At 41.5% G+C, this 144,179-nt stretch overlaps 2 protein-coding genes and 1 long non-coding RNA gene across 6 annotated transcripts; 1 reads left to right on the forward strand and 2 right to left on the reverse strand.

Moving 5' to 3' along the window:
• The first annotated feature begins 5,016 nt into the window (after positions 1-5,016).
• On the forward strand, positions 5,017-37,809 carry LOC121663160 (centromere protein J-like). Its single transcript, XM_042025115.1, has 18 exons — positions 5,017-5,241; positions 7,389-7,484; positions 8,543-8,687; positions 10,431-10,539; positions 11,434-12,844; positions 13,996-14,119; positions 17,653-17,818; positions 20,001-20,216; positions 23,765-23,911; positions 29,612-29,770; positions 30,595-30,709; positions 31,142-31,248; positions 31,517-31,666; positions 32,505-32,603; positions 33,438-33,578; positions 34,267-34,351; positions 34,714-34,834; positions 35,708-37,809. The coding sequence occupies exons 1-18, from the start codon at positions 5,040-5,042 to the stop codon at positions 35,895-35,897; spliced, it is 3,783 nt and encodes a 1,260-aa protein (XP_041881049.1). The 5' UTR covers positions 5,017-5,039; the 3' UTR covers positions 35,898-37,809.
• An 8,130-nt stretch (positions 37,810-45,939) lies between these two features.
• Positions 45,940-70,249, reverse strand: UNC93A (unc-93 homolog A). 4 transcript variants are annotated; one of them, XM_042025119.1, is made up of 9 exons: positions 69,989-70,245; positions 64,603-64,805; positions 61,216-61,397; positions 60,210-60,439; positions 57,073-57,195; positions 54,474-54,691; positions 53,191-53,326; positions 51,472-51,603; positions 45,940-46,479 (listed from the first exon to the last, which is right to left on the reverse strand). In XM_042025119.1, exons 2-9 carry the CDS (start codon positions 64,687-64,689, stop codon positions 46,214-46,216), a joined length of 1,374 nt encoding a protein of 457 aa, XP_041881053.1. In that variant the 5' UTR covers positions 64,690-64,805; positions 69,989-70,245; the 3' UTR covers positions 45,940-46,213. The 4 variants fall into 4 exon arrangements, with proteins under 4 accessions (XP_041881053.1, XP_041881050.1, XP_041881054.1 ...); XM_042025116.1 differs by having other exon boundaries at positions 57,073-57,198; positions 69,989-70,244; XM_042025120.1 differs by lacking the exon at positions 51,472-51,603 and having other exon boundaries at positions 57,073-57,198; positions 69,989-70,249.
• A 24,753-nt stretch (positions 70,250-95,002) lies between these two features.
• LOC121663099 lies at positions 95,003-100,744 on the reverse strand. The gene is made up of 3 exons (XR_006015523.1): positions 100,291-100,744; positions 97,923-97,966; positions 95,003-96,869 (listed from the first exon to the last, which is right to left on the reverse strand). It is a non-coding gene; the product is annotated as an uncharacterized LOC121663099 (long non-coding RNA).
• Between the last annotated feature and the right edge of the window lie 43,435 nt (positions 100,745-144,179).

Raw genomic sequence — 144,179 nt, forward strand, 5'->3', positions numbered from 1 at the left:
TTTTATACATTTTTTTCATTTCTGACTTTTTTCTCTTCTTAGTTTTGACAAAGTGGTGCACAGAAGTAACTCCACAGTATCTCTTCCACTGGATGATCAATCTGCTTCTTGTAAGACAGTAAACAATACAATGTCTTAGCTGTATATTTTAAAGAGACTCTTATATTTCCAACACAGTTGAATTTATTACTTAGCATGTATCTATGCTGGCAGTTCTCAATCCTCTCTCCACCTGAGGTTTATCATTATTTTCACATTTTTTTATTCTAAGGAAGAGTGTAGTACTTTACATATAGGGGCAGGAAGTTTGTTATTCCTTGGTTGCCGGGAAAGTAATAATGTAAGTAAGGCTGCACTTGAAGATAATTTCTTGTGAGTCCCAGGAGTCTGCTACTTCTGTTCTCAGATGACATAAACAAGGTCATTAAGTTTAATGACCAGAATGTATCCTGTGATATTGTAAACTATTAACAGCTGGTCATAAAATCTGATACTGAGTCTTAGGCATTCTTTGTTCTTTGGTGCCTTCTGCCATTTGACTATGTGAATTACTTGAACTCTTCTTAAAGAGCCTGGTGAAGAAAAAGTGACCTTGGACTTTGCTTTATTACATGGTGCTCTCGAATAATACCAGAGAGAGAGACAGTAGAGTGAAAATTGTGCTTACAGGTAGACTGCCAGGAAGCTTCTGGCACAGCAGCAATATGACACTGTCTTTATGTTGTAAATTTTAGCTCTGGGACAGATCTGGTAATTCACAATAAATAAATAAGAGGAAAAAAAAGACCTATCACTTGTACGACTGATCTCTGGTAGTTCTTCTCAGTGGACAGGACAGAAGAAACAGATGAGTTAAAGAAGTAGTCAAATAGATATAAACTGGGAAACTCAGAAAATCAAGGCAAGTTGGATAGGTGTGGGGAGTACCTGGCCTGCAGAAGGGCTGTGGAAATGGTCACAGCAATTTAGTCAGAAACAGAATCATTCTTCTACCCTTTCATCCCTAGTTTCAGACCATGCTTATATTTCCTACAACTTGCATCTCTGGCCTGTGGATATTGACTTTTGAAAGCTCCTTTTCATCAATGCCAGTGTACACTTTGAGTTCTAACATGCCAAAAGAGTTTTAAATATAAATGTTAAAATTCTTTATTCAAAGTAATACACACTTTAAGAAACGCCTATCCCCGAAGCTCAGATAAGGTGATTCTTTCTGATTAAAAACCATGCAGAAGTGTAGTTTGATACTGTATCTTCCTGATATTTTCAGGCTCCGGGGCAGCAGGACCAGCTGATGAAGCAGCAGATGGAGCAGCTGCAAAGGCTGGTGGCTGAACAGCAGAAAATCATTGCACTTTACAACCCAGGTACTCATGGAATCTCTCCTCACACGGTGGCACCTACACCTGCTGCTGCTTGCACACCAGCAGCAAAATACAGCAGTTCTTTAAAGAGAAGGTTTGATAGTTGTTTTCAGTGGCTGGGGGCTCTTTCTCTGGCAGTTATGCTAAAATATTCCCTTCTTTACAAATATTGCATCCAAGCTGTAAACTTCTGAAAACACTTCTTTCCTCACCTGTATACTAAAATTTCAGGAGAACCTTTATGTTTAATAAAAGACCTCTGTATAGACTTCTATTGAAGTAGTCTTGAATGGTAGTACAGAAAATTATCGTAGAGTGGTAAAAATTACAGAGAAGCTGAAATATCCTTTCTCTTCTGTACCTATATATGAAAGTTCCAGCTTTACATGGATAAAAGAAGAAGAAGAAAGTCAACACACCATTCTTCTGTTAATAGATACTTATCTTTAATAGTGCAGCCTGTTCCTAACAGCATGATACCACTCCTTGAACAGTTTCATTTGACAGTGGGATTGCTGGAAAACACCATATGCTGAGCAAGTAGAAAAAGAGGACCCCACACACCTTCCCATGCTGTCCACAGCAGTAGAACATTCTCCTCAGTGTGTGCCCAAGGTGAAAGAAGAATTTAGGAAAATCATGTAGACTTGTGAGAGCATTGGCCTTGCTTTAGCAGGGCTGCTTGTGCATAACATCAGACAGGGGGTATCCATAATTTCATGGAAGGCCAGGGTTGATGCTGCTTCTCAGGTAACCTGCTGGGGAGGCAGCTTCACCTAACCCATGAGCTAAGGCTCTAAGCAGCCTAAAGCATCCCCTGGCTGCATGTATACATTGATCTGGCATTATTTTTTTTCAGTCTAATGTCAAGCTACTTGACCCAGTTGAGGATCTGTGCAAGAATCTCATTATGTTAAGATCTCAGAGGAGAGTTAGGAGAACTAGGTGATGACACCTTTCATGCTAGAGTTCAGTGTATCCTGATGAGGTCTTACAAACAACTTTTTGGAATTGAAAATCCACTTTTTTTTTTTTAAGTTTTTTTCCCATGTTCTAATCATACAGGGTGAGACTAAGTCCTCTGAGACACCCGCGTCTTTTGTTGTTCCCCCATTCACGTATAAAAATACTTCATAGCACATCTAGTTTGACCAGTTTGGACATAGTCCTTTATAATCAAAATTCTGTTTATTTCGATTGCCATACGAGGAACATCTACTTGCAAAAGTTCATTCAAGACAATAGGCATTACTTTAGGCACATTTAGAGATAATAATAAAAACTAAGAGTTTATGGCCATCCCCTTACCCCCTATCCTGGAAACCCTTGGAGTTAGCACTATTTTAGGGAAATACTACCTTACGTTATTGCTTCCATAAAAGAAAATGAAATTTTAGCAAGTTTCATCTACCTCACCAATGAGCATAATACCTGTTGTTAGCTAACAAAATAAAAGGGGCTTTGCTTCATTCCCTCTCAGCCTCATGGGTTGAGAGAACCTTCTGGTAGGAATGACAAAATGTTGGGCTGGACAAACAATGGACAATCAGATCCACTGCACCATTGGGGTGCAGAGGTGCTGTCATTGAACATGTTCACAGCAGCTTGAAAAGCTGTGGGGCTGTCAGAGCACGTAGGCAGGCAGGAGGTGTATGCTGGGGTAGAGGCACCAGGCGGCAAGCAAGGGCCAACCACCACCCCAGAGAGACCACTAAGAGCCAGGCTTTCTTCAGCTTAGGTTGTCTGCTTGCCTTGTGGGGCCCTCTCTGAGCTTCCTGATGATGCCAGCAGTGCAAAGAAATATGAGACTGAAGGGAACAAGAAACTTGGGAAAGAACACAGTGTCAGATCTGTTTGAAGGTCTTGATGGAGTGTAGCAATCAGGGATTTTTTGTGGGGGGATAAGGAGGATTTCAACCATTGGCCCTGCAGCCAGAAGCTAAGCCACAGCAGCAGTGGTATGAGCAGGCCTGGCTGCCATTGTACCAGATTTCCTGATGGAGCTATGCCACTGTGAATTAGCTGTCAAGAGCCACTGCTGTATACTAGGGAGACAGCCTGAGAAAGAGAGAGGATGGAGACTATGAGTAAATGAAATCTTCATCATCCTGTTCTTTTTGCCTCAGAGAAAAGGCTGGTTGAAATGGCAGGAAAAGTCTTCAAGGTGTCTGCGGTGACCAGGTGGAACAAGTATACAGTCTGTGGCTTCCAAATTTTCTAATCAAAGCAGAACCTCCACGGAGCAATTATGTTGCTCATTAATCTCTGCCCAAATGCCAGAATTAGCAAGGTGTTTGTTGTTACTTCCAGCCGTTCAGTGAGAGCAGAACTGTTCTGTGGTTGCACCACTTTTTTTGGGTTCTTAGGAAGGGCTGAGAAGGAAAGTGTCTTAAGTCTGCTATGCTTCACCATACAAATTTCTCTTCCCCCTGCCCCAGTGCTGTGAATCCTTAAATGCTTTTCTGAAGAAAGCTAGTACAGTTAGTACCATGAACTCAAGACCAAACTCATACAGTTAGAAATATATTTATAGGATTCTCTTTGGGTGTATTTACATATCCAGCTACATTTAGCTAACATATAAGGCCACAGACAAAATGCTGACTTGAATTAAAAGGAAGCAAAACTGCACTCAAAGTCCTCTTTTGTTACTGGAAGCAGTGTAAGTTTAGGATAGCAATGGTACCTGCATTAGTTTGGTACCATTGACCTTTAAAGATGTAAAATATGAAGAACTAGTAGGGCTATGATTTCTCTTATTATGGTAAAGGTAGTTGCTTTAATATTGCCATGCATTTAAAGAAGTAACATAGCATTCAAGAATAAGATCAAAACCTCATTGAACAACAGGTTGTCATTTTAATGCCTCGTGGAACAGACACAGAAGCGGCTCTGACCACCTGCTGGCTGCATGGTTAAAACATCTGCCCAGAAGTAGTGAGTTGGGATATTCCTGAAACTGTGCCAGTCAGGTTTCAAATCCACAGGTCAGCCTTCTTCCAAAAAATGCCTTAACTATTTTCAGTCTCAGCCATTCTCTTTCTGCTTGTTGAAGTTAGGTCACAGGACAGAGAGGGTTCGTGGTATAAAGAAAGAAAGTAAAAAGCAAGTCTAATTTAGAAAGGTTTTTTTTCCTGGAAGTAGTGAACCTGAACTTTGGTCCCTATGCAGAACTGCTTAAGTTTTTTCCATTGGTAAGTGTTCTAATATAATGTGTAACCAGCCATCCAGAGCTAAAAGGAAAACCTTTTCCACTTTTGCATTGAGGTATGCCTCAGAGATATTTTGAGATACATAACTTTTACCTGCCAATTGACTTAAGGGGTCCTAGGGTAAATGGGGTTTTTTTTTGCTTGCTCAGGAGTACTTTGTAAGTTCTCTTTAATTCAACATCCCTGTAGCATGTAATAATTTTGAATATTTGGTGATTGTAGCAAGCAGGTTTTACAATTTAAATAAAATAACAAACACGAAATTTGATTATTTTATTCTGAACATGCAACCACCATGAAAAAAGCATGAAAGCAACATTGGTTTTGTGTCACACCAGTTTAGCAAGAGATTTCTAGTTCAATACAAAAATACTTGTCTTAAGCTTCTCTAATTTTTCTTCTCTGGTGATTATTTTTAGGCTTTTCTGTTTCTCCTGGGATACCTTCTCACCTAGCAGCCACGATGCCACCCCTTCCATGCTTTCCGGCTACTTTCATTCCTGTCCAGTTCCCATCACAAAATTCTTCCCAGGCTGAGAGCCTGGAATTCTCACAGACATCTCCCTTGGCAATGCGCTCTGCTTGGCAAAGCAGATCCCCGGAGCTCATGCCAAACGAGAGCAGCTCAGAAATCTCAGGAGAACACATGCAGCTTTCAGATTCAGGTGGGCAAAAAGTGCTGGAAATCTGAACCTAAGTCTATTGTGCAATTCCCGTGAATCTTTGCCTTTGCTAGTGATTCTAACTGACTTTATTGAAGGTCAGGGGAAGGTGCTTTGTTTTTATGGTGGCTTGTAATAAAAGCTTTTAAAGTATTGTAAACTTGATTTTTTTTTTACTTCTCGAGTCACAGTTGACTTGCCTCATAGGGAGAGAAGTTGCAGCTTGTAGATATAAATGGAGAAGGAAGTCATTAAATTGAGAAAGCTAAATTATATGAAGTAGGGAATAGGTTATATTTTAGGGGAAGAAGCATAAGAAGTTGGATGTGGCTATAGCTTTCCAAGGTGTGAGAGCACATTGCTGTAGCTAAGAAGGCCTGCTCTCTGTCAGCAATCTTGGTTTTTCTCACACTGATCTAGAGCTGCATCACTGAGAGCTAAAACAATGTAAGCTGCTACTTGGCATCTTCTCTTGGCTACACTTTGCAAGCCCTGTCTTCTGTGGGAATATACCAAAGGGTAAGAAAGAATAAAAGAGCAATTTGCAGGAAACCAAAAGTTGATTTCAAAATGGGAGGAAGAGGGGTGCAAAAAAAGTAGGAATAAACACTTAAAAGGAAAGAGAATGTAATTGTAGTCCAGACGTGCATCCTGGATTCCTTTGAACTTCTGTAGTGAGACCTGACTGTGAGCTACTCCCATGGTACAACTGAAATTTTATTTTCATATTCTTCTATCTAGCTCAGGACAGGTACTCTCACTGAAAGAATCTGATCACTTCTTGTCTCTGGAACTACTATTTTCTTGCTGGTTTACACGGAACTTGGATCCATGCCCAGTTAAGTTTACAGTAGAGCTTCAGAAATACTTCTGACAGTACAAATGAGGGGAATTGAGAGATAGTCTGTGAGTGGATGAATCACTGAATCACAGAACCACCGAACAGTTAGGGTTGGAAGGGACCTTTGGAGATCATCTAGGTCAACCCCTCTGCCAAGGCAGGGTCACCTTGAGCAGACCACACAGGAACACATCCAGGTGGCTTTTGAATGTCTCCAGAGAGGGAGACCCCATGATCTCCCTGGGCAGCCTGTTCCAGTGCTCTGCCACCCTCAGTCTAAAGAAGTGTTAAGGTGGAACTTCTTGTGTTTATAGCCATTATTCCCTGTCCTGACTCTGGGCACCATCCTCTTGGCACTTGCCTTTGATATACTCGTATGTATTGATGAGGTTCCCTCTCAGCCTTCTTTTCTCCAGACTGAACAGGCCCAGCTCCTGCAGTGTCTCCTGATAAGAGACATGCTCCAGATCCTTCATCATCTTTGTGGCCCTCCACTGGGGCCTCTCCAGTAGGTTTTTGTCTTTCTTGAACTGTGGAGACCAGAATTGAACACAATACCGCACATGTGGCCTTACTTGGGCTGAGTAGAGAGGGAGGATCTCCTCCCTCAACCTGCTGGCCACACTCTTCCCAGTGCACCCCAAGGTCCCATTGGCTCTTTTGGCCACAAGAGCACTGCTGGCTCATGGTCAGCTTGTCATCCACCAATACTCCCAGTCCTCCTCAGCAGAGCTGCTCTCTAGGTGGTCAGCCCCCAGCCTGTGCTGCTGCTTGGGGTTATTCCTCCCCACGTGCAGCACCCTGCACTTGTCCTTGTTGAACCTCATAAGGTTTCTCTCTGTCCAGCTCTCCAGCCTATCAACGTCCCAGGGAATGGCAGCAGAGCCTTCAGGTGCATCAGCCAGTCTGCCCAGTTCTGTATCATCAGCAAACTTGCTTAGGGTGCTCCCTACCCCTTCATCCAGGTTGTTGACAAGCAAGTTGAATAAGACTGGGCAGCAGGAATCTGACAGCAGGAGCACACTAGGACAGGGAGAGGTATGACTGCTTTTTATTGAAAGCTGTGCTGACTTCAGCCTGCCTCTTGTGTAAAACTAAGGCTTGAAAGTGCAGAGGCCTCGTAACATCAGGGTAACTTCCAACTGGATCTGGTCAGTGCAGTTGTCTTTGAAATATGCTTCAGCTGAATTTGCACTTGAGGACTGGGCTAGCTGACACTTTTCTGGCTGTTGTGATGAGTCTGGTTTTTTATTGTTGGACACATAAATGTATCAACAGTTTGCTTAACATTTCACATTCTTATTTAAAGGGATAAGCACCGAGCCACTGCTTCAGTCTACAGAGAGCGCCACAAAAAACCTTTCCAGACAAGATGCTCAAGAAGAGAACAGAAAAGAAAAGAAAGGTGAATTACACAGCTGTTTGGGCACATTGTTCTTGCCTTGCACAGGGAATCACTAGTTGAAAATTAAAGACCTTGGGCACCTCTCCTATTAAAGCATTCTGAGGCAGCATAGCCCCACATGTGAGATCTGTGAGAAGGGACACGTGGCTTCTGCATCTCTTGCGTCTGTCAACCTACTGTGCCACCTCTGCCTCCTCAGACATATTCTGGTGCAAGGCAGGTGGGAAGGTTGCAGAAACAGCAACACTTGTCTGCTATGGGGCTGGAGATGTTGGAGATATTTGGTGTGTAGCTGAGAAAGACTGAGGGATAAATGCAAACTTTTGTATTCCTGTTGTTGGACCAGAAAGTCCGTCCAGCATGTTGCAGAGGACTTTGATAGCACTGGCTGTATTTACATGATGAAGTGAGTTATATAAATCCTGCTACAGCAACAGTGTGTAGTATGAATGAGCAAGGTTTTTTGCTCCAGTTATCAGCCCTAACTTGACCTAAAAGAGGAACTCACCACTAGCTGACACTCAGAAGAAAAATTAATTGAAGTAGAAGCTGCTTTCTTTTGGTGAAAAAGACAGTAAGCTTCAATAGGAAGATGCACACATTTGCAGTTCTGTGAAATAAAACAGAAAATGTCTGGTTAAAAACTCTCATGTTCACAAATACTGCTTATTGAACTGTTAAATGAACTGGCTTGCAAGTCACATAATTATAGACACACAAGTAGTTCAGTACTGTCTAGCAGTGCCTTCACTGCCATGTTCTGGGGTAAACACATTAAGCAAGAGCTACAAATCTCTAGAGGCAGGGGACATGCATCTTACTACTTGTCATTTCCATGATTCCAGCACTAGATTTGAGGATCAGAAGCCTCTTTTTTACCACGGATTGCATCCTTCCATCTACTTAATTCAACTGTATTCTGTAAAGTGTTTTCAAAAATCAAAACCTTGTGTATGTTGTTGAAAATACAAACATTTCTAATTATTTTAGGTTATGTATTTTTCATTTATTCATTCTGTAAAGGCTTTGTTTACACTGACCTTTTTCCTGCTGCTTAGAGAGCAGTCGATTAAAAAAAGAAAGGAATTTCTCTGAAACTTTTTCTGCTGCTAAAGAAGAACAAAGAGAACAACTAAAGGAGGAGATTTCTTCATCTCAGTTTGGCATAGAAGGGAAGATGAAGACTGGAAATACAGAAGCCAGGTGAGAAATTATCTTAGTCAGTCAGTCAAGCTACAAACACAGGTTTTCCTTGATGGTATACACAACGTTTGTGTTATGCATGCAACACCATCGCTCTTTCCTTTGCTTGGAAGTGGCAGGTGTGCATGGGCAGAAATTGGGCAGGTCTATGGCCTAGCAGTTGATCTACTTCTGTGTAAAGGGATGCTGGTCTAGCCAATATAAATGAACTGAGTTTGTAACTGTGATCTCCAAAGGATAGAAGTAAGGCAAAAGTCGGCAAGGAGAGAAAAAATCTGTTGATATGCCATCACTTCTGCAGTGGCCATCAGTTTGTGATGGTAGCTCCTTCATTCCTGTCCTTGCTCTGCCTCTTCAGCTGTGCCAAGACCAATTTTTATATGCCTATATATTGAACAGGGCAGTGAAGTAATCCTTGTTAAAATTATCTGGAGAGAGGAGAATAGTAAGATTTAACTTGGATCACTTTTCTGATCTGGTTCATCACTGCACTGCAAAATGAACTGTACCAGGACTGTGGGGATGCTCACAACAGGCAGGAATGGGTGGGCTGGCACTGGTGATGGAAGAAATGCTCTTAGAATTGTTACCTTTCCTCAACTGATGCAGATAGAAGCAGCAGGTGTTTGGCACACTGAGCCTTCCATCAAGTAAAAAAAGAAGCAGCAAACTTCTAGGAAAGCACAGACTGAGAGCAAATGTCATGAAAATTTTAGTGTGTTAACCATGTGGGAAGTTGGACAGAGAAGGAAGACAGGGACCTCCAGAGCAGAAGACTGGGAAGATGTGGCAGCACCATATGAATGTCTGGGCAAGTGGCCCTGTCCATGTATGCATTTTTGGATCATCAGTGAGTTTCTGAAGTCTGTCTCCCAGTCACCGCTACTTGTGATTTGGCTGGTATTTCACATTGTGGTCTTATCATGAGCTGGATGAAAGTAAAGCACAGAATGTTCTCCAGCTCTTCATGACACTTTCACTATGGCACCAGGCTGTACTTGGTTTGAAGCAAGCTTTGCTGAAATGAGAATTGTCTAATGTTGAGTCCTCTTCAGCAAGAGTTTTCCCTCCAAATCTCATATGATTAGGTCATGGTGTGATAGCAGAGACAGAGGGAAAAATTAAAAGATTATCCATGGTACAGTGGTACTGGGTAGAGATGGGTGTAGGAAGGACAGTGATGCGCTGTACTTCTATTAATCCTAGAATTTTTTATATTTTGTAGAAATTATTAATAAGTGACTAAATTAAGGATCAAGCACATTTCCTTTGAAATAAGATATGCTTGTGAATGCTGTATTATGCTTCATTTTGAGTCAGCTTTCAGTTTGGCCCTCTACAGCATTATAGACATTATTTTTTTCTACTCTATCACTCTTCACCATCTAATTCAAGCCACTCTACCAGAGAGATAGTGAGTTCTTTGTGACTGTCATCAACTCTAGTCTGCAGAAAATGACTGAAATATTTTTCCTTTTGACTATTTTCTATTTCTAAGGACACACTGATACCAGCCAAAAAATGTTGCTTGCTGAAAGTATAATTAATGCTTGGTCTAGACGGGATGTTTTAGAGTGAGAGTTGGATTCACACAATAGGGAGATTTTACTAACATGCTTCACATTTTAAAAGTATTGCAGAGACCATTTACAATTCTAAACTCCATATCAGCTTCATACAAATTATCAAAAGAAAACTAACTAAAGAATGTTACAAATAAGTACCTTCTTTTTCCTTGCCTAGGCAAATCACACCAGCAATTGGTATTAGACAGAAGACTTCTGAAAAATTTGTTGAAGAGCAACTTAAAGCAGACAATCATCTCATAGAAAAGCAGCAGAAGGAGCAACAGGTACTGTTGCCATCGGTGCATTCACTTCGTTTTTGACAAATTCTCACGGACATAGATATTGCATGGGCTCTATTTGGTCTCATTGCATGGTAGCACATTTTTCCACTGATCTTGCATGTGATATTGAAAGATTTTTCCCCAAAGTGGAAAAAAAGGGCTGTATTACTCAGTCACAATCCTATTCCCCCACTACTTCCCACCGGATTCCTCTGTTTCCACCTATTTTCTGGGTCATAGTTTGTGCCCAGGTCTCAAGACACTTAGTTAAAATAGACATCAAGGTAGTCTCTGTTTGTTCCATAATAAATGGTCTCTCATGTGCCACCACTGTGAGAATGGGGGCATTTCCAAATGCAGGTTTCATACAAGGGCCAATTACAGTGAGAGTCTTCTGCTTTTTGCCGTGGGTACAGTTTGAGATGAGCTTATGCCTGACACCTCTAGGTGTCAGACTCAGCATTTGGTTCGGCTTGGTGACTTGGAAGATGCATGTTTCATCACTCAGAAATTTTCTCTATGTCTCCTTGGTAAAATAGCATCTCATACTGATGCAGTTACATATTTTTGTGTCACATTGTAAAAACTACTTGGATTTGCCCTGAAAACAAAGAAGGATAGAACTTTTCCCATCTTCTGTCATACAGACATTTAGCACCATCTTAACCCTTTGACTCTACTAATGAATGAATGAATGGAGGCATCACATAGCGACTGTTTCTAAAAATTCTTGCACCTTCCCTGTAATCTCCGGGCTGTTTCTTATGTACTCAGTTATCCATACCCAGTGTCTTTAAGACTTCTGGTGTCTCAGTTTTTTCAGTTATTGTAAATATCTTCCTTTCTGCAGAACAATTCTCAGGCTGTGACTGTCAGGATTTATTTATTTTTTTCCAGGGCAAGCCAAAAATAACACCTCGAAAGGTTTTTCTGAAACGAAGAGAGGGCATAGCAAGGCTCAAAAAAATTAAGCAGAGGCCTGTAAAAGAGGACAGCAAGAATGCCAGAAGAGCTGGTTTGAATTTCTGGGGTCATTTCTCCCAGTCTGGCCAAGTGAACAGAGGCATACTACAGCCAGGAGAATGCTCTCAGCTAAATCTGCAGGTCAGTAGCTCCATGCAGATGGATACACATGAAAAAAAGCCAGACTGTGCTTTAGCTGAGAGGGAGATGAAGGTTAAGACTGACTGTGAAGCAAAAGCAGTTGAGCAAAGTGCAGAAGAAAAAGAAATGATTGGGGGAGATAAAGACTTAAAGGAAAATCTTGGTGACACACCGCAGAGAAGATGGCCTGAAATCCTGCAACCACGTCCCAAAACAGCAACAGACACAAACCTACAAGTAGGAGAGGAACTGGAGACTCATCACATGGGTCCTTTAGAACAAGTAGGCAAAACTGCTGGAAGAGCTGTGGAGGGTACTCTGCAAAAGGACCTAGGTAGGGTGGATCAGCCTCTGAAAGGACATCTCACAGAGGGAGCAAAAACCCCCTTGGAAGTCCTACAGAGGCATTATCCACTCCAGGGTTTAGATACAGATCACATCAAGGAGGCAGAGTGGAGTGCAGGTCCTGCATTCACACAGGGTCAGAACTGGGTTCAGGTATGCCCACAGGAAGTTGTGGACAGCCAGAACTTGGAAAGCAAGAGGCAAATCCATACTGGGTTTAAGGTGGTCAATGATAAAATAATAAAAATTACATGTAGCTCACCTGAGGCTGTGGAGAAGGGAAGCTCAGCCTTGCAGCAAGAGTGGCAAAGGAGGGGAACAGTTGCCTCCAAATGGCAAGTTGCGTCTTTCTCCTGTGAGTCAAACTGCTTACCCCCAAAAAGTAATAATGACCCCAAATCTCACCATGCTCAATATCCCTCCCAGCATGTGCCTCAGGGAGTGGATCACGCTGACAGGCATTTGGATCTTTCTGATGGTGATTATGCTAGTGATGAACCCAGTGGAACAGAAAAAATCTCTCTGAGGAAATACAGCAGATCACCACCAAGAAAACAAGATATTCAAGCAATTTCAGGTCAACAAGATCTCTCCTGCAGCACAAGCAGTGATTCTAGTACTGGAGCTGTCAGTCTGAAAGGGAGGAAGGCTCGCTCTTCTTTTCGTCAGTCCCTATTTCAGCTCACAAGACTGAAAAGGAGAGAGCATGAGCCTGAGTCAAAGAATGGGAACAAGACTAGCAATGTTAAAAGCCTACATCTGCCATCTTCAAGAGAGGCTCATGAGATTCCTGCTTTCAAGATTAAAGAAAGCCCTGAAGTGGAAGAACTACAAAAAAACATGATTGCAGACACATCCGGTAAGAGCTACGCAAGTGTTGATTTATATTTATTTTTCACTGGGGAAAAATTTTTGTCTTGGATTTATGACTCCTTCTGCCTGTGCTCCCTAGCTATATGCCCACCTCTGTCAGTATTTCTCAGGCCTAAACTGGAAAAAACAGAGAAGAGGGAAGAGATACATCTGCAAGCCCCTTGTTTTTCTTGGTTCTCTATCATCACGAGTCATTCTTCCTAAGTCTGTTGTTTGAGGTACACTTTCAGGTGCAGACTTTAGATCCCATGAGATGGCTGCGATATTCAATTAATCTCTGTAGTCAGGGATAGAATTCCCTGTAGCTTAGGTATGACTCATCCCTTGACAGTGACATATTGCCATTTTCTATTTAAATTCCACAGAGATAACATATGTGACTTTTTAAAAAGTGGGCAAATTAATCTCTCAAACTTGCATGTTTTTCTCCTAAGGCACAGACAACCTCCGCTCAGTGGCAAATTAAAATTTCCTAAGAATGTCTTCACTCAGTTTTGCCTTAATGTGGTCCCAGCTCTTTGGTCAATCAATGTTTCTTGTCTTTTGGCTCAGTGATCTTACTTCTGGTCATGAAGTGGCATCCTGCTTCAGCAGGCTTTAGTCCTTTTTATTGAACAAGTTCTTGACTTTTCTTGATTTCCACTGAAGGACTTCCCACACATTGACTCCTCATCCCAAACCATTGGCTTTCTCTTTACGTAATATCAGTCAAAATAAGTTTTCCTGTCTGCAATAATCACCAGGGCAGAAATACTCACTTCTGATAGCTCTCAATTGCTCTGTCACAATCTAGAAGCACACTCTAGTCTGTGTTAGACTGCTGCTACAAAAGGGTTCCTGAGTCCTCTTTGAAAATTATGCTCATGCTAAGGTTGAACCATCAGATGGCATTCACATTCCTAAAGAGGAATTCAGCTACTGACACTAATATACCCCGAAATCTCTTTCATTTACTTGATTTGTAGGGCTTGGATTGCACTACTAAGACCTTTGCTGGGAATGGAATACTTGCATAATTAGGCAAAATACATTAATTCCTTCTGATAGATTAAGCAATAAATGCACTTATGCAGTCTGTGGTTTTAAATACACAATGAGGGTTCATAAATATTCACCAAGTTCTGTGTACTATCACAGATACCTGTCCAGAAGAATCCCAGACTATCCTTAGCAGAGGATTAGAGATTGACGTATACCGCAGAGGAACCCCTTCACTGACCGTGGTGAAAGAGGAACATGAGGAACCAATGCATTTTTGCAGGTAAATCTGCATACACAAGAAACTGATCTGTGTGTGCAGTGAGGAAAATAATTCTTTTAGCATCCTTAAAATCAGGCTGCTAAATTCTTACTTACCAACTAAGTTCTTTCCACTGGCATTTCTGTTGTTTCTGAACTGAAACACTTATTTAGCCATCTAGATTAGAAGTAAAGCACCTCACTGAAATAGGCCAGCTCTCAAAACACTGACGCAGTTTGGGTCTAAAGCTGAGTAGCACCAAATGCTTCTCATAATTTGCTGAATATCTTTGGATTACAGTGAAAGCAGTAGGAACTCAGGCTAATTTTTTTAAAATTTGATCAGGCCACTGATTAAGTAAAGGATAAACTTCTCACATTCACAACAGGGTAGCACATATTTCTGAGGTTAATAAAAAGTGTAGATTATACATCAATGCCGACAGCATTCTTATGTCAGGAATACTAATCTTTAGACTAGACTGAGAATGTATTTGTTACCATATAAATTAAGAAGTTGAAAATTCAAGACAGTTGCTTTTGTAATTTGTAATTTATAATTATTAAATGCTGTCAAAGTTTTAGTTTTTTTTTTTTTTTTTTTTGTTTACATCTTCATAGAAGAAAAATACTTTCTTAACACAAAATCGCTGCAATGAATAATTTTGGAACTATGGGATTTGTGATGGAAGTGCCTTCACAACTATAATTAATTTTAGGCTATGAAAATGCCTCTAATAAAAATTGAGGTTGCTTACAATCAGATCAAATACGAATTTTTAATGTGATGAAATCTGTTAGAAATTAGTAGGTGCTATCTACTGTAAACACAGGAGAGATTCTTTCCCTCTTTACATTTCAAACCTAGTTCTTAACTGGTGCAAAATTGACATAGTTTATTGATTTTGATTTTTTGATATATAATGCAAAGTAAGAAATTATTTTTCAGATTTACTTGTCCATTCCTCTTAATTTCAAAGACCACAGGAACAGTACAAAAGGCTATTTTGCATTTATCAGTTTGTATCATTTTCTCCCATAGCTGTCTTTTAGCAAAATGTTTTCACCATCTTAAAAATAAATGGTTTCGTTAAAAATCCTTCTTGGATCTCTGATCTCTGGCTGACTCTAATAGGTGTTCCAGATGTGAGTATTTGTGGGATTTGGCAGTTCATGAAGCTACTAATGAAATTAGGTGCTGCTTTTACTTTTACTGGTGTAAATTTTGACTGTGGAGTAATGTACTGGTGCAGAATTACTGCAGTGCCAAATTCTGCCAGCACTGTATTCTCTGCCTGCTGGCAGTGCTGCCTTACAGATGCAATTACTTTGACTTTTTCAAAATAATGCATATTTTTAAAAGAGCTTGCCATCGATTTATTCATGTCATTAGCCATAGTAGCCCCTAGCATTTCCACACAGGTGTTTACCCAAAAATGCCTGCCCAGTATAATGTGTACATCTTTTCACTCACTTTTTCTAACGTATAAGCTAAAGCTAATTGCAAAAGGCAGCTTATCCTCCCCGGCTGTGTCAGCTCTGTGCTGATTTATGCAATCTGAGAATCTGCTTTGCATTTTTAAATCAGTAACATCTTGTTAGGATCACAAGATGACTGCCCATTGATAGCAGTTCACTTGTGCCATGTGACAACTTGTGCTCGCTGGAAACAATCAAAGCCCTTTTCTGAGCAGCGTGACATGCTCAAACCTGCCCAAATCTGTTCATTCTTTTGTTTCCAAGCACTTGGTTTTCAGACCTTTCCAGGCACAAATAATATAAGCAAGAAGAAAACCAGTTGGAATGTAGTGTGTTGTGTGTATCTGGTGCCTAACAGCACCTGGAGAGTGTTCAAAGCATCAGCCCATGGCTCCACCCCTGTAGCTGGCACTTGGCATGAGCCAGAGGATTCTCTGATGGTTATTTGCTTGCTCCTTCCACAAGGGTGGCTTGTTTGCAATTTTTAATGCACAATTTCCTTTTAGTGTGGAATCTGCACACTTTTTGAACCAACAGCAACGTGTTGATGGTTGGTTTATTTTTTCCCACCTGCATCTTGCTGAAAACCCTTTTCTTGGAAAAAACATTTTGCTTCATGTATGTTTTTGCCTTACAGACAGCCCTGCCTCAATTTGCCTCATGCAGATGTGTGCCTGGCATGCAAGCAAGAATTTCCATTTGTGCAAAGTGCTTAGCCTCTTTTAATGTATTTTCTATCTGCATTCTGCACTTAGCTCCTATTTGTAATTTATAGCTGGGTTATGAACTGTTTGACAGAGGCTCCAAAGAAGTATCCTTAAGTGCTCCTGGTATCCTTGGTTACTGTGTTTCCTCAGGGCAGGGTTTGTTTTCTAGCCTTGACTTAACACGGTTCTGTTCAGTCTTCAGTAGAAAATGTTATACATAGATCTTGCATCTTGCTTTTGTTGTAGGGCATTGTATTTCAGAGTAACTGGTCTGGGTATGGAGGAGTGGTAGGCTGGACATAATCACACAGGGGCTCTATTTGCTCATTCAATTTGATTATTTTGAGGAGAATTAATACTTATATTGGCTGTCACTAAGGCTTTCTCTAGCATGCTTTTAACCAGAATATTAGCCAATCTTATTTAGAATAGAAAACAACAATAAAAGTAGGTAACGAATGATAAAGAACAGAAGGATATAGGGAGTTTGTTTTTCTCTTAGTCTCTGTGAGAACTTCCACATTTTGCTCCTGAGGTGCTAAACTCCATTACTGAGAGGGAAACATGAGGTCACGGCTGCCTCCCGTAGTTCATGTTGCTTTTCGAGTAATACTGAAGGACAGATGGTGGCTGTAGGTCATAAAGGGAGCTGGAAGCTCACTTTTTACTTGTTAGCAGGAAGCTAGCAAATAATTTCATGTCAGATTAAAAATAAACTAAGAAGTTAGATCCTAGTATATTAATAAACTCGGAGGATATGTAAAGATTTGTACTCTTCTGAGAGAGAAGTGCACTTCCAGATCAGTCATGTCTTGAGACACTGAGTTCAAAGGAAAAATCTCTTCTGAACACCCACATTTAACTCTTGGAGCGTATTTACCTGTGGAAGGTAAATTCTTTATCCCGTTTCATTCAGGTCCATGGGTAATCTGATTTGTAGTAATGACTGGGCTGATGAAAACACAGCTCAGTCCCCAGCCTTGCATGATTGCAGGGCTTCACAGATACACTGACAGGTAACAAGCTGTGCCTTCTGCAGGTCTGCCCTAATTTAGCTATCTGAATACAAAATGTGTTTAAAAGCCTCTAAGTTCATGGTCATTGTATTGTCAAAAATTTCAATTAGAATTGTTTCCAGCAGCTAAATAGAAAAAATGTTGCAGCTGAATGCATACATGAGTGTTCCCACTGAGGAAGTACCTTAATTTTGACAAGTGCTGATAACTTGTTGCCACTCCCAGCAGTATCAGCATATGAGGGACATGCCCAAGCCCTCCAAAGATCATGCCCAAAGAAAGTATATCTGAAGACAGTCCTTCATTACAGTCTCGTATGCCAATTTCATACTCTTCGCTTACCTTATGAACAGAACACGAATAGACCAGCTCGAGACTGTCAGGAGACAGGAGTTGACTCATCCTTTGGAATACAGTAGAGATCAAGCCCACCCACTGCAGAAAGAAAAAATTGCCCAGAACAAGTTCAAAGGAGCAGCTAGAGTCACTGGAGAACATGTGAAATCAGAAGAGATGCAAGTAAGTTGTCTTCTCTAGAATAAATATGCAGTTCTCATCAATTAAAATCCTTTCATACAGACATCCTATGTTTTTACCTGAATCTTCCCATTTGCCACACATGGCAAATTATTCATGCCACTTCTTTAGGACAGTTAGATATACAGTGAAGATTTTAATTTTAATAAGATACTGCCTTGGTTTGTGTTTTAAATGTACATTCCTTTTTTTTTTTTTTTTTTTTGGTAAAAGAAAAGAAATTAGGTAGTGCCTACCATTTTTTGAAGTTAAAATATTCCCATGTTCCTCATACTTCCTTGTACTGATTTGCTCAACTGAGCTGACTCTTGAAAAATTTCCAAGTCCTGCATAGTGAACTTTCCAACTTGTTAGTATTAGGACTCATTGTGCCAAGGGAAACACAGTTAATGGCCACCATTCTCTATTCTTGTCCCTGTGCTGGGTATTTGTTATTATTTTTTTCTTTAAACTACCCTGATCTTTGGCTTTGAGGTATTTTGATGGTATCTAGCTCTGTGTCTAACACTCTAACTTGCCTAATAGCATTCCCAAGTTGTTTATCATGGTTTCTTCTAAGTTCCTTTAGGGGATTCTATCTCTTTGAATCCTCTATTTCAGACTTGTTAGTGATAAAGTCATCTCTGATTATCTGTGGCCATTATCGCTATTGAAAACAGCTAGACGTAATACGACCTAAGGGGCAATTTTCTAAAAGAATCACTGACAAACAGACAAAAAAATGCCATGTGAAACCAATAACAGAGATGGGGCAGCTAAAAGATATATTTTTATAGAGTAGAAGAATAGGCAATGGTAAAGCTCAGAAATGTCTGAAACAATGTTCTGCTGCAAAAGAATGTGTAAACCAAACCGATATATTTGACAGCACACTGACAATTTAAATTAATTTCATGATCAGAAAAGTTTCAGGACAATTAAAACTGGCAACACAGTACTTTGTTCAAAATTTCTATACTTTATTTTTCATCTGTATACTTTTGAGATACATATTTCTGGACCATACACATAGTGAGTATTTTCTCTCTTTATGTTTCATATTTCTCTAGAGGCAATATTTACAGCAGGAAATGTTTCAGTAAGGCTATTTTAGTATTTTAATTAAAAATATTTTGAAGGTATTCTCTGAACAATATTTTAAAATATCAGCTTTCTTTCCACCTGGGATTAAACAAAATAATAATTGGAATTTATGCCAGGGAATAATTGCCTTTCTTGACTATGCCTAGCTCTAGAGATGAAATTTAATAGAATTGTTTTAATCTTTTGTTCCCACCTGAAAAACTTAATGAGAGCAGGTTCAAAAATTTAATTTTCCACAAAACAAAACCAAAATACTTTTGAAGTTATTTATCTCTGTAACTCCCAAATTCTGAAGTCTGCTGCTTCTTGAAAATGGCTGGGAAATCTGCCAAATTCAGAGCAGGCACAGCTCTGGAATGTGATCAGGAAACAAGTGGGCAGACACACAGGTGAAGTGAGAAAGGGTTGCATGTGGCAATTGGTTGACTACCGAGCAAACTGCACATTTCTAGCTCAACTCCACCAGTATTCTGTTTGCAGTATCCAGCATGAGTGGCCTGAAAGAAAAGGACTCAGTGTTTGCATCAGCATGGGTGAGGGAAGAAGGGAGAAGGCAAAAGTAATAGAGATGGATGTATATGGAAATGTCCTCTCCAAATTTCATTACTTTCATTTTCAATTCAGTTGAAAATTATGTCTTTGCAATCCCCTCCTCTTTGTAAGAAGGATCTAACTATTCTTGTGCCCTTTTCACCACATGAAGATCTGATTAACTGACATTCTTGTCATTAAAATATACCTTGTATTCTAGCCTTTTCTTAAAAGCATTTACATTTAATGCTGATTATTTGCGTGATTAGTTTGAATTTCCTGATTTTCTTCAGCACGGACTTCTCTCTGCTCATTGTGTAACAATTGGTTTGTTTTAAATATAGGATTTTCCAAGGCAGTGTTTTTTTATTGTTTGGGGGGGTTTTCTTTCATTGTTGAAATAATTTCAAATGTTTTCAAATTGCATAACTTAAAACTGTAAACCTTTAAGCAGAACAGAAGGCTCCATGCTTGCTTCTGGATATGTAAGGTGGGCATGCCTAGCTCAGAGCACGCAGTGACATGGCACACTTTCTTTTTTTACTGATAGATATTAAAACAGCAGATTGCTGGACTGCAGGAGGAGTTCAAGAGAACTGAGTCCTACTGGCGTGCTGCCTACAGCAAACTGAGAGACCAGGTTGAGTTGCTGACCAGGCAGAACATGGAGCTTCGAGATGAGCTCAGAGTTTCAGAACATCAGAGATGGAAAGCAGAAAAAAACCCTAAAGCTATGAACTTCATGGACAGAAAATCAGAGACCCCGGTACTGGAAGATATTTTCTGCTTAATACGGTTTGAAAAATTCAGTAGTTTTTCTTTGGAGCTGTCATGTGTGAATACTGTTCCTCCATCCTGCCATGCTTAGCCTGAAGCAGGGAAAGTCGGCTCAATAGTAAGCCATTTTAACATACACTCTTTGTGTGGTCCTACTCCACCCAGCCTTATTTATCCATGAGGTGGGCAGCTTTACCAGATGATATAACCAGCCCATCTTAGACACTTGTGTCAGGTCAGATATCTCCCTCCACTAACTAGAAAGAGAGTTTAGATAAGTGTAGTGGTTTGGTCAAAAATACTCATTACTGTTTACCTTCTGTGAGATAAGAATTAGGAGAAATGCAAAGCAGGCACAAAACTTGACAGAATATGTAGAAGTTTATTAATAGACCTAAAAGAAAGAAAAAAAAAAATAAAGTCATACCACACCTTCAGAACTCTTCTCCTCCCCCCACCTTTCTCCCTTCTCCCACCGTAAAAAGACAACCCTTGAGATGTTCAGTCTGTTTATCACTTCCATAATAACGCTGTTCAGTTCATTTAGGGAGAGGAGTCTCTCTTGCCCGTGCTATGGAGACATCTCCACAAGAAATTCTCTCATGGCTTCAGTATCACGAGACAGCCGCTCAGGTTGGTTCTCTGCTCGCATGAGAGTCCCTTCCCACGACTTGCAGCTTTTCCCACAACTGCTTTCAAGGGTCCAATCTTGAGCTATTGGGGTACAATTTTAAGGTTGAGCCATTCAGAAACAAAAGTTCTCTTCACCCATCTCTGGGAGCATTTCCATCTCTGAGAATAGAGGCCCTCCTCCTTTCCTGGGAGAAAAAAGCATCTTCATCTCTAAGACTATCTTTGGGAATATCTCTAGGAACAGAGGTCTTCTCCTTCCAGTTGGAGCAAGAGTCCTCATCGCTTCCACCTCTCCCTGTTCAAATTTCTCTTCAAATCACAGCTGCTTCAGCATTTGCTTGTTTCAGCATAGGTGCTTTTGCTCACAAGTACAAGTTGAACGCTCCACCCCCCATGCTTTAATGAAATTACAACGGGTACTCTGATATATCACAGCTTTACAACAGAATTTCAGCTTTAAGCATCTCCTCTTTCTTCTCCTTCAGGTTTTCAGCTCTTCTTTCTTTACTTAATGTGTGCAGGCTCCATCTGTTCTGGAGGGAATTTACCACACTAAAAAGGTTAATCTCACCCGGGCCTTGCAGCTGGAATTTTGCTTATCGCTGTTGGTCACATGATCTTTGCCAGACAGTGGGCAGCTTCAGCTGAATCTTCATCTTCATCTGCACTGGAGAAGGGGAGTGGCCCGTCTGCATGTAGCAGGGCTGGGGGGGCCGTGGGTGGAACAGGGCCCATCGGTTCCTGGCCCGGCCCTGTGGGCCCCGTACGGGCCCTGCAGCTACATGTCCCAGCACCGGAAACGAGACAGAGCTCCGCCGGGCTTTGTCCATTCTTAAATGTGGACCACAGAGGCCATCAAAATTTTAAGTGGCTCAAAGAATTGTCCATATTCAAACTGGCCAGCTGATAGGTTCTGTTGATGCCTTTTCCTGGTCTTAAAATCAAGAGTCATACATGGTTAGAAGGGGAAAAGGGATTTTACCTTGGTGTTTATTTTTAAGGATCCTTAGGTGTACACGTCCAGGTCATATGCATCGAGATGCCCCCCGCCGAGTCTATGTATCCACCAACATCGGGTATAACATTATAGATTTTACTAATTAGCATATCTATCAAAGATTCCCCAATGAGAGTCTTGAGTGAGCCCCCCTTCCCAAGGAACCTTCCCCTGGATGGTTCTATCTTGGTTTACAGAATGTGTTCTGGAGAGGACCTTGGGGTCTGGGGCACACTGATCCCTAGCTATGAAGCTTCTAAAATGTTTAGTCTCTTAGCTTGACAAACAAGTCCAAGAATGTAGGCAAAAAGCACTAGGAATACAGAAGTTGTACAAGGTATAACAGGGGTATAAAAGAAAAGGCAAAAAATCTTCATGGCATCACTGTTAGGTCACAGAGGAAGCTGTAAGCACCCCTTTGCAAGAACATCACTTCCAGGACTATGCTGGCTAACCCATGACAATAAGTAATTTACTTTCAGTAAATTTACTTTACTTTCAGTGGCCTAAATTAGCCACCTAAAGCCTCTTGAAAATAATTCTGCTCTTTATATATATAGTGCCATTTACCTCTTTAATAAAACATCTCTTCAGCCTGGAAAAAAATATAGTTGGACCTTCTATTAAATCTTAGTTCTTATTCTATGCTGTAAACTTTCTAGAAGGAAATGCTGTCAGTGGTCTGCCTTACAGAGGCACAAGTTGGATTCTTGAATAAGAGTTATGCTGGGATGGAGCAGGAGGGATAATCAGGGTAGAAAATATAGCTGGCTAATGTAAATGTCTTTGCTGGTCTCTGGAAACCAAAATGGTTTAATGGTAGGTTAGAGTCTCTTGTAATTTTTTCATTCAGTATTCCACTTGTTTAATGTACTTGCAGGGTTTTACTTGTTCTCTTAGTATATAACTGAGTAACTTCTTGTAGGGGAGTTAAAGGAAATTAACGTTACGCACTTATTACACAGGAGACAGCAAGTCTGGGTGAAATTAAATGGTTCAGACTAGAACTCAAAAAAAGAAATTTGTGTTGAGTGGATCATTTCATTTCCCTGTGTGTATTCAAAGGAGAAAAATACATGCTTTGAGGGATCAGTTTCATACTATGTATGTCAAGGAAACTAGAAAAAATAATTGTCTCCTAGATGGTATAGTCTGATGAGATGAATCCTACACTTCCACAGAATGGCTGAATCTAGAAAAAAATAAAATTGGGCCATTTACTCTTAGATATTTCCCTAATTTTCAAACCTAATTTCTAGTAAAGTATCTTTAAAAGGTGTTAGAACCACAAACTAACCTGTCATTTGCTTTATTGGAGTGAAGAAGTTTTGTGTCTCTTTTTTTGATTTGATTGTAATGTACTTGTTCATGAGATTTTTCACCTAACACTTAAGTTTCATTGGAAATGTAATTTGAAGTTAAATTTCACTTTATTTTCACTTTTCCCAAACCTGCCTGCTCATATGGCTCATCCTTTTATAAATTGTGAAGGTCAGAAAGAAAAAAGATTAGTCACAGGTACAGAATTAAAATACATAAAAATTCCAATAAAAACCAGGGTAAGGAAAAGCTAACTTACTTCTTCTGTTGGCCAGATTTCTGTTTTATTACTACTGCTTTGCTGATGTAGAACCACTACCCAAAGCACTGAATGTTTTTGTTATGTGAGAGTCATAATGGGATGGTGTATATGAAGATGCTAGGATGGTACCTACAAACTTTTTGTCTGATAGTGGGAACCTTCAGTCCCTAGCAGAAAAACATGTGGAATTTCATTCATTGAGTTTAAATATCATCATTTTTATGAAAAGAAAATGGCTTTAAGTTTGAGCCAGATGGCTTTGAAGGCTCTTTGATGATACTAGCTGTGACTCAAAATTACATATTTATAACTAACTTTCCACTAGGTTGCAGAAGCTATTCTGCGAGGGACAGCATCTTCATCCAAACCAGAAGAAAGTTCATGGAGAGATAATCACAAGAGGCACAGCATCTCTCATGTGAGGCTGAAGACATCTTTGCAAAAACACTTTCTTAGAGATGTGAATAGTAAAGTATGCATCCCTATTGCGTGTAGTCACTTGCCCACTGTTTCAAATATGTATTTAAGAGAATGTTTCTGGAATCAAAATTTCTGCAAATGAAAATGTGTATAAGCATGGTCATGTTTTCTTGCTTGTTCTCTCATTATACACAAATTTCCTTTTAGATTTTTTTCTGGTTTTGCAGTAGCGGGAGAAAAAACTTTTTTCCCCCGTTTTCTAGACCTAACTGAATTGTCTGTTAATTTCAGGTTTGCTCTGAGCTCATTGCACCTGCTACTCCACAGGCTGATTTTACAGGGAATCCCCTTGCTTTGTCAAACCACAAATCTAGTATTTTGCCATTCAAGGCTTTACTTACCAATATGTAACAGTGTCCTTCTTCTGGCTCAACTCAGTGGGAAAACCACTCAGATTTTTACAAGTTGTGACGAGTTAACTCGGTATGTCAAGTGAGATTCTTGTTTCTGGCTGGTGTGTCCATGACTTCTCCTCCAAAGCCAGCTTACCACATTTCTAGCACATCTCACTGTTTAGAATATAGATATCTAAGTATCAATTTATGCTTTTCTTTCTCTTGGCTTTGTATTTCTTTCTTCATATTATGGGCACCTTGGACATTTTAAGTCCCTTTTCTTACTTTTGCTCAGATTTGGTTGAAATCTGTGCTTTGTTCAAGTGTGCAATCTCTCTGAATTCATCCTCTCTACTGAAATTCATCTGCTCTCTGCCTCTATAGGGACTGAAATAAAATGTAAAAGATATCAGGTGAGAAGGGATGAAACTGTTCCACTATAGTGAGCATGACAGCATGTGTTTTGAAAGTCACTAGACTATATGGTGCCAGATATGAAAAGAGGTATTGAAAATTTCCTCCTATGGCACACAGCCAAGTGAAATAAAAATTGTGACTTCAGCAACAGTTTTAAGAAGGGAGAAGTTGAGGACAGCAGACTTTTGGGCTTGCTGCTATCTGGGCTTTCACCATCTAGATGGCATTGGATCCAGTCCAACTGGAATGCAGCACAAGCATGAGCTAGACTGGTGGGCATGGTTCCCAGATGTCCTGAGTGAACTCTAAAAGGTTTGACAGAGACACATGCTCTTTATCTGATCTGAATGCACAAATAGACTTTATAGTGAATAGAGTGGCTGTCAATTATTTGACTCTAGAACTGAAGTCGCAGGTAAAAGGCATATTAAACAGAAGCCCCAAATCTGTGTTTTAGTGATAGATCTGAACATGGAGACTCACTTGTGTTTTCTTTGCATTTGAGCTCTTTTGTTAGCAGGTGGATGCTTTCCCTCATAGATCCTGTGAATCTGGATAATTATGAATTTTTGGATATAGGTAAAACCAACTATGATACTATTTCTATCCAAAATTGAGAAATTGAGCGTAGGAAAACATCAAGGTTGTCAGGCATTGGAATGGGCTGAACAGGGAGGTAGTAGAATCACCATCCTTGGCACTGTTGAAAAAAGTGGGGATATGGCACTTTGGGACATGATTTAGTGGTGGACTTGACAGTTCTGAGTCAATGGCTGGAACTGATTGTCTAAGAGTCTTTTGCAACCTAAAATATTCTATGGTTCTAGGATTCGAAGAAGATGTGCATGTATAACATATATAAGTTAAAGCTACCTTGGACTGGTGAGTTTCATCAGCTGTAACCAAGAAGGCAAAACAATAATTACCATCTGACTTATTTCTGTCAAAGCTAATAGAATTTGAGGATATGTACAAAAACAATTGGCGAGCAAGTCTGAGTAATGATCAGTACAGGTTAAAAATACAGATTTTTTTGAAGACATGATTTTATGAAGTAAAAAACAAACCCCATATCCAAGAGATGTTCTGCATCTCTGAAAAAGATATAATAATACTCCTAAGTATTAGAATAATGCTATAATACTTTTAAGGATGATCTCTGTACTGTAACATGATATAGCTGGTGAGGAACTGTCCAGTTCAAGTTGTGCTTTAGTGAGACAAGAAAAATGTCCATTTTAACTGCACATCATTAGTAATTCTTTTAGAACATGCAAGAATGAACAGATGGGCCAAAATTTTTAATATTTATTAATTATTAATATTTACTAATACGGATCTTCTGAAAACAACCTGTTTCTGAATGCAGCTCATTGGCAAGAACAAGTTGCCCATTTCCTGCCCAACATGCAGCTCTGGATAGATTTTAATGATTTCTGTGAAAAAAGATTAATTCATTTGCATGGCAGGAGCAGAAGTGGGAGGAGGGGAAGGGAATTCTGCTGAAAAGTGTACTGATAGCATTTCTTAATGTTTCAGTCAAGGTCAAATGTGCTTACTTCCAATCTTCTTAGATGGATTTTGCTGTCTAATCTTGCAAGGGATTTTGATGATCTTTGAGCAAGTTATTTCCTTGCCTATGAATGTTCTTACTCACAAATTACTAACTGAAGCAGGGAAGGTCTGTGAATATGTGGACAGACTTTCATAGCATTTGAATTTCACTGCTTTATCCATGAGTATTTGTTGCTTTTTCTCAGGTTTTTCATCTGTTAGGGGGAATGCAAACTCTGCATGACACAAACTGTGATATTTGAAGATAATAAGAGATCCTTATTTAGGGGAATTGGCAAGTGAGAGATTTCTGGGACAACTTGTTGAAGAACTGTAGGTATTAACAGCTGGGAGGCAAAAGCTCATTAGAAAATGTAATTGATTATTGTTGAGCATGAAGATCCAGGAGAACATCATGTTTCTGTTCTCCTGTTCTTCACTGCCTTCCTGATAGCACAGATCTGTAGGACTAGAGGAATGTCAAGAGATCCCTGCTTTTGTCAAGAGCAGCATCAGTGTCACTGATGGCAATTCAAACTGTTCTTCACTAGCTCCCATGACAAAGATCCAAAACGAGCTGCGTACCTGTTCTTTTATGAAGTCAACCTTCATAACTAAGATACACCTCTTTTGTTGTCACCAGCTGACCAGGTGATTAGTTTTTTTTTGTTTTCTGTGAAGATCAGAAAAAATTGTCTACCTTGTGCATTTTGGGCGGCTGCTTCTTCCTCCAATCCTGCAACCTCTTTGTATCAAAGGTCTGCATTTACTGGTCATCCACATATTTCCAATGAAGAAAATTGAGATAATTTGATGGCTTTGTTTATGAAAGTGATGGAATTGAGAGAATCTTTATCAAGAACCTAGTCATGTGTGATTAGTCCAAATGCTTAGTATTTGAGTTTCTTAAAAAGTGCAGAGCAAAGTTGCAGTGGTTGCCTGGGACACAATGTTGGCTCTGATTTTTCAAATGATCTCTTAGAATGACATTCCTCTGAATGAAAATAGAGACTACACGTGATTCATGTGAGCCCATCTCGACTCCTTTGACATTATTTCTTTAAAAATAGGTATACTAATGTATGCAATGCATAAAAAATGAAATCAGGGGCTTTTACAATGGCATGTGTAACAAGCTGGAGTACTAACACTGTTCTGCATGGATGCTCCCTCAACTGAATTGGCTGATGCATCTCATTGTGTTCATGGAAACACTTCTACTTTCTCTCTGGCTCCATCTTGCCATGAAGTATCTTCTATTTACAAGTCTTACGTAAGTTTTTTAAAAGCTTGAATTGCAACATTCTTTCTGTAATAAACCACAAGGAAAACAAATGCTGCCACATGTTAGTGTGTCACTGAAGCTGATGAATATTTGAGCTGCTGTGGCCCTATTGGCACCTTCTGAAGATGGTGAGCCAGCTGGCTCAAAACTAACCAGGCTGCAAAAAAATGGTTCATTTCTGCCTGATTCTACTCAATGAACCAGGTAAATTCCCCTCTATGGCTGCTGACGCCTCATAAAGGAGGGACCAGAAACACATAGCTGGGGACAGAAGAAAAGGAGTGGGACTCCAGCAATCTGGGCTGAAACTGGTTTGAGCTGCTGTGAAACGGCTCCAATGGCTTTTCAAGTTCTTTTAAATCATTTGGCAGTTTCACTCTTGAGATATTTAGAAATGAAATGATGGATTAGGAGCTCTTTCCTTTTATCACTCTGCAGTTTCTGAGCTAATATCTCTTCATCAGAAATAGTCTTAAAGGTCCTTAGTTCTACATCATTTGTCTCAAGCTGAAGTCCCAGGCATATTTTGACAGTTTGCCCACTCACTTGTATTTGAATCCTGAATATGTTTGGAGAACTCAGGCATATCCAGAGAATTTGCCTGCATAAAATATCACCAAATGTAAAATATAAATAATATTCTTTTTAACAATAAATTCTATTAATTTATGTACATTCTAGCAACCTTGTCTGAAAGAGCTAATCAGTTGCCTCTCTCCTGCTGAGAACCATTTTATGCTTGGAGGATTGTAAAATCCTACAATTTTCTGGTGTTGCAATAGGATTTCTTTCTTGGCTCCTTCCTTATGAGCATACATTAAATTGTAATGTCATTCATTAATATAAATAAGACATCACAGCAACAGCAGATCCCCTAAATTTCATTGATCACATGCAAAAATGTTTACAGCTGTCAAACACTGTCCGTTGTTATCAGAGAAGGAGCAGTGCAGTCATCCCGTTTGTGCTTTGCTAGTCCCACGTCCCTTGAGCAATAGCTCATGAACTTGAGTAAATTAAGCTGATAGCAAATATATTCTTTGCATGAATAACTTACATGCATCTTCTCAAACAGCCACTCTTCAGTGTGTGAGACATTTCAAAATCAGGGTTATTGATGCCATTTCCAACTTTTTCTGATTGTTTCTTTGTTTCTTACCATCATGTACTCACTTCTAGTCATTCATCAGCTCAATGCTTTAGAGATTCTTCTGCTATCAATTCTGATAGACAGTGACATAATCCCTTACCATTTCTGGGACAATTTAGCAACGTGGGCAGTGAGACTATGCCTTTGTCTCATATTGACAGGCAATCCTACACTAGGTACAGTAACTTCAAAGTTTTGGTTAGGCAGGAGTACAGCCTCAGTTTTCCTGCCATACCGATGTAATATTTTCTTGGCAACTGCAAATGCCTGAGAGTCATTGTGTAAATCCTGTAAACCCCATGTATCTCCTGGTGATCATGCAGGAATATTTTATGTTTCCTCGTGCTCTTCTCTAAAGTCTCCATGAAAAATTGGAGAAGTGCTTTTGATCTTTCCAGTCTAAATAACTCCTATAATTTGTTTGAAACTTTTTGCCTCTCATTTCCCTTCTGTGGCTCACACCTGTCTTAGAGTGCTATAAGTCTTGTGTCAGCCTAGATTGATGGAGATGTATAAGATCAAAACATAGAAAGAGTGGACATCCAGCAAGTAAAAATGAACTGTTGTGCAATATATTTTACTAAGCTCATCTCAGTTGTGATAACCTAGAGAGAGTTATCTTTCCTGCTGTTGGCACGCTGGGGAGACTGAGGGATGAGAGCGTGACAGCAGCTGTTGGCCTCGCACTTTTCCCCTTGGATTACCCTTGACTTGCATCATTGTCCAGGCACAGAGAAATGTGGGAAGCAAAACAAGGCCCCAAATACAGAGTTATGTATAAAATGTGTGTGTGTCCTTGTGCATGTCTCTGTGCATACACCCACAGACACAGTTAAACCTTCTCTGAAAGTTTTAACCACTTAATGATGGTTAAATCCTTTGTAGGAGGATTTTTAATACTATTTGAAGATGTATATATTAACTTAATACAAATGTATTTACATCTTTTAGGGCATAAATAGTTCTGTGCAAAAAGCTGATCCTTTGAGATTGGTGACAAAGGAACACCAAGAAAAGAAATCATCTAACTGCTCCATTGGTAGAAGCACGACACCAACTGGCAGGAGGACTCCTCATCAGGGAAGACTGACACCTTTTGAACCAGACAAAGTAAGTCAGTAGCAAGGTCTATTTAAATTGCCTTTATTTTCATTTTATGATATAATTCATAATCTGCATTGGGATCCTGATCGCCACATGGCTGCTGCTTGGTCTTCTTTCCCTGGAACTGCAGAATTTTTGTCAGAAATTATCTTAGAGACTGTTCATACATTGAATATTCATACATATTTAGACACCTGCAGGCCTGAGTATGGGTGTATGCTCTGAAACCTGTCCCCATTGCCTCAGAAAATGTTCAGGGATGATCACATGCACCAAGCATTGGGGGACTGCAGGGGCCAGTGGTTCCCAGGGAGGCCAGGGGCTTGGAGCACTAGAGGCAGCTCATGGAGTCCAGCAGGGCAGTGCCTATCCCACGGCCCCAGCCAGGGAGGAGGGCAGGCTGGGGATGCAAGGGAGGGCCAGACCAAAATTCCCATTGTCAAAGCCCATAGTGATGAGACAGACCTGGGGTCATGACAGGAAGTCATCCCATGGGTCAGGGCTGGGATTTGGATCAGTGAGGTGTATGGCCAGGCACAGACATTACTGCAATGCAATCCACTATGGAGCAAATGAAGTGCAGTTCCCAAGAGAAGGGATGGGGGAAGTGGGGGGACTTGGCCCTGTCTGAGACTTATTCCAGATCTTCCACCCTCCTTTCTTACTCCACAACATTCTGAACCAAGCTTAGACACCTGCACAATATACACACACAGACAGCTAAACTCCTAGGAAGGAGAAGTGTACAGCATGCTCTTGCCATATCACTGATAGCTCCCGTGTTAAAGTGAAGCACAACTGTAGGCCAGGGCCTCTCCATTTTTCTTCAGGTTGTACATCAGCTCTGTCCTACTGGAGGAAGGTATAATGGTAGGAAATCACCCGGAGCTGTCTCACATCTGAGTGGTTGTTTTAAGGAGCCCAGCTCATCTTCCTGTGTAAAAGGTAAGATATACGGAAACTTCCTGCCTGCTTAAAGTGGTCTGCAAATGACTAGGAGACACTGGTCCCCAACTCTTGACTCACAGAGAATGTCAGTCACTAAAACACTCTTATGATTCTTAGAAGTATTGCCAAATTTATATTTTACAAGAGAGGGAGAGAAGACTGTGCTGTCACCCACTTACTCACTGAGTTTGTTGTCCCAGAGGTTCAGGAGGTGGGAGAAGGGGTGTGGACTGCATTTCATTTTGGTCCAGGACAAAGCACATTTGGGAAGATGGACAAGCTGTTAGCAAACATTATCAGTGTAAGAAGCAATGTGTTGCAAGACTCTGAGAGACAGCATCTTTTAAAAGCCTGAGATATGTATGGAAATGTGATTCAGCAATTTTCATATGCTTTCAATGACCCCTTTTTCTTTGATTTTTCTTACAGGGACACCTTTGCCCATTTCATATAGCTCAGAAGACACATCCCTCTCACATAACCACAGCAATGACACTTGCAGCTTTGCACCCTGCAAGAACAATGAAGAAACAGAGGTATTTTGCCATGCAACTCTATAAAACAGGGTTACAGTGAGTCTGCGGTATTAGTTTTCATATACAGCATGCTAACTCCCATTCATTTGGGAACAATACTCTCCTGGCTTTATTTTTTTGCATTTACTCATTATATAAGTGCAGTCTTTAAAACAGTATTGCAATGGCTTTCAAATAATAGGACAGATATCTTTATCAATATATTTCTGCACAACTCTTAAACAATAATAGATTTATGTTGTTAGTTAATATTTTAATTTTGCCTCAGGAAGAAGAAGCTCTTAAAAAGACAGAAAAATTGCTAAGAGCTCAGAATAAAGTGGCTTTTGTGACTACACACAGGAGAAGTGGCATAACTGCATGTGGCAACAAAGTATCTACAGACAGATCTCCTGCTTCTCTGGATGCTCAAACAAAGGTTTGAGCTACTTATGATTCTAGTTCTTACATGAGCAGCAGCTATGTTCTTTCCATTTGTGAGCAGAAATAAAACACACCGAGAAAAAGAAAATATTCTGTTCCCACTTCCTATGCTATGTAGCAGACACAGCTTTAGGGATGGATGTGGGAACTTTGAGCATGGTGTTTATAGCTATTTACTGAAGCACATCATTGTCCTGTGGGGAGCAGTTCTCCCTGTTCCTTTGGATCCCATAATTCAAAATTCACCACATCTTCAAACTGTAATTAACGTTAGCTTGTAACTGCCCCGGATGCTGTGTGCCAGATGTCACTTAACTTAAGGCTCCTTTACCATGCCAGACTGCAAAGAGCACTCCTGGTAATGGTAAACTGGAATTATAACATCCAGAATAGCCCTTAGTTACACAGAGAGCACTACCTAGCAGCTAAGAGCCATGTAATTTGTTTTGGAAGAGTGACTCTAGCTAGTACAAATACCTTTCCTCGTAAATCAGTAAACCAATACTCAGAGATAGTTCTGCTCTCTGTTCCTGGGTTTATTCTCTCCATTTTTACAGCATAACTTTGCCAGAATGCACTTTTATAATCTCAGTTTTGGACTTCTGTTTTGCTACTTTTGCTTTGCAAACTGAAGAAAACTACAATTAATATGCAACATTTCTAGTTGCAGATAAAATATGAAAATTCATTGCAAATACAAGGCAATACCAGAAAGAAGGGAATCTTTCCTCTGTGTGGAAAAGTAAATAAGTTTTTTGCACAGTTGTTTTAAGTTAACAAACATATTTTTAAAACATTTCTGTTTATATAACTGTGATGTTTTCATAATGTAGCCTCCAAAATCAATATTATCTAGAAGGTCAACGTTACATCAAGAAAGAAGAAAGCATGAGGAAGAGGTGCAGGAAAAAATAGAGTATCATGATGGAAAGGTGAGAGAAAATAGCTTTTGTTTTTGGGGCGGGGGGCAGATATTCCCTTTTGTGGGAATTCTGATAAAACTGGAACCATATGACAAAGCTGTAATGCATCTTCTGATTGTTTACTTCTTTGGACTTCACCAAATGAATTAAACTATGCTGAACAGAACCAACTGTTATAGTAACACCAGGAAAACTGATTAACCAGAGGCTATGCTGGGTGTGAAGTCTTCTCTGACTAGTGTATTTTTTGTAGAAGAGCACACTAATGGAATTATTGCCTGCTGTGAATAAGAAGACTCAAGCAAATTTTCAGGTCTGTGCATGCAGCCAAAATGAATTCTGTAGTACTTAATGTCCATCCAGGTTTACTTGGAAAGAAATGGTTCTTAAACTACTGTGTCATCAATCTCTGTTAATACATGAAGTTCAATCATTTTGGTTCAGACAATCCAGAACCAGGTATCTCAAGTGACCTCTGTGGAAGATGCACAACCATATATGAAATGAGTCTGGATCATAATTTACTAAGGTTGGTCAGGAAAAAACCCGACTGTCTTCCCTATTGCCACAGGGCTGTGCGCCTAATTTTGCTTAACATTAAAACAAAGTGGTGGGGTGAGAACCTGAAACATGTGCTACAGGTAAGTTCATCTTGTGAAAAGAAAATGTCTTTCAGCCTCTTACAGACAAATGAGTCAAAATTAATGCCTGTTCTGCAGAGATAACTTTTGAAATACAAAGATATAGCATGACATCCTTCAAGCTCCAATTTAATTGGAAGCCAGTGCAATGCTGCTCATTTCCTTTGACTTAATTTACATTGGATGCTCTGTGTGTTTGAAGGTAGAAGAGGTGCTTTCTGATGGACGCCGAATCCTCACTTTCCGCGATGGTACTAAAAAGGAAATTAGTGCTGATAAAAGGATGACAACGATTAGCTTTTCCAATGGAGATGTAAAGAAGATCATGCCGGATCAGAGGGTGGTGTGTAACTCTTCATTTTCTTCAAGGAAAATAAAATTATTTTGCAGTAAGGTTCTATAATTTATCTTGATCTATCAATTCTGGGAGAAACTGATGAGGAAGGGTGTTGGTTTAACAACAGTGAGCAGTGAAACTGCTTCATCCACAAAGAAAAAAGTGGAAAAGTGTGAAGGTAACAGTGAAAGAAGGAACAAATGTGTAGGTGGCCAAGCAGGAGACTGAATGAAGGCAAGGGGCATGGGCAGCCATCTGAAGAAAGGACTGGTTTTTATATATTTGTGGAATAGGTAGTACAGGGGGTTCTTCCCTGTCGTCATTATGTAAATATAAATAGTTAATGTGAGCTAAAGTGGAAATAAGTGAGGCCTTGGCAGCACTGGGTTTATTTTAAATTAATAGTTACTTAATAGGAGGAGAGCCAGAGCAAAGAGGTGGGAGGATGACTCTCCTGTTTGCACTGTTCTCCTGCACACTACAGAGATGAAAGTAGCATCATCTAGACACAACCTTGAGTGTGAATTAGAGGAAGGAACAGCAATGTGAACATAGCGACTTTATGTGTGGCAGATGCAGCAAATGACCTTCAAATGACTTTTTAAAGATGGTTTACTTTTGAGCACATTGTTCTGGTTGAATCTGCTTATGCAAATATTGTGAACATGCTGCTATCATCTCACTCTCCTTCCAGATTTATTATTATGCAGATGCACAGACAACTCACACTGCTTATCCAGATGGCCTGGAGGTGCTGCAATTCTCTAATAATCAGATAGGTATGCAAGAGCTCATAAACATGAGCGTTTGTGCAGATTTATTTCTGTTATGAAACTGTGGTCTGAATTCTGACTCCAGCAGATTGGGTATCTTCTTGCCATTTCACATTTAGTATATTGCATTTCACTTTTAGTATATTCCATCACTTCACCACTTCAAAGCAAATATAATAATGGAATGTAAACGTAGGTCTTCCAATTCTGCTTATATGATTATGTGATTCTTTCATTTCTTTTACCAGTATTGTGGATATAATTTCCATCCTACACTACAATGTCCAAAAAAAAAAAATCCTGACTTAGCTTCGTGTAAAGCAACCTGAAAGAACACTAGACAGACTTTTTGCATCTTCTTTCCACAGAAAAGCATTATCCTGATGGCACACAAGAAATTGTGTTCCCAGATCACACGGTGAAGTGCCTCTATAGTGATGGACTGAAGGAAACTTTTTTCCCAGATGGCACAGTAGTAAAAGTAGAAAAGTAAGTCCTGTGTAAACAATGGGAACTAGGCTTTGGACACAGGTACAACAATACTGACATTTAGAAATGTGGCTGGATTTTGCATAGTTGGGAAATTTCCAGATGAAGTGAAAAAGAATTTGTAAAATAATTTAGTTTTTTTTTTTAAGAATATGGCACTGAAAATTCACTTCCACCTTGAATAATACGTGACCACTCACCACAGCCGAAATGATTGTGAAATATTCCTCATTTAGTTCCATGTAAATTTACACTGGCCAGAGCTGTTGGGAGATCACCAGTTGTCAGTGTTAGCAATGTGGGTACTAAAGCACTCAGGATGAGGGCTCCTGAGCTCTATTCCCAGGTGCTTGGCTCCCCCTCTAATATTGGGCAAGGACTGAGATTAGGTCAGTCGGTTAGAGCATGGTGCTAATAAACACCAAGGTTGTGGGTTTGACCCCTGAATGGGCTATTCACTTAAGAGCTGGACTTGATAATCCTTGTTGGTCTCTTCCAAGTCATATTCTGTGAATCTGTGTTGTCTCTCTATTCCTCCATGCAAGATCAGAAAAACAGCAACAGGACTCACATGTCTCTTCTGACGAAGAGGAAGGATGCAGTGGTAAAATGGATTTTCTGGATTTCTTCAAAATGCCTTGAGATTCCTGCATGAAGTCATGTACAATTCAGATCTCACCATCCATTAGCTATTATACTATGTGTTGGAGTCTTTTTATGAGACCAGATTTCTAATGCCATCCCATGTAAATCTTGAGGTTTTCCACTTGACATTATTTTCTAATTTGATTGAGTTACATTAGACAACTCTGTGAGACAGGTTAATAACAGACAGTGCTTTCTCATCACTTCATTCATTGCTGTTTCTTTCAGGAATGGAGATAAAATCGTGGTATTCAGTGATGGCCAAAGAGAGATTCACACTGCGCAGTTCAGGAGGAGGGAGTACCCAGACGGCACCGTGAAAACTGTGTTCTGCAATGGCAGACAGGAAACCAAGTACTCCACTGGACGAGTTCAAATCAAAGATGAGGAGGGTAATCTCATCCTAGATAAGAAGTGATTCCTCCCTGCAGGGGACTGCACTGTACATATGCAGCTCAAGCCGTTTTCTTGGCAGGCCAGAACTGTAAGGAAGATTTAACTTGGGAAAATGAATGGATGGATCTGTAGGGTTGAAATTACTTTGGCTCAGCAACTGGTGCTTAGACTGGAATAACCCTACCTGAATGAAATGTCTCTTGAGTGAGACTGAAGGAGATGCAGTCACACCCTCCTTGTGTATTCAACATTAAAATAAATACCTACAGTATTTCTCATCAAATTGTTTTTTTCATGGTACTGATCGCACTTTCCCTATTTTTTCTGCAATTTGCTATGGAAGTGACTACAATTAAGAACTATGGCATAAGAACCTCAAATAAGAACCAATAGTTCCGTGCTGTCATATGCTGACTAAAGTAAATCTACATAAGGTTTTTATTTCCTCAGTTAATTATCACAAAAGGTCTGGAAGTGATTAAGGTTTTCAGTTTGTTTGGATTTTTTGGAGCAGAATTTCCCAGCATGTATGAGGGCTTATCATGAGCTGGACATTAGATCAAAAACCTGAGCAGGAGTGGGGTGAACAGTCACAGCTCTGGATGTCCCTTCCAACCAAAGTTATTCAATAATTATACGATCAAAATCTAAAAACTCTGCCTCATGCATTTGAAAATAAAATGTAATGTTTGTTCCATCCTAGTAATTATTCTGGATCAAAGATCTGGATCTTCTGGATCTTTCTTCTTCCTACAGCAATCTTTCCTCTGTGTTGCTTTGTCTTTGAAATAACCTTTCCCACTACTGCTTTTATTCTTCCTGTAGTGCAAAAATATTTCTGGTCAGTGCATCTCTCCACATGTAAGGTTCTTTGGATGGCACTTGATACTTAGAGGGATTAATAATTTATCAGATGCTGCTTTCAACTGCCTTCCCCACAGACTGCTTGTCAGAAAACCATAGAAGAGTTTGGATTGGAAAGGACTTTAAAAATCATCTAGTTCCAACTCCCCCTGCCATGGGTAGAGACACCTTCCACTAGACCAGATTGCTCAAAGCCCCATCCAACCTTCAACACTTCCAGTGAAGTGAATTTTTCCATATCACTGAAACTCTTCTCTTGTAGAGCTCAGCTCATTACCTGCCCACTGACTGAGATACCAAATTATCTCTTTATGCCCTTCAAACAAGTACTCTCCCATGGCATACTGCTTTGGCCTTTTCTCACACCTAAGTGCAAAAATTGCAACATTATGGAATTACTCACTCTTCTGTTTCCAGGGGCTCATACAATCAAAAAATCACCACTCAAATTGCAGAGCATCTTTCAAAGAAAGAGCAAGAAGCATTGCTGATATTTACCATACACATGCTTCAGTTTATCAATTTAATTATGAGGCTGTGAGCATCCATGCAGTTTGATATCAGCTTGTGTAATGATAAAATTGCATTTTTTTCCCTTAACTGCTTCATAACACTCCTGCTTTCCACTACTGAAATATTTAATATATTTTATTTGTTTTTTAAAAGAAAACTTTAATCAAAATGAATTCAAGGCATCATTCTTTTCCATGTGTTTCACTAAGAATTTCAGTTTGTGCTACCTTATGCTGACCAAAACAAATCTATGTTGATTTTTTTTCTCAATTAAGCATCATAAAAAATTGAATGTGGCTAGTGTTTTCAGTTTGGCTGGGAAACTAGATATGATACCAATGTTTTATAAAGAACCATTGTTTTTATTCCCAAGAATTCCTTTAACAAAAGGTCCCTGTTCTCCGCTTAAAATGCTGACATTCTTTTTGTTTCTGTAGTAAATCAGAAAACAGGCTTTGCTCAGAGCTTTTAGCCTTAAATCACTGTTTGCTATTCAATAACCTGTCACTGAATCATAGAATTCTGTGGATAAGTAATCCCTCCTAATTGTAAACTAAATAAAGAACAATTTTGTTATCGCACTGCTTGCTCCTTGCTTAATTAAGCACTCTTGACTCTACTTGCAGGAAGCATTTTGGCTGTGGAATAATTTGGCCCACGGTCCTGCAGCTGTGTGACAGACACATGGGGAATGTGGAAGGCAGTCCCCAGAGCTGTGCACGCAGCGATGCCCGAGTGCAAACACCTTGCTGATGTAGGCACTCACTGTGCTGTGTGTATACCCACCTCGTTAGCACCAGCTTACAGTGAGGCTGTAGTGGTGCATAGACACGGGCCTGGTGCTGCCCTCTGGCAAAATCAGTGGCAAACCTTCCTCTGGGGAAACCAAAGGGGAGGTTACTAAAGATTTTGCCCGCCCATCATTTTATCAAGACATGTTTTTGAGGTGATATTTTATAATATAATAGTAAATGGAATTTTGGCATAAAGGGCACACACTGGGTTTGAAAATGAAAAGGCAGAAAAACACCTGCATGAATGACAAGCTCTGTCAGGTATGTTATAACTGAGAGTCCTTTGCAGATGAGTTCTGACACATCCCACTTTGTTTTTCACAGGCTGATTCTCACACCCGCTCTCCTCCACCTTCCATTTGCCTTAGTTAACCAGAAGCAATGGCTCTACCATTTATAGTTCATAGCTGTAGGAACAAAAATAACCCCAAAATAATCCAAATTAAGTGTGACTGCATATTGTGCTTAAGTGTAGCAACACACATAGCTACTTCTCAATGTTTTTGTCCTGGAAGATATACAATGAAATTTTCATGAATCCTTCTGGGAGATGGAACACATTTGGGAAATCCCACTTCTGTATTTTCACAGGTTTTTCTGGCATTAGCAAAAACATGCTACAGCCAGTATTTGGCCTCAATTTTTGTTCAAATTTAGAATATGCTGTGACTTCTGAACAGAGTTCTATTCAGACAGCCAGGGGTGTTGGCCTCTGGTCTTTATCAGAGGAAACATGTACGTGGTTAGCTCATAGTTACAAAAGTCAGGTAAGGGTAACCAGCAACCGAGTAGGGCAGACCTATGTGGACAATGCCCAGCCTCCTGGGATTTGGTTATTTTTAGTGTCACCTTTTGCTCGGAAGAGTAATTTTGGCATGGTATTTTTCCCTGCAGCTGGGAAGTCAGTGTTTTTCTTGGAAGTGCTCTGGCAGTTTTCTTCTTTAGGACAGCCACCTTAGGAATTGATCTTCTTACAGCCTGCAGGGCAGGTTGTCGAGAAGAAGCAGAAGTACATTTAGCCACTTTTTCCTAAGTGAGTAAGCCAGGCACTCTCACCATCTCTGCTCTAGGGCACACGCCTTCTGCCAGCCTTCATCCCAGTCACTTGGTTTGGCCTGAAAGTGTCAATCTGCTTGCAGTTCAGCAATACTATGAAAAAGTTTTCCTCTCACAGTGTCATCCGTGGAACAGCCTAAACACAAGGCTGGATTTTAGTTGAGTTCTAAAAGCCACAGCTTGAATTTGTCATAAACATTCTCATGGAGATGAAACTCCAACAGCCTCAAGATACCTCTTGTATCATAGTCATCTGCTTTCACTTCCATCTTGCTTTAAGGTGACTTTCTTTGCACTACTGCATTACTGGCACGTCATATTAACTTAATATGTTGCCCTGCTCTGAGCAAACTCTCTTGGTTAAGATCATAAAGCCCAATGCAAAACTGATAGTAGAGAGTAGGTAAATGCCTGTTGATTCCAATGCTCTTTTCCTCCTCTGACATATGCTGATTTAACTCACTGAAAATCTTCTGCTATTCCACTGATGAGCTCCTCTCCAATTCCTGAGGAGCAGGGCACCTTCTTGTCTCATCACTTCCACTTGAAGAAAATAATGTTCCATAGAAATATACGTGGATTCTGAATGAAATACCATTACCCCTTATCTATAATGGAAGTGGGTGATGGACCCCATCTACTTTTGTGAGTAGGAAATGCATTCTGAGTCACATTGCACATAGCAATTCTCACATAGACAGTTCGTTAAGTGTGCTCTTCCCTACCCAGCTAGTTCAACATACACAAGACTCAAAGACCTGCCCAGCTGGCTGGTGGCACAGAGGAAAAAGACCCATGGATCTGTAGATTTGAAAGAGTTGCTCTTTCTCTCAGTTTTATTTTTCTGGAAAACTGCTGTGCTGAACCCCTACAGTCTAGTTGTCCCTGAGGATTAGATTCCATATTTGGGGCAGAGTGTCTTGCATAAGAGAACAGTGTTTGAGCTGAGGATCATTCTGACAAAACATTAACATACTAACCTCGGCCTTCTCTCAGAAAGTAGCAAGGAAAAAAAATACAAAGTGAATGGTCTGTATGCTAGACAAGACTCCTTCACATCCTGTTACTGTAGTGGTCTCCTTGCTTTTTCTTTTCAGGTTGAATTTTAGACTCCAGAATGAGTAACATCTGCCTCCCAAACAACTACAGAAAAAAAGGGAAAAAGTCACACCTGGAAGTACTGCATTGAGCAATGTGCAGTTGTGTTGGCGAGGGACACATTTCTGTGGAAAAAATACCATTTATTGAAATGGAAATTTTTTTTCCCAGAGCACAAATGTAATCTTGTGATAGCTCTTACTTAATTTTAATTATCTTGTTTTGAAATTGTCATAATATCCTCTTTTCATTTTTTAAGAGACGATGGTGCAGGAAGACTTTTTTCAATGCCAATTTAGTTTTAAAACTAAAAGCCCAAATGTGAAATGAAATGCCTTACTATTATCAAAATGTAAATTAACATAATTCAAAAGTTTCACAAGTCACAGAACAGCTCAGGATTCTCATCACTTTATTTGAATGTGAGAAAAAAATTTAAAAATCTTCCAGGAAGAAAAAACATGTTTCTCTCTACACTCTCACATTTGTGGCTCTCTCATATGATATACCTATGTCATGGCTGTCCAATGCATAGAGAAGTGTCCAGGAGGTTTTTTGGAATGCTGGGAAGCAGGGCAGTGGGGCTGGAAGCATATGATTACTTTACCATAGGACTTTCTTTCCTGGGAATACTCTGCCCTGTAGTGTGTGAGTTGAAAATAGTCCTGGCCCATCTTACGTTGTGTAGCTGATGCCTTTCCTGGTCTTAAAATCAAGAGTCAAACACGGCTAGAAGGGGAAAAGGGATTTTACCTTGGAATTTATTTTAAGGATCCTTAGGTGCACTACATCCAGGTCAAATGCACTGAAATGCACACCTCAATCATGCACCCCACAAAAGATCTGGTATAACATTATAGGTTTTCCTAATTAGCATATCTATCAAAGATTCCCCAATGAGAGTCTTGAGTGAGCCCCCCTCCCCAAGGAGCCTTCCCCTGGATGGTTCTATCTTGGTTTACAGAATGTGTTCTGGAGAGGACCTTGGGGTCTGGGGCACACTGATCCCTAGCTACGAAGCTTCTAAAATGTTTAGTCTCTAAGCTTGACAAACAAGTCCAAGAATGTAGGCAAAAAGCACTAAGAATACAGAAGTAGTAAAAAAGGTATAACAGGGGTATAAAAGAAAAGGCAAAAAGTCTTCATGGCATCATAGCGAGGGAATTCTTGACTAAAAAAGAAGGGATTTGAAGCAAGCTTGGTCCAGGGTGTGAGGAATAAGGCTCCTACTGGAGAGAGATTTTAGGCATCATTAACGGCTGAGACTGTGGCCAAAATTTGAACTTCTGTATACAATGACTTTCCACATTGCAAAGTAATATGTAATTCTATATTCCAATATTAATATGTATATTAAAATATTTAGTGATGTTTGACAGTTAGACCTGCAGTAATCTTCCATCTCAGGTTTGAACTGGTGTTTGAAGGGAGGGAGCAAGATCTAAACTGCACTGGGATTATTTCTGAGAATCCCCTTACAGATCAGAGACAGACTGCAGTTGAATTATCCTTAGTGAGAGCTTTCCTTGAGTGAGGGGTTTATAGGGAACAGGAGAGAAACATGGCAAGTGGTTACTGAAGTATGGTTGTGATGTAATAGGACTTACATAAAACACCATGAAGGGGAAAGTAGCCTTTTTGTGTCTCTTGCAGTCAGTTGTTCTTTTCAGCCACAGAAATCTGGGGGCTTGCTGCTGAGCTTGCACACAAACCTAATGTGCTGGCCCCAGAAAATTATGGCTATCTTTGCTTCCACTTTCTTTCCTGGGAATTCTTTGCTCTGTCTGCTTATTAAACAGCACTATGCCACATGCTAAGAAAAAAATGAATTAAAAACAACAAGCAAACCACAACCAACCAACCAACCAAAAAGACAAAAAGACAAACACAGTAAAAAACCCAACCACACAAAACTAAACAAGATTTACAGTAGCTGGTTCAAATCCTGGGGCAAATATTACTAAATTAAGAAAAAAAGGATGTCATTGGATACAGCCATGGCAAGCATTTGGATGAGTCACCTTACAGACTGCAGCTAGCTTTGCCTTTTCTGCACTGCTGGACAATGCTATTAGCAGTGTTTCTGCTGTTGAACATGCACCCAGTGTGTGGTAAACTGTGCCATCACAGTCTCCACTAGTTAATCATACATTAAACTGTTAATAATGTCTGAACAATGAAGCTTTCTTTGGTGATTTGTTCATATCAGCTTGTATTACTGAACATCTTTCATACCTCTGGCATTCAAGAAATGAAATTAAACTTCTGGCATTCAGGGAATGCCAGTTTACAGGAAATTGGCTCACCACCTAGATATAACAAATGTCTGCTTCAATTTCTCAGATAATTAAGTGCAAAGAAAAGAAAACAAACGACTTGCACTAACAAAGAACACCTATTCACTTTTAAGAAAGTCAAATTACATATAAGCAGAAGCTCCTGAAGTGCAATTATGAGCCACTAACTCCAGGATTAGGCCTTGGTCTAAATGAGTGAAGATAAATTTCACTCACTATGTATAAATATGTGCCCAGATGAACCCCCATCTCTTCACCAGCCTTCATTCCCAGGGGGTTCTATGTTCAGCCCATAACTTGTAAACCCACCTGTGAGTTTGCAGACATCCTTCCACAATGCAAAACCTGCCACAGCTGTCTCTGACCATGCTCGAGCTTAACACCCATGTACTGCTGTTGCCAACCAGCACCCAGAAGCAGAGACCTTAGAATCATGGAACCAGAATGGTTTGGGTCAGAAGGGACCTTAAAGATCATCTAGTTCCAACCCCTCTGCCATGCCTAGGGACACCTCCCACTAGCCCAAGTTGCTCAATGTCGTCCAACCTGGCCTTGTCCCCAAGGGAGAGCAGGATGTCATCCTCTATGACATCAGGGAACACAGAGCATTCAGTAGATAAGCATCAACAGGCTTATTGCCATTGCCTGGCTTAGAGCTATTGAAGGTTTCAGGCACATGACTGGGGCAGGATTAATCTGCCTACCACTTCAAACCCCAAAGCTAGTGTCCATTGAGATGACTACACCTGCTTTTGTTAACCTCACACACTCAGGGTCAGACTGATAAAAGCTATCGTTTCACTGCAAAATAAACACTTCTGTGGGTGAGGTAAGAGCTTGTCTGGTAGTGACACATGGGGTGAAGAAGGGTGAGTCTACCTACACCGTGCTGCTGGTTGAGGCCTCAGCACAGACAGACCTGTACTATTCACTACCTGTTAGGCTGAAGCAGGGCTTATGGAGTCTTCCTTGGCCATGAAACAGCAGATGTCTCATGTCACAGCAACCTCAACTATCATTTTTTTTCTTGTATTTCAGTGAATATATGTTCCTAGCTGAACTTCTGCCTAAATTTTTTTATATCTACTGTGCAGCAAAATCCCTATAGCCTTTACAATAAACAAAACCATGTAAGTTTTATAACTCTATATTGTCCATGCATAATAATGTCATAAATGGCAATTTCATTTAAGTCATGTCCAAGACTGATGGGCACCTTTATATTCATCCTGTCCCAGGCAAAAGCACGTTCATTGCATTGCCACCTGTAGCTGTGGCTTTCATTCCCAAGGTAGCAGTGTTTCCTCATGGCCCCTGTGCAATGGAAGAGTTGTCATTCAGGAAATGACTACATAAAGTCCTGTGAAAAATCAAGAGTGACAAACAGCTCCCCAAACCACAGGCCACAATGTCCTATCTTGTGTGCTGATTCAATATCAGTGATAGTGAGGTCCTCAACAAGGTCAAAACACCTTTGTCCTGCTCTTTTGCCCCAAACTCTTATTGCTGAGCATGGCTTCATGTGGCATGGGATATCCCTTTCATCACTCTGTCTCAGCCATCCTGGTTGTACCACCTTCCAATTTCTTGGGCATGTGCAACCTACTCACTGAGGGGGAGGAGTGGAGAAAAAGAAAACCTGAATGTTCTGCAAACACTACTCAGCAATAGCCAAAACACTGGTGTGTTATCAACACTGTTTTAGTTATAAAAATCTGAAACACAGCAACATATGGACTGCTATGAACAAAATTAACTCTGTCCCAGCCAGACTCAGTACAGGAGTAAAAAGAGAAACTACATTTAAAAAAAATCTGTCTGGTATCTAGGTAGGAATCATCTTTTTGTTCTGAGGTTGTAGAGCATCTCATGTAGCAGGATCCTGACTTCTGTGTTGGGTTATTACAAATAAAAAGTTATTACATTCACACAGATGAGGTTTTCATAATGATGTTGATCTCAAAAATCCTCTTTGCTTCACTTGCCATTGAACATCCCTTTGTAAAAGAGAATCAGAGGAGGATTCAGAGATGTGCTGAAACATGATGCTGCTCTCTCTGTGAGAGGGAAGCAGGGCAGGGTGAAAATCAGTAGCAACCTAGAATATCTGTCTGTGCATGCTGGGCAGATAGGAGGTTGTGAGGATTCTGCAGCCACAATAGTTTTGCCATTTGTATTTCCAACAGAGAGATCAACAGCCTGCCTTTGAGCTGACAGGGCAAAGGTGCAAGAGAAAGCTGCATCTGGGAGTGCACTGAGGGAGTGCACCTGTCACCTTCTTTTCTGAAAGACATAATGAATTTTACTTTATTGTATGAGATCTGGAAAAAAGCTCATCATTTGAAAAGCAATGAATCAACACAAGTGAAGTCTGAAGGGGAGTCCAGATGCTTGGGAGCAAGAAATATAAGAGAGACAGCAAAGTAGCATGAAGTTTGCTGCTATTTAAAAGACAATTTGGGGATTTTTGTCGCACAAATTTTGTCATTTTTGTCACACTGAGTGGTGCCTCATCCTCCTGCTGTGGTTAGTAACAGAGAGGAAGAAGTTTCATGTGTTATCTCCATGGCAGGCAACAGCTTAACTGGCTATATGTAGTTTATTTCCAGAGGCAGCACTAATCTCGGACATGAAGACCGCTTGTCTGCAATTTCTTTGATGCTCTCTGCCTCACACAGAGAGGCATTACCAGTAATGAACATGATGTCTGTACATTGCTCTCTCATTAAGATGCAGGGACACTGCACAGTAACTGCACTGTAACACTCTTCTCTTTGCAGTAAAAACACAAAAATCCGTATCTTGGTAAAACTAAAGAGAAGTTGAAATGAGATGAGCCACTGCAGGATACATTCAGGTCTCAAGGACTTGTAGGCCCATCCTCCTTTTCTCCCTATCTCTCTGTGACTTGCACTGTCACCTGCACCTTCCTCATGGCTAGGTTCCCCATGGCCTGGCTGCTCATCTAGAAAACAGCTCTGTCCCTGGATGGGAAAGTGAGGGAAGGTCATCATCACTGAAGTACTTTGTCTCATAGAAGGCATCTCTTTTAGAAAGAAGTTGCTATAAGTCATGACAGAAGAATTGGAGACAGGAAAATCAAAAGAAAAAGGGTGCTGGGATAGAGGGATGACATGGGCAGATTCACAGCTGTCTGCTGACCTAAGAAAAGTTGGTGGACTCAGTGGTTGGTTGATTCTGTGGTGTGCTGATACGAACTGCAGATATAGCCAGTTTATAGGTTGATGTTATTCATAGCAGGTGTTAAAGAATGCAGCACAAAACCAACATAAATCTTTACAATTAATGGTTCAATGACGTGATGTGTGTTGTCTGCAATCAACTGAACAACCCCAGCTGCTCCTCTCATTCCACATGTGGTTTGATTGTAAAGCTATACCAGGTCTTATCCACAGAAACAAAAATGTGAGGACTTTAGGAATCTTGTTTACATTTATTAAGACTTTATTTATTAAAATAAAAAGAAGAAACATTCAGTTGGTCATCTGCATGAAAGGGTGAAGTCAGACAATCTTCCCTTATAAAGGTGAAATGTCAAAGGAGATTTTTATCCCTAAGATATTTGCATTACAATGGCCTTGAAATCTGTTCCTTTACCATCTTTCTGGATACAGTAGACACTGGAATGCCCTTGGAGACACGCCTGTAAGGAGCTGGCCAGTTTGCTTTGCCTCCATCACTCAGAACCTCTTGGATTACATGCATGTTTCCTGGGAGAGGGGTCTTTCATTTTCCTTCTTTGTAGCAGTAGGTGTCCCAGGGGAGCTCTTAGCCTCGAGGTATTCCACTGCTCCATACGTCACCATGGACAGCACAAGCACAGACAATAAAATGTACAGTTTGATGTAGGCTTGCAATTTGGTGCTGTAACCAAAGGCGATGACAAATCCAAGTGATTCCCAGAGACGGTAATTTGCAAAGGCAGCCTCCTTGTGCTTTTCAAATAAAATGCCATAGAGTCCTGGAAGAAAGGAAAAAAGGAAGAGAAAACATGTCTTGTGAAGATTAAGTCTGCAACCATGGATTTTCTGAAAAGGGAATAAGTAGACCACAATGGGCAAGACAGACCCTGCCTTGTAAATGTCAGAGAAAGGAAAATACAAGCTTTGTCTTAAAAAATTGGTGCTTCTGTGAATTATAACATGAAATAACAGAGCAAAGATGACAAAATAGAGAATACCAGAGAAAAGGAGAACGAAAATGTGAGGAAGGAAGGAAGGATGGGGTCTACTGAAGTAAGATGGCGGGAAGTTTATTTTTCAAACTATTAGCTACAAAAGTCAAGGTTCTTGCACTGATGAACGAGTAAGTAAGGAGAAAGAGATGTCCAAATGTGGCCTTGACATTGTAGATTCTCCACGTATAACTGTTGAGAAGATCATACCAAATCCTTACAGGCTTTAACACAGCAGGTGGTTTTGACTAGGGACAACATGGGCCCAGATTTAGTATGCAGAGAAGATACCTCTCTCTGAACCAACCAGGTTTTCAAATTTTCAGCTCCTGGACGGGTTGGCAAATAGAATATCCTTGATTCATACTGAACTTCCAGGCAGCAACTGGAAAACTTGCTTGATATAGAGACTCACTTCAGCTGATTATCCTAATGCCGTTGTGTTCACTGGGAAGCTCCCACTGAGTTCAGTCAGTTGCACACCCAAAACTGAGATCCTGGGAGGGATTCCCAGCCTCCAGGTCTGACTAGTGAAGCACACAGGGAAGGGTAGAGAGAGCTTGCTTTCCTCTGGGTGCTGAGCTAGCACCAGCGGTGATAAAGAACAGGGCATTTCCTTGGACTCAGACGTGGTGTGCATGGAGGGAAGGAGAAGAATATAATGAACTTTGACTCTTTTCATCCACTTGTCTAACAACACGTCTGTTTGAAATATGTACATTCAGCCAAAAGGCAAAGAGGAATGCAAAGTTCTTTGAAAACCTGAGTAGACTCAACTATCCCTTCAGTTTTGTTGAGTAGGAGGAGACTTCATCTGTATGTAAAAGCTTACTGTATCCTGATGACTGCAAGAGGATGTTTACTGAACTGTTTCAATTTAATCAGGATGGAAAATCTGGACAAGTGCATCACAGGACGTACTTAGTTCATTAAACTAGCTGAGTGGAGTGTAGATATGATAGTTCTTCATAGTTTTGCCTAATATATGAACAAGTACAAGTTGTTCATACTAATTTCCTGATATCCTTAGTCTTATCTTCTGGGAAGATATTAGTGAGGTAATAAAGGAAGTTTAATATAGGAAGGTTGCTGATGCCATGACAGTTCTATGTGTAAAGATTTTGGTTCTCAGCTGGTATGTTTGCTATTTTGAAGCAAGTTCCCTAAATGAGCAGGACCTTCTGGGCTGAATGAGTGGAGAGGCTGCTAGTTCTGAAATTTTATGGTTCACTTCCGTGGAAATTATCCTGGTTTTTTACCACTACCTGCTTTTTTTCCCCTGGTAGTAGTAGGCATGGGTGCATAACAGGATTGCTGGAAATTATTTGAGTCCAGTTCTATAAACTCTTTAGACTCATTCATATCCTTTCTAAAGACACAAGTCAGCCTGGAAAGAACTTGGTGTTATTGTAGTCCACCTGATAGCTCTGTGCCACACAATTTTTATGCCTCAGTTGTTACGCCTCAAGCGCAATTTTTGTCAGTGGGTAATACCAGCATCTGTGCTCAAGTTAGGTAAGAAAGGGCACTACATGCTCTGAAATGAAGTAGCTTTCATTGGAAATAAGTGAGAGCGTCCACACATGAGCACAACTGTGTCAGGAAATCTTTGTAAGACGAAGTGACTCATCCACCATGAGCCTACATATCCTCTAGGGGGTACTCGAGTATTAAATATCCACAGCAGCGCAAAGAATGCTTTAAGTATGTGGCACAATGCCATTTATGTATTCACTGGTTAATCTACTGAGGCCCAAGCAGCACTCATGGGAGCTTAGCAAAGGAAGGACCTCAGTCCTTTGCCCACAGTGTTATTTTGGAGGTCATATCTCACCTCATAATCTTTGTTGCTGAGAATTTTTCATGTTATGCATATCTGTATAAAACTTTTGAAGGGGAGAATAGATTTAGTCCTATGTGGGTATGTCAAACTGAAGAGCCTATTCTGGGATGCAGCATTGTGGGGTAATGTCACTGCACATCTCTATCAAGGTTTCATGTCATCACTTGATGTTTCACTGTGACAATGTGACAAAGCAAACTTTGTATAATTTTATAAATGGGAGCTGTGAAACAGCTGAGTAAGGTACAGACCAAAAAAAGATGCTATGCAAGGAAAAAGAACATTTGGGTGTTTTCCAAGCTAACACAAATGTGGAATTTTCACAAGTATCCTGCAGGAATATAAGAATGGAGATGACCTGATACAGTGCTGTAAATAGAGATTAATCCTGTCACATAGCTGCAGAGTTCACTTGCCCTCAAGTACGCATGAAGCATTTTCCGCTGCCTTTGCCTCATCTGGGGGTTTGGAAACTGCGGCCACTTCCCAGTCACCTTCTCTAACACTTAGGTCCTCTGTTACTTACCCCTTTTCTCCCTAATGTGGGCCTCAGATTCATTTTTGTCAGTTGTGCAGGGACCTAACAGACGAAGCATGCTCCTCAAGGACATCTCAAAGGCATGTAAATCCTAGAAGAGAGGGTACAAAGCCCAGCTCTTTGCAGCAGTGTCCAAGAAAAGTGCACAAGAGGTGATGGGCACAAACTGAAGTACAGGAGGTTTCCTCTGAACATCAGGAAAAATTTTTTTACTGTGAGGGTGACTGCACACTGGCACAGGTTGACCAGAGAGGGTGTGGAGTCTCCTTCTCTGGAAAAAATCAAAAGCTCTCTGGAATGGTCCTGTGATTGGGTGGCTCTGCTTGAGCAAGGGGGTTGAACCATCTGAAGTCCAAGGGTCCCTTCCAACCCTAACCTGTCTGTGATTCTGAAAGAAGCACAGTATCTGAGGACAAGGCTTTCTGGACAAGATAGAAACAGGATAAAGGACAGGTCCTTTATCCCAGTGGAAGACTAAGATATGGTTCTCAAGAGTGTTAGGAAGAAGCTTGCAGAGCAGTCAGAAAGACTGTGGCTGAAGAAGCAGGTAATGAATGAACAGCTTTACTTCAGAGAGAGCAAATCCTCGCTGGTGTTGTCCTTCCATGACCCTGAGTATCAAGACCACTGACTTAAAATTTTTACCTAAGGCACAAGGCTCTGGGCTAGGATGTGAGATGATGAGAGGGTGTCTCTTGATGTATGTTCTAGCTCTCCTCTAGGGGATATGGTCTGGAGCTGCTGCAGGGACAGAGAAGGATGGTGGCTGGTCACTCCCTTGTGTGTAGAGGCAGGGACTCCACATGTGCTTGAAAGGAGATCACTGTCAGTGCCAGGCAATGGACTGCCATGTTTTCCGTCTGGCTCTCCAAGAGAAACATGACACTTTATCTAGTGGGTGAAATCTTCTAAGCCCCTGAAACAACCAAAGGGATCAGAGGAAGGAAGGCCTAGACACATAACCTGCTGTGTGCTCAGAGGAGCTAGTCCTGCCACATGCATATTCCTGTGGCATCTGCCAAGTATGAACTTGGGATAGAGGAAAACAGTATTCACGAAATAAGAGGTAAAATACGGGTGCGGGTGTGAGACCATTTAACTGCCTTACTGACCCAGGCTATGGAATGTATTTTAAAACATTGTGACTGACAGTCATGAGTAGATTTTGCTTCAAGTCATAACAGACTATCGCTCTTTCTTGCCCTCTTGAGCACTCCAGAGTCTGGCTTTAGCCTCCATAAAAGAATTGTCTCTAGTTTTCATTAAGGGATGGGTTTAAACAATCCCTTACAGAAATTTGTTTGTATCAGCTCATTATCTGAACTGTCAGTACATAATAATAAATTGCACTGTGTTGCAAAGCAGAACATATAAGATTGTTAGAATAAACCTCATGCATCAGATTAAGAGTCCAATGGCATCCTTTCAGTAACAGACTCCTGGGACAAGGGTGTAAGAAACAAGGCAAGTATACAGTTATATTTCCCTGCAAAGTCCTCCTGACTCTGGCAATCAAAGAATGTTCTGAGTTGGAGATTTCCACTGAATCACCACCCTTTAGTAGTCCCAAAATCCACTTTCCCCTGAAGTGATGCAATTCCAGCTTAAATTTTTGGCAATGAATTCCATACTTTGATTATGCATTGTGTAAGAAATACTATTTATTTTGATTTCTATAAAGGCTTCTGCCTGATAACTTTATCTGGTGCCACTAGTTCTGTTATCAACAGAAATAGTGAATTTCAAGTCCCCTTCTCCATATAATTAATTACCTTACTGATTGCTTTCCATACTTACCACTTGTCCAGGATAAAGAGTTCTAGTTTGCTATCTTCCTTCAAGCAGAACTTTCCCATGACCTTGTTCCTTTTTATTGCCTTCTTACGCCTTATCACCTTGGATTATGAGTTTTGAAATGGAATAAATCAGAGCTGTATGAAGTTACTTGGCTGCATAATGTTGCTTTCTCCATTTTTCTCCTACAATTTTTTCCCAATAACTCCTAACAGACAATTTCCTTCTTCTTTTGTTGCCGAGCTTTGAGCTATTTTTTATCCAGAGTGCTCTCCTTTATTGCAAAAGACAGATTAAATGTACAATTCTTTGTAGTTTCTAAATTTCTTTTAAATACGTATACTCCTCCAGAATATTTATTCTGAATACTTGTTATCATGTTCTGCAGTATTCTTCTCTCTTTATCTTGGAAAAATTGGTTTAATGAGTACTTTGCTTTCTTACTCCCAACTTGTTCTATTTCTTCTGCTTTCCAATGACTTAACACATATCTTTTAGAATCTGTCTTAAAGCCATTACCATTTTTATGCAGCATTGTTCATAGATGCAAACATGCAGATTTTTCTATCTCAAGAGAATACATTTCATTGTCACCAGGACTTACCATTAGTTTGTGTTTGCCAAACAGCATCAGATAGGCCCCAAAGAGCAGGGAATACAAAAAACACAGCAAGCTGCTTGGGATGAGGTTTCCACAGCAGTAGTGCTATTATACAAGCTGTGTTTGTAACTGTGGCTGTTGATTTAGAAAGAAAAAAATAAGAGAAATATAGATGCACTTATAATCAGAACAGATAGTGGTAGATAACACTTTTTCATTCTATCCCCAACAAGAGCACAAGACAATCTTTAAATCTTTCTGGTTCATTGAGCTTTGTGCTGACTGAGTTAATATCACATGAAATACAAGACAATGCAGGCTTTTGACAGTCTCTAATTCATAATTCTGAGCAGTGTCCTGAGCTGAGAGATCCTCAGAGCTGATATGGTTGTTAGCCCAAAGCACATGAACCACTGAGTAGGAGAAGGAGCTTCTGGAAGGCTTGCAGTCACCGTGTGAGGCATGTGGAAAGGCAGAGCAAACATCTTTCTGCTCTCCCTGCCTTGTCCTTAAATGAGGTTTCCTTTCAGTGCCAGAGGGGTCAGTTAAGGATTTCTAGAGGGTCTGGTGGCTTTGGGTCTTTCTTTTAAAAAGTGGTTTGTAAACGAGTCACAGATTCCTCCCCCCACGGGTGTACCTTCACAGGCTGAGTACAAAGACCACTAAACAGAAATGAGAGATTCAGAGGTCTTCCATTTCTAATACTACAGTTTTGGGGGAGATTTAATTGCATATTGTCACTATTAGGTGGTTTGGGTTTTTTAAAATCTGAGTTTCATAGACTGAGACACACACCTAGAACAGACAGAAGAATCTTTGAGCTAGTGAATGTAGCAGAAAGGGCTCTAAATTTCTTCTTCCTTGTCCAGGTTTAAAATTTCTTGTGGAGAAAATGCCTAGAATGTCTTGATGCATAGCGATCCATTCAGTGATATTTCTAATAATACAAATTATTGCATAGTGGAAATAAGGCATTAGTCCACTTCAGCATGCATAGGGCATATAGGGGCACAAAAGAAATATTTCTTGGTATTTTTTTTATGCCTCCAATACTCTGTTACTCACTGGAATAATGTTCTCTGGAGAGGGAGGTGTTCTTAAATATGCAAATCTCTTCTCAAGGCAATGTGAAAATTACTGTCCCATACACAAGCCCTTAAGTTATTCTATCCTGACACATGACTTTCTTCTATTTTTCCCCCTATAGAACAAGTATTAAAAAGGACAACAGGCCAACCTCTAAAAGTTTTCCTGAAATTTTGCTCAAATTTCCAAGTTTGTCATTCTCTGAGACTCAGGTCAACAGTGATTTGCTTTCACTCCATAAGGGTGAGAAGGTTTCAGCCCAGTGGAGAAATCCTTCTTATTGTAGTGCAAGTCTCAACATCTGCATTGTAAGATGATTTGCCACTGGCTGCATTAGAGCTATAAAGCATCAAAGCTATAGGGCACTTTCTGCATAGATAGTGCCCCAAAAGCAGGCTGAACTTACATCACCAGCAAAGTGATGTAAGGCAAAGACAGCAATACAGTGCTTAACTGTGAGCTGAGCTGCCTCTCTTCCCGTGAATGAATTTTGTGAAGTTTGCCTCCAGACTGACTTTGGTTTTAGTTGATAGCTGACAGCAAGCTATCCCTTTGTATGCGCAAAGGGTGGAGTAGTGGAGTAGTGTAATATCTGATTACTTATGGTGATCAGTCATTCAAGTAACCTTTACATACCTAATGCAAATAGAAGTTTTCTACCCGTGAACTGGGAGATCTTTCCGAAGAGCAGAGAGCAGAGGGAATTTACAGCTGCAAAGCAGATCATCACATAGCCAACGTACTGTATCCCCAGGGCACAGGTCACATATACCTGGAAGAGAAGGGACAGTAGGGCCACATTTTCTTTGGTGAAAGTATAGAGCTAAGGTTCAAGGGTCTTAGCCTGAGTATTTGGTAAATATCCAGCATGGACGAGATCAAAAGAGCACAGCTAGAGAGTTTGCTGACAAGTCTCTGGTATATTGACATAGTTGGCCTTCAGCAGCAACATTCCTAACCCATTTCCCAATCAGACTGATGCCATGCAAACAGAGGAATAACAAGCAGAACAAATCTGAGCACTGCTTGCTATACGAATAAAACTCCTGGAAGCAGCATTAGGAATTTTCTGCCCTTCCCATCATAGCCCAAGAGATGTCCATTTTCATCAGACAGCTGACACTATGGTCATTACAGAGCAGTTCCCAAAAAATGAAGAGGACCTCATCTGTAAGAGCATATGACCAGTGGAGGTGGCCACAGAGTGCCCCTTTCAATCCGTTCCAACACAGCAACAAGTGCACTCTTCCATCTGATTTATATGCAAGCTTTGAAAGCCTTAAGCATGGAAGAAGCAGCTCAGGATGGTTGCTTTTTTGTTTAGAGGCTTTCTCAACAAATGCCTGGAGAACACACCTGCTGTGTGTCTAGGTTTGTTGAGAAACTGGAGGAGCAGAGGTGGTTTTAATAATTGCAATCCATCAGGGTCTGGACCTGTTGGACTAGTGACTGGTGAGGGCTTTCAGCCAGCCATGTTGAGGACTTGCCCTCTTACTGTAAAGGTTGTCAAAATAAAATATGTGGAATGTGTGCTGACTTGCACTTATACAAACTCCAGGGAAACCAGAAGGAAGGAACATACAAAAGCTTTGCTGGCTTCTGGCTTTTCTCCCAGTTTGTTATTTACAACAAGGTGAAGAGTTTGAACCTGCAGCTCTCTGCTGTGGCCTCCACTGGTAAATTAAGCTCTCTACTGCATTCTTTTTGAGGCAGTTCCAAGGGACATATTTACTGCTGGCCTCTCCTGTTTGAAGATGTCACTCAGAGTTCATTCGTGTAGAAGTAAGCAGTAATTTTGCAATCCACAAATCACCATTAAAAACATCTTCTTTTGACAAGTAAATATAGATCAGATGCAATAGCAAGACACAACAGCACAAAAAAATCAGACAGAAATAGGCTTTCATTTACATCCACACCTTTGTGTAGTCACCAGAAAGAAATCCCTGTTCAAACCCACTGTACATTGTCAGAGGGATTAGAAGACACTGTCTTTTATCTTTAAGATGCCGGAAAGTTGCTAGGAACGTAGACCAAAAGGATGGTGCCTCTAGTTTTCCTTTCTCAGTCTCTGCTTGGTCAGATTTGATCTGGTCCAGAAATATAATAACCAGCAACACAGCTAGCACACCACTAGCTGCAAAAAAAAAAAAACAAAAAACAAAAAACAAAACAAAATTTCATGAAAAACTGAGGAATGCTGGAAGAATGATGGGAAGTCGCTTACTGTTGTTATTGTTCTGACTTGGTGCTTAGCTCTCTGTGGGATATTTTGGCAGATGCCTCTGATTCCGCTTCAGTGTAAAGGCCATTTCTGTATAAACAAGAAGGCTGGATCTACATTCACATCTTCTGCATACAGCTGTGCACTTGCAAATCCCCTCAGCTTAGCTGTGGCTGGCCTGTTGTGACAGCCGCTGGGCCAGCTGCACGGCCGCAGAGGGCGATGGCTCACCCTTCCAGGGCAATCCAGGGGCACGGGGATAGGAGCTGGCCAGAAACAGCTCCCCCGGGAGCTATCAGAAGGTTTTAAATCAACAAGAGAGAGGAGTATTCACTTCCAGTGCCAAGGTTTTCATGGCTAGCAGGGATCTTCTTTCAAATACATGGAAAGAAAAATAAATGCTGTCTTGAAACCCAGTGTATGTTGTGCCTTTTTTTTTTCAGCTCAGAACCATGCTTTGGGCAGGGAATATGTGCTGTTTTGAAGGTGATAGTGAGCAGCTCTAGCCAACTTGAAAAAGATGGAAGTTATATCTTTAAACCCATAATTTCCTAGCAGAAGCAGCATATAAAAGAATATAGAGAGTAGTTAATCAGAAAATGACTATAAAAGTATCAGTCCCGATTTGTTGCTTGTATAGTGAATCAAAACAAGTTTTTTCACGTTATCAAGAAGATTACTATGTCTCATAGTATACATGAGACAGCCATAGATTAACAACTGATTGCTTCATTATGGATGCAGGGTATGATAATGTTTCCTCGCTTATGCTGACTAGAATTCCATCCATGGAAACAACTACAGATCAGAGTAAGATGAGAACCGGGCACCTCTTTCCATCCACTTTACTTGTTTAATGTGCTCGTGTGTTATGCGTATGGATATTTTCTCTCCTGTGAACTTTTAATATCCAAATACATCAGCAGATTTACAATAAATGACCTCATTTTTTTATTGCTCATTATTTTTCATCTGTCTCCTAGAATGAAATTGTATTCTCCAGTGTCCTGGTTCCCCACTGTGGCTGAGCTGTAAACCCTTCATGATTCAAGTCATTATTGGTTCTGCCAGTGTGTTTATTAGTACTTATGGGCTAATTTCTGGACTTAAATGGGTGAGAGTAGAGCATCCACATTTTCAGGAAAAATATATCTAATAAATATGTTAAATGAATCAAGAGCAATTTTTGGAGATAATGGCATGGCTTAATAGTGGTTGATATGAGCATAAATAGAAACATTCACTGTTCTTGAGAAAGCTAAACAGCAGAAGACTTATCCATTATTGCCTCCACCCAAGCTGGGCAAAATATGTATTCAGCCACCAAATAGAGGACACATTACAAAATGTCTGTGAATGAAATATTTAGCTATTTACTTTCCCTTGAGGTAGGAAAAGGCGTATATTTTATTAAGAGCTTGAAAGAAAAATGAAACCCCACTGACGCGGGGTCAGTAGACAGCAGGGCTGCATCCATTTTGCATGCACAAAGCCTAAGGGAGTGCTGTATATGTTAGTCATCAAATTTAAATTTAAACTTTACAGACAAACATGCCTTTAGGCAAAAGTAATCAGCTCCAGTACGCTCTGGGAGGAGAGTGGGGGGATATTCTTTTCATTTTCCCACCAATTAGGAGTGGAGGCTGGGAACAGAGGAAGGGTTTGCTGCAATGCCCTTGTGCACTGAGAGCTGGCTCTGCCTGGATAGTACACACTCTGTTGGAGTGTATGGCAAATTCCATACTTCAGTCTCAGCACAGAGAGTACATCTATGTCCAGAGGATGCAAAGATATTTTGACTGAGCTAAGGTGCATATTGCCAGATACTTTCCTTTATCCAGAGAATAACTTCTTTTGAGTGGGATAGTTTTTGGAACTTTCCTCACTCAGTGAATCCTTGCATATCTGTTTTTGTCTTTTAATGGCATCAGCTTCCCTGTCTTTAATTCTTTTCTAGACTCATGCAAGGAAGGTCTGTAGCAGCTGTAGTTACCAAATGAGAGATATGACACTACCTGGCTGCAATTTGGGTCATCGCAGTGGGCTTCAGCTTTATTCCAGGTGAAAAATGTAAATAATATCTTTCTCCTTTAGATAAAAATGATACAGCTCTGGCATAAAGCATTAGAATTATTTAGGAAGGGGTTGTTTACAGCTCTCACACATCTTATTTTCCTTTAGCAAATTGGATTGAAGGAGAAAGTCAGAAACTTAATCTGCAAAGCCATGCTAGACTCCACAAGTACTAGGCTCTCCATCAGTGATACTGATTAAAGATTTTGTGGATTACTCACCAGTGTAGACCCCTAGCAGTGTGTAGATTAAGGAGTTGGAGGGTTTTGCTGACCCAGTGGTGTTAGTGGTATCAGTCAGGCAGTTGTACGCCCCACAGCATTCCAGGTCTTCTTCTGAGATCTCTACTAATTAAGAACCAAAAGAAAGGCAGGTCAGTGAAGAGATCAGATAAATCCACACTATGTGTAAGGATTTAAGGAGAAAGCAATCCAGTGCTCAGTGATGGGTCCTGGTTTTCAAATCTTTCCTGCTTAGAGATATGTAACTTCAGAATCCCAGTTTAACATAAAAAAATTTGGTTTAACAGAAATGAAAGAGAGACTGAACACTGAATTAATGGTTACATGGAGACAGTGACCAAAGTTAGAGGCTGAAATCTGAATCCAAGCTCAATTTTCAGTATTCAAAATTTGGGTGTATATTTTTACCCCTTAATCACAATACCCCATGAAATAGGTCCCTTAGTTTACACCAGCAATGGACTGATGGACTTCTGTTCTTACAGCCATCCCGCATTTTCCCTCTCCAGATAATTTTTGTATATGTTATAGGAACAGAAACCACCTCAAAACATCTTTTTTTAATAAATTCAAATTATGATTACCTGGTATTGCAGTCCTTCAAGCAGGCTGCTTTTCCTGACTTTATTATTTTACTACTGGCTTTATAACTTTCTGAGAACACACTTGAAGCTAGAACAGTTCAGCAGGGTTTGGAGTAAGACCTTTGCTTTGTTCAGTCCTATCGTAGCTCTGTAAGGCATAAGTCAAAGCCACACACATGCACGTACTCATGCATGCTGCATCACCACAACTCTGTGCCCACTTCCTCCAGTACCCTCTTGGTAAAGAATAAATACTAACCCAAAGTGCAAGCCTGAATAAGCTGTTTCCTAGAGGAGGATGATCCAAACCCCCCCCAATTATTTTAGCGCTTTCACTGCAGAATTTGTCTCTGGTTCAAGCACAATATATATAAATACAGCTGCACCTTGGCTGATTCCTTAAATAAGAGTTGATCTGTAATTTTTCAATTAAGGTTACTGTGTAACTACTTTTACTGTGTTTTTCCTCATTGCTTCCAATCAAAGCTGCTGTGGTGAATCAGCTGTCTAACCAGCTTCATAAACAACTTTAGGTTCAACATAAGATAAATTCAGTAACTTAAAGAAAATCATTACCTTATTATAATCACTGGTTACCACCTTCAGCAAAAAATGGACAAACAGACCTTCAGCAAAATTACCGTATGCAAAAGGTGAGTCACATGGATGAAGTGTGTAAAACAAGTTTTTATCAGTTCCTGCATCATCTGAAGATGAAGATGCACATGCAATTAGTCATATGCAAGCTACAAGGCAGGATTTACACTGTTTCTCTTGAATTAAAACTGTAATATTGATGAGTGACAAAGAGTGACTCTTGTAATTTACACTGATTACTGTGTTCAGTTGGGGTATTACCATATGGGGTAACTTTGCCTTGCTGTGTCTGGATGCAGTGATCCAGGCAATATGTCAAGAGTAGGTACATGTCTGAATTCTACGCATTTTGATTCTCCAGATACATGCTATATCTTTCCTACTTCTCAGTGAAATTATACATTTTAAGTACATGAAAATATGAATGGATGCCTTTGCACAAGTGTCAGAGGAGAGAAAAAATCATTGCGTGACAGGAGATTCTTACCCCCTGTCCCCAGAAAAGAAGTTTCCTCTAGATTAAAGCTGTGTCTCACTGAGAAGGCACAGTAGAGAAACTTACTGTATAACTGCTCATCACTGTTGTGAAGATGTGCAAGGCCTTTGGCTTTGAGAGCTGTTCACAGCATTTTTTTAAATTCTATGCAATAGATAAAAAAATAAGAATGTCTTTAAAATTAGGAGGAACATCCTTGGACGTAAAACTAGGAAGGGATTTACAAGACCAAAAAAAAATAGTGTTTTATTCCTCTTGCTAAACTGATGTGTGCTGTGAGGCAGAGGAGAGTCAAATGGTTGCAGTCTGTACAGACCCCACAGCTGCAGCACTGCCTCTGCCCTGCAAGTGAAATCAGAACAGACAGTCCCTCCTGAGATATCATGTGGCTCTGTGATCAGGTCAGCAGGGCTCCACTGCACTTGAAAAGGTCTGCCAGCGTTCTGCTTTAATGGTGCTTCACCTATGGTAACTTGTGTTTAAAGGAAGCATGATTTTACTGAAGTATCACACCTTGGGACAACTACTTTGCCATAAACCCAAAGCTTCAAAGATTAAAACCTGATGCCAACTTCCTGACATTTAGTTTTAACCTAGTAGCTATTTGAGAACTCTTCAGAGAACATACAGCTTAACTAAGCCAGGGAAGAGAGGTAACTTCTTGCTACTCATAGTAGCAGGGTATATGGAGAGCTCTCTCCATGTCAACCCTGTTCTGACTTTGACAGGATAAGGAATGTACAGGAGACTGCAATGGTAAGACACCACAACATGTTGAATCTCTAAGGAGACATCCAAATATTAATTTATCTTCACAACTGCCCTTTTTAAATTGACACCAGTTACATGCATGGGAAAATGAGGGCATTGCTGCTGAGTGATTTCTTCAAGCTACATCGGCATCTGCTGTCTGAGCCTGAAATACAGCACAGGACTCCTGCCAACAGCTACTGCTATTTCTTCTTGACAGTTCTGTAAGGCACTCATTTTCAGCAAGCACCAGCACTAGTCTGACTAACCTTGAATATTTAACAGCAAACTAACCCAATACTACGAGCTTTGCAAGAAGGTTGCTTCAGTATTTTGCCTTTTGTTTTAATCCATTTTTAATAGAAGTCAGATGTGAAGGACTGTCACTTTCTGCAGCCTATCTATGCTTTGCAGCATGGGGATAGAATTCAAACAGAATTCAATAGAGTTCTATTTTCTAGCTATTTGTCTGAAGTCTCTTTATGGCTGATTTTTGATGGAAAATAGACACTTTCAGAGAGCAATTAATCTCATTTATTTCAGACATCTATCCTCAGATGGGCTAACTCTCATCTGAAGTGTCTGTTTCCACTGACTATGAAAGCTCAGCTGCAGAAATTTACCGCTTATCTATCTAGAACTAGCTGATGTTTATAGAAAAAAGTGCCAAAATTTTAAATACATTTTACCTTTGGTGGAAGATTGGCTAAGTATCAAGGATGAGATAAGATTTCCCCAGATGCCAGAAGACTGAAACACCAGAAAGAAGACCCCGAAGTATTGGTTGATAATGTCTTTTGCATTTTTTCCTGCTTTCTCAGCATATGAAGTGCCAGCAATGGTGAGGTAAGTGCATTTGGCAGACCAGAGTGGTGCTCCTCCTAAGCCCAGGATCACAGAGGTTGGGATTAGTGTGTACCTGCCAAAGAACATTTTATTTAGCATAGTTGTTATCCATTAGCATAATAATAATTTTCCCAAAGATCCAGAGGCAAAAATAGACATCAAAGAAATAGATTTATCCTTTGTATGATACAATAAATCTGTTACATGGAATCAAGAAAAGGCTTGTGAAGTTTAGGGTGTGCAAGCATATCCAGCTCTGTGCAGGGACTAGGCCTAGGCCAGGCTGGCTAGGTCTGTGCTCATGTGCCTTAACTTCTCATAACTGAGAATTAAATTGCACATGCACTTCAGAAGATGGATAATGACAATTTTCCTCCACAGAGTTGCAACCCCTGTCACTGGAGAGCGGAAGTTGTTCATCCACCTTTTGAAAGCTCGAGGCAAGAGCTAGCCTCCTCCTCTGGTCCTCTTCTCCCAGACCAGATGGCTGGAAGACAGTCTTCCCTTCAACCTGTTCAAAAACAGCCCTAAAAGTCTTTTGACTTTAAAATGAAACTTCTAATTTATTTTTTTCCCCCAAAGGGGAATCTCTGCTACGAACATGAGTTAGAGAAGCCGCTTTAGGTAGGTGAGTGGATGCATTCATTCTGACTCTTTGCACATTTTCACCTCTCTGGTCCACCTACTACTGGACTTAACTTTCTCTGTTTATTGTAAGTAGCACCTTTTGCATCCAATTTTCTAATCTGCAACACAGAGTAAGAGTAGGAATGGGGAAGAAAAAGAAGAAATAACTTTGCCCTTACTTATTTGAACACAACAGAGAGGGTTAAAGTATTTAAGTCGTACCAGCTAGCATAGAAGTTCCCTAAGGAGAACGCGATGTAGCAGCACATAGAGATTGCAATGGTCCACTTGCAGCCCAGCTTCTTGATGAGGATGGGAGGCAGGAACATGGATGATAGGATGAGTGCAGCATAGAGAACACTTAGGGATGCAACACCCAGGCCTTCTTCTGAGTTGAGACTGCTCTGCATGGACAAAAACAGTGATTGAGACAAATTTTATCACAGGCACATATTACTATTGTGTACAGAGAGTGGCTTTGGGCAGAAATAGAGAGACACAGCATCTGGGGCTGGGTATTACTCTCTCATTTCCCCAAACCAGCCTATGGACTATAGCCCCAAACCTATGGACTTAGAATTTTCCTCAAAATGATAGACCATTTATGAAAACATGATATAAAAACAGGTGAGGATTGCTCAGATTCAAAGCTTTGCTAAGACATTCTTTAGATTATTTGATGTTATTTGTTTGAGTTTCTCTCTGAAAGCAAGTTGAATGAAGGATAACCTCTTTTCTTGACCTTCATTGCTTGTCTCAGGCAGGAGTATCCTCAGATCTGCATTGCAAGACCTGGCATAGCAACAGTGGAAGGTTCTTTGCTTTAAACTACAGGTCTGATAATTTCTAAGTTTTTCAGAGGCCAGGGTCCAAATATCCTAATAGGCTCACAGCAGCCCTTTGTAGTTGAAAGTAATTGATTCACCCACATTTTCACAAAGAAGGAATAACATTTTACTGATCTAACCAGGTTTTATAGTTTTATGCTCAAAATAGTTCTTCTCTTGTCTTGATGCTCTGAAAGTTGAAATGAGAAGATCAAGTTAGGAGACCTGGACAAGCTGGAAAAATGAGTCCATGTGAACCTATGGAGGTTCAACAAGTCCAAATTCAAGGTGCTGCACCTGGGTCAGGGCAATCCCAGCCATGAGTACAGACTGGGAGAACTCATTGAGAGTAGCCCTGCAGGGAAGGACTTGGGAATTCTGTGGATGAAAAGCTGGGCAAGATCAACAATGTGTGCTCACAGCCCAGAAGGCCAGCTGCATCCTGGGCTGCATCAAAATAAGTGTGACCAGCAGGTCAAGGGAAGTGGTTCTCCCCCTCTACTCTGCTCTGGTGAGTCCCCATCTGAAGCACATCCAGTTCTGGGGTCCCTGGCACAGGAAGGACATGGACCTGTTGGAGAAGAGGGCCATGAAGATGATCAGAGGGATGGAGCACCTCTCCTAGACAGGTTGAGAGAGCTGGGATTGTTCACCCAGAAGAGAAGACTCCAGGAAGACCTCACTGCAGCCTTACAGTACTCAAAGGGGACATTAAAAAGTGGGGAGATGAATTTTCACAAGGGCAGATAGTGATAGGACTAGGAAGGGCAACAGTTTTAAACTAAAAGAGAGATTTAGGGTAGATTTTAGAAAGAAAATCTTTACTGTGAGGGTGGTGAGGCACTGGAACAGGTTGCCCAGAGAATTTGTGGATACTCCATCCCTGGAGATGTTCGAGGCCACGTTGGATGAGGCATCGAGCAACCTGGTCTAGTGGAAGGTGTCCTTGCCCATGGCAGGAGGGTTGGAATGAGATGATCTTTAAGGTCCTTTCCAACCCAAACCATTCTACAGTTCTGTGCTGCTTGTCAATGTTTTCTTGATTGTTTTGATTAATAGCTGATATGACCCAGTATGATTTTGGAATGGGGACTGGATGCTGAGGGGATGGCACCAGAGAGCGCTGTAGTAGAGTGAAGCTGTTGGTGGCTCCATGGAACACTTACAAAGCCTGCAGTGGCTGTGCAGTCTGGCCATGCAGGACCGGTGGCTGTCATGCAGCACCCTTGGTGAGGACCAGGCAGCAGGACAGTGAGGTGAGGACATTCTCTGTTAGAGCAGTGTCAAGGTGTTTGAGAATTGGAATGGCTGTTTTGTAAAGAGGCAAAGAGGCTTCCTGATCTCAGAGGTCTTATTTTTGAAATGTCACATGCCTGGTTTTGTCAGCTACAACTTCCAAAAATTAGAAGCCAGGCTTCCAAAATCATATGATTGTTACTCTCTGGGCATTTTTGGGGGGTTCTGGGTAGTGGAATATTGAAATGAATTATGAAAATTTTTAACAGTCCAGTACTTACAGGTTCACATATTCACAGAATATTCTGAGTTGGAAGGGACCCACAGGATCATCAAGTCCAGCTCTTAAGTAAATGGCCTGTATGGGCATTGAAGCCATAACCTTGGTGTTGTTACACCATGCTCTGATCAGCTGTTTCAGATGGTGGGACTGACTTGCAGCTTCTAGGGTTTATCTTCTCCTGCCTCATTAGTCTCCCCAACTCATAATATCTCCATCCAGTTTTGGGACAGTTTTTGCAGAACAGCCCTGAGTTCAGAATCTGACAGTGTCAGCAAAGAACAGCTGTTCAAGGAGAGGAGAAGAGAGACGTACAGAACTAGGAGGCACCTCTGCCTGAAATGAGGTCAACCTCTTGTTATTGCAAACAAGTTCATCATGTTATGTATCAAGTTCCACCTTTAAGGCACAGAGATTCCCACTCCAGTGGGAAGATCCGATCCAGTTGATCACGACTGTATGTTAATATCCTGCCTAAAGTTGCTTATGAATGTCTTCTATTAGACCAGCAGAGCCTTCTAGTCTGAGAAGTTTCGCCTTGTGTTTATCTACTCAGAAGCATTCATAGACAGCAACAGTAACCCTCAGTCTTTTATTTTGGATAAACAGTTGAGCTCTAATGGTATCCTGAGTGTCCAAGTCATTCTAGAAACCCATCTCACCTACCATGTTTCAGGATGTTAATGCCAGTACAAGCCACAACTGCCTTTGATTTAAAATAATAAAAAATAATGTATTTTTTGTTATTACATTATATCACAAGCCTAGAAATTACTTTATATTATTACTGCATTATTTTATACTTAAATTACTTAATGATTTTGGCATAATTTGGTATTATTTTACATTGGTGTACAATAATAATTATTATAAAATCAGAGCAATTTAGAAATATTCAAAACAAAAGCTTTCCAGAATTTGAATTTGTTTTCCATTTTGCAGTATTTTCTTTTGAGAAAAGTCATCTCAGGTTAAATTTGTTTGCTGTTTCCATTCAAACAAGTTTTGTGGATCTAAAGTAGTATCATGACACAAGTATTCAAACTATTTGAGAAATACTAGAATAAACTATTTAGTAAATGTTGTGGATCTGGGTGAGGAATATTAACCTGCAGCAAGTTAATGTCCTAACCCACCTCACAAAAAATACTGTGCATGCCTTCTGCACAGAGACCATGGAAACACTGATGTGTTTCACACTAGCAGTTGGCCTGATGCCCTTCCAGACCAACTGTCCTGATAACTAGTGGGAGATGCCCCACTTACCTGTAGACTCTGGAGTCCTCCGTAAGCAGTAAAGAGAAGCAAAAATCCAAAAGAAATGACCAAAACATTCTTAAGATTCCTTTCCATGTTAATTCATAGAAGACAAAAGGTCTGCCGGTGGGCAAAGCTGATCCAATTATTCCAGGGGTTGATTTGAGTTGGAGAAAAACAGCTTTTGCCTTGTTGGAAAAGGTCACTTTTTTCTGTGTTTGTAGAGAAGAGAGTTGTTAATTATTTGAAGACTGGCCAGTGAACTTTACTTTTAGTAGTACTGAAAACCAGAGTTGTTACTCATTCACCTGTTGTGACATACACAATAGCCAGCGGTCCCAAGGGCATCTCTGATGTCTTATTGGCAGGGTATGTAAGTCTTTTGCAACAGTTGCAGCTATTTAAGTGTTCAAGTCAGACATTAAATGGCTCTCTACTATGATCAGCACAGAAGAAAAAAATTGCAAACTGTGAAATTGCTTTCTGTCATAAAGATACACAAATCCATAAAGGGCAAAGATTAAACATTGCACTGAAATCTGTATTAGGCCTATTGCTTAACAAAGGTTACAAAAGTGTGCTCGGAAATGACATTGTGCCACAGGTCTGTCTGCATACACCAGCTCCGTAACTGTGCAGCACAGAATCCCAAGGCTGCTGGCTGCTTGGCAAGTGGGAGAGTCTTCATTCATGGGGAACCTCGGGGCTTTGGTCTTTCAAGTTTACCAAGTCATACTCATGAAAATGATTTCCCCCCATCTTTCTCATCAATGCAGAAGCCAAGAGGAGAAGTGGATTGAGCAGATAAATGAAAAAGCAACTTCCCCTCCCCTCCTCTGCCCCTAAGCCTGGCAGGGTGAACCGACCCTTCCTGCAGCTGTGGCTGAGAAGGGATTTGAACTTGGAAGCAAAGTGGAATCCAAAAATGTCCATGCTATAGTGTAAACAGACCAATTTCCCACCGAATTGGGGGATTTACGGAGATAGTCTATAGGGTATCCATAGTGTCCATTGGGAATGCTCAGCTAAGACTTGGTCTAAAGCCCACTAGATGGCACAATTTTGCTTCCCACGGGGACATTCGAGGGTGAGGGGAGGAAGCTTTAATGCATAAATCCATTTAATATATTTAAGAGAAGATCACAGCTAGTTTCTGCTTTGGAGAAAATTGCAGTACGTGCCTTTTCATTTTCTTATTTTGTCTTATAATCTTCTTGAATGAAATAGTGCAGAAAACATAATCTTTTAATTCTCTATTGTTCCTGGTACTTCTATGTTGCAAGTCTAGATAGTGGCTTTTTATTTTACAGGCTACTATGCTCAGCATGCGAACCCTTTGAATGAGATCACAATGTTGCTCTTGTTTGGCAGTGTTTGTAAGCCTCTACAAGGAGCTTACACCAAACTGGTGGTACTTTCCCCCATCTTTTCAGGTGTATGGATCCTTGTAATTTTCATGTGACAATATTTCAGAAGAAATTTACACCTGGTGATAACACGCTTGTTTCTGGTTAGGACCCCTTAGAAAAAGTCTGCAAAATTCTAGGGGTTTGCAGTCACAGGTCTATAACAACCGGAAGAATTATTGAGAATGTGTAAGAATAATGCTTATCCCAAACAAAATCAGAATTTTCACCCACTCCAGCACAGGCAAGAACCAGGAATAGTGCAAAGAGCACTATTTATTTTAGTTCTCTTTCTTGACATTAGCAGTCATAACAAAAAACCTTAAAAAAATCAGCATTAACTAGACACTATTTTTAAAATGCAGTGTTGGACAGGTTATCTGATCAGCACTTCTGCTCTGGAGGAATTCCTAACTCAGTCACATCTTCTCAGCAGCATAATATTAGAAAGCATATGGCAGATAGTGGTAATTTGTGTGTGTAGGTTTTTTTTCTCTTCTTTCCACTGATCAAAGGCATTTCAGCCTGTTCCACATCCCTTGCCCAGTGCTTTGGGTTATCCAACTGACTGGTCCCCAGCCCCTCCTTAGGAATGTGCAGAGTCTTTACCAAAGAGATCTGATAAAGCCAAGGATCTTTTCCTTTGGTACCAGGCAGCTAAAGCTCCGGCAGGCCTGCTGTGTATCACCCTTGACACCTCTTTCATTCTTTCTGCCAGTCCAAGATTAAGTGAGCCTCAGGAGCTGTGTGCTGTATTTGGGGATTAGGTTTCACACAGAAGACTGCAGCCACCAAATGAAAACTACTTGCAGAGCACAGTCATAAACACGGGACATGGAAGAGGCTGGTTAAATTCATTACTCTATCCCACTGGTGATTACATTTGTTTTGACCTGTTTATTTTCTCAGTGTAAATGAGGGCAGTATTTGCTCAAAAGATTACGGTACCAGAGGCTAATCTTTGGGGGCTTTTTTGCTTCATAATTATCATTTCTCTATTTATTCCAGTCAAATATATTGTTTAAGCAGTAATTTTAACAATAACAGAAGAAAGCCTCATAACACCCAGGATACTCATCATAGGATTTTCTGTCTTAGGAGGCTTTTAACTGGTTAGTTCCTTGGTAGTACACAGTATCCCTTGAATCTATCTGTAGAGGGAATGACTGCCTACACAGCATTTCCTCTCTTGCTGTGAAAGCCTGCCCATGTTATTTTCTTCTTCTCCTCCTCCTTCACCTGTGTTTGTGCCCTCCTCATTTTGGATTTGGAGCAGGAGTGACTAAATGTGATGTGTCTTGCAAAGACCAGCCATTTCTGACAGGGGCATTGGAAAATACCATCTGTTACATGTTGAGAGAAGCTTGCAACTTGAATATGAGGTAACAGTGAACTAAACAGATCAAGCAGGAAAAGCTGTTTTCTTCCAGGAAGGGGGTTGTAAGGGAGTTGCCAGTCAATGAACTCTTTTTGCCCACAAAGTTAGAGGAAAATAATTTTTTTTGTGTCAAAGGCTCAAGAATTGAAGTTGCTCCTGTTTGTCTATAAGGGTTTGAACATTTCTCCCTTCTTCAGTATTTTGGATCTTATTTTCAAATTTCCTTTATTTCCCATCTCCCCTTTCAAATACTGCTCCTCTCCCACCATGCAAATCATCCACAGATACTGTCCTTTCATGTCTTCTCCTAGGATTCCCTCTGCATGCATAGCCGCATACACATCAGTATGCCACTTCTTCCTGAATCCTACCTGCTGATGTCCTCTTTCTCCAGAGAAACCAAACTATCTCAATCTTCCTTTATGTCCTTGATGTATGCCATCCGTCCTTCATTCCTGCTTTGCTGTTCCCTAGCCATCACCCTGCCTTTGTCTCTCTGTTTCTTCCTTATTACCTCATCTTCTGAGTGCCAGCAGACTTTCTTAAGGGAGTGGCCTGAAAGCTGCAGGTAGTGTTCCCGTTTCACAGATTGTTACACTACTCTTAGCCTCAATGGCTGTAAGATCTCTCTCTCCTCACTGCTCTTAATTTCTCACAAGGTCCATTTCCTCCAGCTCCACTTCCTATTCCTTAAGGTAGAGGAGAAGAGACACCTTTTCTTCCGGGCTGGGAAACAGCTTATGGTAGAAAGGGAACCAAATGGAAAAAATCGTAGAGGGTACAGGCTTGAATGAAATTGTGACTTTTTTTCTTTAGGGCCATGTAGAGACTTTCCCTGCAGGACACTTGTCTGCTCTATTGAAAGCAGCTGTCCAAATAACCAATATTGTCTTTAAAATAAAGACAGGACTCAATTTAGGATAGGATAATGTGATGCCAGTCCAGACTCACTCATAAATTTTGATGATCTGCAGAAGCAGTTCCTTTAAGTGTTGAACTTCTCATAACTGTTACTCACCTCCTGAGATTTCCATCGCTTTTGGCTGGAGTTTTCAATGCATGAACACGTCTATGAGAGTGTTCACAGACACTAATTCTAGCCTAGGGAGAAATTCAAGCATTTTGAAGGTAAGCCACTGCCCTGTAGTGCAGCCAACCTCCCCACAGAGGACAGCCAAGGAAGTCAGACTCTCCAGGCTGACAGGGGCCTGTGAACAAGCCCCTGTTTCTCCACCAGAGCTGTCTTGCATTCATTCTCTTATAATAAAACGCTTTTATCTGGTTCAAACTCAGCCCAGTAACGTTCTACCTTCTTAAAATTGTTACCTGAGCACAGACGTTGTATGTGTGCCTTGTCCGGCATTTTAGACGTTCTGGAATAGCTGCAGTAATCCCATTTCTAGCCTAAACCAGCGACTGTGACTCAGCTGGTAAGACTTAACACCCTGCTAAGATAAACATGCCACTGTTGTGATCTGTGCTGTTATAATGAATGTGTAGGGAGGCAGATCCTGCATATGAACAATGGACTTTTGTATGGCAGTGGCTCTGAAGTCTTAAGAGCCATTTACTGGAAAGCGCCTGAGAGCATATTGGTTGTTCACATGAGCATGCATGAGAAATTCCTTGCACACCCATGATGCGGGCTGGGAGGGTGGGACTCCATCAGCAACCCAAATCATATACATTTTCACCTTTCCTCTTTTGTTCAGAGGTGGCAGCTCATGCTATTAATGTCCACTATCAAGCTAGCACAAAAAAATATCTATAGTGATCAGTCAGTATGCCCCTGCTGTTGAAAGGCTATCACTAAGATTTGTGATGAATTTATCAGCCTGTGGAAATAAGAAGAATAGGGCTTGATCCCAGAGAGCAGGGCTGCTTAAAGTCCTGGAATGTGGCGGTTCTCACCTCCAACGCCTTCCATCTTTCTTTTGTCTATTGGTTGCACCCATGACTGGACACTGACATAAGGGGAATATTTACAGCCTATTTACCACCCACTTGCCATCAGTGTAAATATCTATATAAAGGTATCTCCAATAAAAGGGAAAATAGACTGAGTCTCTTCCTCTGCAAGCCTTTCTTCCACTCACTTTTGCTTTCTTTCTCTGAATATACTACAACTGCATGTAAGAGCAAGAGCTACCAAGCAGAAGTGCAAGCAGGTGCTCTAGAGAGTGAAATATTAAAAAAGGGGGCTGTACAAGCTGGTATGAGAGAAAGGTGTTATGGATAAAATAGAAGATCCATTAGAATTAATCAGAATAGACAATCCTGCAGAAAATTTTGATGATAAAATTTCTTCCCTATCCCAGTAGATATGATCAGGTGCTTGGGGCAGGTGCTTACCTCTTTTACATGGCCTTTTCTGTAATACAAAACACGAAGAAACTACATAGCCTTCTCCTGGGGGCATAGAGAGTCTCTCCCAGGTCTGAACAACAGACACTTTCCCTTTCCAGTGTCTGTAAATCATGCAGCCATCCAGGACATTGTTTCTCTACCAGCTGGCCCTGACCCCTTTTCCCCCCAGCAGCAGCCCTGGTTTCTCCCTCCAATCACTGGCCCATTAGTCTGCATATCCTTGCATTCAAAGAAATCAATTTACCTTTTCCAGTGGCTTCCTGTACTTTGAAATTATGAAGCTATGATAGACGTCCCTGGAAACAGGTACCGGAGTCCAGCTGGAAATATCTTGATGGTTGATGCTCTGAACAAGCTGTGGGCTTCTAAACTTGCACTGATCTTTACAGAAACTGCCTCAATATGCTCAAGAGAGTTGCAAAACTCCTATTCCATCCTCGTTTCGAAATTCTCCATCATTTTTGTCAGTCCTTATGTGAAACTTGAACCAAGAAGCTAACAGTATGTAGGAAAACAGGTCACATACAACTCCACCTCTTGTTTATCATCTGATAAAAGAGTAATTGCTATTTTATTTTCACTCTTGCTTGCATAATCACTCACTGTGAAATACTTTTGGTCCACTGAACTGCTCCCACTTTGAGAGAAGCACTAAGATCAGAGTCACTCCTTCCATTTCACAGAAGCTGTTCCATATCTTCAGGATGGTGGGGACTATCAGTCACCCACACCACAGTATGATGGGCTCATAGTGAGGGCTTGAAAGTGAAAAGTGGCAGCCTACTACCACCAGCTCCTTTGTCATTTTGCAGTACCATAGGAATAGTTACTGCATGCAGAGAGTTTCAGCCTGCATTGTATCTGGAAAGTCATTCTTCTTGGGTTTTTTCCTATTAAAAGTCACTCACAGAGTGGGTTCCAGGATCCACTGCAATCACTAGAAGACTGTCTAGTTTGGCAATATTTGCTTCAGCCCTTCATACTCCCTTGGATAGATGCCCTTGGCTTTCCCATATGAGAGAGTTAAAGTTTGGTGAAGTCAGCTGAAGGAGGAGGCTAAAGGGTTCCGAGCATTGTAGGACAGCTCTGAAGAAATGTGGAGGAAAAACTTCCAGAGCACTGGACAGGAAATCTAGAAGCAATATCTAGTTCCTAACAGACTGCTGATTTCAATAGGCTCTTTGTGAGAAAAGGCATTTCTGTTCTGTTTGCTGGATTCCCTAAGGCCAACAAACAGATCAGAGAGGACTGAATATTTCTGTAGCTACTTTAAAAAAAAAATCAATATGATTAATCGTCAGAAATTACAAAAATTATGCTAAACATAGATTTCTCCATGCCAGACCTCTGGAGGTATGGTAGTTTTAATTATTCAGCATTAAAGATGGGCTTAATTAAGTTTTATCTTAAACATTCTCTTGCAGAGATAGCTTTTTAAGTGACTATGTTTTTCTTAAACAGACAGATAAAAAGAAATCCAGAGTATACTACAGAAAATTTCAGTGTCTTTTTATTGAGAGATCTCTTCTCTGCAAGGGAGGAGGAAATTAGGGAGTAAAACTATACCATATGGAGCAAGAGCACTAGGGAGTTTACTGGAGAAGTTAGAGAAAGGTAAACAAACTGGTGGCCTGCTTTCCTGATTACCCAATGCTTAAACCATCAAAATCTTTATATCCTCTTCAAATCTTCTGAGGAAGATACACTTTCACACCTCTCTATTAAAAGAGCAGAACTTGCATGAAGAGGCTTTTAGTAAACATACAAAATCCATGCTACAAAAATGTGCAATGAATGGCAATTATTTTTGATAATAAATTACTCTTGCTTTGTTTGTAAATATGCCCAATTCCCTCTGCTACTGTCACTTTCTTGAAGCTGAACCTTTGCTGAGCCTTGAGGCTACTTTAAGCTATTGTGCCTGGGAACAGCTATGGTGCCTTTGACCAGCAGGGAATTTAGGCAGTGCAGGGTGCATGGGATATTTCCTCAGAAGGCATTCCTACAATGGAGAGGAATGGTAAAAACAAGTGGGACTTCAGCATGAATCCAGTTGTTCATGGTAGCTTTTGCAGGAACTGGAGCTGTAATGAGACATGGTTTGGTATGTAATGGTGCAGGCTATAACCCAGCTGTCTGTTGTGCAGAATCCCTCTGCAGAGATGAAAACCCAGCCAGGAAAAGTCATCTCTTTCTTGTCCTTGGCACTGCTGTTGGAGAATCACCAGGACCTTAATCCCAGGGGCTTGGCTTTGCAAGAAGAGCTCAAACCTATCTTTTGGTTGCAAGCATTCTTTTACCCTTTAGAAGTCAAGGTCCTGATATGGGGTTTTGATTAATTATACTTTTAAATCTTTCTCCTTTCTATTTACATTTACATTTTGAGTGTAGGTGCAGAATTCCAATGGAGATTGGCTTCTGCTAAGAGCTCTTTGGCAGCATGAGTAACACAAACCTCAGAGAAATAGATTAAATATTGCAGCCTAAAGAATTGCTGAAATTACAACTCAAAATAAGTAAAAGTCCTTTCATTTCAGCTTTTAAACAGAAGTAGGCCTCTCCTAAAGATGTAATCTATGAGACATGTCAAAGGTTTTCAACTTTTGAAATTATAGCTCCAGTACAGAAAAGAGGCTGTCACTTTGTAGCTTCGTGCTTTCCTTCCTGCAAATGTGAGTAATTTCTTTTTTCCCGCAGTACATCACCAGTATACTGTTGTTGTTTGTGGAGCTTCTTGGATTTAGTAGGTGAGAATCAATAAAGGAACCATTTACTGACTGTGAAATTGACTTTTATAATTGAGAGACTGCTGGAAATGTATATATATCTGAGGCAAGCAAAAATCAAACTATATTGTCTCATTCGTTTACAGCAGATCCAAAAGCAGTTCTTTTGGATAAAATTTATAGAATCACATGAATCTTGGAGGAACATACCACTGGACATCAGCTAGTCCTGCCTCCCACTCCAAGCTGTGTTGCCACCAGCACTCAGTCAGATCCGCCATGAGGCCAGGAATAACACAACCTGGACTGAAGCTGGTGTTCCTGTAGCAAGGACTACTGCAGCACTTCCCTCCAATGAAATAACAGTGGGAGTTTTCGGTGGACAGTTCTGCTGATGAATCTTATTCCTAAGGCAGGAAGCCCTGCTGCTGGGACATTTCCTAGAGACACAAGTGACTATCATATTCATGCACTAGATGCTTACAGGGAGAGCCTGCTCTTTCACAGACTGCTTGGGTACCCTTTTGTAACCTTACACAGTAAGTAGTGCAGAGTGGGCTCTACTTGTTAGAATTGACTGTAGTGCAAAATTAGGCTTATAGTCACCAATTGTGCTTAGTCTTCATTTTTGGTTCACATCTTCAATCATTTTGCAAGTAATGGGCTAGTGCAAATTACGGTGTCAAAATAACTTGTTCTTTGGAGGACTGAGAATCTGGTCTAGATAGAGATTTAGAAAACCTATTGTTAGTTTTTGTGGGGTTTATATACTTTTTTTATACAGTTGACAACAGATCCTTTTCTCTTGAGTGGAGCATTCTGATGCTCCAAACGCCACAGGATTTTATGACTCCTTTAAGACTTCAGAGGCACTGTTTGACTTGCTACTCAGGTGCACTCTTTCTGTCTGGTTGAACTCCTTCCATCAGATCAAATCTCAGGTATTGAGCTTATTTGACACCTTGTCTCAGTAACCTCCTTGGACTTGCTCAGTGTACGAACTTTCCTCAGTGATTGTTTCCATATTTATTCAGAGGTTGCCAGTCTCACCTTTGCCATGGCTGATCTCTCCTTTACCCTGCTTATTTTATCATCTTTTCCTCTCCAGTCTCTGAGCCATGAGTTGATAAAGAGAAAAGCTGAACATAGCAATGCAGTTGACCTGTCAGCCTGAACCTGGTAATCTGCTTCTTCAGCATCTGACTCTGTTTAACAAAAATCAGGCATTGCAAATTAGCAAAGGGAGCTCTGCCTCTGACTTTCTGCTTTCACTATGAACTTTTTGTGAAGATCTATTTAGTATCACAAAGCATATAAAATGGAAAAAAAAAAGCGCTATCTTCCAAAGGCTCAAAGGCTCCCTTAGAAGTTCATTGGCAGATACTTTAAGAAAAAGGATGTCAGACATCATGTTAAAAACTGCAAAGTCAGCATGAAGGTCCATAAGGGTCAATGCAGCTTTCAAAAGATGGGGGTTTGTGGGTGGCTAAAATGTAGGTGCTGTGTCACGACATTCTGAGTTTGTATGCATAAAACCCTTTATAAACTGGGGCCAGACCAATCAAGTGATCTAATTTTTATCTAATAATCATAAACTATTGAGTTTAAAAACCAAGGCAGATATTTGGCATTTTGGTAACATGAAATACTACTTTATTTGTTTGTAGATACTAAAACTGCACTATGTTTAGAAAGGAGGCAATCAAATAACATTTTTTGGTTCTGTTGTTCCTCTGGAAGGAGAATGTGGGTACCAAGGAGAAAAGTTGAAAGAGAAAAAGGAATGTGACCTGTAACTTAAAGAGCTCCTCTTGTTCCTCTGTCTGTCCCATGGCAGGAACATTTTTACCAAGACAGTTTTTAAAACATTTGTCTAATATCTCCCTAAAGATGTTCGAGTAAGGACTTGATATGGACCTCCCCTGGCAGTCTATTTCAGACTGTTTACTCTTACAACCTTCTTTTAATATATAACCTTAGTCATTCTCCCTTCTCTAGGAAGTACTGTGGCCTCACAAATGCCAGGCAGAACAGAGAGGTAATTTTGTATGACCTGCAGATGACACTCCTGTCTATAAAGTCTTGAAGGACACTTGTAGAACCATCTTAAATTCTAATCCTGTCTTACTTGTGGTCTCTTCCGGTGTCTTCTGAAGATGTAGTCAGTTCCTTCTGGCCTCTAGATGTTGTGTGAAATCAGTACGCAGGAGGAGGTCCAGGATAGATGCCAACAAAACCTCATTCTGTTTGTCTTTCACTCCAGTTGTGAACCAGGGTATGTGGTCAATGAGTGTAGCTGTGAGCTTGCACACAACCTGCACTAGTTTCATCAATACTCTACCTGGCTTATGAAAATGTCATGTGAACCAGGGACAGGAACATAACAAAATAAAGATAACTGACTCCGACTGCTTCTCCTCTAGCTACTAGGCCTGTTACCCACTATAGGAAGGAAATTCTACTAGTGGGACATAATGTTTTGTTCTTAACAAATCCATTCTGGCTGTTACTCATTTCCATTTTCTCTTCAACAAATATTTGGTAACAAATAGATCTACTCTTTCTTTCTTTTTTTTTTTTTTTCCCTAGAAATTGAGGTTTTGGTGACAGACAATTGTGCAAATTTTCCTTAATTTTTCCCCATCAGTTTCTGAAGACAAATGTGATATTTTTTATTCCCCTGTCTCTTGGAAAAACTGGAAAGATAGATGGTAATATGCAAAATTTAAGGACAGATAACTAAATGCACAGGTGGACAGAACTGTCTTAGGAGAACAAACCATATGCAATAATGGTTATTGGAAAATCACTTAACAGATCTGCATATTGTAGCATGAAAAGAAGTACTAACAGCACTTCTTGTCATGAAATGTTGGTGATAAATTAGGAATATAGAAGTTACTGTTCTTGATGTTGTATAAAAGTTTCTACTATTGATGTTGGCAAACACAACTTCATCTAGAAAAACAGGTTTTATTTTTGCTTGTTTAAACATAATTTCTCTCTTCTTATCAAGACAGCCAAATTTCAGAATAAAAACTTGCAGAAAATGCAGTTTAGTCTGCCAGTTATCAGATGAACCTTTGAAAATCAGTTTAGTCTGCATTGAAAAGATACACAGGATCCCCACAATCCAATCTTCAACAAGATCCATGTGTTTGCTCTACAAGCAAATCCTCTTTCTCTCCTTGGCAGGTCGAAGTTTTCCATTTGTTTCCTAGTTTTCTGCACCATGTAGTCTGTCATGTGTTATCATGTATTTGCACCACACAGCCACTCTCCAGAAGAGCTGCAGGGAGCAGGTACAGAGGAACTCCCAAGACCCAGTGCTAGGTAGAAAGCAGCTGCAATGCTGCCCTGTTCTGAGTACTGATCATTTCCAGGCGCTGAGGGCCCAGCTTCCCTCTGCAGAGAAGGGCACTTTGGGCCAGAGGGAATCTGATGGGGTCTGAACCCTGAAGCCAGGCAGCAATGGCTTGGCACAGCACAGTCAATACTGTCTCAAATACATCCTCACACAAACTTCTCCTCTCTGAGGACAGGCACTTATCTATGCATCTATTGCTTTGGGCAGTCCTGCCTACCTGGAGAGCATTGGGACTTTACTGGTTCACAAGAAAGTCGCCACTCAACAAAGTGAGCAAATTTGTTTGTTTTCTCTAAATGGAGAACTTCAACTATCAAAGGAGTGCTTAACACCCAGTGCTAAGGGTAGAAATTGTTGTGTGACTTCTGCTTAGCCTTGGCTTCCCACAAAACAATGGTGAAGGCTCTACAAGTAATTGTGTTCCTCAATACCCCAGGTCTACTTTACCCAAATTTCCTACTCAAGCAGACATCTGTGGTTGCTTTATAAGCAAACAAAATACAAATGATTTCTTCATCCCACATATATTAAATCCTTCTGGGAATTACACTCTGTAATCTTTCTCATATGCTTACTCAGATGCTCCCCAATGTCAAGTTTTACTGACTGCCCAGAACATCCCTTTGCACAGACCTGCACACTCATTTTGGGTGTCCATGCTATGCAACCCAGTAGATCCAATGAGTTTGAATTAAGTGAGTTGTATATCACCAAATGCACAAAGTCACACGTGGTGCTTCCTCTCTGTTCCTCTTGAAAGCTAATGGATGGATGGGAAGCTGTATTGCTGGCTGATGAGCTGTTACTGTCTGTGGAGAAGCAGTGTTTCCAGAGGGCAATCTAGGAGATTCCAGTAAGGCTGTAATAAGAGGAAAGTAATCTAGGACTGTTTCAGTCTCAAAGTTCACATCTGTACCCATGTGAACTCATGCACTTTCACTAAAGTCTATGAATCTAGGCTGATTTACAATAGCTGAGCACTGCCTGGATGCAATTAATCTGTGGGGTTTGGGTTTTTTTCTGCCTAATCTGGCATCCATTGCAAACCGAAGCACATTAACAAGACTTGTATGACTTTCCTGTAAAAGCAGGCGTATCTTCTTGCCTTGCTGGTGAGTGCATAGGAGTGCTGTATTCCTAGTCGATCCAAAATGATTCAAAGGGTAAAGAGTTCTCTTCTTTTATATTCGACTGGAAAACATAGGACATGTGAAATAGCATATTACAAACCATTTTTTTAATTTCTAGTGAGTTAGAAGCAGATCCACAGAAAAACATAAGGCTTTGCAAGTCTCTGGCATCACTCTTAAAATGCTTGGGAGGGAAGACATAGAACTGGTCCCTATTCCATGTTTTGCTATTTCATATTAACCACCACACAGGATAAAACACAGGATCCAGTATCCAGTCAGCCTCTTTTCTCCTTCCCCAAGGAGTGAATATCAGCATCACTGGTTTACAAAACCATTCACATGTTTACTGCTTTTCCCCCATGTAATGCATGGCAGGGGTGGATCACAGGGCCCATAAACTGACAGGCTGGGGACCCTTCTAGCATGAGGTGGGTGATAAAGGCTTGAGCCTGCAGAAAGAATAGCAAATTGAATTTGTTTCTCATAGCCAGTCCTACAGAGGTGTATTAGGCACATCTCAGCATACTTGGGCACAGTCCCACTGAGGAGACAGGCCCTACGGGAAGCATTCCCTAGCCTCTTACTGCTAATTATAGGTGTAATCTACTAAATGCAGCCATCTGGGAAGTGAGACTATTCAAAGTACTTTAAGACTCTATAGCTCTGTAAGGTATTGTGTAAAATCAGGTGCTATCCTGGTTTACAAAGACTGTGCTATGTTATCCATAAACTTCGTTGACTGTTGGGTAGGACTTTGGTTTTAAAGATTCCTGGTGTCCTTTTACAGATGGATGATTTGGAATCTGAAATGATAGTTTCTTCTCTTCTACTTCACCTGACTACATTGCTGAACCATCAAATATCTGAGTGTTGTGGATTGGGATTACATTTTTTTTTCCCATTCTAAAACCCACAGAACTTCAATGTGCTGAATTTGAAGAATACTGATTGTCAACACAGGAAAAAAACCAAACCCCTCCTTTGGAGACATCACATGCAATCCCAGCCAGCAATGCTGAAGGAAAATGCAAGATGATGAGATGGGGAGGGAAGAGAGGGTTACACAGGAAGAGACAAAGACAACAAAATAAAAAAAATTTTAAAAAAAGGCTGAGAAGCCATGTGCCTGCTATCTACAAATAATCACACTACAGAAAAAGATTTATGTAGGTTAAAGGACAAAGATGGTGCAAGATCAAATAACTATGAAGTAGCGACAGTTAAAAAGAGGCTGCATATAAGCAAGCTCTCAAATCATCTGACAAAAAACATTCTGGGGTGTTTTTCAGAGAAAGTGACTGGGGAGAAACCCAGATAATTTAAAAAATAATGGTATCAATTTACCAAAGTGACAAATGGCACCTGTCAGACTGAATTCAGTAACCTAAAATGTCCTGCTTAGTCCTGTATCAGCTTTTCAGTAAAAGTGTTGTGAGGTTTATTTTCTGCTAGGAAAAAATATGTGTTCTGATTGTTGTTCAAGGTGCAAACTAAAATATTCAGGTTCAGTGTATGTTATTCATTCAGGAATGCACATTCATGCAGGAAGATGCTGTTCTAGCAGCTGATAAGCTGGAGGAGAGGCTGTATTGCTCTGAGCCCCAGGCTGTCTCATATTATTTTTAAGTGTCCTCCATTCTCAGTGCTCGTGAAATCACGAAGACAGCACTCCTGATTCTGTATATTCAAAATTATAACCAGAATCCTTGCTGTAACTGCTAATATCATCATTTTGTCTTCAAGGCAGGAAGATTTCAAGAATCAGAGGATGTCATTTGACACCTAGTTTTGGAGATACATGCTTCACTTTTTATAGTTATGAGGGTAACAGCTCACTGTTTTTTTCAAAATGAGAGCTGAGATCCTTGTACATAATTCTAGAAACTGGGACTTCACAAAAATACCAATAGCATGACAGAAGAAGAGAGAGAGTAAAAAAAAGCCTCTATCAGCATGCCACTTCTTTTTCCAGACAAACACATAAACCAAACCAATCTCTCCAGGAAGTACTCTTGTGTCATGGGTATTTTTACCACCCATACTTGCTTGCAGTGGGTGTGGAGGAAAAAGCAGGAACATGGAGGTGAAATGTCGGAGGAGTACTGGTTTGTTGTGCAAGCAGGACTCAGGAATGGTACAAAGGGTGAAAGGTTTCCATATTCAATCTCCAGTCCTGGAGGCACCCAGGTCTGATTTTGCCTGAAGACGAGAAGGGACTATCCTTTAAGAAATAAGGAAAACTTGGCTCCTGGAGGAAGTATAAGAAAGAAGGCAAGTTTTTGGAACCACCTTTGGCTTTAAATATTTGTTTTTAGGAAACCAGACCCAACTGCCACCAGTGCAGTCTGGAAACAAAGGCATTCCTATTTCACAGTAGCCTGGCCAGGCTGACACTCCTCAGCTACTTGGAAAACTAAAGGTAGCAATGCTGGAAGACCCCCAGTTCTGGACATCATGTTCCAGTTATAAAAAATCAGCCTGACACTCCTGGCCCTGTCCAAAGAATCTGGGGGCCTGAACACAAAGCTAAGTGGTCAATTAGTGAAACATAATGTTGCATGGCTTCTTGACCTTTCAGAACTGGAATGAATTTCCCAAACAGGAAAGAGTAGGAATGAAACAGAACGAGTAATTCAGAAGCCCTCTGGGTATAATCTGCTGATGCCTTACACCTCCAGGCTCCTTTCAGGTCTCCTGGCAGAGAAATTCATGAGTGTCAGCACATTTCCAGAGGTGAGAGCAGAATCCTGTATAACCTGCTCCACCACTTCTGCCTGTGTGAATTAAAAGAATGTGGTGTTTTATGCCCAGTTTACACTGACAGAAATGTAGGTCCCTATGTACCTCTGGCATGTGCCTGTCTTGGTTGGATTATTAACCAAAAAGCCATTTCTTGTGAGTGATGCACCGAAGTAAGGACAACAGAACAGCAGTACTGGTTCAGGCCTTGGGTCCCTTGGCCCCATGATTTGTTTTCTGACTGTGCCATAGGCAGTGACAGGTGAAGGAATAAGGCTGGAGAAAGAGCACTCCTCTCTTCCAGTATTGGGTGTTTTTCAGATTATCTTCAAGACTGACACAGTACTTTTTAGTAGTCCCCCTCAGCTGATCTCAAGTACTGATCTCTTTTAGCCCCACAAAAGTACAAAAAAAGTACTTAGGGCCCCCAAAACTGTGTCAACACAATAATGGTTGGAGGGGTTTTTTTCTGTTTTATTCTCTGTGTTTTTCCCAATAATTCCTAATACTGGATTTACTTTTGTTGCTGCTAACCCGGCACTGAGTTTATAAAATATGCCTGGATCACCTGTCCCAGCCATGCTCCCTCCCACTTCTTGTGCTCCTGCTGGCAAACACGGGAAACTGAAAAGTCCTTGACTTAGAGGAAGCAGTACTCAACAACTACTAAAACATCAGTGTGTTACTAACATTTTTCTCATTCTGAACCAAAACCACAGCACTATATCAGCTACTAGGAATAAAATTGACACTATCCCAGATAAAACTAGGACAGGAGGAAAACTCATGGCTGGGTGGCACAGATTTTACCCTCATGTTCTTTGAATTCACCTGATCCCCTTCAAGCTTTCTGCTAGCAAGGAATACTGGACTGAATTAATGGAGAGACACAAGGCCTGGGGAAACCATGGGAAAAAAAGGAGAACCAGCTGTGCCTGGAGATGGGAAGGCAGCTACTGCTGTGCAAGCTGGAGGGCAGCATCCAGTTTTCCTTCCAGCTGCCTGTCCTGTGAGTGCCAGCTGGGGTTAAACCATGACACTGCCTTAGAAGGCTCTTGAGGAAATATGGGCAGCGAAATGTAGAGAATGAGGTACATGAATGGTACATGAGGTAATATGGTGGTTGCTGAGGGCAGCATGCCTTTTCCCAGTACATGCTGAAAGCTGCTGCCATTGCACCTTACCCCTGGCCTGGGCTCAGCACCCTGCACAGTGCTTGCACAAAGCTGCCAGCAGATCTGTCCCTTGGGAACAGACACGGTCAGCAAAGCCTATGCCAGTGAGACAGCAGCTGTCTGGATCTGTTCTCTCTTTTTTTTCCTCACTGTGATTTGCATGTTCTTCCTTGAGAGCTGTTACCTTCTGCTCTCAAAATAGCTGTTGCAGTGTATTTCCCTGTTTGCTATTCTTTGGGAGCATTTTCAGGGATGTCTCCAGAGCTGCCTGCCCTGGCCCCAGCACCCCATCCCTCCTTTGTACCCCTAGCTCCCAGCCATACCCCCTTGGCAGCCCTGCTGCTGGGACCTGCAGGCATCCCCAGGTACAGGGAAAAGATTTTCAATAAGCAAAAAAGCAGAAGTAGCTCATGAATAAAGAGAGCTGCATCTGACAGCCATACAACTGATTTCCCTGGCATCAGACCAAGCTCCAAATTATTTTTGCCAACCTGCCCCTGGGCCAAGGCTGCACAAGGAGTCAGTGAGGGCACCCTGAGCACTGAAACTAACTCCCTGTGCCAGATCAGATCAGTGACTCAGTAGGAAGAGCTTTGCTTGGTGGGTTACCAGCAGTGGTATGAATGACACCATGACCAGGCAGGGAGTTTCCTAGGGAAGATTTCTCCCTCACACTGTCATTGCATCAGACCTTCTCTGAATGCCCCAAACTTAGGAAGCTTGTCTACATAATGCGTGGTAATGGGGGATTACATTTGTGCTTCTCCCAGGGAAATAAAAAATAAAATAAATTTTAAAAATAATGCAAAAGCTGGAGATGGATTTATATGAAAAAACAGCCCTGGGCACTAATTTCAGAAGATATGAACTGGATGCTCAGACTGTCCTTTACCTTAAATGAGAACAATGAACATTAGATCAAAACCCAGTCAAAATTTACTTGTTAATGCTCAGTGATATGGGCTCTTCTGTGTAATTATTTACTATATCCTTGCTCATCATGAAAGCTCATCACTGGCACTGCATCTTTTGGGCTGTGGAGAGGTGGGTGCAAGTGGAGCATCCCACACTGGGATCATCAGTGTGACTGGAATACACCCAGCTTTTCCAGACCTGCCACTGTTCACATGCTGCACTGACACTGTGCAGCTCCTAATATTTTGCTGCTCTAGGAAACCACCCGTTATGCTTTTTTGCTGCAAAGCCAGTCTGCCATGGAAACGCTTCCAGTTCATCAGCAATTGCCATGCATTAGGTCATTGCAGAGATGTTAAAACGTGGATTGCAGATGTCTGTGTTGGGATCTGAAACATGAAGTACTGTATTGCTTTGGGATTAGACTGGCTTCACTCTTGTTCATGCCAACAGAGCCTGATGCAAGTTCCTCTACATCACCTGAGCTTCTGTTTATGCTATGGCAGGTAGAATCATGCATCCAAACCCTGACTTTAATAATTATTGTTGTCTTTCATGAAACACAGTACTAAACACTGTACAAACCAGCAGAGAGACCACCCCCATGCCAACAGCAGCTGTCCAGGAGCCCAGGATGAGTGTGCTGCATGAGCTGCAGTCCTCAGGATGGCCAGGAATGGGGAGTGAAGTGTGTGAGCTGTTCACTGCAAGGCAGACACTGACACAGTGGCATTGTTTCAGAGGACTGCAAGCCTTGCTCAAGAGCAGCAGCAGAAGCATGACAAGGATTTGTCCCACTTGTTCTGCACACGCACAACTTGTGGCCTTTTAAAGCTGTCCTGTCTGAGCTCAGTGACTCGTCAAGAGGGACGGTGGAGAAGCAGAAAGGAAATACCACGGCAGCACACAATTGTGTCCACGCTAGAGGGTTCCTGGTAGAGAGCCAGGTGCTGATGCCCTGCCTGCATGGCAGTCGATGGAGTTGTGTGGGGCTGGGTGCCTCTCTCTGTATGGGTGTAAGAAGGGTGCCTGTCCTCAAGCAAACCAAAATAGGCTGTACTTATCTGTAAGTGGAGGTCTGCTATTCCACTTGCGTGCAGGATATACAATACATCTGGAATAATTAATTTCTTAGCCTATTGTTACTTTCTTGTGTATCAGATGTTTGCTGCTCCTGAAGCCTGTTGGCTGTATTCAATATCTCTTCCTGTTTAAATTTGTTATTCCGGTCTTAAAACTTTTTTTTTAGGGCATGTCTTTTTATTTTCCCTTGAACTAGAGAATTTGCCTGAAGTATGGATGAGTCACAGATACCATATTTCCTCTTCTCCGAAGCACATTTACATTTTTGAAGAATTACAACTGACAACGATCAGCCATACTTCCAAAATATCCTTTTGGGGAGGAGGAAGGAGGAACAATGATGCTGAAATCAGCCCGAAAGGTAAAAGACAGAAAGAGGGGGAGAGAGAGAAAACACAGAGACTTAGAAGGGCAGCCGGATGCAGGCAATCACTGCGCAGCGTTTGATGGTGGTGCCTCAACTGATAATGTTCCTGCAATCAGAGACACTCTGTCATTCCTGTCAGCAGCCATCCAAGCATATCGCCAGCAGCTCTAAAGACAGATATCAGAAGCAAAAGGGATACATATTCAGAAAGTCAATTCATTTCCTTCGCTCCTAGCCCAGCATTCTCTGAAGTGAGGGAAGGTTAGTTTATAATGGGGTGTAAAAGGTGCTGCCAACCCCACATTACCCCATCAAAGCCATTGTACTGGTTTCAGCTGAAATAGAGTTCTAATTCTGTTCATCACAGCTGCTGCTTTGGATTTGTCATGAAGACAATGTTGATAACACAGGAATGTTTTAGTTATTGCTAAGCACTGCTCAGCATCAAGGCCTTTTCTGCTTCTCACCTGTTCTGCCAGCAAGTGGGCTGGGGGTACACAAGAAGCTGGGAGGAGACACAGCTGGGACAGCTGATTTCAGCTGACCAAAGGGATATTCATATGGTGCTATGCCCAGCAATCAAAGTTAGGGGGAAATGCTTGCCAGGGCTGCTGTTGCTCGGTCTGGCTGGGCATCAGTTGGCTGGTGGCGAGCAGTTATGGAGTATTTTTTTTGCTTCACTTGTTTTTTCCTGGTTTTTGCTTTTCCTTGTTTCCTTTTTTGACTTTTTAAACTGTTGTTATCTCAGCCCATGAGTTTTCTAGCTTTTGCCCTTCCCATTTTCTTCACATTCCTGCTATCAGGAGGAACTGAACGAGTGGCTGGGTCATGCTTAGCTGCCTGACAGGGCTAACTCACAACAGCCACATAGCTCCAGAGCTGCTCCGTTCTGTGGCTCTCATCTGAAGTGCTGCAGTAATGTATTTTTAAAGCCTTTCATTTTTGTCTCAAAGACCAACTGAAAATGGAGGTTCCAAGCTTGTCTTGCATCTTAAGCTGTTTCCTAAATCAGGCCTTGTGGGTTTGTTTCTGACATTTCTACGGGATTTTTTTGTTGAAGTTTGTTTGCTTTCATTTGGATTTTTTTGCATAAAGCTGTAGCAAGTATTTGCCCCATAAAGAAATCTGCTACTGAGGTCATTAAGGGCTGAAGTTTAAAGGGCTGCTATTGTCTCTGTCTTTTCATCCCCAAATTGTAAGGCTGTAAGGAGTTCAATAATGGAAGTCCTTTCTGTGAGTATCAGAGTGAAAATCAGGTTTCTCATGTGCAGTCATTGACAAGACAGGCTAATTCCAGCTGTCTCTTGCCGTGTATCAGAGTACCTTACATAAAAGCCCATCAAGCACTCACCCCTATTAGCGAGCCCTTCTGTAATGACTGGTGATGGCACACTGCAGTCGGCTGGAGCCCCACAAAGGGACCCCCTGACCTTCACTCCCCATTGGAAGATCATGTTACAATCTCACTGCACTGAACTAGTTATTCCAGCAATTTTTTTGTATTGTACTTCAGGACAAGGCAGACTCTGTAGCTGCTCTTGCGAAGAATCATAGGTTGGGAGGGGTCTGTTCTTTGTTTCTGCTTCTGTGAGACTTCGCAGCACAGCTGAAAGGTGCTGCTAGGAAGATGCTGCGCACATAACCATCCTGCTTCCTAGTTATCTCCTCATTCCATGTCCTACCTTGCCTCACCTCAAGTAACCAAAATATTATTTATTGTTCTTATTACCTACAAGCAGCACACAGGACTGATAGGACAGGAAAGTGCAAGCACTCAGATGCTGTGTTTTGGCAGGAGGTTTGCTTGGTGGGGCGCAATCTGGGATGGAAAGGAGAGGACAACAGAAGAGAGTGAGATACTCATTATCCACAAAAAAAACACCTCTGTGCACTTGCTCACTTGGCTAAAGATCTAATAAATTCTGATAAATTTCAGAATATTGAGAAAAACAGTGATGGAATGGGAAACACTGATTAATTTTCCTTTATTTGGAAGTTATCAGTGACCATTCCTGGGCCCTGGTGGCACTGGTAGTTTTTTCCCCAGGATTTAGCCATCTGAAGCACAATCCCTAACCTCTACTCAAAAGCCAGGAATAGTGGAAATGCAACTGAGCACCAGCTCTCAGCTGTCCAACCACCTCTGACCATACACTTGCTCAAAACTGCACATGGTTGTAAAGTGGCAGCCAGTGTCTTATCTACACTACAATTCCTTCTTGACAATGCTGAAGTTATAATGTGGGAAGTTTGAAGAAGATAAAACCAAAATAGAGAAGGAAAATCAGTTTTTCTCCTGGGACTTAAACCAAGAGGATCTTCTGCTGCTGATTACGGTTGTCATGCCAGAGGAACTTGAAGTAAACCAGTGGGGTAACAGATAGTGCAAACAGATAGTTACAGATAGCAGGAGAGAGGAGAGAGACCTAGGATTCTCCTGTTCATAAAGTCTTTGCCATAACCACTTGTCCATTGTCATCTCACTTGCATTAGTGCTGTGAATGCTAGTAAGGTGCTGCGACACAAAGGATAGTCTGAGATGAGAGAGGTGGAGTTGGAGCAAAGGCTCATGCAATGCAGTACAGCAAGACTCAAGGTCATGTCAGCACATAGGAATGCCACACCCCCAGGAGTGACAGCTGAGGTGCTTGACAGGGTTCACTCCCAGGTATTGAGGAGGTCAAGATAAAAGCAGGCATCAATGTACCCTGCTTCATTGCTACTCTCAACCTCCTTGATGTTGATATTTCTGTCTCCTATACCTCTAGCTTCTCCTGCCTTGGTTCCCCAAGAAGAGAACACCGTGCCTTCTCCAAGACACACCAGGTAGCTTAGCAGCCAGGGTAAGCTTTTGTGCCTGAGGTTACTTTGGATGATACCCTGTCTTGGGGTGGTATTTACCACTGTATCTCCATTGGCCTTGTAAAAATTGTCACCATGACAGCTGATTTTCCTGAGTCTGCAGTACCTTTTGGAGCACTGACTGCCCTGAGGTGTCAGCTTGCAATCCGGTCGGTTCTTACTTTTACAGCAGTGCTTACCCGTGGTGCACTGATGTCCTGCAGTTGTTGGCCAGATACATAATAGGATTCTTTACAAAGTAGATTGAGGCATGTGCTCCATTTGGCTCCCTTAATTAGGCCTGCCATTTCTGACACACACATACGAGTGTGTCTGCGTGTACATACAATCCTGAATGAATTCCTGGTTATAATACGCACCACAGGTGTCCATTTTCACTAGGGGACAGCCTCCAATCAAGACTTCAATTCTCTGGAACAATTTTTTAAGTGTTAAATTCTGCTTCCAATTCTGCTTTGGAATAAATTCAAGGCTTTTCAAAGGAAAAGATGAGGTTTTCAGTTCATGCTGTCTCTGAAAAAATGGCTAGAATCCACCTTAAAGCTTCAAGACTTTCAGTTACAATCTTTATCAAAATCTGTATATTTTGATGAAATATTTTTGCTTTGACTTAATCAGCATTTTAATAGAGTGGCTGAAAACTGGAAATGTTCTTATTAGTTGTGCACATCAATCAAAGTATCTTTAGGATGTCTGTTTACACTCTGTATTTGTTATGAGTTTAAAGATCACAAAGATAGTCAATGTTTTAACACTTCAGATTGAGAGATTTTTTGAACTTCCTGCTCTGCACAAATCCTATTCTTCCCATTCAAGTGGAAAAATTAACGCAGTGGTTAACAAAGGTACATCTGAAATTGGGATATCTCCCTACAGACTGCAAAGGTTGCAGGAAGTGTTGCTTCCAGCAATTGAATATGGTGATATAATTTATAACTGCTCAGCCACAACTTTGCAAAATCAGAAAAAATGCTCCTGATTACTTAGATTATCTGTTTATCACAACATCACAATCTTCTGACCAAAGATGATATTTCCCCTTTTATTTACAGCCTTCCAGGAGGCAAAACGTTTCCGAGAACTGGAATTGCTTGGCTTCTTACATCACTGCCAGTCAGATGGGCTGCCCTTCACGCTGCAGCATTTGCAGCAACACATCCTGTTGCTAAATTAGCTGTCCTGTGATGCTGGGACACATGCAATTTTTACAGGTATATGCACATGAGTATGTGCCCACACATACAAGACAATTATTTGATAATGTTCTCTGTTTGAAAGAGATTATATTTTCTTGTTTGTTTGGGTTTGTGGGTTTTTTTTAAATCTGAATTGAGAAAGCAATTCCTATACAATAAGAGCAGGTTTTCCGTAAATGACTCAAAAATTGGTTTGTGGTTTGGTGGTTTGGGGATTGGTGTATTCGGGGATTTTTGCCAGCATTTAGTGTCCTTGGGTAATATAATCCCCATGTAAAATTATATTGCTTGTTCTAAAAAGGTCTGATTAGCTCCAGTGAAGCAGAACATTGATATGATAGTCTATTACTGCTGCTTTCTGTGTTTTAAAGCACTAGCACTGTGTTTAGCATTGACTGGAACACAGGAGATAATGGGCAGCCCACTGACTGTCTCAGAGAGAGCTTGGGATGGAGAAGGGATCTGTTCAGTTCCTCACATAACACTGCAGCAGCTTTGCTGCTGAGCACTGTAGCTCCTTTCCTACATCATAGGTGCAAATGTCAAGACAACCCCTGCATTGGTCAAGTCCTTTGTCATTTGGGTTCTGGGGAAGGGAAAAAATTAAGCTGAAATGTGAGAGCTCTGGGATTTTTCCTTTAGTAAAGCAAGTAATGTTGTGTGAAGTGCCCTGATATATGACTTTGTAGTCCTAAAATGCAAAACATTGTTAAAAACATAAACAGAAATCTTGATTTTCATACAAAACCAAAGTAACACAAAGTCCATGCAGAGGTTTAGGAGCAAGTGAGCTGCCTTCCCAGGAGCAAGGCTGCCCTCCAGCTTAACAAGAGACAAAAAAATTCTGTGCAGGTGAAGCAGGTGAAGTGGTTAGTGTGGAGAGCCAGGAGCACACCTTTGTCACTGTGCAGCTTGGTAGCCTGTTCCTTCCCACTCCATGGCTGTCCTGGAAGTTCCCGGAAGAGGGAACTTGGCTTGGCTTTGTGGGAGCAAGTGGCAATCACAACTAAGCTGCAGCACTGAAAAATAACCAGTTGATATCAGCTTTTTTTCAAAGCAGGGAGGCAAAAGATAAGGAGGAGAAAAAAAAGGTGGCTGGGTGGGAAAGTTTACCAGCATGTGTGGAAAAGGTGGAACTCGATTCCATAAAGGAAATAAACTAAGATGTACAACATTCTCTGTAACATTTCACTTTGCCATTCAGGCAGGGCCTTTTTGAAGTCAGTGGGAGTCCTTCCACTGCTTTCAGGAGGTTTTGGAACAGGACCATCCAATTGTTTGGGTTGCTGACACCTAACTGACCCTTTACCTGTTGCTTTAAATGAATACTGCAAGGGAAAAGATCAGATTCTCCTCTGCTCAGAAGGCACCTAATGGGTTGTAGCTGCACCCTAATGTGTTGAAGCAAATGGGCGAGCCCAGCAACCCAGTGTTTGTTTACCTATACTAGTGCTGAGTTTACATCAGCACAGGAGTTTGTGCAGAGGACGTGGCTATGGAAACTGGACAGCAGGAAGGAATGACCTACCCTGCTGAGTGAGGGCTAATTTGGAGCTAGCTATTCCACTGAGAGCAGAGGCATTCCTTAACCCTACCCCTTCCAATACAGGTTCCTTTTTAACACCTGCAGCTTTGGCAGAAGGTTCTGCTCTGTGACAAGCAGAGGTTTAGAGAGGGTTAGAGATATTTGCATGGTTTGGGGTGGAGCTGAAGTTGTGCTAATCTTTAGCTTAGTGGTCACAACTCTTCAGAAAAAAAAGGTGCTCAGATGCTCTACAAACTCTACAGAAATGCGATTCTTTTCTCAGTCCGTCTACAGAGGTGAGAGGGGAGAAGAAGAAAGGAGATGCTCCCAGAGTAGGTTAACAGCAAGGTCAAGACTGCAGATTTCTATCACACTGTCTGTTTGCAGTTTTCCAGATAGAGCTTTATGAGTCTGAGTATCCTAAAGGAAAAAAAAAAAAAACCCAAAACCAAAAAACCAACAAAACAACACAGTATTGGAATTCTATTAATTCTTTTAAAAATAAAACAAATAATCGAGGTTTTATTTTTAATGTTTAAGTGAAAAGTGAGAGGTCCAATATCTATCTAAATGTAGAATCATTCAGTGTGCCCAAAGTTAGAAGTGAACCTTTGTTTTTCCTTAAGATAAAATAAGCCACAGAGTGTGCCAGTTGGGTGTTACAGGCCTGCTGCTTCAAACTATCCAGTGCTAAAGTACTCTGCTGTAGTGCTCTGCTACACAGTGATGGTTCTGTCTTTGCAAGGTCCCTGGTTTGGGACTTTTCGTGCTGATATTTTAGTGTGTCCTTTCTGAAATGCTATTACTTGGGATTTTATTAGATGCTACTGAGTTCAGGCCAGCCCAGCTGCCACTGAAACAAAGACCACCCCTCTTTTGGGTCAACTGTTCTGACAAAACACAGTGGACTGGTGACATGGCTGAGGAAAACTGTTATGACTTTATAGGACTTACAGGTAATAAGTATGGAACTGTTTTGATAAAGTGCTTAGTTGTGCAGCGAGTCAAGCAGCATACCCCTTCCTCTCACTACATAAGAGATGGAAAAACTAAACAGAAGCTTTTAGGACTAATGGCTGTGCTGTGACTGGGACAGGCTGAGAACATAATACTGGTAGGACAAGAAGAGAAGCCTTTGTCTCCAAAGAGGAGTGTCTCAGTTCCCTTAGAGGAGACTCCAGGAGAAGTTGTATGTAGGATGACTGAATTGCTTAAAAGGTACGAGACGTACCTCAATGAACCAAAGATGATTGACAATTGCATACAGTCATGCTTACTTTGAATGACTGTGAGGGCCTCAAGCAGGCTAAGCACAGGTCTATTCTCCAGGATGGCTTATACACATCCATCTAAAGAAGGATGCCAGAAGTGAAGGACAATACTGTTACAGCAGCCTCCACTTGGTCTAACAAGAAACGTGCTGAATGTCCAGCAAGGGGTTTCTACAGGCATGGTCACAACTCCACCAGGAGCACGATGTAGAGCGGTGGATGCGCATTAGGGCACGGCACCCCGGTAGCTGAATTAAGGAGCAGAGTTTCACTCAACACTTGTATGTCACCTAATACAGGTTTGTAGCCAGGCAGGCTCCTCTTTTAGTTACCATGCTGCTTGGCTTGTGAGACAAAATGTTGTGGTAGAAAGGGAAAAATTGCCTTCTGATGTCCTATCTAGGAGTTTTAAAGTATTAATCTCTCTATTATTTGAGCACACATTTTCCAGTCATGGCCCTATGAATTGCTTTCGCTCACAAGGTGTGGTTGTGTTTTACAAGTAACCTTGTGCTGGCTGGCTGAAATATGAGCCCACAGCCTTTAGACCAATAATACCATACAAGTTTTAATGTTTTCCTCAGACTCTGGGGTATTGGTTAGCTGCAAAGCTGCCAAAGGACATTCCACAGTCAGAGGAAATTGAGTGTAGGTGGGCAGCCCAGAGCCCAAGTGCACACTTTATAAACTCTTCATTATTATACTTAAAGGGGTAAGTCACACAATAATCATTCTGCAATAAAATTCACTGTCGAGTGTGGTTTTTTTTTTTCTTTTAACTCAAATGTCATGTAAAAGTTGCCAATGCTTCCCAGAAGTTTAATTTCTGAAAGTGGGAGAAAATTAAGCAAAGCTAGCTAGCTGACATATTTACATGTGTGCAAATACTACCTTAGCTGTGCATGCCTTGTTTTTTTTGAGTACCAAAAATAAAATATTCTTTTGTTGTCTGAGGCTGAGGGACTCTGGCAGAAAAAAGGGGTTTGGACATCTCTACTGCCTGATGCCAATCAGACATCTCCAGTATTATGCAGGCCTTCAGTGGAGAGGAAGCATATAAAATATGCTTATAACTGGCCAGCATTACCCACTGGGTAAGTAGGCAGTCACTCACTGGAGGCATAGATAAAATATCTATGTAGAGTGTATATAGAATATATTTTTCCCCTAAGGATAATCCAGTCTGGTGCAAGATAGAAATTGTTGGGGTTTTGTTATGCCTAAATCAAGTTTTTAAAGTAGAGAGCTTTTTCCAAGAGACCTCCTAAGATAGTGTATGGTGCAACCAGCACTGGTTATGACAAACTCCAAGTGACTGGCCTGTGGTGGCTGCCTCTGATCTGCTGATGCTGATGATCAGCTACCCCTCTGCTGTTTTGGTGGCATATGATGATGCTACATGTGAGTGGACATGGGAAGAGCTCCTCAGAGACTGGGAAGGATCTGTGTGAGCCTTGAGCCTCACCGTCTGCCCAATACTCATGCCAGTCCTTTTCCAGAGCTTGCTATCCATGTTGCACAAAAGAAACCCCTGTCCCCTACAATGAACAGTCCCAAGGAGGGGCTTCTGCCCATGGATGCTTAGGGTTTCTCTTTCTCCTGGGTTTGTCTCCTGTGGTATTTCAGGTAGGGGAAGGGTGAAGCAGTGCTTTGGTCAGGAATATCTTCCAGCTCTTGTCCTATAATGGAAGAATTTTAACTTAGTGAAGCCACTGAGGTCTTGCCCAGCCCATTGCATTTCCCATGAGTCATAGGCCAGCACCAGCTGGCATATCTCCTTCAGCTTTCAGGAAACAGCTTGTAGTCACAGAGGCACAAATAGGAGAATACAAGGAGTATTCAGCAATGACAATCCTCTCTTTTTACTTGTTTACTTCTTGGATTAACCTGTTTAAGAAGTCATTAATATCCTGACAGCATAAATGGGGAGAAGCTTGTTTCATTTAGATGATATTAGGAATTAATTCTCTACTTTGAATCCATTTTTCCTGCTCTCTGCTTTGCCCTTTAAAGACATCCTAGAAAAGCCAAACCTCTTCACTCCATTGCATGGTCTCTATGTTGTCCTGCTTCATCTTTTGTCCTGAGCTATACCCCAAGGGAGCTGTAAGGCTATAGAAATGCTACCTAGCCCTGAGACAAGACAGAAAATAGGTGCCCTTCTCAGCCAAGTGCCATTCTCCATTCATCCAGGGGGCACTCAGTAATTCCATTGTTGGAACCAAGCGTCTTGCTGGCAACATGAATGCTGAGGTGTGGGGAAATAATGGCTCTTTTGCTGAAGATAAAAATAATTTCTGATAAGTGTAATGTGCTAATTTCTAAGAAAGAGACAATCAACTGCCTTTGTATTGCGCACATAAGCAGCACAGCAGGCCGTGACTACACATTGGGGTCCCTTGAGAACTACCAATACTGGTTTGGCAATCCCAAATTCTGTATCTGGACGCTACTTAAATCTTTCCCTCCTTCATTTCCTTCTAGTGTTTAGAGGCTATATCAGCAGGAAGGAACTGTTTTCAGAAGAAAATACCTTTCATTTTTGTGACCCAATCCCCTTTCTCCACAGGAAAGCTGAGGCCGGAGGTGTACTGTATAGGTGTCTTCTGGATGCTGCCTTAGGTGAGGGGGTGCCATCACAGGGCATTTCCTGACATTGTTCATTGGAACAGCTATTTGTATCATCACCTTTTCACCACTTTTTCCCTCTGCCACTTCAACCAATATTATTCTTGTGGAGGCTGCATTTCAGTGGTTCAGGGACAACTGTAAAAATTACCCTTTGTACCAAAATGTTTAAATTACTGTTTTTAATTTGAAATGAGCAGTGCCACTAAAACTCCAAACATTAGCAGTTGCTGTTTTTACTTCCTTCCTTTGGAGCAGGAATGAATGAACAGTTGGGATAAATAAGACTATATTACTCATGCTGCGTGTTCTTAACTAATCTGAATCTCAGATGAATGTTTTTCCCCTGCAGGACAGATATTGCTCTATCTCTGGCCAGTCTGCAGCTTGAGTATCACATTCTGTTTGTTGCTTCTCCCCACGGATTCAAATTGATATGCTGTTGTCCCTTGCTTGCCTCTCCACCCCCAGCACAATGCCTCGTCTTACATGCTGCACCCAGGCAGTGCTTTAAGTCATTACCTTTTGGGTTTGCCTGTCTCAGAGTGCCTAGCAAAGCTGGCTCAGCTAGGACTGTGTCCATACTACTGAAGATAATAAAGGTTTTTCCATTAACATTAATAGAAGTTCAGTCTTCTTTTGATATGCTGCTGCATATCCTGAAATCCTAGAAGCTAGTCCATCTTCCAGCCACCTGGGTTGTAGTGCCTAGTAATAGCTCCCTAGTGCAGTGAAGCTTACAGATGTACATATCTTTTAATATTCTTACATCACTTTTGAGAACTAATAATTCTGGTGCCAGTTGTTCTTGTTTGTTGTGTCAGTGACCAATTCTTTTGACTTGGAAACATTTGTGGTGCTATTAAGTTGTGCCACTCAAATGTGTCCCAGTAAAAAAACCCCAACACTCACTGCTGGCACAAAGCACAAATGTCCTTCTCTGATCTCAATGTGATCCCTGCTGTCACAGCCCAACACACAAAGGGAGGATTGTTAAGTGGTGAGCCGAGAGGTTTTTAGGGAACTATGTTTCAATTTCAATCTTCCATGAGGTGACTTGTAAAAACAGTAAAGAGAAATGGTTATTGTAAGAATTTTGAAAAACCTCTTGTCTGCATCCTTTTAGATAAATGCTGTTTGTTTCCTGCTCTCACGTAATAATCATGGGCAACTTCTGCTGTGCTTGCTAAGCCTGTTCCCTCTTCACTAGGTGATGTTTACCTATTAGTGCAGCTTGCACTAGCGGTTATTCAGTGCAGCTGAATCCCAGGTTTTGCTCATTTTGTGGCACAAAGCTCATTAGTCAAGGTGAATGATGATGTCTCTGTGTAGAAGAACAGGTCAGTGCTCTCTCATTTTCAGATGCCCATTTTCTGTGGTCACTGAGTTTCCAAAGTTGTTTGTTACCTTTCCTCTTAGTGTTATCTCATCTTCTGTCAAGGGTGTGATAGTGATCCCTGCAGGGCAAAGGATCTCAGTAGGTAGATTGTTTTGCTGAGGGAAAAGCACAGGCACAATGTGATGTACTCCAAATTGTCAGGCGTGGGCTTTGCCCCTCCATAAACAAACTGACTTCACTGCTTGCCATCACTCTTTATTTGCTCCCTCACCTTCTTTTGCAGAGTCTTTTTCTCTTTCCAAATGTCTGTCTTTGTTCATGCGAACTAGATGTCTGCGTATCCTCCTCCTTCCCCTGAGCATTATTTTCTCATCACAGCTTGTATATATTTTTACTCTCTTGGCCTGGGTGACTTAGTTCTTATCTCACCACTTTGCCAAAAAATATTTCTCTTTTTCCTCTAAATGTTCCCCTCTTGGTCATGACTGACAGTATATCAGCTCTGGTTTCTGCAGGAGGCTTTATTTCCTCTCCTCCTCCCACAGAAGTCACAGTTCTTGCAATTCCTCAAAATTAAAGTTTTAAATACCTGTAGATGATCCAGGGATCAGACTCTGTTACCATCAGGTCTTATTCACAGTATTCCCCTGTAGGAGGAATCACTACTGAACATAAAAAGTTTAATTTAAACACAGGCCCAAATCAAGTGTCATACTGGCACATCTATATAAGTCGAGTGAGAGTCGATTTCTGAGCTGATCAGGATATTGTGCATAGGTCCATCCCTGTCATGAGCTGATCCAGATCTGCTGGTTTAAAAACCTACAACAACTGAGATGCATCAAAATCGTGATCCTATTCTGAATTTTAGAGACCAGGTGTGTTCCTTTCCAGGCTGCTGGAAGCAAGGAAAATTTCAGATGATCCCCCTTTGCAATGTACTTTCATTCTTCTCCACTCCTTCTGCAGCATGAAGAAACCAGTTTCCCTGCTGGATTCAGGAATAAGGATCAAGTTGAGTAGTAACCTAACAAGCAGGAAGAGAGAGTTGACTGTTTATTCTCCACCTGTCATCTTTCAGGTGGCTTTTTATAACCCCCTCTAACTCAGACAAACTAAACCATCCTTGAATTAGCACATGGCTGTTCCTGCAGGGACAACAGAACAGGACCCCCAGGAGTGGATGGACAAGTATTTTCACTAACGTTCAGTGTTACAACTTAGGTATCAGTGAACACTTTGAAGAGCATCTTTGTCATGGCTCTGCACACTCATGCTGTGTTGCTTAGTGCAGAGGAGGTAAGTTGTACTGCCAACAGTAATGCTACATTCATGTTGGAAAACAAATGTAGTGGAGATAAGTGAGGAAATCTGTTCAAAATGCCTTTTCTATTGTGTGAGAAGAAAGGGAAGAGGCAAGAGAGGAACCCCTGTGCAATGAAAACACATCTTTTACCAAGCTGACTACAGATAGAAGACAGACATTTAAAAGCCTACTGTAATGTGCATTTGATATAAATTGAAGAACAGTTCAAATTCATTTTTCAAGGTTAATTGAACACAGTTGTTTTTCTCTTTTTTCTTTTTTTTTTTTTTACAAAAGCTGTTCAATCTCTTGTATTTGAATCTTCTCAAAATGTGCTGTACAAAGCCAGTGCATTTCCTGCCTTTAAGGAAAAAGGCTATTGGATTCAACACTTGGGGTGGGTTTTCCTTAAGTTCATGTTCATTCCATTCTTTTCACTGGACTTTTATCTGTGTATCTGGGTGTGCTGAAGCACATGTGCTGCGAATAGGGAACATGCTCCACTTCTTTGATTCCTCCTGATCACACTGGAGTTGAAAGCTGTGTAAAGTGACAGCAGATTTTGATTTCCCACTGCCCTTGTCAGTCTGGATGTACAGTAAAATAACAGCCAAGCTGTGTATCTCTGGTCTCCCACTGTAACTCCTGCTGAGATAAAGAAAAGGGGCTACTTCAGCAATTACACTGCAAGTCGTCTCAAAAATGAGTAATATCTCCATGGCTTCCGGCCCCAGAGGCTCCATATGGACTCATCCAGCTGAGCATCTGTGGAGTTTTGGCTCTAGTTCAAGAGGCAGAACTGCTATTCACATGTGTGTTTCTGGATCTCCATTTCTGCCGCCTCTCCCCATGCCCATGAGCTATCCCAGCATCCATGTCCATGAAGTTCTAACATCGGCTTGCTGCAGATGAAAGATGGATGTCAGCCCCAGCAGGTCAATGTATTCCCCGAAAAAAACATCCACTGGTATTGGCAAGAAAGCCCCTGGGGAATATATCTTCTGGAAAGACAACAATTAAAAGAGATGGTTGGGGTAATTGCACTTGACTGAAGGGAGAAATACTTCTTCTAGCAGAAAAATTAGTACTTAAAAGTGTTCGACCAGCCAAGGACAATTTATCCAGTTGGTGATGTGCAAGTACAGAGGGCAGTTAATTCATTTTAAATCACTCTTGCAGTCAGGAGAGTGATGGGAAAATGCCACCAGGATGGCTCTTGCTCTGGGTACAGTCCCAGAGCAAGACCTCCTTTCCTTGTCCTGACTTCTCACCAAATATACTCAGTTGGTAACAAGGTGTTGTCTTCCACTCTTACAAGCCTGCAGAGGTAGCCCGGGGCCTGAGAGTGAAGAGGGGAATTACTGCCTTCCTCTCAAATGTTGTCTGTAATTCGCAATCTGCTTCCAAGGTTTAGCTGCTGTTTCAGAGCGGAGCCGGCCCCATACACCAACTGCATATGGTGGCAGCACTGGCCTCAACGGGAGCTGTTCCTCCTGTCAAAGGCAATACGCAGGCGTGACTGAAATGCGTGCTGAATACACCGGCTGAGGAAAACAAAGCTGTTTCTATGGTCTTTCCCCCACTGATTTGTTTTAAATATTGAGTCACAAAATCTCCCCCCCTTTTTTTTTTTTTTTTTGTCTTGGTTCCATTAGGATGATGAAAGGAGAGTGAACTGATTTGTGAGTGATATAAAAATTGCAGTTTCCTAAATTTACTCAGAAGCCTTCGGAACCAATCCATCCTGGGATTTGTCTGCAGCAGAAACCAAACCACCTGCTTAGGTTTTGTTTAACTTGCATGAGTAAAACACTTCAAACTCCTTTATGTGTTACAAAAGACGGAAGGGAAGCAAAGCTTGAGCACTGGCACACTTCCCCACTGCCCCCCTTTCCCTGTAACTGTAAAGATCTGAATCAAATGCTCATTTGCACGAGCAGAACAGAGAGGGAAACCTCCCACTTTTGTCTCCTTTAAGGAGAATCACAAACCACCGAAGCGCTGCCTAGAGCACTGAACGCAAGCATTACCTCATCAGCACACAGCCTTATTGGCTGGAGATAACGGGAGGTGGGGTGTTGGCGCCTACCCGCTCGGTGAGAGCTGGGCTTTCTCATTATCTCTTTCTCTTTATTTCAAAACAACTGACCCTTTTAATGCGTGTCACCTACAGGGACATCCTGGTCTTTATGGAAGCGTCCTATAAAACCAGGAAGGACCAGCCCAAGTGTGATCATAAAGAGGTTGAACGAGATCAATAGAAACAATTTTAAAATAAATACCCCTTAAATGCAATGAGCAATTGTGTATTCAGTACGGCAGTTTTAACCATCCTTTTAAAATTACTATTAAATCCCACAGAGCAGCTCTTATGTAGTCATTAGAATCCATAGGGTTTCTCAATTTTTATTTTTTTATCAAGCCTCTGTGTGTTTCCTAAGGCTAAATTATGTCATTTTTATTCAGGACCACCTCTGCCACTGGTTTTCAGAAAAGTCATCACTGATTGCAGAGAGCATGAAAAGTCTGGTGGTGATATTACTTACCTCTTGTGAGGACCTGGCCTTTCAGTCATTGAGAACATATTGCCCTGTTGGGACACACCAGGAAATTAGAATTCAGTGCTAAGGTAAATCCCAAAATACTTTTTGAGGGACAAAGTTACCACTCCTTTTACAAACAAGGAGAGCAGGAGCAGTTAAAGTCACCTGCAAACCTGATAGCTGCATGAAAGTGGCAGAATCAGGACTAAAAGCATTGTCTGAGTCCAAGCAACGCTCTTGCCACTGGCCTTGGTTTTCACTTAGATCTCACTGCTGTGAAATTCCTTTTGGCATTATAGCAATTCAGTGTAAATTAAGCAAGGATCTCAAGGTTTATCTCTTGATGAATAACATGGCCAGGTGCAGACAGAGTTCCAAGAACCTCTTCAATATCCGTGCCATACAAAGCTGTATGCCATGTGTGCTGCAAAAGGCCTTTAATCCTTTATTTCCTTTATGGTGGTTATTAATAGGGGACTGAGTTCTGTCTTTGTCTCTCTGATGTCGTTTCCTTTGTTTCCTTTTAGGAGCAGCACAAGAGGATAGAGAGCAGACAAACTGCAATATCCCGGTAATTAACTACCTCAGCAATATAGTGGCACCACGGCAATGGTGACAATTTGCATACATTAGCTTTCATGTTCCAGGAAAGCAATTTCTGTAGCATTTGAGAGAAAAATAAGGAAGAAAAAAGAGAGAGAGGAAAGGGTGAGCTGGGGTCAATATAGGACTGTAATTGAGATTGTATTCAGAGAGAGAATGAGTGAAGCTCTGAAAGTGCTTGAAGCCTTGTTAACTGGATGTAATTCTACCTGTAACTGGGTGTAATTCTACCTGAAGCAGTTAGTTGACAGTACTGATCCAGTTTGGAGAGATATTTCAGCACCTTTAGGACCCACAGATTTCAACCAGTGCTTTAGGTGCAGACTGTCTCAGCTATACCCAACATCTTGGGCCTGCATTTGCAGGACTTGTGATGCTGCACAGGCACTGCAACCTTCATGCACTGATGCCTGGCTTGTGAGTTCAATTCCTGAGCAGAAGAGGAGACCCCCAAAACCTGTCACCATACCAGACGATCATGTACTAGCAGTGTTTTCAGTGGAGAAACAGAAGCTTTGGCAGTGAAAATGTATCTGTCTCTGCCAAGCTCCTTTGTATCCTGGGGTCTTTACACTTCAGGGCTGTTAGAAGAGGCAGCAATAGACTCCTGGACATTAAGAGGATATAGAATCATAGAATCATAGACCAGTTTGGAGGGGAAGGGGCATTAAAGACCATCTAGTTTCAACCCCTCCATGGGCAGGGATGCCACCCACTACACCAGGTTGCTCAAAGCCCCATCCAGCCTGTTCTTGAACACTTCCAGGAACAGGGCATTCAGAAATTTTTGAGGTGCTCTTGGATCTGGGGTACAATGAAAGAATCCATTGCCAGGGCTGGTGGCAGGTAGGGAGAGAGGTTCTAGCTGCAGCTGGTGTGCTGCTGCAGCCGCCAAGTCTCTCCTGCTCCTGTGCTCCAGCTCATCATGGGGATGAATTTCATCAGAGAAAAAAAAGTAAAGCTCCTGCATAGGCAAATCCAAAAGCTCTGTTTTCTTGTAATCTAAACTGCTGTGTGGTGGCAGTGATGCTACCTTATGGTTGTCATAGCAGTTTGGTTGAAATACTTGGATCAAGAAGAGGAGTCTGTGGTCTGGCAGGCAATATGGGAAGGGGTACCTCAAGCCGGTTTCAGACCAGTGGGAACCTGCAAGCTCTGTGTTATCTATGAAGGTATTTCTCAACATTCATATTTGTGTGACCTGGAAGCATGTGTCCCTTAAATTGTCTTTTTGTTCTCTTTTGTTGATTTACTCTGTGACTTTGGGAAAATGACTTAATATCTGTGTGCCTGAATTTGTGTATCCATAATAAGGGTGTATTATTAAACAGCTTTCTCAGAGGCACATTGTGAGGTTTAATGAATTCATGCTTGCAAAGTAATTTAAGATTTCAGATTAAAATTGTTAGAGAAGTGCAAAGTGCATTATAATTAAAACAGAGAGGATACAAAATAATAATAATCAAAAGGCCCTGAAGCTGCTGATAACTCTAAAATATGTATACTTGAAGTTACTAATAAAAACATCAACCACTGTGTTACAAAGTAAGATTTTTCAGCTGTATAACGTTAGTTAATTTTATGCTATTTATTATTCTTAGTATTTCCATTCTCATTGCATAGAAAGCAAATCTATTAAACTGATCTCTCCTGGATTTATATCAAAAGGAGATCAGTGTTTGCCCAAAATATGTCAGAAGACTGCAAAGACATGGAACGTTTGATTGTATGGCTACCTTTACTCACAGAAATCTATGGGATGACTTACCTGAGTGACTCCAGAAGTTTTTGTTGAATCAGGGCCTTGGTGTGCAGGGACAAGGGGTTGAAAAATTATCTTCTTGCCACAAACAATAAATTCCACAAAGAATAAAGTCCCCACAGAGTACCAAATCCTTGGAAAGAAACTGTGTGGCACGAGCCAAAGCCTTTTCAGCAACAAAGATTCCATTCTGTAACACAAAAACCAGGGATTAGTGTGACCTTCCACACCTCCATAAAACAAAGGTTGCCTCTGCACATGCCCAGGCAAAAGCTGAGGAGAGGAAGGCAATAATTCTCGTGGGGTGTTTCAGAGAAAGCTGTTGGAGAAGAGGCAGAGCAAAACCACAGAAGACCAGGAAAGAATAGATTTTGCATTCTGTCCATCAGGATTATCCCTTTCACAAAAATTATCGTTTTGTGTTTGTAAACATTTGGGGTTTGGTCAAGATACAATCTTTTTTTGTCTTGAGCCAAAATCCCAAAGCTTTTGGATGTCAAAAGCAAGACCAAGACTACTTAAGGTCTGCACCAACTTGTTCAACTGTAACCCCGATAAAACATAACCTTTGCTGTGCAGGCTGCAAGACCTGTGTCCCCCTTCAGGCAGCTGGTCCCTTGGCAGGGAGGGTGCCTGCTGGTAATTCAGTGCAAGCTTGGTAGGAGGTATAAGCTCAGCTACCTTACAGATGGGGACAAGTCCTCAGACAATTAAAGTGGTCATTGGTTTCTGTGCTTCATGTACAGCTAATATCAAATGAAAGGCTGTGCAATCTTTTAAATAAAGGTGGCTTTCCTGTTATGGGACGAATTATGAATGATTTGCCTTCAGAGGTCAATGCTGAACTGGGGGAGAAGAGACAAGAGTGTATTTTGACTATTTGGAAATGTAAGGCCTTGGGTTGGACTTTGAATTTCAGTTTTCTAAACATATCTATGATGGCTCTCATGTGGGAAGAAAAAATAAAACAACAAGACTATTTTTACTGTACTTTAGAAACTGAGTTTGTTTTCATGGAGCTGTACTTGATCCCTGCTGAGATGAATCTCAGAAGCTGCCTGATCTGAGCATGGCAAGCCTGGAAGGCCTCTGGGTGACCATTAAGATTCTGGCTGACACCAACCTCTGAGTTTTGAGAGAACTCTGGCCTCGGCTTCCTGTTTTGCAGCAGGGGAACTCAAGCAGTGCTGGTCTTGGGACAGCAAACACCCAAAGCCTTATTCCTGTAAGCCGATTCCTGGTTCATCCTCACATGATGATGAGCTCCCAGAAAAGCAGATTACACAGAGTGTCCAATTTGGGGAGGACTGTAGATGTTGTATAGCTCTTAACATCCTTGGGCATTGTGTTTTGATGAAGTGTACATTTTAGGGACTTAACAGGGAATGAGAAAGAATGGGATAATCCGTCCTTATTGAAAAGACAAAAGGGGAAATGTGGGAAGTATTCCAGTTCTCTGCCACAAAAATACCTTAATGTATTAGTCATCTGAGTGATTGCAACATGTTCTGACAGTTCTAATGCCAAATATGTGACTGAAATACCAAGGAAAACCAGGTGTCCGTAGTCTTTTTAGCAATAAGTAACACCTCAGATACATTCTTTGAAAAAGCCCATTTTGTGTTAGATAGTTTGGGGTTCAAATGTTTACAAACCCAAACTCTGACTTTATCCGAACTCTGGGCAGCGTTTGTGGGTCTTAACAGTGGCTGCATTTCTGGAGTGGTACCGAAAGCCTCAGCCTCAGTGCTGTGAAAGTAAATGTGTGGGTGCCTTCATTCAGAGCAACTTCACAAAATAAAATGTTTTCTTAGTGCTGTGGGCAGGTCTGATCCAGCTGTGAAGTTGGGACTGTGTTACATGAAGTAGTTCATGCTTTCAAACAAATGGTCTGATCTGAGGAAAAGAGGGAATAATCTTCCCATTAAATCTGTTCATGCCTAGTGTATTTCAGATATTTAGCACTCAGATTTCCTTTTTTTCCTCTGGTACGGACAGATACCAAAAAAAAAAAAAAAAAAAAAAGAGGTGTGTGGCAACTGGATATCACTCTTCACTTAAATTATGCAAAGTACATTGCAAAGGTGAGAAAATGCTCCTTTCCCCCATTCTCAAAAATGTAGAAGGTATAAAGACAAAAGTTCTGCAGGTGGCTGAAGAGAGTGGTGGAAGAGATGGGAATATAGTTCTTATGTTCTCTGTGTCTCAGCTTGCTCCCCTACTAATGTTGGAGTCTTGTTCTGTGCCAAAGGAGGGAACTTTGGAAAAGACACCAAAGTATATAGCACTATGAGAAGTGATCATAAATATCTTTGTAGTGTTAAATGTAGCACTTGCTTGGAGACATCTGATTTATCAGAGGAGTTAGTGCTCGCTACATTGAATGTTTACTTCTTTTTAGCATTTCAAGTTGTCAATAAAACACTTAAGTATATATACATATGCTGTCTGTGGGGAACTACAGATGTTAAACCAAAAAGGACCGTGAAATATTCTGGGTTTGACTTCTTCCCTATAAAGGACCCCTAAACTTCATCCAGTTACTTGCATACTGATTTCAGTAACTTCTGTTTCGTTAATGCAAGTTTGATCCCCATCTGAGGATGTCAAATACGCAGGAGTTGCTATTTCCCTTGGTAGTTTATTCCATACATTTGTGTCCCTTACTGAAGAGACTAGGGATGAGCCTGGTAAGAGGAAAGACTGAAAAAAAGGTTTATTTATACCTAACTGCATAAAATTTTAATGTTTTTCCATTTGGTCTAGAGTTTTTCTAGCTTCTCATTTATCCCAGGAAAATAATTTCTGTATACTTTTTCAAATAAATTCTTTATGTTTGTCACTTTATCTGGGCTTCCTTGTTCTAAGCAAGCTGATCTTCATTTTCCCAATGTAACACTTTTTCGCTGGCCAAAACTTTTCTGTCTCCTTTCTGCCTCTTTTTCAATTTTCAGGTATCTTTTTTTAAAACTTAAATAACAGATTTGACTACACTATTCTAGTATTGGTCTTGCCAGTCTCATATGCTCAAAAAAAATCAGTCTTCTCTACAGAGTGAAGAACAATGGAAATGAAAGTGAAAATCTCTGATTCTAAATATAGCTGACTGTTTGGAATTATGTAGTGTGGATTTTTTTAAAGTAGAAAATGAAAATATAGTAGATAAGTAAAGGAAATAAGACAAGAGCCTGAAAATAGCCAACTGTTCTAGAATAGCTCCGAGAATAGCTTGTTTCCCATCTCTCTAAAGCTATTCTTAGGCTAGTCATTTACTGCATGAACTCTGAGTGTACTTCTCTCGACAATGTCTCCGTTAAGGAGGTTTAAGTGAAGTTTGGATAAAACAGAGTCTGTCCCTGTTGTAGCTCTGCGCTTTCTGTGTCTGCATCTCCATTGGGATTTATACTCATGTGCATGTCACAGCACAGCTGCTGGTTGCTCCACTTACCCAATCTTTCATCTTCCCACTGATTTGTGAAGTACATGGGTGGAGCTTTCCTTTTCATTTGGAGGAGATGTTGAGCCATGAATGTGTCTTACTAATTTTACGACAGCATCACATAAAACTGAACATTATTATTTCATCACACTTACAGTGATCCACCTATATTACTCTTCTAAGTGTGAATAATGAAGAACTCAACTTTAGGATTAGAAACAACAGCTACAAGCAGATGTTTGAAGATCTATTTTTAAAAGTTGGATTTCTTCTGTCTGAAAATAAGACTGGTCAAACTGATGTTGATCAGCCAAATTTCCAGCAGAAATTTTGGAGAACCCTTGAGACTGGTAACTTCATTAAGATGCTTAAAGAGAAGCAGAGATCTTCTGAGTCAATAAACCTCAGAGACAATGAAGAGAATATTCATTACTTAATTAAAAGTGGGGTAAACAAAGCTGATTTATGAAAAGACATCAGAAGGTAAAAAAATTGCAAAGTCTGAAACAGACAAAATTCTAGATTCTGAAATTGAGTACATACCCAATTATAAATTCTTAGTTTTATAAATTAGAGTGGATTTTTTATAGTTGCCTGGTGGACCATCCCTGAGCACGCTGGTGAACAGAAAAGACTTCAGGGAAAATTAAAACTGCAGTCATGTTAATTGCTCCACAGTTTATATATATACGCACTTTTTTTTTGGTGGTTTTCAAGGCTGGGAAAAACATAGTTCCAATAAAGTCAAATCAATCACAAAGTTCTAGCCATCTTTCCTTGTCTCTCAATTTTACTGATTCCTTCAATTCTAGCTTGACTCCCAAGCTAATTAGCTTGACTAGCTTGACTCCCAAGCTAATTTTCCTCTAGAGCAGGAGGATGAGGGCTATTAGCCAAATGGGCTATTGTTTATTACAATCTGTAGTGGGAGTGATGGCAGCTGTTGATGGTAGTTTTTCATTAACAGTTAAGAAAAGCCAATAAGTGTTGTAATACCCCGTGCAATGGCAGATGGTGAGCTGCAGAAAGACTTTCTACCTCAACCAGTGCTCATCTTCACTTTGAAATACCATTTAAAAAGAAAAGACTTTTAAAAAGGACCACCTCTTCAGCTGCCTTATTCCCACATAACTTTTATGTGTCTGGAAATGTAGTCCAAATACGAACTGCTAAGATAAAACAGGCTGCTTGCAATAAAAATGAGGAGAAAATATCCCTTTCCATTTACAGTTTGACTCCTACCTACAGTGCAGTTTCCAGCCTATTTTATGCTCTTTTCCTTTGCAGAATTGAGTGGGTACCTATGCCCAGAATAAAGCATCAGCCCATGCTGAACCTCAAACTTTTACAGCTTTCTATTTCAGAATCAGCGGTGTAGGTTAGGGTAGAAATGCTCTTTCCATCATGTTTTTCATGACTCTCTTGGCAATTCTCCTGAAAACTTGCTCATGTTCCTGGTGAGTTATCTTTATTGCTCTGGTTATACCAGAGCAAAAGGGTGACCTCACACAGAGAAGCCAAATCCTGACTGTTTGAAGTGAAATATTTGAAGAAGACAAGCAATATGTTGTTCTTGAATCTAGGAAAATGTCTCTTTTTTTATACTAGCATTGGTTTCTACCAGGTCTATGATTTCTGGCAGAAAGTTCTTGCTGGTATCAACAACTGCACTGTTTCAGATACTGCCATCATGGATACTGTACTGCATCTAGAGAGGTGTTGCAAATGGTTTCCTAGGCATTTTGTAGTGTCTTGCATATCTAATGATGCTTATGCTCTTCTAGCATTGTAGTTTTTATATTGAAGAAAAAAGAATATAAATAATGGGTTGGACCAGGGTACGAAACCTTTAAGTAGTTCCTGAGTCTGCTAGAGATCCCCGCTGTATTCTGAGTCACAAGCTAGTGAAAACAGCCATGCAAGTTTAGGCCCTCCCTGCCAGTAAATAGGTTATCTGATGCCTGAAGCATCCGTGCAGTTTCTGTACGTTATTGCTGCTAGAGAGAGAGAGTGATGCAGCACCATATTTCCAAGTGAATGCATGAACTTTGTGAGTCATAGCTCCGCTCTGAAGGGAGGTACAGAAACTTCTTTTTGGTTTATCTGTTCTGCTGTGACTAGAAAGTTAAAGCAAAACAATAAAAATAAAAAGTTACGGTCTGGTAAATCAATGTATCTGGTAAATAATAAACTCTTCTTATTTATTATTTTCTGTGAGGCAAGTTAATGAAAAATCCAAAGGGAGTTTTCCATGGGGGATACTGGAATGCATATTTTCCATTCCAAATGGAAAATATCTGCAATCCCAAATCAAAACACACCTCACACAGACACTTAAAACACCTCTTTGGGAGCTACCTAGGCTGCATGGGCAAGTGGTTACCAGGATCTGCATTCAGCCGTCTGGAGATCTGTGACTGCAGCCCAGGGCACTGTAGAGGTGGCTTTGAAAAATAGCGCTTGGACCTAGATTGGAGAACAGCCCAGGCTGTAGGAAGTGCCCATCTTTGATTTGGATCTAGACTTCTCACTCTTTTTAAATTGAAGAAACACTGACAGTTCTATCACTTCCAATAGAATTACATATGGCCTTCCTAGGTGAAGAACTCCTTACAACTGACATTGGTGGAATGGATCTTAAAGAATGATTACTCTCCTCTGTGGTGGCATTGCTTCCTTCTCCTGTGGAGCTTGTGCTCTCCTCCTCATGGGGAACTTCTCAGTTAAACCTAGGAGACAGCACCAGACACCCTCAGCCGGTGCAGCAGCTCTCCCAGCCTCTTCCAAGTGTCCAGTCCCACACCAGAGGAACAGCTCACATCTGACCAGGCGTGTGAAGCCAGAGGATGCTCCTGCCCCTGCCAAGTGCAGCCAGCCACTCGCAGCTCACCGGCGCGTGGAAGGAGGTGTGCTGCTCTGAGCCCATGCAGAGCTCTGGGCTTTATAAAGTGCCTCGGCGCAATTCCTCTTCCGTGGCTTTTGATTTGGCTGGGAGTGATGGAGGAAAAGGGAAGGGGCTGCCCCTTTTTTTGTTTCCTCAGCTGGGGACTTCCAGCGTGTCATTTTTATCTCTGCATCTTAAGTCTCCAATCAGGATCAATTATGATAGCATACTATGTAAATATTAAAGACAATTGCAGAGCTTTAATTAAAGCCAACTCTGTTTCTTTTTTCCCCTCCCTCCCTCACTCCTCTCGACTTAGTCAAGAACACAATAAACTTAATCAGCTGCCCCAAATTATGCATGCATTAGCCCGTGAGATTCAGCAGGGCCAGGCTTCTCAAGGACAAAGAAATATACTGAGCTCCAGCACCTCACTTTGTTTTCTCCAGCCATCTTTTGTGGTGTGTCATGGGAAAAATTCTAATGAGTCTCTCCGTGCTGCTGGAGAAATTCCTGTCAGGCACAAGCCAGTAGCTCTCTTTCTCCTCTTTATTTTCCAGATATGAATTATCTGTTACCCTGCCCTCTCATGAAGAAGGAAAGTTGCATCAGGATAGACTGAACTAGCACTGACTGATGACAATCTGTAACCGTTTTGTTTTTCTGGGATTGATTTTCCTCCCTTCTCACACAACTTGAAGCTTTTTGGCACTGCAGGGCAGTGAAGAACACATGTTTGCATCTACAAAACAGTTTCTCTGCATCTACTATCACTGTGCATGGATTTGATTGTGTTTGTCACATAATATTTTTTAAAATATGTTATCAAGCTGAGGATGCTTCTAGGGAAATTTCTGGCACTGTGGAGATGCAGAATTTACTAACTCTCCCTCCCTCCAAATCTTTCAGCTAGCAAAACTGCACAAATTAGCAAAACTTCAAGAGGGAGATGCACACTGTCCTTCTGACATCTTTAGGAGGGGAAGCTGAACACTGACACAGGTTTTATTCCAATTTTTTTTTTTTTTTTTTTTTAATCTCGATACTGTGGATTTGAAGAAAAAAAATATTTTCATCCTTGGGTTTGGGGTCTTTCTTCTATGACCCGTACAGCTCTGCTTTGTGCTCCCTGATAGTTTCAAAGGTGACCATGCTTCAGATTAGCCTGGTTCTGCAGGTGTAAACAAAGGAATTGTTTCCTGACGCCGAGTTCCGAGCTGGCTGTGTGCCCGCTGCGTGTACCTGCAGCGAGAGGAGGGATAAGGAGGGGTCGAGGAGAGGGGGCGGCTGGGGAGTGTGGCCGTGGTGTCCCGCTGGGCAGCGGCTGGGCTGCCAGAGCCCCCTGGAAGCAGGAGCTGGTGCTCTGAGCTCTGTGCGTACATCCTCAAGCTCGGCTGTCGTTTTGAGCATGTGCTGCCTGGTTGTGGCAGGAAGCTGCTCTGAACAAATGGCTGTGGGTGTTCTTGTTTGCTCATTGACAGAATAATAACTTGCTGCTCTTTGTATTAGGGGGGGAAGCCCTGAAAGTGCAGCTTTCTGGAAATATTTGTTCTTATTTATGTTAGTGTGTCAGTCTCGATTTAAGAAGGCAAAACAAAAATAGAAATTTCGCCTGATCTCTGGCTGGCTTGCTCACCAGTCACATGGAGCTTAACAATAGTCAGACTCAGTGTGTGCCCAGTCTGGGAAAGCACCAACAGGAAATGAGAACGTAATCTGAAGCATGACATCATCCCATCAAGAGAACCAGCACCCCTGCTTTATTTCTCCAGATCAAAGACAGATATTTACATATCTAAATTGAAGCTGTTTGCCATGATAAGAATTAAATCCGTATCATCTAACACCCTAAGACATTACCCACTGTTTTTTATAAAAATAAATACCTCGGCTTTGTTTTGATCCTTGTGTGATTCTATGAGGAAGCTGTTCCTCCTGCACAGCCCCAGCCCATGGATGATGAAGGTGGGAATGCTCCTCCTCTGAGTGCAGGGAACCATCCAAGAGCTGTACCTTTGCAAGAGATCACATCAGGAAGGGACTCCAGCACTGGAGTTGCTCAAGGGAGAAAGGAAAAAAAATCTTTGTTTGCCATCTAGGCAAACCAGCTTGTGCCCACCAAGGTGCATTCAGGGGGGCTCCCCATGCAAAGCTGAGAATTTGATATCCTGTTTCCATTGTGTCCTACTCAGGGTTTTGTTTTTACTGCCAGCACGGTGTTAATTTTAGTGTAGATTAGCTCACTTCAGTTTCCCAAGGTCAGTTAGGTGTCAGGTGTGTCCTGCTAGTTTGGGACACAATACTTACTTTATTTACCTATCTAACAACAAAGTCTAAAGGTGCCTAGGCCCTATGCGGATTTTAAGTAAGGTAGATGTGGCTTACTAAATATTTCCTGCTAACACTACTGTTTTTTTCTAGTGAAGGCACAATCCTTGGGTTTTCACTGCCTCAACCACACAAGAATATACTATGAATATACCAATTGCTGACAGACAATGGATTTATTATTTTAGTTGCACATTAAGTCCCAATTTTCAGACCTCATAAAATCTGTGTTCAGTAGGATACACATTGCCCTTCCTTTGCCATAATATACCAAGGTGTATTACATTCCTCAGCAGAAAATATTGGCAAATGAGAACAAGAAATGAATTTTCAAACAGGAATGAATTGAATCCTTAAAATTAGGGAGACTAAAATTATTTTAAACATAGCATGAGTAGGAAATTCTGTATTAATTTACCTGATAAGTGACCTTCTTCCTCTTAAGCCCAGAACAAATAAAAATACAATAGCTATTAAGTCTTCTGACAATCTCATCTCCATTTTTTAAGGATCTGCCATTCAGCATTTACATTTAATCTTCTGTTTCAGAGGAAAGGTACCCTTTGGTCTGGCTGGGTCCCTTTGTTTATAGAGAAGTCTTCAGAATTCAGTGATAAATAAGAGAAAGAAAGTCTCAATAATAAAGTTGCAAACATTCTGCATTTTAAACCCTGGCAATGCCTGCTTGCCTGTTGTGTAATGTATTAAACTGTTATTTGTTTGGGGGTTTAATGCTCAGCTTTCCCTAGCAGGACTAATGCAATGAAAACCCGAAGGATTTGACTTTGTTGTGATAAGCCAAAATCTCCACTGAAGGAAATGAAATGAATTTCCTGAATCTCTGGACAAAAGTTACCACAAAAGCTTTAGTACAGTTTTATTAAAGAGGCTTATTGAAAAAAGGCAGTGGAGAATTGTCCCGTGTACTGCTGCACCACTAGAAGATAACAGTCCTCTGCATGCTACTAAATATCCATTCTTGTGGATCAGGTCTTCAGTATCCCAGGTGAAGCTAATGGGAAGCTGCTGCCTCATAGGGAGATTGCAATAGCACTGCAGGTGTGAAGGCAGACCAGGGGCTGAGCACTAGGGCTATAGAGAAGGAAAAAACGTGTTCTATTATGTGCCTATGAAAGGAAGAAAGACAACAAACTGGCATGTGACAGCTGAAATCCTCAAAACAGTTTAGTGGAAGGACAAAGATTGTTTAGAAAAAGGCAAGGTAAATGCCACATCTGCATTTAACAGCCTGTGTCATACAGAGGGTCACTGAATAGTAAGCAATGATGCACCAGATACAAGTAAAATATTGTGTATATACAGTTAATATTAACTCTCATATATGGTTAACAAAATAACTATCACAAGACATTGTAATTTGCAGAAAAGCCCTCCAGAGTGGAAGAAATAGGGTAACAGAAGGAGTGCAAGAGAGGCGTAATTTTATTACTGCGAGCACAAGGCGTAGGCTAGCTGGTGAGGGAAAGAAGAGGGAAAGGAAAACTCTCTGAAGCGTTCAAGTAGTTCTTGTTAGGTCCTAACATCAAACCACTATAAAACTAGGGCCCATTTATTCATCAAAGCACTTCCCCTTGCTGCTCCACACTGGTGAGAAAACTATGTAAAATTAGTGGCACTGTGAGAGAGATGAGGAACTGTTTTGTTTCTACATTTCCATAAAGAAGAAGGCAGGAGACACATCATTAACAGCATATCTGGTATTAGTCCTAGTGTACTATTTCTGCTGGGGGAAAAAATTAAGAAAAAAGGGAAAAAGAAGGAAAGGAAAATGATTCTGCTTCAGAAAGCAAAGAAGAGTGGGTTGGAGGTTACACCAGCTGCTGGGCTGTCTGACTTCCAGACAGTAGAAGAGATGGCCTGGCTACAAGCCAGGTAAGACACTTCAAACAAAAGGCACATTTCAATTGAACTTAAAGTTGAATTTTGCCAAAAACTTCATAAAAAAGGAAGGTATTTCTGTAGAATGTAATGGTTTTGGAGACTTGGCAGATTTTAATTGCTCCATTTTTCTCATCTCCACGCTCCCATGGCTGTAGTTCAGTTTTAAACCAAAATTACTTCCTGAATGATCTGGTACTATACCTCAACTTTTCCTCTACTCAGCTGGAGCTGGTAATACAACTCCAGCACCTACACTTTTAAGCTGATAGGATTGCGAATAATATCATGCCACCAGCCATGGTGAAGCACAGTTTTCCTTTTCAGTCACCACAAACTTGGAGCTCCAGATATGGTCTGCCTTTAACTTAAGATTTTCTGGTTCTTTTGGACTGTTCACATACATATGGTCAAAGAAAATTACCAACGACCTGATGCAGCGTTTCAACTTCTTACTGCTGTGAGTTTCTCTATCACAGTGATATAAATGCAAATCATAATGGTCTCTCAGACTCACATGGAGATGTAACGCTTACAGGTTGTGAATTAGTTTTCCTAAGGTTCTGTTGCAGTATTACAGTATGGGAAGGAAATTTTAGCTCTTCCCTAGGCCACAAACCACCTTTTTTTCCCCTCTGTTCTTTTGATGTTTCGGCTCTGACTTGCTTCTGTATGATTTTTGTGTATGGCATACAAAGGTACAAACCAGTGGACTGTAGTTCACTTGCAGCTGGACCTTGGAGAAGAACATAAGGACTGATGGCTTTCAGACTCAAAAACTGAAATGACAATAGGGAGACATCAAGATTTTTAGGAGAAAGTAACCAAACTGAGCACTCATATATCTTTATGCTTTTCAAATGCAAATGATCTTGGTAAAGGTCTGACATAGAGTTGTAGGAAACAAAGAATTGATCATTGAGATCCGTGTTGACACTGATACTGCTTCTATTGGGGAATTGCAGCTACAGGCCTGCAGGCCACAAAGGGTGTCTTTTCTTATCCAGCTAGTTTCATTGTTGGCTAAGCTTTTTAGGTTTCTGGTTCACGAATACACTACATGTATGCCGAGTAACCTAGCTGAACAGTTGGCTCATCAATATTTACATGGGAGACCTTTATAAATAGCACATCAGATTTACACACAGAGGTTTGTTAAACTTACAATTATGACTTCTACCACCAGCCCCAAGAGCTTGCCTTGCTTTGGAGATGGCTGATGGAGGCAAGTTTGTACACTGGTTGGAGGCAAATAAGAATAAATAAGCTTTATTGGCTTTTACATCTGTAAAATCTGCCTTCAGAATTACTCGGTTGTGTCACTGCTGTGCTGCACGGTTTTCTGTTGCCATTTGGCTGTTTGGAACAAATGAAAACGAGCTAGTCAATGAAAAGGCTCCCTGGGTTTTAATGGTGTCAGTAAAATGAGATAATTATCTTCTGTTACCATAGAATATCCCCACTCACCACTCCACTTGCTTGTTCATAGAGAATAAATAGCATATATTTCATAACATTTATTTCAATAACATTTATTTCGTGATTTTATTCAAGTTGATAAGAGCTCTTCTTTTCCAAATGATTTGTAGGTGATTGCGATCTGTCAATATGATTTTTTTTTTTTTAATGGGAATTGTTAATCCCAGGCTGCAATTCTTCCTTTGGAAGAAGGGATGAAAAGAGCATCATGGGTATAAATATGGAGTGGTTGATTTGAAGGCAGCATCTTTGTGCCACCTGCAATGGAGCCTTGCTTCTTGGAGTCTTTTCAGTGATGCTGAATTGCAATTTATGTGTGTGTGACATCTTTGCTGTCTCTCTGTCCCTGGTTTGAAACTGATGTGTTAATTCTTGATGACTGCACTAGAACCTCCTGCTGTGTGCAAAGCTGATCAACCTTGCCTGCCCTTCCTGCTGATTTCTATTTAAAAATAAGTAAGTGTCTGAGGAACTCAGACACTTACTGTAGAAATGGGGTAGAGAGAAGGGAAGGAAAGAAAAACTCCCTAAGAGTGACTCTACCCCAGGGAGCCCTGTCTCACTGGACTCTCTGCACTGATGAAGGGAAGGGGGTCTTTTTTCTGAAAACTCCTCTGAGAGCTTCAGGCACTGGGGAGCATGCACTGAGAGAGGCTGTTGGGAGGACAGGGTGCCTGATGAAGTCAGTGATTTGACAAGCACTTATCTTGACTTGCTGAACCTTCTCCTTGACTGTGTTGTGAGTCAAGCTTCATAAACATCACTGTAAGACAGGGTTTTAAAGAGGGATTAAAACTCTCTAGATGTTCACAGGGAAGTCCTCACAGGTAGCAATCTGAGGTGGAAAGAGAAATGCTATCTCAGGATACCGCCTTCCTCTCATCGTGTCCCTGTAACTTTCAGAACAGAGGCACAGCGCATGTGTCATTTGAAACTGAGGCAGACTCATGTTCTGCCATGCAAAAGGGGCCTGTGGTTTGGGAGACAGAGGAGTTAGACCTCCTGACAAGCAGAATCACCAGGAAAGGGTGAATGTCACCACAGTTTGTCTCAATGAGATCTTTGATGAAGTGAGAATAATGATAACTTTGACATTTTAAGGAAATCTGCCCGCCCCTGGCAGCATTTCTGCTGATGATGGAGCCACTTCTCAGAGCAGATATTGTAAACAACAAGCACAGTTATCTTGGTCAGTGCCATGTGTCTCACTGAGAACTCATCCCGTTGGAGCAAATGATCCTACACAGCCGATGTCCACCACAGCAAATATTTGGTATCATGGGCAAAAAATGAACTTTCAGCTGAAGTAGCTTTGATCACTGCTGGTTGCTGTGCTGTTAAATGTGCTTGCTTCAGATCAGAAGCAGCCAACCTTCCAGAGCCTGACAGGCAAGAAAATAAAATGTGTAAAATCAGAGAATCATGGGTTTTATAAGCTACTCAATTTAGCATTTGGCAGGTATTTTTACATAAAAACTAATACCTACTATGCAGCACCAGGTATATCTGACTTGGTATTTCACAATTTTAATAAGTGTCTGAACATGCATTTTTATATTCTACTTGCTAATCTTAGTAGCATGGCTATGGCTTAATATTAAAAATAGTTACAATAATAATTCTAAAATTTTACTCAGAAACAGACCAGTTCTGGCCTCACTGGTTATATCTCTACCAGCAAATAAACCAGGCCAGGGCTCCTTCTGCAGTCCTGACAGTAAGTGGCACAGCTTGCAATCATATAGGTAAGCTGTATTCCCCCCAAAAGGAAGGGACCTCATCAATACTGCCTTTTGTGAAAAATCCTCAGCACCAAAACATGCCCTGGCATTGCCTGGGACTGTTGGCAACACATCAGCAGTTAAACAGTGCAGGTGTTCTGGTGCCAGTGATGGGACCCATGCCTTGGGCCATTTCAGCTTGCTGCTGCAGTTGTAGCCACTGTGACGTAGAGGGCTGTTTACGTCCTGTGGTGATTTTCCCAAGAGGTGGCTCCTGTTCTGCTGTGCACACATAAAGATATGCAAAATGCAGCACCTTTTTGTAGGTGGTCTATGATAAATTAAAGAGTCACAGTAAAGTTGTACTCCCTTGGCTAGCCACGGAAAAATAGAGTTGTCTTTTCTCTTGCCTTTGCCAACTGGTCCCCAGTTCCTGTGGAGAGCCAGGCACTATCCCTGCAAGTCCCTGCACAGCACGGTAACTGGAAGTCCCTGCCTTCCCTTCTCTGCCTCATGGAGGCCATTTGCATCTTTTGAGAGACACAGCAGCTCCCTGGTGCTTCAGTTGCTCCTTTCCTCTGGCCAGGCTTCCCCACTGCCAGGCAGTGGGTGCTATGTTCCAGCAGCACACAGAGGGATGGGGGGCTGCTGCCCTGCAAAACCCAGTCACCCCACCAGCTGGTCCAGCACAGACTGGTGGGCTGGACAGGCAGACACAGAAAAGGATGCCTGATATACCAAAGAACTGCAGGAAGCTTGGGAAATACATTTTAGCAAAGCCCTGTTTTAGCCTGATTCCCATCTACTCCCTACAACATGCCATATCATGTGAAGTGAGGCCTAGAAAGCCAAAAAGCAGCAAGATCTTGCTGTGCTTATCTAACCTGACCATTGCTTCCATTCAAATTACTTTTTTCATGTTTTATAGAAGCTGCCTGGTAAGGCCTAAGGAGCAGCTCAGGGATTTTCTGAGAGATTGATTAAGCACAATTCACGTCAGGCTTCAGCAGGCTTAGCTGTTCACTCCAATCGTGCCCATTGCAGGGGGCGAGACCCCTTGGCAGGTGCCTCTGGATAGCATTGCAGCACAAGCTGTCTGAGTACCTCCTTTGGCAAAAGGACTTCAAGCGGCTGAAGGATGAGTTTAGCAACTTCTGAAAAACAAACTGCTTTTATAGAAGCTACAATCTAACTCCACTGCTCTGAGCCACTGATGAGGATGTGATTTAGAGGGCTGTTTGAGCAGGCACAGAGTAGGTTCTCTGCCAGTTGAAATCTGTATCTCTTTAATGGGTTGGGGAGAGAAGGCACTTCTGCTTTCGATCAAGTTAATGAACTCTCATACTATGCTGGCTGGAGCAGACAAGGGGATACAAATATAGTCCTCTGTCTGTCTTTTCTGAGCACTCTACAAGCATTGCAGCATGTTGTATGAGAAATCTGCAACTCTGAGACCTGTATACGGGATTCATAATTTAATTTCTTTTCAAAGGACTATTAATAGTAAATCAAGCATCAATTTAACATAACCAGAGCGTGGGTGCCAGCTCTCCTTTTATAGCACAGCATATGCACATCTTCAGTCAGCTCAGTTATTGCAATGGTAGTATTGAAGCTTGAAAGAAAGCTTCCACCAGCATTATGAAGGTGGATGATCCTGTAGAAACTTACTTTTTGCTGAGCTATTTGGAGTTCACAGAAGACTTAAATTCAGTAGAAAACCAAAAACCTTTCTGTTGTCCACTGAGACTTGATTGATGGCAAAAGAATATCTGGCAAAGAGCCACGGAAGTGGGAAATACCAGTTAAAGACCTCGGGTCTGTTTGTGCCTTTTTTCCCCCTTTTTCAAGAAACAAAAGACAATGTTCCTGTCAGACAACATCAGTGCACCTTAGGGCTGATTAAAAAGTTTTGCATATGCTCCTGTGAGACTTCCCCTAACCTGTTGTCATGGTTTAGGAATGGTGTTCCCCAATTTAGCGTTCCCACGAAAACACCCCAAACCATGTGCCACTCGCTCACTCCCTCCTTCCCCTGCAGCAGGCTGGAGAGGAGAATTGGAGGCACAAAAGGTAAGGATCACAAGCTGAGATAAGAACAATTTGCTGGCAACAGCAATGAAATAAGAAATGAACGGTCACAGCAACAAAATTAATAAAAGGGTGTACAAGAAAGGAGAGCAATTCCCACAGGAGTACTTACCACACAGAAGAGCCCCAACAATACCCAACCATGCCATGCTGTCCTGAACTGAAACCACCAGTAAAGAGAGCATATTGCTTTTCATTTTCTGGTAGCTGGTTACATGGTGGAAGCTCCTCAGCATGTGTCACCTTTCCTCCTCCTCTGAGGATGATAGCCCAAAATTTTTCCCTTCATGATGAATTAATTACAAGATCCCTGGGCACTTGGGTTTTCCTATTGGAGCTTGCTGTGTGGTCAGAACGACACACTTACTCCATGTAGCATCAGTGGCGTGATGTGTGGAGGGGACTTTGCCTTTGAACATCCAGCCCAGCACTGATAGTCGGGGTGCCAGAAGAAGCTGTGCTTTGGTGCCAATTACTTCTGAGGCAGCTCAAACCCTTTCATAAATTGCCAGTGTCTCTTTCTCAGCTGGGGTGCAGCTGGCTGCAGATCCTCTGTATCCCTGAATCCAGATTTCTAGAGGTTGTTCTTGAGTCTCTCCAGGTACTTTTTGCCAGAGACTCCAGGAAGGACCATTCTCCCTGGCTGCAGTGTAGAGCATATTTTTCACATATTGTCCTGTCCTTACTGGCCCGAGGGCTACTGCATGAACAATCTCCTGTTTAATTTGTTCAAAAGCTTCTTGTTATTCAGGATCACACTTAAAATTGTTCTTCTTCTGGGTCACTTGATAGAGAGGGCTTACAATTTGACTGTAATCTGGAATATGTTGCCAAAAACCCACAGCACCTATGAAAGCTTGTGTTTCCTTTTTGCTGGTTGGTGGGGACATAGCTGCTGTTTTGTTGACCACATCCATTGGAATCTGATGACATCCATCTTGCCATTTACTTCTAAAAACTGAATTTTCTGGGCAGGTCTCTTGAACTTATTTTGCTTTATGCCAAAATGAGCCTTCAGAAAGATTTGGATTATCTTCTCCCCTTTCTCAAAAACTTCCTCAGCTCTGTTGCCCCACATGATAATGTGATCAGTGCAGTGCAAGTGTTCTGGAGCCTCACCCTTTTCCAGTGCAGTCTGAATCAGTCCATGGCAGATGGTGGGACTGTGCTTCCACCCCTGGGGCAGTCGGTTCCAGGTGTACTGCACGCCCCTCCAGGTGAAAGCAAATTGTGGCCTGCTGCCAGAGGAATGTAGAAAAATGCATTAGTCACGTCGATGGTGGCACCGCTTGGCTGCTTTGGGCTCCGGTTTGCACTGAAGTTCCAGCATGTCCAGCACGGCAGCACTCAGTGATGGTGTGACTTCATTCGGGCCACAGTAGTCCGCTGTCAGTCTCCACTCTCCAGTGGACTTACACACAGGCCATATGGGACTGCTGAAGGGTGAGAGAGTCTTGCTGATCATTCCCTGTCTCTCCAGTTCACAGATCAGCTCATGGATGCGGATCACGGGGTCCTGGTTGGTGCAGCACTACAGGTACCAATTGCTACTGTTGTGGTAGCAATTGGTACCTGCTGATCTTCCACCCTCAGCAGTCCCACAGCAGAAGGGTCCTGTGAGAGACCAGGCAAGGTATTCAGCTGTCTTGTTTTCTCTGTCTCCACAGCAGTTATCCCAAAAGCCCAACAATGATTTTGGCTCTTGGCTGTCTTTAAAAAGTTTTATTTTAATAATAAATTCTTGAAATGAGAGTGGCAGGAAACAAGGAAATGTGGTCTAATATCAAGATATGTAGAGGGTAAGGAGTTGGTGGGAGGAAATGGCCAAAGCTGAAGAAGGTATTGGTTCAGTTGTTGCACAGAAAAATAGAGGGGAAAATAATTTTGACTGGAATAAAATATTGGCCGTCATTTGGGGCATATTTTGGAGTATTTTCACAGTATACTTCACAGTATTTTTATTTCTGAATTCACTTCAGCATCACCAGAGATGCCTGTTGAGCCTTGTGGAGGCATCAAAGGGAGACAATAATAGAAAACACTTCTCTCCAGCCATTTTTGAGAGAAAAAAAAGGAAAACTACAGATGACTAAGTGTAAATATAGAAGAGGGTAGAAGAATGAAAGAAACCACATGCAGCAGGGAAGAGAACAGAATGGACTTTCAGAAAGATCTGACCTATGCCTGAGCACTAGCTCAGTCATGAGGAGCCTAGGGAAGGAGACAGCACGAGGTTGTATTATTGTTCTGGTCTGGAAGCTGTTTATGACAATATCACCTAAAATTCTGTGAATTTGTGTTGGAGACCTTTGCAAAGACTGTGTGTTATGTGCTTCCACCTAATGTGTGAGCTTTGACAAGATAATTGAAAATGGTTTCCCTGTCTCACAGAGCTCAGCTGTACATCCATTCCCTGTGAACATGCAGCACAACTGTTTGTGTGGCCGCCTGCAGAGAAAATCCACCTAAAGACTAACCTCAGCAGAAAATCTTTCAGCCAGATCCATTTCTCCATCTCTCAGTGGCTGAGCTGGGTTCAGTGCACTCATCACTGTGCACATAATACCATGATTACACACCATGATTAGACACCCCACACCCAGCAAGGGAGGGAACCCTGGTGGTGAGGAGGCATCTGCTGCTGGGGTGGTACATGCAGCAGAAGTGGTGGGCAGAGAGCTGAAGGTGGCATTGTCTTGAGATTGTCTTTTGTGCCAAGATTTTCCACAGGATGTTTTAAGGAACCCTGATATATAGGGTACAGAGTAAGATGCAAGCAAAGAAACATTAAAAATTGTGAATATAGTAGACTGACAAGTGTAGAAATGCTAGCAAGGACTCATATTCACATGATTTTTTAAGTAATTCCTTTATTCTTTCAGATTTACACTAAAAGTTGTGGTTTTTCTCTCTGTACTGGGGATGGTGTTGCTTTGGTTTCATATTAGATATGATATATTTTTAATCTCCAGATCAAGAAGAATATAGTCCTTTTCCCTGGATCAAATGTGGTTTTCTTCTTGCTAGATGGATGGTTATTTTGGTTCCATTCAGCTAATGTTATATATATACTTCACTGGATTTTGTTCTCCTTTAAAATTTGTGGGACTGAGGTTGGTTTGTTACTCACATATAATATAAACTGACAGAAGCCATAATACGGGAGTATGATTACAGAGAATAATTCATAATTTTTTTCTTCTAGGCAAACAGATGCAGCTGGGAAGGCAATGTCTGTTTGCAAGCACGGCTGTCTTTGTTCAGTCCACAGCAAGCCTGAACCATTAAAGAGTTTTAGCATGTTAGAGGGTTCAGGCAGCTGCTCCGGTCATTTTCAGGCCCTCTTTTCTTCCTGCTGAATATATTAACAATAATACCTTGTTAGAGGGGAGAGCCGCATGCTAGAAATAGGAAAATATTAAAGGAATGAACAAAGGAAGGGGATGCTCGTTTTAAACCCTAGTGGTCTCCTTTCTTTTTCTCTCCAAAATCAAGGATAAAAATATCTGTATTCTCAGAAGGGATTGGAAGCATCGAATATTTTATAAAGCGTATTTAAAATTAGTCTAGGCAAAAAAACGCCTACAAATATAATCCAAGAACCAGAAAAAGAATTTTAACTTCTTAGACAGAAAACCACCTAGATTCAGTGTGATTAAAACTAGTTATTAAACATGTTTAATGATGATGGCCATTTTAGGGTCACTGGGGGAACAGAGATATTTTTTTAATGAAGTCTAAATACTTTTTTTTTTTGTGGTCCTAGCCAGGCATCTGAAAAAAAAATGGTTATATTCACATCTCTGTTTGAAATGATGAGATGCAAATGCTTTCTTCCCTATAGGGGCTTGTGTGGTCAGGATCCTTACACTCTTCTGCAGAGCTCTTCCTACATCAGTAAAATATGGCCAGGTTAGGCACAAAGAAAACCCTTCCAGAGCTGAGAATTAACACTGAAGATGTGGACAGGTGAGACAGGATCCAGAGAAGGGCCACAAACATGACCAAAGGACTGGGAAGCTTGCCATGTGAGGAAAAACTGAGAGAACTGGGTTTGTTCAGCCTCGAGAAAAGAAGACTTAGAGGAGACCTAATCACCATGTTCCACTGTTTAAAGGGTGGCTACAAGGAAGATGGAGACTCTGTTTTTACAAGGAGTCCTGTGAAAAAGACAAGGGCTAATAGGTAAAAGTTCCTCCTGGAAATATTCTGATTGGACACAAGAGGAAAATTTTGCACAATGAGAAAAATCAGTCATTAGAAAAAGCTCCCCAGGGAAGTGGTGGTTTCCCCACCACTGGAAAACTTTTAAGATTCAGCTGGACAAGGTGCTGGGCTGTCTTGTCTAGACTGTGCTTTTGCCTACAAAGGTTGGACCAGAGGATCCTTGAACTCCCTTCCAATCTGGCATTCTGTGATTCTCTAATTCTGTGATTCTATGACTCTGTGGTCGTGAGTACTGGGGGAGCATTGAAATTTGCTGGTTGCATGTGGTACAAGGGCACTGTCTACAGAAATTCCGTATGGATTTCCCATAATCAATGGAAATCACAATCTAACCTGCAGCTTCTCTAGTGGTTTGATAGTTATTTTTGTCTACTCAGTGACCTCAACTCTGCATTGCTGCCAAATAAAAACCAAAAAGTGTCTGAACTTCTGCTTGTAAAAAACAAGGATGGTGAGTTTTACATCCAGACTTGGTAGATGCTCATTCCCTCAGGAACTGTCACTTCAGAAGCTCATAGTAATTGCTGAAAAGGAAATTTGTGAAGCACTTTAAAAATATTCTTGTCAGTTATACAACACTTTTCTTTTAAACGGTGTCTCTACATATCTCTCTTAGCTAGGCCCAGGTTTGTGTGAGACACTTGAAGCTGAAGTTATCCCTATGCCTTTGGATGGACTCTGACATAGGTCCTGCTGGCTTTCTCAGAGGTTACAGTGATCCAGAATATTCTTCTTTTTTTCCTTCTTTTTTTTCCCCTTCCAGAAAAAGATGCTGATGCCATGCCTCCTTTACAGCTTTTGGGACTACGGATGAAGTTGTTTAGTGTGTGCTCATCACCTTGTATCCTTCCTGCAAAATGCTAAGAACAGTTGGAAATTACTCCTCAGGGGAGAGGGGTGGGACGGAGGGAACAGGAGGAAGACTGATCTCCTTGGACAGGGTCAAAGGCACTCTGCTGCCAAAAATTCCTTACCAATGCCATGGATCGTCTTCCTCTCAGCAGCCAGACTTGGACTGCAGCTCTTGGTTTTCCTCTTTGGAGGACTTGCTTAGGAAAAAAGCATCCCCTAAGAAAAGCTGTCTGAAGGGCACTGGGAAAGGAGACCTTGCTGATGGACCACTAAAAAGGAAGCCGCACTCATGACTTGAGATGGCAATACAGGCTTCATATCAGGAAGGCCTATGTGTCAGCTGTATTATGCTGCTTATCCCAGTCACTGGTGGTGTTCATATAATTAACTTCTGCAGATCCAAGAAGAGATAGAAAGAAATTGCATATTGCAGAGCCTCAGCTAGGGATAAGGATTAAGTGAAGGTTCAGTAAACTACTTAGTAATGAATGCCATGACACTTCTTCGGGAGCAAAGTATGGGCGGAACAGGCAAGGGCTGGGCATGTTATCGTTTCTGGCATTAGGTTAATTGCCCTGCTGATACTCTGCAAACTGCTGACAGAATGGCTTCTTGCTGGACTCTGCCCTTGTTGATGCCAGAGGGGAAAGTCTGACTCCCAACTCTAAAAGCCTTGCTGAGAGTAGGAAATCACTGGCTAATGACTGGGAAGATATACGCAGGCAAGGCTTCTAAGAAGGGAGATCCTTCAGCAAATGAATGTTAGAGACAGTGTCAGGAGTTAAGTGGGATATTTAAGAGCATGTGTGAAAGAGAAGGAAGAAAATCAGTGCCATGCAGGGAAGTGTCCTCTAGATGCACGCACTCCAATGTACTGGGCTCAGCTGCAGCACCATGCTGTACTAGAATTTTGGTGATTCCTATTTTGCCAGGTCAACCCCTGCGTGGAGTGTGGGACGTCTACCTACAGCAGCTGCTGAGTGTAATCCAAAGTGCATGCCAAAGCTATGAATCCATAGGTGGGGCATTTCTAAAGCTGCTTTGGAGAATGTGGTACCTTATCCCTTCATCATGACAGCTCAGTCTGCTCTCAAATCAGCCGTCAAGGATTTTCAGGGTAGTCAGACCACTGCAGGGAAACATATGGGCTAAAGAGAGTTGCTTTATGCTATTTTGTCACTCACCCAGAGAATCAGAAGGCAGCTTTGCTTTCCCCGTTGCTCAGCCATGGATTGGCATCATTCTATTTCAGATAACACAGCCTTACTTTGTTGTCATGCCAAGTAGATGAAATATGAACACCTCTGGGCAGTGGAGAGAATAACAAAAGTTCTTAGTGTAGAAAGCATGATAATGATTTGAATTATACAGTTATAGAACTAGGGGTTTGAGCTCTACCACTGTTTTCAATAGTAGCCTGACCCAGACCCCTCTGCAGACAGTTTGCAGATGGTAATGGAACATCACAGCAAAAAGCTATGGTGGAAAAAAATATCGTGGACAGTCTGTCTGTTAGGGCTGAAGAACATCTGTGAAGACCCCGGTGAAAAAGGCATGCGTTACTTGCAAATTTCAGGTGGAGGAAGTACCATTTAGTCGTTTGTGAACATGTGGTAAATGCTCAGAGGAGGGGCCAGTCCATGGGAGTCTGAGGCACCCACACCAAGGCAAAGGAGGAAATGAGTGACAGGGAAATTTGGAAGGATTTGAGTTGGGACCAAAACCAAGGGCCAAGCTGAACTTTGGACTGTACAAGTTCCAACCTGGATCTTAATTAATCAGCTTAAGCCCTTTTCTGACAAAGAGATCTATATTCTATCCCACATAAAATTGTGTTCCCCCAATTCAGTGCCTAAGAATACATATCTCCATGAAAGCGTGTTTTTATTGAGTTAATTTTATGGGCTGATATATATGGAAATCATGTTACAAAATACACATATAGAAATGCCCCAAAGGGTATTAAAATTTTGTTCTAGAGGCACTTTAATGATGACAAGAATCAGATCTAACACCAGCTCTGCTGAACATAGAAGTGAAGCCTGTTTACTGTCAAGAGAAAAGTGTTTTGGCAGAAGGGTCTTGCAGAGGTCACCTTAGACCAGCTATAAAGTGGCAGGTGATAGCCCCATCAGTGAACAGAGTATATCCTTCCTCTCTCCATAAAAAACAGAATTACCTGCTTTAAAACACACTCATACACACACAAGAATGGAATCAATTTGATCTGTCAGGTGACAAGGTGATTGTTTTGCATTTCTTTTCAGTTTAAAATCATAGGTCGTGTTTAAAGCAAATTCATGTGTTCTCCTCTATCTGAAAGTAACTCTGAAATGTAGGAATTCAGAAGGCTGGTGCTATTTATCCAGCTAATTATATAGTAATTGGGTAGAGTACAACAGATGTACAGTTTTGGAAGGTAAAGTCTAGAAAAGGGTTGAGATCCACCCTTAAGAACGTCTTGTTGCAATATACAGGCAGGCCTTGAATAACATCTCTCTTTTTTTTCTTTTTGTTTTTTTTTGAACATGTGAGGAAATCGAGTTATCGAAGAACTGTAGGCACCATGACATCTCGCGTGTAAGCAATCAAACCTGAACGAGATCAAAACATCATTGTGTCCATACAGAAGGTGATGAATGCCCTTTTTTCAGCACCTCTAAGTGCCATTTATAACAGGACAAAATGAGGCTAAAGTACTGAAGAGGTAGTGATCTGGGTATTTTTCACCACCTCAAAAGGAGTCTGTAGAAAATGGCAAGCACTGTGGAATAAGGCCTGGGCATCTCATGTAGCTTGTCACACAGCAGTCACTACACTGGGGACAGAATTTGCAATGATGAAACACCATGGTTTACTGCTTAAAAATTTCATTAATATCTTCCCATGTTGAGGAAGATGGGGAGATTAGAGAGGGAGAGGGATGGTTTCCAGGACAGGGGCCTGCATGCGTGACTGCCTGTGGAGCCTGGTGAGGCTGCAGGGGATCTGGCTTTCTGGCTACACCAAGATGCAGAGGTTTATTAGTTAGATTAAACTAGGTTTTTTAGGTTACATTAGGTATTAAACTAAGTTTATTAATTTGGCAGGGGCCAGAAAGCTCCTGACAGGTTCCAGTGTCACAAGGTCTCTGCAGGAATTTGAGATGGTTCAGATGCAGAGACCTTGCTAAATCCCCATGTAAAGGAGCACTTTAACTCAGAAAGATGAATCCTATTGTCTAAATTTTGATTACTTTTAGGCTTAAATCAGTTTTTATTGTTCACACTCTTCCTCTTGAAAACCATTGCCCATCTATACATGTTGAAAGAGAGCATTTATTTGATTGTAACGATTTTCCTCTCCAACAACCATTTATTGACTTACCTTGAATTACAGAATTAGAAAACAGCTGACTGTGAGGCTATGGAAGTAAATACTGCATTGCACAATGAAGTGAAAAGTAACTGGAGTAAAAAAATCCACCCTGAGCCTTTACTGAATGGTGCTAAAGAACTAGAATTTGTTTCTGTACAGCACAGCTGGTGTTTGACATGTCCTGTGGAAGGTCAGCATGCACTTTCAGCTAAGGTACAGGTGCCACATTTTCCTTTCCTTGACCTTTCCGGGGTTTTAAATCTGGCTTAATCCCTCCCTCGAGGGAACAGCATAGCAGCAATAATCACTTAATTTATGCCCACCCGCAAGGGACCACAGGGATGTACACAAGGAAAACTTTCTATTGCTTTCATTGGGGAATAAGAGAGATTATGTTAGACAAGGAAAAACATGCATATGTTTTTTCCATGTCAGGATTGGTGTATCCTCCAGGCAATTATTACAATAGCTAAGGGTGTTTGGGCATGTCTGGCTGGCAGGGAAAAACAGAGACTTTTCAGACTGCACTGTAGAGAAGAAAAAAGGTTTGTCTCACATTTCTGAAGACATGTGGCATTTGAAATGCACCTTGCATGTGGTTTGCACCAGCTGCAGGCAGAAACAGCAATATTTCACCTGATAAGTCTCTTGTAGCAAGGGTAAGAACCCCAAACTTTTGGCAATTTCCTTTGCTTTGACCCACAAAGATTCCAAAGAGTAGTTTCTGAAAAGGTATTTTTTCATCTGGAACCTTTGTCAGAATGAAATCTTCCAAGTAGCTCTAAAAGCACAGATGACGTTTACCTGTATACTGCATTGTTCATCTAATGGATTGCTGTGTAAGTGGAAAGATATTCGAAAACACTGGTCATTTTCTGTTTTACAAGCAAAGTGCATTAGATATTACTCACCATATCTCCCTACTACTGGTTTCTTTTTCCTTTTTTGTTTTTCTTTTTCTTAATAATAGCTGCTTTTAAAAAGCTATTTGCTGATTTTTTTTTTTTTTTTTTGTCAGTCTTGCTCTGGCCAATTTGGAAAGCAACTGCAGCCTAAAAAACAATAATTTGCAATGTCACTGGGACATTCAGAGAATTTAAAATTATTACTTTAGTAGAGGTTACTACATAAAAAAAAATTAAAACCAAAACATTGAAAAAAGCCCCTTACATTTTAAGGTTTCAAAAAAAAGTGTCCTTGACAAATGCATGGAGGATAGCTACAAAAGAGTTGACTTAGATAGGAAGAACTAATGTGCTAAAAAGCAAGAGATGCAGACACTGCACTGCAGGCTCTTGCAAGAGAGGTAGAGGAATGGTGTTTAGGACCTCCTGCTTCCATTGGCAAGTTGTCCTAGAGGTCCCCAATGAAGTTAGGACCTTCAAAGAAGTGGAAAAGCACCTAGGAAGATGTGCTATCCCAATAACCATATCTGAGGCAAAAGCCTGATCATTGCTCCCTGCCAGAGCAGCCTTTTGGAGCTGAATGGGGTTTCCAAGGCCAGAAAGACACTATTACTTTTCATGTATGAATGTGGGGTTTTGTGAAGATATGCCTTAGCTATAGATAATTTCTGAAAGAGAGGTCATATTTAGGAAAACCTGTTTCATGCAATGTCATGCTGAGTGATCGCCCAAGAGGTGGTGGTAGTGGGGGAAAAATGGAATGAGGAGAAGACGGGAAGGGAAGGGAAGGGAAGGGAAAAGGGAAGACAAACTGTGTCCTGCTTCCCTTGCTTGGAAGAAAGCTAGAAGGGGATGTTGTGGGTAATCCTCTTCCATGACATCAGGAGCGGGACTGTGCTTTTTTACCAGGTAAGCTAGCTATATTATTCTTCTGCTCCTCCAAATATTTTATTTTGAGACTTACCAGGGAGCAGCTGAAAGTCAGAGATCACAAGAAGGCTATCAGAGATTTATCAGTCCAGCCCCTTTTCTTTTCTTCTCTATAACCTTGCCTATTCCTGTTTTATTTTAGAATAAGGTTCACAGAGTCGGCTCAAGACAGCAGTCAGCTAGCAGAGCACAGCATGAAAACTATCCCAAAGGGCCTCCAAGGGCCAAGTCTGCATCCAGGAAAGTGCCAAAAACCTTGGAACAATGGCCACGAGCAGCTGCAGTGGATTTCTGCCACCTCAACATTTCTGTGTAGATGAAGAGACGCTGAAAAAGGAATAACTATTACTGTGACCTTGCTTATGGCTCAAATGTCATGGAATCCTAATTTTTCTTTAAAAGGGGCCAATTTCAGTGAGATTTTAATTGGAAAGGACTGTGATGCAACAGAGCAGAAATTAACCCACAGAATGCATAATTCATCTCATTTACAAAGGTTTTTATTGCTGGTCCCTTAGGCCCTAAGCACATCCCAGACTGTGTTTGGGATAAGAAATACCTGATTTCTCTTGTCTCTCATCAAATTAGGCTAGCACAGCCAGTACTTAGAAGGTTGCCACTCCCCTGAAAATTCCATGTGTGGTCCTTGTTTCTGTTCAGCAGAAAATCCGAATATTTTCAGGCAAAAACCCCTAAGGTTATCCAATCCTAGGCTATTATCCCAGGCTATATATTCTTAAGGTAGAAGACCACCCCATTGTTATGATGGAATTACAAAGAAACTCCACTGCCTATTGCAGCTGGTGTGGGGTCAGTAGCTCTGACCGAGGAAGCTGTGACCAGTCCAGAGAGATGGTCCCCAAAGAGATCTCCTTCCCGAGGCCCAGTGTCTTCCCTCAGCTGCTGGCAGGAGGGCCCTTGCAGAGGCTGTCAGCTCTTTAGTGATTGTCAGCTTGTGATTTCAGCTCAGCTCTGCAGGGCAGCCTCCAGGCCAGGCCAGGGAGAGAGACAAGAGGCCCGTGTAGCTGTTCCACATGAAGTAGCTTTATTAGTCCGCACTCGACGAAGGGAGGCCAGGGACAGGCATCTCTCTGCCCTTGCAGGGGCAGGGGGCTAGCTTTATAGGGATACAGGGGGTGGGTGTCAGAGGGTAAGGGCCAGTGGGTTACAAAGGATCTGCATAGGGTCTCCCAGAGGATTCTGGGTTTGTCTTCTTCTCACCATAACTGCAAGGTGGTTGCCTTTCCAGGGGAGTTCTGCTGGGAGGTTAGGCACGCTCCTTATCTCAGCAGACATCCCTCCAGGGTGGAGGCTGGGCATACCCCACAATTGCCCATCCACAGATGCCCTACATCACCTAGGAGAAAATTATCTATTACTTCCATAGTACAGTAGTAACTTCCATCTTTCCTCTTGAGCTGTGTTCTTTCTCTGGGAGTGTCTTGCCAAGAATGTCTTTCCAAGGCTGTCACCTTTTTCTATGGACCTGTTACCACCATGAAAAGATGTGGTGGTGTGCAGCATGAGAGTCTTTCCTTGCTTTTGTTATGTGAGCAATTCAGGCTTGTCCAGGGGACAAATGGCTAAAAGCTCCCTCCTCTTCAGTCCTCAGCATATTCATTCATATCATCGTCCTTGGTTTTTTTTCAATTCTTTAAAGACATATTTATGAAGTGACTTTATCCAAGCCTGATATGTATCCACCCTGCTCAACTCTTTTTCCTTGATCCAGAGCTGGTGTTAACTCCATCCTTTGCGTGGAGATTGAGATGCTGGAGCAGGCCATCCCTGCTCCTGTAGTGCCACAATCTGGTGTGTCCTCGCTGCTCATGGGATCTGTCTGTGCCTGCTATCCACCTATGAAATGGCTGCAATAATCTTTGACACCCAGGTAGGATAAACTACCCTGTATGTTTAAGGCTGCATGGACATGACTCTGGCTTGTAACAGTCCAGCTGTAGCAGCAAAGCAGCTGAAACACCCAATGCTGTAGAACATGAGGGCAGCAGGGTGAGGGCAGCAGGGTGAGTGCAGAGTGCTTGGCTCCTGGCATTCGATGCATGGATTTCTCCTGAGGCCCAGAAGGCCATAATGGTGGGAGGGAAATCCTTCCAGGAGAATTTTGAATGACAGAAACACGTGACACATCAGCATTGTAGGGCACAGGTGGAATACTTCAGGCACAGCCTCTCTTCCCATTTCAGCAGTGTTTCTGCTGCTGTGTGAGGCTGGAGTCCACAAACATGGAGAGCACATCTGGGCTTTTCAAAGATTTGGTTCTGTGTACTAGTCTGCAGCCTGCTCTTACTTACCAAGCTTTAGTTTGAAATACAGAGTCAAACTGCTAAAGCTCAAAGGACTAAAGCTGGAAAAAGAAGTCAAAGATCTAATTAGCAGTCAACAGCCTCCAGCAAAGTAATAACCTGGCCACGCTGCTTCCTATTCCATCCACCTCTCTAGCTGCAGAGCTCTTGCACACAGTTAGCCCACCCTAAGTCATCCCATAATTTTTCTTGTCCCAAATTCCCTGTCTCTCTGTTTCTTCCCAGCTCTTCATTCATCTCTGTTGATCAGTCAATTAGGCGTTCAGCAAAGACACCCACCACTCATTTCACTTCACACTCTTATACGCAGTGCTCTTGCTTGAAAAAATTGCTAACCAGCCCAAGCTGATATTTAAGACAGCCAGTAAACATGTCCTCACCAGTGACTGATGAAGGGTGTTCCTGCACACACTAATGAATGCATATATTGAGATAGATGCATTTTATTACATCAGGCTTTACACCACTTCCTCTGGGATGAATTTTATAGATGCAGTAAGGTTTTCACAGCATTTGAAAAGACTCAGGTACTGAAGGGTAGATTTATACACCCTCTAGTTTTACAAATATAGTATAAAATCAGTGGTCAGTGGATTTCTAAATGACCTCGCTAAGGTTTGTGCCCTTTTAACTGCAGAAATAAAAGTCCTGAAGAGTGCAGAAATCAAATACCTAACACAGTAGGAATTTTAAAAGGGGAACATTTAGGTATTTTATAGTCATTCGTATAAACTTAATTCAGCTCTTCATTCAAAAGTTGTCCGTAGATATAATCAAAGGTTGTGGTTTTAATTCATGTCATATTCATTGTGTTATGTGATGTTATTTTTATAGTGATCACAGATAGCTGACTATTAACTTAAATTACTAGTGGAACTTCATCTTTTGAAGTTATTCCTAGCTTCCTTTTGTTGGTCTCTAAGTAATGAAAATTTTTTGAGCCTGACTTATTTGCCATCTAGAAAGGACAGACTCTGAGGTGGCTTGCCACTTAAGCTATGGCCATCTGATGACCTTTGAACCAGGCAATGAAAACTTAGTTTTTATAGAATAAAACTAGCCATATCTGCTCTACTTTTTCTGTACATGGGAGCTGAAGTACATGGGAGGCAAATTTCTGAAACTGATAGCAAAAACCAAGACCTGGGCAATCATGGACTTATCCAGAAGAAACAGCAGGCTATTGACAGCTGAATGCCTGATTTACCTTTTGTGCTGGTGTAATGTTTTGCCTTTAATAGATTAATTTCTGATTTGTACTGATGTAACTAAGAGAAAAGTCTCTTTCCAAGGCGGGAGTTGATGATGACAAATAATGAGGGAAGTTTTCAAAAATCAAAAAGCAATTAATTAACCCACAATTTCAAAACATAGATGTTCCCCACACTGTTTTTTAGGACTTCAGTATTATTTTAAAAGTCTCCAGCAGACAGCCTTTTCCTGTTCCTGTGAGCAACTGCTGTGCCATCTTAAAGATGGAATTGTTTGCAAGATACCCCGGCTGCTTCCTCTAAAATGTTCCTTCTCCCAATCTCATCATGTTTGGAGCCCCTATGAAATAGAGGTCATTCCCCAGCTGTTGTGCTCAACTCCAAGGAGGAAAGTGGTGGGTGAGGGCTGTCCTGAGTGTCACACCCCCAGGCTACCTGGCTGCAGCAGTGTGTCACCCTGCCATGCAGAAGGTTCTCTAGATTACCCTGCTGCCCCTGGGTGGGAAAACAGATTTTGGAAGCCCTAACCAAAAGACAGAAGTGACTTGAAAAACAAGTTAGACCCATTGAAGGTCAGGAGGAAAAAGAATCCACTTCTAAGACTCCAGAAAGGAAACAGTAGGGCATGAGCTGCTCATACACAGGGAAGACATGTGGCAAGTTTTTGCCTGGGATGAGGCAGAACCAAGAACCCCAGGACCTGGGAGCTGGCATGGTGAACTATGTTGCCCAGAAACAAGGTGTCCCTTGTCCTCTGACTGGAAGATCCTTTTGTACCTAAGAGGCAGCATCTCACACTGGGTTTCTACATCCCACTTAGCCTTTACATTGGGAAAGAAATGTAACTGTTGGATGCACACCCATGGAAGTTTCCTGCCTCCAGCACATGTGATGGTCTGACAGCATCAGTAGTTCTGCTAATGTTTTGCCAGAAGTATGTATGATTCAAATCCAACATGTCTTATACATCAGAATTAAAAATCTGACTTTCATCTGCCTATTGCTATTCTATCAGTTTAGCACAGGCAAACCCTCACTTGCTCTTTGACTTAAGAGCCTGTGAGGCCTCCTCTTGTCTGTGTCACCACCCTTTGTGAGGAGTCTTTCCCTTCATTAACAACTGTTCTTGGATCTCCCCAAGTAGCTGAGTCTGGGGAAAAAAGAAGGAGACTCCTTGCAGGAGTAACCCACAGTTTTCATTTATGTGCCATTAAGAGACATGTCCACGCTGTTGAGTTTCAATGGCTGTAGCTATTCTTTCTGTAGACCCCCATACCAAGACAGAGCACTTCAAACGATGCAAAAGTCTTTGGTCATGTACAGCCTACTTCTACAAACATATGCAGGATAAAAGATCCTCAGCTGAAACTATCCAAGAGCTTCAGACAGTCCAGACACTTCTTCCACACAGATGTGCTTTTCATCCCACTCACCAAAACACTCATTCATCAGGGCTTAAATTCTGGCCCTGTAAGAGCCAATTAAGCACTTTTTTGCTGAAGTCAGCAGGAGCCAGGTCTCTGCCCAGATGTTCCTCCTTTGCTTTAACATCTTCCTGCACTCCTGGGCTCCTATTGCAACTTCACACACTTCATTCCTTTTCTTCTCCCTGACTGACAAACAACTATTTCTGGCAAGCAGCGGAAGCAGCAGAGGATACTTCCTGGTATCCTTGCCAGACGATGTTTCCATACAACTGGGTCAGTGTTGTGACTAGTGCAATCATTCTGGGGGATACTGTGCCCTCATTCATGACAACAATTGGGCTCTCAAAACCCCTCACATAAAATAGCTGGCAAGAGCATCCTGTTATCTCTCTTTTTTGACTGTGTGTAGCTGGTACATGCTACTCTGCCTCATGCATGCTGTGCGTTGGATATAGCTCTGTGAAGATTTCAATTTAGTTCTTCAATTGCTTTTTCTGCTGGGTCTGATCTAATTGCTGTCAGGATGCATAGCTGGCACTTCAAGTGGTAATGGGAAAACCTAGGAAATGCTTTTGAGCTTAAAGTCTCCTTAGGACAGCTTCTTCCCCTTTCATAAAATTTTCTAAGCTTCTAAAACTTGTAAAAATAATTGGTCAATGTGGAAGAGGACTTGGCCTGTAATACTAATGTGCTAAAATTCAATCACTGCACACACCATGGCATCACTTCAACAGATACAGCTTAGCAAGTATTAGATTTACAGCCTTTTTTTTCGGCATGGTCTGCAGAGATAAATTCTTCAGCAGTTCTCAGGACTTTCCTAGATTATTCTCAGCCAGACAGATCTCATATGTCTCCTTTTCCAATCCTAGTAGCTTTTCACATACAGTTCCATTCTCTGGATGCGTTTTCCTCCTTTGGTGTTTGGATCTTAGCCTTCATTTTCCCTGACAGTTTTGGCAATTTTCAGGGAATTGTCCTGAAAATTAATAGGTGGATGAATAGTTAATTCAAGACCAAGCGCTGCACACATGGGAGTGTTTCTTTGAGAATGGACATCTCCTGATTAACACCTCGGGATAATAGGACTGGCTGTTACTTAGGATGTTTGATTCCTTGGTGTCTCCAAATTGGTCAGCCAAACACTCTGTCTGCTGGCTCTGATTCAACTTCTGTTCCTTGTTTTGGCAATATATTACAGGGCAAACTCCAGACTGGGTAGGACTTAGATTATTGTTGTCATTCCCAGTTTCTCTTTTCTGGATGAGTGTGTCAAGTTGATAATTTATTTTGGTACAAAGAGCAATTAATGGAGACATTGTGAACTCCTAGTTGGACCACTTAAGTGTTTCCCTGGGACCAGCTATAACTGTTTCAGGTAATTGGAGTGTGTAATGGGTGTAATTAAACATTCAACTCTTAGCAGGTAATTCCTATACCTGGCAGGTCTTTGAACTGTGCCGATTTAGGGGCCATAATATATGCTGTACCTCTGGCAGGACTTAGCAATAAATGTCCAAGGAAACCCCTCGGACACACAGAGCATAAAAATCTCAGTCTAGTCAAGGGCTATTGACACACTCAAAGGTACGATACCAGTGCAATGACCTTGAGTTGACACTCAGTGTTATGAAACCAAAAACGTGAAATTTAAAAGGAAGATAGCAATTTCCACTATGTAAGCATGGAAGGATGCCTTAAAGAGTGATTAGTATGGCATCCCATTAGCTTTAAATACTACAGAACATCTGGCACATTTCCCCCTTGACTAGAAATTTCTGAGCACTGGTGTTATGTCATCTCACAGTACTCATTTTCTCCCCATCTCTCTAATTCATCTCAGCAATTGTTGTTCGTATGAAAGTAATTATATAAATGCACTTGATTAAATTAGCTTTCATCTAGTACAGTTTTGGGTTTTTAAAGTATGGGCATTTCCCCTCCAAAAATAACTCAGAGGAGCTGACGTACATATTGCGCCACATGAAGGAGATTAGAGTCCCTCAGCACTTCTAAGCCAGTACATTTCAGCACACCTAGGACCCAAATCCTGTACCTGGGGCCAATCCACTGGGCTCCTCTCACAGAGGTATCTGGGAAAAATTTAGTTCATGGAAGCAGCCAACTTATGGAAAATTTAATGAAATTCTGGAAGCTGGCATTACTTGTTCAAGTTTTGCTGATTTGCAACCCTTGGAGGTTTCATCTCTCTCAAAAGTCAGTCAGTGATAAAGACCAGACTGCACGGCACAGTGACCTTGGGCTCTCTCTTCTGTTACCACGTCTTGGGTGCTTTAAGACTGAGCAGATTGGGTCCAAGTGTAAGAGGGTAAAGTGAGAGTGATTAGGGATTTGTCCCATGACTTCACCACTGTTGGACCCTCTTGAATGCCTTAAAAGCCCTCATGAATCATGGATGTAACTGTGCATGCCAACACACACTTTTGAAATGTTAAATTTTTTGATTTCTTGAAGTTGATTAAAAAAACCCCACCACCTCAAGGGAGCAATATGTGCAGCAATATGAATTACAGTTTTTATGACTTTCCCTGGGTCCTGCCTTATAAGTGTGGATGAGAATTGTATCTGGTGGGAACCACAGCAGGGGCAAAGAGTGGCTCCCAAACCTCTCAGTCCTTTTCTGACTGTGCTCAGCATTCAGCCCTCCATGTTGCGCTAGTGTCATTCACTTTGGAGCATTACAGAATGAATTTTTAAAAAATATCCCCACTTGGAGCATGTCCCTCTTTCTCCCCCTACCTCTATTTTGAAGACAAAAGAAAGGAAGCACCTTCTGTACAGGGCTGATCACTTGTCACTCCTAACCACCCACTCTCCTCTCTTCAGCATCAGTGGTTCTGCTGCGGCAGGCTGACCTGACTTCACTTGGGTGCTAGACAAATCTCAGTGTGCAAGTGTGGCCTGAGGGAACATGAGGTGGGAGGAGGAGAGGAGGTGAGCATACCAAACCTGGGATATGTTACCACCAGTCCCTCACTGCTGCACCCACTAAAACAGTAGTGACAGAAGGCAGGAGCACGAGCAAAGGGAGAGGGGCTCCTTCGCTCCACAGGCACTTGAATTAACTTGTGCTTTGTTGTATTCACAGAGTGGCAATGGTCATGCCTTTGCACTAAGCAGGAAACAGTCCCACACTGTGTATTTTGAAGGGGATTTTTTTGTTTCTTTGAGTGCTACTGGCTGTCTTTCACCATCTCATCCCAAGTATACTTCTAAATAGGAACTGTCCCAAGTTTACTTCTAAATAGGAACTGTTCCTGGAATGCGTGAATTGCAGGTTGAATCCCATGTCTTGAGAGGAGTTTTCTTATTATCTAAGTCATTTAATACAAATCCAGGTCTACTATAAATGATATAATTAAGCCCTGTTAGGGGAGATAAAGTTTGAGATTAGTTACGTGTTTGGAATTCTCCATTAACCTTTTGATCCCTAGGTCATCCAGAGCTGGTCACCCACATCCAGCCAAAATACAGCCCTAGTCACCACAAAAGTCACAAGAAATCCTACTAATAGGATATAAGATTAAGAGTAGGAAGAGAACACTGTAATAGGTTTGGGTTTGGATAAGCATGCACAAGGCTGGCTGCTTATCTGACATGCATCCAAATGACGCCTAAAAACCGTGAGCTTGGTAAGAATGAGCTTTGTAAGTTGACTTGTCCTTGCTTTTTATTTTAGTTGGTCAAAAAGGGAAAAATGTGAAATGCTTCCGTATTAGGAAAAGGCCCAGCGAGGAGATTCTTCTTTGGAAGAGACAAGCTGCTAACAAAGCTGGCTAAAGGCAAGGATTTTCACTTACTCTGCGCTGTGTTTAGTGCACACAAACCCTTTCTATTACAATATGTTTTCAAGGCTGCAAATTCATGCACTTGTATTAGGAAATGCCCAGATTAAAATCATCCACACACCTTCAGTTCATCCCATTCAGAGTGTAGATTCCGTGGTGGTCCACAGCTTCCCACAGCCACACAATGTGTGTTGTGCTCACCCTGCCTCAGCCCCAGGACATAATAGATGATGTTTGCTTAGGGAGAAGCTGTGCAGCACATTCCTGCCTCTGTGCTCATCCTGTGCAGTCCCACACCTTATTTACTGCCCACCGGTAAGAATCACTCACATCTTCATGAGCCCTCCTGCGAAAGTTACAGTCAGCAGTGAGTTCTTCACAGGTGTTTAGAAGTAGCCTCTTGAAATAACTCTTACAAATGCAAAGCAATTCAGCACCTTTCTACATATAAGGAATATGAGGCAAAAAGAGATGGAAGTGAAAGCAAGGTTCCCAGGGACTACAATTGCAGCTTTAAGTGTTCAGCACTTCTGCCAGTCAGACTGAAGAGTTTTTAGGCAGAAATCAGAAAATGGAAAGTAAACAATCCCTAACCATGTCAGAATAGGGTTTTGGGGGCATGAAGGAGGGTGTCTACTCCATTTTTCTCTGTGAAAAATGTGGATTTGAAACAGCAATGTTTTTTGCATAGTGTTTGCTGTGCTGTTGCTTTGAATGTAAAAATCACCTTGTTATTTTATTATATTAAAAGGCAATTTATTATTTCGACCTGTAATCTTGCTTTAAAATTATTTTAGAAACCACTAAGCAGATGTTAAACCTAAACAACAAAAAAAAAATTATTAGTCACTATGCAGTTGGCAAGCATGTGTGAGAAGTCTGGTTGGAAGGACTAGCTTAGCTTTGCACCAAGGTCCCAGACTTGGGGGGAGCTGAAATTTCTCACAGCAGTCTTCAGTTGTCTTCAGCTTGTATTTTACAGTTTCTTCCAGTCCCCTGCCTCAGTGGCAACAGCTTTTCCAGCTTTCTCAGCCAACAAGAACATTCAGATGTTCAACAAGCATGCTGCTGGCTCACCCAGGATCATTCTCATGCAGAACAGGGTGGATGAATCCCCCTGAAACTCAGTGCACTCTCCTTGCTGGCCCTCACACTAAGTTTTGGTCTCCTGAAAGCCAAAGCAGGTGAGTAGTAGGGACAGGTGCAGAGCAGCATCTCCCTGGGTCATGGCTAAGGCATATCCTGAATGCACACCTGTATCCCTTCAGTCAGGTGAACATCTGTTGCCCCTAATTTATGCCCGTGCTATAAGTTGTGCGAGCTCAGTGCAGGTGTGAGGAGGATTGTCTGTTCCCCACTCCTCTGCCAATATTCTTCTTATTATTTACCTTGGCAGAGACTCTGCTTGCATAAAACTGGGCTTTTTAACTTTCAAATCTGTTCAGAGAAGCTGGGCAAAGCTTTGTTACTCCCTACAGCAGAGGATATGTTTGTTTGCAAGACTGACTCAGTACCAGTATTTCACACAGTAAATGATGAGACTAGGAAATAAATATTGGAGAGAAAGGGAAAGTTGCCAAGATGAGGCATTTCCTTGAGACATTGAAGGCTGGGTTACACATTTCAGAGTCTGTCCCTTTGTTCCCAGACAAGAAAAATTCCAGGAGGATAGTTACTCTCCCTTTGACAAACCCTCCTCCTCTCCAGACCCTCTTTCGCAGGTCCCTCTGCAGAGGTCTCATCTGTGTTAAAATAGGTGAAGTATGCTGGCACTTACTGCAGGAGGTTAATATTTGGAAACAAAGCCAGGCAGACTTTGTTCCCAGGAATCAGTGCTGTTGGCAGCATGCATGCTCATTCATGGCAGCTGCAAAACAAACACTGTTCCTGGTAGCTGTTGTTACCATAAGAATGTAAAAGCTGTTCATCCACCACAGACAGGAACTAAAAACCAGCATGTGCTCACTGCAGCAGCATTAGCAACCTGCACGGGGCTATTCCTAAATATGGTTTAGTCTTTTCCAGGATGAGCTCCGATTCATTACGTGAACATAAAGATCCATGGTTAACAACCAAGACATCATCCTTTTACTTGAAAGGTGTGATATGCCCTCACAGAGAGGAGTTCTCTAAGTCAGGAAGCTCTGCAGCGCCATGAAGGTGTGAAGAACTCCAGCTGCTCACTGAGCTGTGTTGCAGCATAACAGCAAGGAAAACATGGCACATCCACCCCTGGTGCCACTCTGTGGTCTGATAGGCAACACTCCTGGGATGAACTTGCCCTAGTCAGTTTAAACAGACTCCTGACTGTAAGAATAGGAATGGATGCAGAGGTGTCCCCAGACTGAGCACATTGCTATCCTGGAAACCACCATATCACAACACAGTGTTGTCATGTGCAACTGCCAAGTACTGCACCCAAAAGAGGAGAATAACATACATAAAGTATGTTTGTTTCCATATGCAAGGTGCTGAATATTGCCTTCCTTGATGTACATACAGAGGATGTAACACTTGGCAATAGAGTTTGGTGTTATACAAGATGATTTACGCTTAGGAAGTGCTGTAACTATGCTTTCTCTTTCTTGTGTAGTTTTGCATCAGATCATTTCACTGCCAGCAACTGAACAGATCTGCAAGCTGAGCAGGCAGGGGAAGCAGAAAAGTGAACACACATTAATAATGCTGGTAATGCCCCCATTAATGCCTGTCACTGCCAATCTCAGTGCAATTATCAAACATCTGATGGGAAGAGTGATAGGCTTGTGCCATGCAGCATGCAGCTTTTGAAAAGCAGTGAGGCAAACCCAGTACATCTGAAGGGAATTAATGGCAAATTGATGGCAGCCAGGCAATATTGAAGCAGCAGCTGAAACAGTTGTTGCTAGTGTTCTCCTGTTTTGTCATCCTGCCTAGCCAAGCAGAAGCTGCCAATACATCCTGCACGTGCAGAAAAACTGACCGCTTTGCCTTGACTGCTTATTCGTGGTAGCTTCTTTGGCTTGAGCCATCACCTCATTTTATTCTAAAGCTTGCTTGATTAAGCCGGCAGTTGGCTTTAATAGCAGCCTTCCCCCTGTTGCCCTTTCTTTTCTCTTCTCATTTCAGGGTACAGTAAAAATTATACATAATCCTTTGCCATGACAAAGCTTAATTTTAATCCCTGCCCCCCTCTGTTTCATGTCTCTAAAGCAATGCTGAAACAGAAAGAGTAGCAAGGGTTAGCTGAGCCATGCCAAAGCTTTCTGTCCCTTGCTCCACAGCAAGACAGTTCTGGGGGAAAAAAGCAGGTGTCTAATCCTAGCAACAGAGCTATACTAAATGACCCCTGAGATAAAAAGGAGAAAAAATTGTTGAGAGCAGATTTAAAGGTTTAATGAGTTACACAGGGACAATGTTTTATCAGAAGAGAAGAAGGGTAGCTCCAGCCATCCACCCACATGTTCTGTCATGCTTTCTCTATCCAGTGAATTGAGGGGTTGTGCAGAAATCAATTTCATGAGGTCTTTTTGCTGGGCTGAAAAGAATTGCCCTCCTCACCACTTTCCTCAAAAGAGCAGGACTAGTGCTTTTCTCTCACACCCAGGCTGTGTAAATCCAAAATTACTCCACAGAAGGTAATTAAGTTCTATAAATAAAGGGAAACAGGCTAAAGTAGCTCAACACTGAGGATCACATCATCCTGGAAAGAGATTCAGAGCAAGCCTGACTACAGAAATCTAATTGTAAAGTGCAATGGATGTGATGATGTACAACAGATACAAAAATGTCAGTGGCTTAATGTACAGTAGTCATTTTATAGCAGAGCACAGATTTTTGTATCCTACTGAAACCTCAGCTGACATATAGGAGACTTCATGACAGGTCTTATGGGAAATTTTATAGAGTTGAAAGCGGGTTTTAGTTCTCTGTAAAGCAGTGCCCTGACTGTGGAAGTTAGTCTAATCATCCAGGGCTCCCTGGTTTTATGCAGCAACATAATGTCACATTATACCTCTGGGACCAGTGCTAATAACACAAAAACTTTTCCATTAGACTTCTTACTATTGTTTGCATTATGATGTTCCTAGAGAGCCAAAGGCTGGGTCAGGGTCCCACTGTCTTAGGAAATAAGGAAATGTGTAGTAAATTACCATTCTTGCTCTCAAAATTTTAAAGCCAAAATGATAATGTATTTTCAATCCATATTTCATGACAGTATATTGATATAATATTTTTCATCTCAAAGACTCTGTAATCACATCTCATTGTATGATGCAGTCACAGTGCAGAGTGCAAGTGCTAAATATTCACTATGCAATCCAACAGTGGGGAAACTTTAGCTCAAGACAGAGAAATAAAGGTTTTACTTACAGGGCAAGTGCTAAGGGAGGATCAGTGTTCATACAATCCAAACAAGAGCAGGGTGTTTAATGCCTGGCTCAAAAGATTCATGGGTAATAAACTCCACAGTTTCTAGCTTCATCCTACAAATATGGAAATTATCCTACTTGGATAGGAACATTAGCTGCTGCATTAGTCATGCATCCTCTTGGCCAGCATAGCCAAGGAATATCCCATTCACCCATTTCTCCCTGTCTCTGTCCAACCTTATCACTTCCCTGCTAGCATGGCTGAAGTTAAACAATTCTCAGCATTACCAGTTCAAATACCTTTTCAGTGGTTTACATAACTGTGCTTGCAAAAATTGGCTTAAAATGCTTTGTAAACTGAATCTTTCAAGGTCTATTATGTAGCTCACTGGTAACGTTCATGATACAGCAAAACAGTTCTCCTTGCAACAGAAGCTGTCAGAGTTTTGTTGTTCTTATTTCCTGTGTCTTGAAAACTGGGATGAAAAAGCCCAAAAAGTCATTGTAGGTACCATGCACAGCTGGTATGACAAAGCAACACTGACACCAACGCCATCACTTTCTCATCTCAGAAGAAAGCAAGGGCACTGAGCTGAAATGCATTCGAACTGAGGAGACTTTTTTGCTAGTCCTATGTTGCCCGTGGAAGCTGCAGTATTGCTTACAGCGATCTTCATGAAAGTTTAGCTTTCGTGTTCTGTTTGTCACAGTGTGGAGCAGGAAAAAACCAGCCTGGATTTAGTATTTCCTTGGAATATTTTTGGATGATAAATAGGTAGAGTTCTTGTGAGGCATTCTACTTCAGACGTGAAGTTCCTGATGCTTCTGAGAGATGTGAAGATACATGGCAATGTGCGTTAAGATTTCCACAACCCTACTCCCTTCTGCCACCTGCCCACCTTGTTTATTGATGACAGCATTTTCTCTAGAAGCACTGACAATGTTAATCTCATCCAGACAGATGTAAAATGGTTACAAAAGGTCCATGAATTTGCAAGGACAAAGGACATGTATTGTGAGCAGCCCTCACCCACCTGACATATGGCTTGTCCGCATGTGGATTAAACGTCAATTCATTTCTACAGGGTCAGCAGAGGAAAGTGAGGATGGTTTAAAAGCAATACGCTCCCCTCTCCTCTCCCTGCCACCATAAGCAAGTGTGTACACTGGATGCCTCTGAACTTCCCTTATAGAATCAGAAAATTTTTTTCAACACCAGAACTCCATGTGTATGGGCACATAGAATCATGGAGTCATTTAGGTTGGGAAAAACCTCTAAAATCATTGAGTCCAGCCATTAACTGAGCACTCCCAAGTCCAACACTAAACGATGTCCCTAAGTGGCATGTTAGGTTCTAGACCAGCAACTGACTTGAGCATGAGGCCTACATGTCATGGTCAGAAAACCTCCCTGTTTGGTCGACTCCCAGACCTTCAATGGAAATATGGAGTCTGAACAATTGTACAGCCTATGAGGAAGAGTGCATTCTCAAATAACAATGGCACCTCATTCTTTGATCATTTGCCTGATCTTCTCTGTGAAAAAACAGCATGTCAGATACCTCATGGTGCTTTTGAATGTAATAACATAATGCATTGCCCCTTAAAGTGTTATATTTCTTCATTAACGATCATAACCACGTAGCCTTCTATCACATGTGGCAAAGGACAGCTGGTTTTCAAAGAATTTAAAGACTCAGTGGTGGGTGTAGAACAAACAAGGTGAAAAAACCTAGAAGGATTGTTGTACTTAGTTTAATGTTCTTTCTTGTTTGTTTCTATGCCTCTCTTTGATACATTGGGTATATTCTGTTGTGACTAAAGTGCGTTTTTGAGTGACCAGGAATAGCTGTGATGGTCTTCTGCAAAGTAAAGAATCGTGAGGAAAGGGAATTTATGCCCTCTGTGTGCAGAGCTATCAGAAATATCAAAGCAGCACGCTCATATTTCCCAGTCATCCTTCATAAGGGTCAAGTTCATGGAGAAGGTCCATTGATAGGGCTGGGAGGAGGAAAAGGAGGAGAAGGGTGTGCTGAAGCTTGATCTGACAGTGCCAGGCAGATAATACAATTTCTTTTCATCTCCAATCTTTCCTTTTCTCTCTGTTCTGTATCCTACTAATGATCTTTCTGTTCCTTTTCTTGACCTTGTTGCTACAAAAACATTTAGATGCAATTCATTACTTCCTGTTTGTTTGCGATGTGGATCATTCTACATTCAGGGCCCGTGCAAGTGTGTACCTCCAGGACTCCATTTACAACACCAGGATTTTTAAACCATGATGGTGATCACCTGTCATTTGAGGCCCTACTGGAATCAGCTCTGTCTTCCAGCAGGAGGCTGGGTGACACCATGCTCTCAGCATGCCTGGGCAAGAAATGTTTTACCTCTCCCACAACAAATCTCAAAAGTCTGCATTTTTCTCCTGCTGTGTGTCAGATCAAAATTTTCATTTCTGGTAAGAGACAGTCTCCTTCCATGACATTCCCAAATCTGAGGCATTCATCTTGGATGGTGAGGCTCCAGGTTTAAAGGGCCCATGTATTCATAGAGGTTGTGCTGATTACAACTACAGCTGACTTTTGATTCTATCCTAAATCAGGTGCTGTGTTATTGACTACCCTGGCTGAGAATGCCCTAAGTTCCTTTCTTGATGAAAATGTCAGAATCAGTGAATTTCTGCAGCAATGAGCACAGGGGTCAGTGAGCTGACCAACTAATAAGAACATTTCATTAAAGAATTTCTTGAAAACATAAAACCACCACATTTTCTAAAGTAGCTGCATATTAAAAGATTCTAAATGGCAGTATTGCAAGTTCTATTATACCTTTAAAAAGCTCAATTTGACTAGATGGGTTTGGATCTGCTCTTACAGGGATGCAATTAAAGTAAAATGTTCTGTTGTATCAGCAGCCACTGGAGATAGGAAATGCCATTTTCTTCATCAGATCTCAAGGGCTAAAATAGTGCCCATTCTACATGTGGCAAATGTTTTCCATGCAGAAGGTGGGTCCACTTACTCTTCTAAGTCAGCCTGCCCTCTGTATACTGCCAGTTCACTCCTGATCTCATCCTTGCTTTTCCAGTTCTTTACAAAAACCTTGAGCTAAGCCTTTCCTCCTTTGAAGGAGTAATTAGCTCCCGATAAGGAGGAAGTCCATCCTGCAACACATTGTTGGGGTTTTCCTATTTTATTCAGCAGGTACAGCTGGTTTTCAGTCTGACCATGCTGTGAATGGCCCTTCACTCAAGTCAGAGAACTTTCTCAGCAGGAGGTCAGGCAGCCAAGCATTTGACTGTTTGCTTTGTTAAAAAAAAAAACAACTTAAATCCTTTTGCCTGACTGTGGTAAATTGTTTTTGAGTCCTTGGCAATTGTCTTTGTTTTTGTGTAACTTACGGCTAATGTTGATCCAGCAGCTTCCCAGCTGGCCACATCACCTAACACCAAGAAAACCCAACTGACCGGTGAGAGGAGCTACGGGGACACTCCTACTTCAAAGGCAGCCCATTACAACTTTCAGTAGAAGTCAGAGTTTGGACTCTATTTTGCTACTTTTCTTTTAGACAACTGACCTTAATACAGTGCATAGAGAGCATGAGGAAAAAACACTAGCATTTAGAGGCTTCTCAAGGATCTGTGAGGTCGTAGGATCTTGTCTTGATGTCAAGAAACAGATAACCTTTTTTTTTAAGCTGCTGCTGTAATTTCCACCCTTTGTCAATAAAATCAGAGGAATGTTCAACACTGAATGAATGTGAAGACCAAACTGATTCCACTGGATCATGGTGGATGGATTCTGGTACAGTGCCTAAATCCTTCTCATGCACTTTCGACGTTGGAGCTGTATTCTCGGTAACTGGGACACTGCTGAATTCATCTTCATGATTCTTGAAATCATGTCAATAATTTCATTGAGATGCTTAATGTGCACTTCTGAGATGAAGGCCCAGTTTTCCTTTAGATTAGTTCCATGAAGGACTAAAACACAGGTGGTTCATGGTCAGACCGGCAGATCTGTTCCTGTGTGGAGAATGGCCCTCCCCAAAGAAACCAGACAAGAGGGAATGAACTGGAACAAAAAGCAGGACACACTCCTATCTGCTGCACAAGCACAGCCATTAGAGGAACCTGTTCATTCTACCGTTAATTAAGATTTAATAGTCATTATCAGGTGTAAGAAAAAAATCCAGGCGCTTGGGTGTTTGTCAAAGACCATGGAGGTCTTTCTTGTCCTGTCCTAGTTGAGAATATCGTGCCTTACACAGCTTGCACTGCAATACCAATGTGTGTCTCCAAGGACTGGTATTTAAAAGGGTTTTCGCTTCATACTCAGACTCACAATGGAATTGTGGTAGTTCCAAAAATTTCTGTATGCTGGCCTTTAAGTTCCTTGCCTACTCCAAATGCACATCATAGCAATTTCACTGGAATGCCTCTCTGCAATTACCATAGCTCAGTTGATGTCACCATTTGGTAATTTGCTGCACTTTGTCCTTATGTCGGAGTCTTCAAGAGCATAAAACTGCATCAAATACTTACATGGCCCCCTTTGGAGAGTTTATGGCTTTGTTATATTTTGTTTATTAGGTATTAGAGGGGGCTTCAAGATAAAGTTTTATGCAGAGAGATAAGTGAGGCATCAGGGCAAAATTTCCC

This window comes from Corvus kubaryi, unplaced genomic scaffold, assembly GCF_017639235.1.
Source record: "Corvus kubaryi isolate FWS band 111438036 unplaced genomic scaffold, C.kubaryi_AGA036_p1.0 37266, whole genome shotgun sequence".
Taxonomy (NCBI): domain Eukaryota; kingdom Metazoa; phylum Chordata; class Aves; order Passeriformes; family Corvidae; genus Corvus; species Corvus kubaryi.

Coding starts and splice junctions, on each gene's coding strand:
- LOC121663160 (XM_042025115.1), top strand. CDS start 5,040: ATGCCACCCCTTCCATGCTTTCCGGCTACTTTCATTCCTGTCCAGTTC. Junction 23,912..29,611: donor TTAGAGATGTGAATAGTAAA/GTATGCATCCCT, acceptor TACATCTTTTAG/GGCATAAATAGTTCTGTGCA. Junction 29,771..30,594: donor CACCTTTTGAACCAGACAAA/GTAAGTCAGTAG, acceptor ATTTTTCTTCAG/GTTGTACATCAGCTCTGTCC.
- UNC93A (XM_042025116.1), bottom strand. CDS start 64,689: ATGGAAAGGAATCTTAAGAATGTTTTGGTCATTTCTTTTGGATTTTTG. Junction 60,440..61,215: donor GGGAACTTCTATGCTAGCTG/GTACGACTTAAA, acceptor GTTCTTTGGCAG/GTACACACTAATCCCAACCT. Junction 51,604..53,190: donor AAAACTTCTATTTGCATTAG/GTATGTAAAGGT, acceptor CTAAATCAACAG/CCACAGTTACAAACACAGCT.